This window comes from Somniosus microcephalus, chromosome 30 (assembly GCF_052327205.1).
Source record: "Somniosus microcephalus isolate GS21.2 chromosome 30, FLI_Smic_1.0, whole genome shotgun sequence".
Classification (NCBI taxonomy): Eukaryota; Metazoa; Chordata; class Chondrichthyes; order Squaliformes; family Somniosidae; genus Somniosus; species Somniosus microcephalus.
This window is the reverse complement of record NC_141016.1, coordinates 21,092,363-21,208,017: the sequence shown is the minus strand read 5'-3', so window position 1 is coordinate 21,208,017 and position 115,655 is coordinate 21,092,363. Positions and strand designations below refer to the sequence as shown.

At 48.8% G+C, this 115,655-nt stretch overlaps 1 protein-coding gene and 1 pseudogene across 1 annotated transcript; one reads left to right on the top strand and one right to left on the bottom strand.

The window, feature by feature from the left end:
- The first annotated feature begins 19,528 nt into the window (after positions 1–19,528).
- LOC147098000 (sialic acid-binding Ig-like lectin 10) lies at positions 19,529–70,144 on the top strand. The gene is made up of 12 exons (XM_085970801.1): positions 19,529–19,571; positions 23,898–24,260; positions 29,893–30,186; positions 32,946–33,227; positions 36,545–36,826; positions 40,146–40,427; positions 43,747–44,028; positions 47,354–47,635; positions 49,792–50,085; positions 59,584–59,680; positions 60,997–61,078; positions 66,387–70,144. Exons 1-12 carry the CDS (start codon positions 19,529–19,531, stop codon positions 66,627–66,629), a joined length of 2,826 nt encoding a protein of 941 aa, XP_085826927.1. The 3' UTR covers positions 66,630–70,144.
- On the bottom strand, positions 30,909–31,629 carry LOC147098001 (uncharacterized; annotated as a pseudogene).
- Positions 70,145–115,655: the final 45,511 nt, after the last annotated feature.

The following is a 115,655-nucleotide window of genomic DNA, read 5'->3' as shown; positions in this document are numbered from 1 at the left end:
GCCCTGCTGTTAAATTCGTGGCTGTTAACTTGCTTTAACCTAAGACCCAATTAACACTAACTTAACAGAAACTATAAACTGGCAATCTTAGAATTAAACTACGGTCTAGCAACGCTCAATACTAAAAATTAGTAAAAGAAATTTCGTTGGTTATGTTCCTATTGCTCACTTTCCCACATACAAGAAGCAGATCAGAGATAAGGCTGAGACAGATCGGAGCTGCCCTTTTCTCTTCCTGAGCATTTCTAGCAAATCAAGGGCAGTTCAGCCATAAACACGGCCATCCAAGACGTAACTTAACACCTGCAATTTGAAAGTGGTGGATTTTTCAGAATATCTGTCAAAAAAAAACTTTGGGGTCCTTGAACTCTCTGCAATGCCTGATCCGCAAAATACCATATTCTTACAGTCGCCGCCTTGAGGGGGAGGATCTATCTCCAACCCATTCACTCAGGCTGGAATATTCCTATTGGCGGGCGTGCGGGTTTGGGGGCGGGGCGACAGTAAAACCGCCAGAAATAGGGAGCGCATCGGGAACCCGCCGTCACCCTGCCGCGTCGAGCATTTAACTGGGGCGGCTTTGACGGCGCGACACGGACCTCATCCGCAGAGGTGGGCGACCTCATTGAAATCATTAAATGCTTGTTTACAGACCCTTTAGAGTGATTTTAAAGCCAGCCTCTGAGTTTAAATGCAAGAGCAGAGGTTTCACGAAGGTCAGGTGCCTTGCCTGCAAAGGGGAGACGGAAGCTCAGTGGCCATTGGCGAGTTCATTCATTGACAGCTGGGAAATGCACATAAATGCTGCAACATAACACCTCATTACTTGCGTCATGGAAAGGCTCTTGCTCACTCCATTTCGTCCACAGATTTAGGTGTCAGCAGTTTGCAGGTCAGTTTTGAAACCTCGGAAGCCACTCTCACCATATTGCTACTCTGTATCAGGACATTGAGGGATTGGCCCTCTCAGCTCCACTTTACCTGCCATCTACTACATCAGCATGGGCGCCGCTTATACTGTCTCACCTTGGTCCTCCTAATCGGACCAAGATGAGCCCCACCATCAGCAGCAGCCACACCAGCAGCAACAACCACAACAGCAGCCTTCTCCTCAACGACCTGATGTTCCAAAGGCGAGAGGGGAGCACCACAGGGCTGCAGCGTGCTGCAGGTGATACCCCCAACACAGGGTATACAGGCAGAGGATGAGCTTCCTCAACATGACTGAGCAACAGTGCTTCAGGAGGCTCAAGCTATCGTGCCAGGTTGTCGCAGGCATTTGTAGCTTGCTGGAACAAAACCTGCTGGCCAGAAGTCCTGGTGGGCAGTCCTTACCAGTGATGGTCAAAGTCACCACCGCCCTCAACTCCTTCGTCTCAGGCGCCTTCCTGGAATCATTTGTGGGATCTTGCCATCGGCCACCCACAGATGCATTACCCAGGTGACTGATGCCATATTTCACTTCCCCTCTGAACTTTCTATATTCAGCCTGGTTCGCACTTATTTTCTCAACGTGACATCTGTCATACGCCCCCTTTTTCTCCTTCATCTTACTCTCTATCTCTTTCGTCACCCAGGGAGTTCTCACTTTGGTTGCCATACCTTTCCCCCTCGTGGGAATGAACCTCGACTGTACCCGAACCATCTCCTCTTTAAAGGCAGCCCATTGTTCAATTACAGTTTTGCCTGCCGATCTTTGATTCCAATTTACCTGGGCCATATCCGTTCCCAACCCACTAAAATTGGCCTTCCTCCAATTAAGCATTTTTACTCTAGATTGCACCCTGTCCTTGTTCATAGCTAATCTAAACCTAATGGTACTATGATCACTGTTCCCTAAATGTTCTCCTACTGACACTTGCTCCTCTTCACCCATCTCATTCCCCAGAACGAGATCCAGCAATGCCTCCATCCTCTTTGGGCCGGAAACGTACTGATCAAGAACGTTCTCCTGAGCACACTTCAGAAATTCTTCCCCTTCTCTGCTCTTTACATTATTACTATCCCAATCTATATTAGGATAGCTGAAGTCCCCCATTATCACTACGCTATAGTTCTTACCCCTCTCTGTAATTTCTCTGCAAATTTGCTCCTCTATATCCTTCCAAATACTTGGTGGCCTATAGAATACATCTAGTAGTGTAATGGCGCTTCTGTTGTTTCTTAACTGTAACCAAATAGATTGTGTCCTTGGCCCCTCCAGGATGTCCTCTCTCTCTCTCCAGCACGGTAATCATCCCCTTAATCAGTACTGCCACCCCATCTCCTTTCTTTCCTTTCCTATCTTTCTTGAACACCTTATATTCAGGAATATTTAAAACACAATCCTGTCCTTTTTTGTGCCAGGTCTCTGTTATCGCCACAACATCATATTCCCATGTGGATATCTGCGCCTGCAGTTCACTAACCTTATTCACCACGCTTCGTGCATTCACACATAAAAACCGGAGAGAGGTGAGGCCCGAGACCAGTCGGGACCAGCGGGAGCAGCGTGGTGAGACCGGTATAAAAACTGGAGAGAGGCGAGGCCCGAGACCAGTCGGGACCAGCGGGAGCAGTGAGTCGGAGCCCGGTATAAAACCCGGAGAGCAGCGAGGCCCGAGACCAGTCGGGACCAGCGGGAGCAGTGAGTCGGAGCCCGGTATAAAAACCGGAGAGCAGCGAGGCCCGAGACCAGTCGGGACCAGCGGGAGCAGTGAGTCGGAGCCCGGTATAAAAACCGGAGAGAGGCGAGGCACACCAACTCAGCAGCGGGGAGAGAGGTAAAAAGTAATCAGTGTGTGACGTCACCAGGGAGCAGGTAGGTGATTGGTTGGTGAGTATTTCTCTTTTTTCAATACAAGCTTGAATTCTGTGGTGTTAAAATTCTGTGGTGTAGTGGGGATAGTTGGTAAATAAAGCGCCCTAGAGCTTACCTGTAACTGGGGTATTGAATAAATTTTAAAAATTAATAAAAGGAGTAAGTCATGGCAGGAGAGTTCAGACCCGTGTCCTGCTCCTCCTGCTCTATGTGGGAAGTCAGGGATGCTGCCAGTGTCCCTGACGACCATGTGTGCGGGAAATGCATCCAGCTGCAGCTACTTGTAGACCGCATTGTGGCGCTCGAGCTGCGGGTGGGTGAATTTTGGAGCATGCGCGATGCTGAGAGGCTCGTGGATAGCACGTTTAGCGAGTTGTTCATGCCTCAGGGTAGGGCAGCACAGGGGGTGACCATCAGGCGGAGTAACAAAGGCAGGCAGGTAGTGCAGGGAACCCCTGCGGACATCCCCCTTTCAAACAAGTATACCGCTTTGGATACTGTTGAGGGGGATGACTCACCAGGGGAAGGCAGCAGCAGCCAACTTCCTGGCACTGGGGGTGCTCCTGCTGCCCAGGAAGGGGGGAAAAAGAGTGGGAGAGCAATAGTGGTAGGGGATTCTATAGTAAGGGGAACAGATAGGCGTTTCTGTGGCCGTAGACGTGAATCCAGGATGGTTTGTTGCCTCCCTGGTGCCAGGGTCAAGGATGTCACTGAGCGGCTGCAGGGCATTCTGGAGGGGGAGGGTGAACAGCCAGTGTTCGTGGTCCACATTGGTACCAACGACATAGGTAAAAAGAGGGATGAGGTCCTGCAGCAAGAATTTAGGGAGCTAGGTGAAGGATTAAAGAGCAGGACCTCAAAGGTTGTAATCTCTGGATTACTCCCGGTGCCACGTGCTAGTAAATATAGGAATAGGAAGATAGAACAGATGAATGCGTGGCTAAAGGGATGGTGCAGGGGGGAGGGCTTTAGTTTCCTGGATCACTGGGTCTGCTTCTGGGAAAGGTGGGACTTGTACAAGTCGGACGGTTTACACCTGAACCAGGGGGGAACCAATATCCTTGCGGGGAGGTTTGCTAGCACTGCTGGGGAGGGTTTAAGCTAACTTGGCAGGGGGTTGGGGTACAGAGTGGAGCTATAGTAGGGGGTGATTTACAGCCAAATACAGAGGGAAAAACAAGTCAGCTGGGAAGGCAGAGCAAATATGTGAAGGCAAAAGAGAATATGGCAGGGCTGGAAGGCATTTATTTTAATGCAAGGAGTCTTGCAAATAAGGTGGATGAACTGAAGTTGTTGTTGAACACATGGGAGTACGATATTGTTGCTATCACGGAGACATGGTTGAGGGAGGGTCAGGACTGGCAGCTCAATATTCCAGGGTATAGAATCTTCAGGCGAGACAGAGGGGGGTGTAAAAGGGGAGGGGGTGTTGCAATATTAATTAAGGAGTCAATTACTGCTGTAAGGAGGGATGATATATTAGCGGGTTCCTCTAATGAGGCCATATGGGTAGAACTTAAAAACAAAAAGGGGGCAAGCACTTTGCTGGGAGTGTACTATAGGCCCCCAAACAGTCAGGGGGAGATAGAGGAACAGATATGTAGGCAAATCTCAGAAAAGTGCGAAAATAATAGGGTAATAATAGTGGGGGATTTCAACTTCCCCAATATAAATTGGGACAGTCAGAGTGTGAAAGGCTTAGAGGGTGCAGAATTCTTAAAGTGCATCCAGGAGAGCTTTTTGAGCCAACATGTAGAAAGTCCTACAAGAGAGGGGGCGGTACTGGACCTAATTCTGGGGAATGTAGCCGGGCAAGTGGTGGAAGTGTCAGTAGGAGAGCATTTTGGCGACAGTGACCATAATTCGGTGAGATTTAAGGTGGTCATGGAAAAAGACAAAGACGGCCCGGAAATAAGGCTTCTAAATTGGGGGAAGGCCGATTTTAATATGATAAGGCAGGATCTGGCCAAAGTGGACTGGGAGCAGCTGCTTATAGGAAAATCCACATCAAAACAGTGGGAGACTTTCAGAAGGGAAATAGAGAGAGTGCAACGCCAACATGTTCCTGTAAAGGTCAAGGGTGGGACCAAAAAGCAAAGGGAACCTTGGATGACAAGGGATATACAAAAATGCATTAGAAATAAAAGGGGGGCTTTTGGCAGTTACAAAAGACTAAAGATGGAAGAAGCCCTAGAGGAGTATAAAAAGTGCAGGGGCATACTTAAAAAAGAAATTAGGAGGGCGAGGAGGGGCCATGAAATAACACTGGCGAGCAAAATAAAGGAAAATCCTAAGATGTTTTATAAGTATATTAAGGGCAAGAGGATAACCAGGGAAAGGGTAGGGCCCATTAGGGACCAAAGTGGCAATCTGTGTGTAGAGCCAGAGGATGTAGGCGGGGTTTTAAATGAATTTTTTGCATCTGTGTTCACTATGGAGAAAGACGATGCAGACATAGAAATCGGGCAAGGGGACTGTGACATACTTGAACATATTAGCATCGAGAGGGAGGAGGTGCTAGTGGTTTTAGCAGGCCAAAAAGTGGATAAATCCCCAGGCCCGGACGAGATGTATCCCAGGCTGCTGTGGGAGGCAAAGGAGGAGATTGCAGGGGCTCTGACACAAATTTTCAGAACCTCTCTGGCCACAGGGGATGTACCAGAGGACTGGAGAACAGCTAACGTAGTACCATTATTCAAGAAGGGTAGCAGGGATAAACCAGGGAATTACAGGCCAGTGAGTCTAACATCTGTGGTGGGGAAATTATTGGAAAAAATTCTGAGGGACAAAATTAATCTCCACTTCGAGAGGCAAGGATTAATCGGGGATAGTCAGCATGGCTTTGTCAAGGGTAAATCATGTCTGACAAATCTGATTGAATTTTTCGAGGGGGTGACTAGGGGGCTGGATGAGGGAAATGCTGTGGATGTGGTTTACATGGACTTCAGTAAAGCTTTTGACAAAGTCCCGCATAGGAGACTGGTCAAGAAGGTAAGAGCCCATGGGATCCAGGGTGCCTTGGCGCGTTGGATCCTAAACTGGCTGAGTGGCAGGAGGCAGAGGGTGATGGTCGAAGGTTGCTTTTGTGACTGGAAGCCTGTGTCCAGTGGGGTACCTCAGGGATCGGTGCTGGGTCCCTTGTTGTTTGTGATCTACATAAATGATTTGGATGAGAATGTAAAAGGTATGATCAGTAATTTCGCAGATGACACGAAAATTGGTGGGGTGGTAAATTGCGAGGAGGAAAGCCTCAGGCTACAGGACGATATAAACGGGTTGGTCAGATGGGCGGAAAAGTGGCAAATGGAATTTAACCCTGAAAAGTGCGAGGTGATGCATTTTGGACGGACAAATAAGGCAAGGGAATACACAATGAGTGGTAGGACCCTAGGAAGTACAGAGGGTCAGAGGGACCTTGGTGTACATGTACATAGATCCCTGAAGGCAGCGGAGCAGGTAGATAAGGTGGTTAAAAAGGCATATGGGATACTTGCCTTCATTAGCCGAGGCATAGAATATAAGAGCAGGGAGGTTATGATGGAGCTGTACAAAACGCTGGTGAGGCCACAGCTGGAGTACTGTTTGCAGTTCTGGTCGCCTCACTATAGGAAGGATGTGATTGTTTTGGAGAGGGTGCAGAGAAGATTCACCAGGATGTTACCTGGGATGGAGCGCCTCAGCTATGAAGAGAGGCTGGACAGGCTGGGGTTGTTTTCCTTGGAGCAGAGAAGGCTGAGGGGGGACCTGATTGAGGTGTACAAAATGATGAGGGGCATAGATAGGGTAGATAAAGAGGAACTTTTCCCCTTAGTGGGGGGGTCAATAACAAGGGGGCATAGATTCAGGGCAAGGGGCAGGAGATTTAGAGGGGATTTGAGGAGGAACTTTTTCACCCAGAGGGTGGTTGGAATGTGGAATTCAATGCCTGAAAGGGTGGTAGAGGCAGGAACCCTCACAACATTCAAGAAGCATTTGTATGAGCACTTGAAATGCCATTGCATACAAGGCTATGGACCAAATGCTGGAAAATGGGATTAGACTGGACAGGGATGGATGGGCGGCGCAGACACGATGGGCCGAAGGGCCTCTTTCTGTGCTGTAAAACTCTATGACTCTATGACACTGTAAACCTGTCTTAGACCTTCTTGTATTCTCTCTTAGTCTGACCCCACCTAAAACCGTACTATTTCTTACTCTAGTGCTATCTGTCTCTCCCAATCCTTTGTGTACCGTGTTTCTCCTTTCTAATGCTACATCCTGGTGCCCACCCCTCTGCCAAATTAGTTTAAACCTTCCCCAACAGCACTAGCAAAGTCCCCCCCGCCTCCCGCCCACCTCACAAGGACATTGCTCCCAGCTCTGTTGAGGTGCAATCTGTCCTGCCTGTAAAGGTCCCACCTCCCCCAGAACCGGTTCCAATGTTCCAGGAATCTAAAGCCCTCCCTCCTGCATCATCTCTCCAGCTACGCATTCATCGGCTATATCCTACTATTTCTATACCCACTAGCTCGTGGCACAGGGAGTAATCCAGAGATTACAACCTTTGAGGTGCTGCTTTTTAATCTCTTTCCCAGCTCCCTAAATTCTGATTGCAGGACCTCATTGCTCTTTCTACCGATGTCAGTGATACCGAAATGGACCACCACCTCTGGCTGTTCACCCTCCGCCCTCAGAATGTTCTGCAGCTGCTCAGTTACATCCTTGGCCCTGGCACGAGGGAGGCAACAGACCATCCTGGAATCCCGTTTGCGGCCACAGAAATGCCTGTCTGTTCCCCATACTATTGAATCTCCTATCATTTTCCCGATCTTCCTCCTCACTACCACCATCCCCCGTACAGCTGAGCCACCCGTGGTGCCATGGACTTGGCTCTGGCTGTACTCCCCAGAGGAACCATCGCCCTCACCAGAATACGTGTTGGAGAGTGAGATGCAATCAGGGGACTCTGCCTGGTCCTGCTTGTCTGTCTGGCGGTCACCCAATCCCTCTCTGCCTGCACACTTTTACGCTGCGAGGTGACCACTTCCTGAAATGTGCTATCCATGTATCTCTCAGCCTCATGGAAGCACCGCACTGACGCCAGATGCTGCTCAATCTCCGAAACCTGGAGCTTGAACTCCTCCAGATGATGACACTTCCTGCACAAGGCACTGATCCGAGCCCGGTTTAAGTGGAGCCCATTCAATCAGAGCAGCTCCCTCTTTCCCCATTGCCCATGAATTGAAACCCCTCCATCCCACGCCACTCTTTCAGCCACGCATGTAAACTTCTAATCTGCTTGTCCCTGTGACAATTTGTGCATGGCTCCAGTAACAATCCAGAGATTATTACCTGTGAGGTTTTGTGGTTTAATTTTGACCCTAGCTCTGTAAACTCTCTCAGCAGAACCTCATTCCTAGTTCTACTTATGTCGTTGGTTCCTATGTGGGACCATGACAACTGGATCCTCCCCCTCCCATTCCAAGTTCTTCTCCAGCCACGAGGAGAGATCCTTAACCCTGACAGACAATACAGCTTTCAGAACGCCTGGTCATTGCTGCAGAGAACATTCTGATTATACTGTCCTCATACCACTAAAACACTCCTTTTCACTCCCCCCACTTGAATGGCCTCCTGTACCATGGGGCCACGGGCAGGTTGCTTATCAACCCTGCAGACGTTGCCGTTATGCACACAGGCAGCAACAACCTCGTACCTGTCGAAAGGTCACCGACCTGAAACGTTGACTCTGTTTCTCTCTCCACAGATGCTGCCTGACCTGCTGAGTATTTCCAGCATTTTCTGTTTTAATTTCAGAACCTCATAGCTGTTGGATCAGGGCTAAGGCCGAGGCTCCTCCAGCGCTGCACCTGGGGACCCCTTACCTGCCTGAGTTGCAGCCACACCCTCCTGTCCCTGACCACTAACCAGACCGGTACCACTACCTAACCTAACAGGTGTGACTGCCTCCTGGTTAAAAGCGTTCAGCTAACTCTCCCCCTCCCTGATTCCCCGCAATCTCTGCACCTCGGACTCCAGCTCAACAACCCTGAGCTGAAGTTCATTGAGGTGCAGACACTTCCTGCAGAAGTGGTTGCCTGGGATCGTGATGCTCGCCACAAACTCCCTCATGCTGCAGTTGCAGCACACCACCTGCACTGCCATCTCTATGCAACCGTGTTTTATTTATTTATTTAATTAAAATATACGTATTTAATTAACTTAGCTTAGAGTTTAGTTTCTTTACTACTTACTTGATCTCGTTTAAGTTATAGGTAGATTAAATTAAATATTTCCCTGTAACATGAACCACGATAAGTATTGGAGGCAAGAAGCAACACTTCCTTCCCCCGCTGCACCAAATTCCCACTCTCTCCAAATTCCCAACTTTTACACTCTGTTTAGGTGTGCTCCGTTTAACACCACTCTGTGCAGACCGCATAGCTGTTAGCATGGGCCTGTGACAGGTGGTGAGAGAAGCAACAGGAGGGAAAAGCCTACTTGACCTCGTTCTCACCAATCTACCTGTCGCAGATGCATATGTCCATGAGAATATTGGTAGCAGTGACCACCGTCCAGGCCCTGTGGAGACGAAGTCCCATTTTCAAACTGAGGACACCCTCCATTGTGTTGTGCGGCACTACCACCGTGCTAAATGGGATAGATTCAGAACAGATCTAGCAGCTCAAATCTGGGCATCGATGAGGCGCTGTGGGCCATCAGCAGCAGCAGAATTGTATCCCACCACAATCTGTAACCTCATTTACCATCAAGTCAGGGGACCAACCCTGGTTTAATAAGGAGTGTAGAAGAACATTCCAGGAGCAGCACCAGGCATGCCAAAAAATGAGATGCCAACCTGGGGAAGCTACAACACAGGACTACATGCATGCTAAACAGCGGAAGCAGCAGGCTATAGACAGAGCTAAGTGATCCCACAACCAAAGCTCTGCAGTCCTGCCACATCAAGTTGCGAATGGTGGTGGACAATTAAACAACTAACGGGAAGAGCAGGCTCCATGAACATCCTCATCCTCAATGATGGCGGAGCCCAGCACGTGAGTGCTAAAGACAAGGCTGAAGCGTTTGCAACCATCTTCAGCCAGATGTGCCGAGTGAATGATCCATCTCGGCCTCCTCCTGTGGTCCCCTCCATCGCAGAAGCCAGTCTTCATCATCCCTGACAACATCCTTGCTATCGTGCTGAAGACTTGTGCTCTACGACTAGCCATGCCTCTAGCCAACATGTTTCAGCAGTACAGCTATAACACTGGCATCTACCTGACAAAGTGGAAAACTGCCCAGGTATGTCCTGTCCACAAAAAGCAGGACAAATCCAATCCGGTCAATTACCATCCATCAGGCTACTTTCTATCATCAGCAAAGTGATGGAAGGTGTCATCAAAAGTGCTATCAAGCGACACTTACTCACCAATAACCTGCTCACTGATGCCCAGTTTGGGTTCCAGCCAGGACCACTCGGCTCCAGACCTCATTACAGCCTTGGTCCAAACGTGGGGGAAAAAAAGCTGAATTCCTGAGGTGTGGTGAGAGTGACTGTGCTTGACATTAAGGCAGCAGTTGACCGAGTGTGGCATCAAGGAGCCTGAGTAAAACTGATGATAATGGGAATCAGAGGGAAAAATCTCCACTGGCTGGAATCATACCTAGCACAAAGGAAGATGGTTGTGGTTGTTAGAGGTCAATCATCTCAGCCCCAAGATATCGCTACAGGAGTTTCTCAGGGCAGTGTCCTAGGCCCGACCATCTTCAGCTGCTTCATTAATGACGTTCCCTCCATCATAAGGTCAGAAGTGGGAATGTTTGCTGATGATTGCACAGTGTTCAGTGCCATTCACAACTCCTCAGATAATGTAGCAGTCCGTGCCCGCATGCAGCAAAACCAGGACAACATTCAGGCTTGGGCTGATAAGTGGCAAGTAACATTCATGCCACGTAAGTGGCAATGACTATCTCCAGCAAGAAGGTGTCTAGCCACCTCCCCTTGAAATTCAATGGGATTGCCATTGCCGAATTCCCCACCATCAAAATCCTGGGGGTCACCATTGACCAGAACTTTAACTGGACCAGCCACATAAATACTGTGGCTACAAGAGCAGGTCAGTAGCCGGGTATTCTGTGACGAGTGTCTCTCCTCCTGACTCCTCAAAGCCTCTCCGCCACTTACAAGGCACAAGTCAGGAGTGTGATGAAATACTCTCCACTTGGCTGGATGAGTGCAACTCCAACAACATTCAAGAAATCAACACCATCTAGGACAAAGCAGCCTGCTTGACTGGCATCCCATTCACCACCTTGAACATTCACTCCCTGCACCACTGGAGCACCGTGTCTGCAGTGTGTACCATCTACAAGATGCCCTGCAGCAACTCGGCAAGGCTTCTTTGACAGCATCTCCGAAACCCGTGACCTCCACCACCTAGAAGGACAAGGGCAGCAGGTGCACGGGGACATTATCAGCTCCAAGTTCCCCGCCAAGTCAGACACTAACCTTACTTGGAAATATAGCGCCGTTCCTTCATCGTCACTGTGCCAAAATCCTGGAACTCCTTCCCCAATAGCCCTGTGGGTGTATCTTCTCCTCAGGGACTGCCGCGGTTCAAGAAGGTGGCTCACCAACACCTTCTCAAAGGCAGTTAGGGATTGCAATAAATGTTGGCCTTGCCAGCGATGCCCACATCCCATGAATGAATAAAAAAAAACTAATTTTTAGTGAATTTGATTGAGGGATAAATATTGGCCCAGGACACTGGGGAGAACTCCCCTGCTGTTCTTCGAAATATTGGCCGTAGGATCTTTCACGTTCACCTGAGAGGGCAGACAGGGCCTTGGTTTAACGTCTCATCTGAAAGACAGCACCTCCGACTGTGCAGTACTCCCTCAGTACTTTCAGGGGGGATTTTCTCAGCCCCGAGGAGGCGGTTATGGAGGCGGGACTATCGGGAAAATGGCAGAATATGGGGGCGGGTTTGCTGTCCCGCGCTGGCTCCCTTCTCCTTGGAGGCGGGAAGGGATTAAAGCCTATTAATTGCCTGTTAACAGGTAGTTAACAGGTAGAAAATAGGATTATCCCCTTTTTGCCCTGTGGTAAACCACGTTCACTATCGTATCACTGTTAGTAGTTAGCACTGTTCACCACTGTTCGTTATAACTGTATCACTGACCACTATTGTATCACGGTACGAGGTCGCCTCTTGCCACACTGCTATACCTGGGATGACCACTGCCGACTCCGCCTTGGCTCCACCCACCAGGCCAGGTATAAAGGTGAGCGACTGGCTGGTATTCCTCCTGCTTGGATCGGATCACCCACGAGAGTGGGCTCTGTTATTTAGTCAATAAAAACCTTTAGTCACCTTCGTAACTCTTCGCCTTTTATTGGAGGAATTGATAGGTATATCAATTTTATTGACTAAATTTAATGATGTCCGACAACGAGTCACAACCGGCGGAGGAGCCACCAGCGCAGCTCCCAGGAGCACAGCCACACCAGCCAGCTTGGCTGCGAGCCCTCAGACCGCCGTACCTGGACCTGAACCCACGAGCAGCAAACTCAGCCGCAGACTTTAAACACTGGCTGGTCTGCTTCGAATCATACCTGAGAGAATCCAGCGTCCCTCAGGCATCCAAACTAAGTGTCCTGCAGGCACAACTGAGCCCGAGAGTATACACTCTCATCGAGGACATGACTACCTACGAGACCGCCATCAACCTGCTGAAACAGAAGTACCGGACCCCGGTAAACTACATGTACGCTAGGCACCTCCTAAGATCACGGCCGCAACAGCCAGGAGAATCAGTAGCCGAATTCTCACAGGTGCTATATGCACTCGCCAGGAACTGTGACTTTAAATCGGTGTCGGCAGCCGAAAATACTGAAGATAATATCCGCGACGCATTCCTGAAAGGCCTACGGTCCGAGTACTCACGGCAAAGACTGCTGGAAGCTAAAGACCTCAGCATGGAAAAAGCTGAAGCCCTCGCTATCTCCCTGGAAGTGGCCCACCAAGATCAGGAAGCATTCACCAGGTACTGCTCGCGACCCTGGGACTCGGGCCCGACCCCTACCACAGCACCCTTCCCAGCGCCGCCCCCGGGACCTACCTCTGCGTCGGCGTCCCGGACCCGACCGGCCCCGCCACCCCCGGCACCAGCCCCGACATCGGGCATCCGCGATCGGGCCGCCGGCTGTTTTTTTTGTGGCCAGGAGAAGCACCCGAGGTCGCGCTGCCCAGCCAAGAACTCCATATGTAAAACCTGCCTGAAGAAAGGCCATTTCTCCAAGGCCTGCAGGAGCGGATCCTCAGAGGCCAGCAGTGCCGCATGCGAACTATGGGGGCGGCCATCTTCGTTTAGGGCAACTGAGGCCAGCATCCCCACACATGAGTCATGGGGGCGGCCATCTTTGTTTAGGGCAACTGAGGCCAGCATCCCCACACATGAGTCATGGGGCGGCCATCTTTGATTAAGGCAACCGACCCCAATAGTGCCTCATGGGGCCCTACCTCGTGGGAGACGCCATTTTACTCACCACGCCCGACCGCCTCGCCAGCAGATGACAACGACTCGCTCAGCTACACACTAGCTTCCGTCACCCTGGACCAAGCCCGCCCGCACCATCTGTCCAAGTCAATGATGGACATCAAAGTGAACGGCCACGCCACGACCTGCCTGTTCGACAGCGGAAGCACGGAGAGCTTCATCCACCCAGACACGGTGAGCCACTACTCCCTCTCTGTCCTACCAACGCGCAGCCGAATCTCGATGGCATCGAGGTCCCACGCCACGGACATCAGCGGCTACTGTGTCGTGACCCTGTCGGTTAAGGGCACGGAGTATAAAAACTTTAAACTCCTCGTCCTCCCCCATCTCTGCGCTGCCGTCCTACTAGGGCTGGACTTCCAATCCCACCTCCAAAGCGTAACCCTAGCATACGGTGGACCCCTCCCCCCACTCACAGTCAACAACCAGCAAACGTTAAACCGCCCACCGCGTAACACCTGCAGCCTCTCCACCCTCAAGGTCCCGCCACCCTCTCTGTTTGCTAACCTTACCCCTGACTGCAAACCCGTCGCTACCAAAAGCAGGCGGTATAGCGCCGGGGACAGAGCCTTCATTAGCTCTGAGGTGCGGCGCCTCCTGAAAGAGGGCATTATCGAGGGGAGCAGCAGCCCCTGGCGTGCCCAGGTCGTAGTCGTAAAGACCGGCGATAAAAACCGCCTGGTCATCGACTACAGCCAGACCATAAACAGATATACCCAGCTGGACGCATACCCCCTCCCCCGCATATCTGACATGGTCAATCAGATTGCACAGTATAAAGTATTCTCGACCATCGACCTGAAGTCGGCCTACCACCAACTCCCTATCCACCCTGAGGACCGCCAGTATACCGCCTTCGAGGCGAATGGGCGCCTATACCACTTCCTTAGGGTCCCCTTCGGTGTCACTAATGGGGTCTCGGTCTTCCAAAGGGAGATGGACCAGATGGTTGACCAGAACGAACTGCAGGCTACATTCCCCTACCTAGATAACGTCACTATCTGCGGCCGCGACCGGCAGGAACATGACGCGAATCTGGAGAAATTCCTCCGTACGGCCCAACGGCTGAACCTCACCTACAATAAGGAGAAATGCGTGTTTAACACCACGCGCCTTGCCTTCCTCGGCTGCGTAGTGGAGAACGGAATCATCGGCCCCGACCCAGAAAGAATGCGCCCCCTCATGGAGCTACCCCTCCCCCACTGCCCTAAAGCACTTAGGAGAACCCTGGGGCTTTTCGCCTACTATGCCCAATGGGTACCCAATTACGCGGACAAAGCCAGACCCCTCCTGAAAGCCACTTCCTTCCCCCTCACGGAGGAGGCGTGCGCGGCCTTCTCCCTCATTAAGGGAGACATAGCCAAGGCCACGATGCACGCAGTGGACGAGTCCATCCCCTTTCAGGTGGAGAGCGACGCATCCGACTTCGCCTTAGCCGCCACCCTAAACCAGGAGGGGAGGCCAGTGGCCTTCTTCTCAAGGACCCTACAGGGCCCCGAGATCCGACATTCGTCGGTCGAGAAAGAGGCCCAGGCGATCGTGGAGGCAGTACGGCGCTGGAGGCACTACCTGGCAGGCAAACGATTTACCCTCCTCACCGACCAGCGTTCGGTGGCTTTCATGTTTAATAACAAGCTGAAGGGCAAAATCAAGAATGACAAGATTTTGAGATGGAGAATCGAGCTCTCCACCTACGATTATGAGATCTTGTACCGGCCAGGCAAGCTGAATGAATCCCCTGATGCCCTTTCACGAATGACATGCGCCAGCGCGCATATCGATAGGCTTCAGACCCTCCACGACCAGCTCTGCCACCCCGGAGTCACCAGACTCTACCATTTCATTAAGGCCCGCAACCTGACCTACTCCATCGAGGAGGTCAGGACCATGACCAGGAACTGCCAGACCTGTGCGGAGTGCAAACCGCACTTCTATAGGCCGGACCGAGCAAGCCTGATCAAGGCCACCCGCCCCTTCGAGCGCCTGAGCATCGACTTTAAGGGGCCCCTCCCGTCCTCTGACCGTAATGTGTACTTCCTCAACATCGTTGATGAGTACTCCCGTTTCCCCTTTGCCTTCCCCTGCCCCGACATGACCAGTAGCACGGTCATTAAGTGCCTGAATGCCCTCTTCGCCTTGTTCGGGTTCCCGAACTATATACACAGCGACCGGGGCTCCTCCTTCATGAGCGAGGAACTCCGGCAATTCCTCCTAGAGAGAGGTATTGCAGCAAGCAGGACCACCAGCTACAACCCCAGAGGTAACGGTCAGGTGGAAAGAGAGAACGCGACGGTATGGAAGGCCGTCCTCTTAGCCTTAAAGTCTAAGGGCCTCCCAACCTCCCGCTGGCAAGAAGTCCTCCCGACAGCGCTGCACTCCATCCGGTCATTACTTTGCACGGCCACTAACACCACCCCCCATGAACGAATGTTCGTTTTCCCCAGGAAGTCGACTACGGGAACCACTCTACCAACCTGGCTGACCGCCCCGGGGCCGGTCTGGCTGCGGAAACACGTGAGGACCCATAAAACGGACCCCCTGGTCGAGAGGGTGAACCTCCTGCACGCCAACCCCCAGTACGCCTACGTGGCGTACCCAGACGGGCGGGAGGACACTGTCTCCCTACGAGACCTCGCACCCTCAGCCGATCCGGAAACACCGCCACCACCCCCCCCAACCTCAGTCCAGGTAGACGGCATGCCGGAACCCCACGAGCCCTCGCCGACCACGCAAACACCAGCATCAACACCGGATAAGGCACCAGCACCGGATAAGGCAACACCACCGCTGCGGCGATCGGAGAGGCTTACGAAGCCTCCGGACAGACTGACCTACCAGAATTGGTAGTACACTTCACCCCGCCGGACTTAATTCTAAACAAGGGGTGAATGTGGTAAACCACGTTCACTATCGTATCACTGTTAGTAGTTAGCACTGTTCACCACTGTTCGTTATAACTGTATCACTGACCACTATTGTATCACGGTACGAGGTCGCCTCTTGCCACACTGCTATACCTGGGATGACCACTGCCGACTCCGCCTTGGCTCCACCCACCAGGCCAGGTATAAAGGTGAGCGACTGGCTGGTATTCCTCCTGCTTGGATCGGATCACCCACGAGAGTGGGCTCTGTTATTTAGTCAATAAAAACCTTTAGTCACCTTCGTAACTCTTCGCCTTTTATTGGAGGAATTGATAGGTATATCATGCCCTCACAAGTACGGGCTTCCCAAAGGCTCCAAAACCCGGCAGGGTCACCGAGGCGAGTAGTAGGTCTGCGGGGGTCGGTGGGGTGCAAAAGTGTGGTGTGAAGGTAAGCGATGGGTGCAAGAGTGTAGAGGTGAGTATCTGAGGTAAGTGCAAAGTGTTTTTAAAAGTGTACTTACCTTTGTTTCTCCCTGCAGGCTTCAGTCGGTGTGTATGCGGAGAGTCTGGGACCTCCGTGTTGCAGATGAGAGATGGCCGTTGCATTCTCAGATGCAACAAACATCTCAATTTTGTAAAAGAAAGAAGGTTGTTGAGGTCGTGAATGCAAGACCTCATCAAACTACACAGAATGTCAGTGTTTGACAGCTTCACAGAGCTGTCAAACGATGACATTTCTTCTTTCAAAAATTCTTGACCGATGACACGTCATACGTTGACGTGCTCTGCCAACGGCTTTGCCCTAATTGGTCTGCTGAGCCCGCCAGGCGGGCTTAACAATGTCAAACGGGAAAATCCCGCTGATTGGCCAGAAGCTGATGGAGGCGGTACTGAAACCCGACAAGTGGGAGTCCCGCCTTCAAAAGCTTCCCATTGAGATAATCACCCCCGAAGTGTCGGCCTGGATTATGGGGCTCAAGTCTCTGGAGTGGGGTCTTGAACCCATGACCTTCTGCCTCAGAGGCAAGTGTCAGTGCACAACCCACTGAGCCACGGTAGAAACTCCATGTCAACGGCTGCCCAGCTTTGAGCAGAAATATCGTCACAGTGTCAGGACACAAAGGGTTAACCGTTTGCCACGAAGGCAAGAAAAAGTGATGTTTTCTCACTAGTTCTCTATTTCCTCATTTGACTCACACTGACACATCAACACTTGCTAAATAAATACACAGAGCAGCACAGGAAGGTCATTGGTGCCCAGCAGTGAATGTCAGCAATTACTCTCCAGGCGACTAGTCGGAGAGGCCCTGGGTAAGTAACGGATCGATTATAATTCACTTCCACGACCAACGTCATCCTTTGTTGGTGTTGTGAGTTTATAAGCACAGATTCCAATGACTGATGTCTTTTCAAAATTTCTACTTATTACTGAGGTCTGGGCTTGGGGCTGAAGTCTGTCGTACAGGACATCTTTCTATTTCAAGGAACAAGGGAAGTCCAGAGATTGAGCACAAGATCCAGGCCGAAGCACCCAGGGCCAGTACTGAGGGCGTGCTGCACTGTCGGAGGGGCATTACTGAGGAAGCGCAGCACTGTCAGAGGGGCAGTACTGAGGGAGTGCTGCTCTGTCGGAGGGGCAGTACTGAGGGAGTGCTGCTCTGTCGGAAGGGCAGTACTGAGGGAGCGCTGCACTGTCGGGGGGCAGTACTGAGGGAGTGCTGCACTGTCGGAGGGGCAGTACTGAGGGAGTGCTGCACTGTCGGAGGGGCAGTACTGAGGGAGTGCTGCTCTGTCGGAAGGGCAGTACTGAGGGAGTGCTGCACTGTCGGAGGAGCAGTACTGAGCGAGCGCTGCACTGTCGGAGGGACAGTAATGAGGGAGTGCTGCTCTGTCGGAGGGGCAGTACTGAGGGAGTGCTGCACTGTCAGAGGGGCAGTACTGAGGTAGCGCTGCCCTGTCAGAGGGGCAGTACTGAGGGAGTGCTGCACAGTCAGAGGGGCAGTACTGAGGTAGCGCTGCCCTGTCAGAGGGGCAGTACTGAGGGAGTGCTGCACTGTTGGAGGGGCAGTACTGAGGGAGTGCTGCACTGTCACAGGGGCCGTACTGAGGGAGTGCTGCACTGTTGGAGGGGCAGTACTGAGGGAGAGCTGCACTTTTCGTGGGGCAGTACTGAGGGAGTGCTGCACTGTTTGAAGTGAAGTACTGATGGAGTGCAGCATTGTCAGAGGGGCAGTACTGAGGGAGTGCTGCACTGTCGGAGGGGCAGTAACTGAGGGAGTGCTGCACTGTTGGACAGGCAGTACTGAGGGAGTGCTGCACTGTCGGAGGGGCAGTACTGAGGGAGTGCTGCACTGTTGGAGGGGCTGTACTGAGGGAGTGCTGCACTGTCGGAGGGGCAGTACTGACGGTGTGCTGCACTGTCGGAGGGGCAGTACTGAGAGAGTGCTGCATTGTCGGAGGTGCAGTACTGAGAGAGTGCTGCATTGTCGGATGTGACGTCTTTCGGAAGGGAAGTTAAACTGAGGCCTGTTTGCCCTCTTAGCTGGGCCTAAAAGGTCCCATGTCACTCTTTAGAAGAAAAGCAGGTGAGTTCTCCCCGATGCCCTGGGGCCAATATTTATCCCTCAACCAGCATCACTGAAAAGCAGCCGGTCTGGTCATGATCACATTGCTATTTGTGCGAGCTTGCTGCGCGCAAAATGGCTGCCACCTTTCCTACATTACAACAGTGACACTTCAGAAAGTACTTCATTGGCTGTAAAGCACTTTGGGGCGTTCTGAGGTAGTGAACGCCGCTATAGAAATGCAAGTCTTTTTTCTTCCTTAAAGCCTTGTAACTCACTGCAGAGCACCTTTCATCCCACGTTGAATCAATTTGTCCGTGAAGACATTGTGTAAAAGCGGTTTTGATCTCTCGAGCGCTATTGGGCAAGAGGTGAGGTCTCATTAACTCCTTTCTGTTTCAGACCTTGTGAGTGAGAAGTTGAAGAAATATCTGGGAGCGGACAATGATCAGGATATCTTACTGCCTCCTGTCACTTCTCCAAGGTAATATCATCGTCAGCTCGGACATATTTATGGTTAATTGCCTTTGCTCAAGATCATTCTTATGGAGCTATGATTGGGGACCAAATTCAGCAGTGACCCAGCGTACCAATTCGCACCAAGTCCCGTTCACCCATCACCCCACTGCCTGCTGACATACATTTTCCAATCTGGCAACAATTGGAGGAGCACAGACATCTTGGAGGGTTGCAGGGCTGGAGGAGGTTACAGAGATAGGGAGTGGAGAGAGGCCACGGGGCGATTTGATATCGAGGATGAGGATTTTAAATTCGAAGTGTTGCCGGCCCGAGTGCCAATGTAGGTCACCGAGCACAGGGGGAAACGGGTTGAGGAGAGAAGGGGGATACAAACTGAGGGAAGAAATCTCTCCCGATGTTAGAGTTCCGCTAGCAAAGTCCTGAAATTTGTGTCATTTGCTGATTTTAGTGAGAAGTTCCCATGAAGGCACCACAGCAGCACTGAGAATAGACAGGCAGTTCAGCTTCCTGCCCATTCTCACCATGATGGCAACCACGATAAGGGTGCAAAATAACTGAAAGATAGAAAGAAGGCATACCAGGAAATGTATAAAGATCTCAAATATACAGAGTTTCTCTGTTTGCCTCTGATCTGCTCTGCAGTTAAATTTCATAGAATCATAGAATCTTATAGTACAGAAAGAGTCCGCTCAGCCCATCATGCCTGTGCTGCCTTTTTGGTGGAGCAATTCAACTATAGCCCTGCAGTGATGATTACAATCCAAGCTAAGGGGAGGTGAGGAGAATTTTTTTTATGCAGCGAGTTGTTCTGATCTGGAATGCGCTGCCTGAAAGGGCGGTGGAAGCAGATTCAATAGTAACTTTCAAAAGGGAATTGGATAAATGCTTGAAGTGGAAAAATGTGCAGGGCTATGGGGAAAGAGCAGGGGAGTGAGACTAATTGGATCGCTCCTTCAAAGTGCAGACACAGGCACGATGGGCTGATTGAACTCCTTCTGTGTTTTAAGATTCTGGGATTCTATGATTTAAGTTCCTTATAGCAACTCATTTTCTTTCCTGTTAGAATCATGAATATTGCAGAAGAACAGGGAACAAGAGCTGTTTGCCATCATTGTTTAAGGTGGGGCCCAGTTCAGTTTCAACAAACCCGCAGTGAGACCGTCTGTGAAATTCATGAACCCAACACAGCGGCACCTCCGACACATTTAGAGCTCAGGCTAGAGGCACTTTGCCACTGTGCTTCAAAGTGTCTGCTGGAGTAGGGCCAGTGCTGAGCCTGGGGACAAGTCAGTCTACAATGCTGTATTGGAATCAACCTACAACAACATTGGTTTTGTATCTAAAATAATCCTTAGACAATGAAGATCCAAAATGAATCTTTAGACAATGAGGATCCAGAGTGATTCCATAGACAATGATGATCCAGATAGATTCCTTCGACAATGAGGATCCAGAGTTATTCCTTGGACAATGAGGATCCAAAGAGATTCCTTGGACAATGAGGATCCAAAGTGATTCCTTAGAGGATGAAGACACAAAGTGGGGACTTTTCCAGGGGGTCAGCGGGCACGATCGGTGGTGGGTCGGGTAGGAAAGTGTGTTTTTTGACAGCAGATCGGGACCCCGCTGAAAACCCGCTGCCACATACCTTTATCAAATGTCGGGTCTGTCAGTGCTGAGCAAACCGAACACGGTGAGGCGGGGGAGGCAATTCAGGTTATTATGACCTTGTTAACAGAGGATTAACAACAATTTTGAGCTCACCTTCAGAAATTAGCAGCTCACCATTGGGGACCACACTGCTCGTGGAATCATCTCATTACTTGACAGCTTGAAATGTGCTATAAAAGCTCCCATCTCACAGCTGTTTTCTTTCCATGCTCAGCAGCTGTTGCTTACTGCATTTGGAAGACAGATTCAACTTTTTGCAGGTTGCAAGTGTATGGAGCAAACTCTCTATCCAGTGTCACCTCATTGGAACAACCTGTCTCACCATTGACAGATTGCTTCTGTCATCTCAACTTTACCTGCCATCTATTCCATCAACATGGGAGCCCTTCATACATCTCACCTTGGTCCTCAGAATCCGACCACAATCAGCCGCAACACCAGCAGCACCGGGCACACCAGCAGCACCAACAACCACACCAACCTTCTCCACAATCACCTGATGCTGCGCAGGACACAGGGCATCAGCACCCGACCACATTGCTGCCCGGGATACCAGGGATGGCCTCACTATGGCCGCATTTACTTCACTTGATGTTGTACACCCTGGCTGCCACATGATGCACCAAGGTTGGCGCCACCCCACACCAACACCATAAAGCATCCCTACAATGTCCAAGCCATTCCTTTCACACTCATCAGCATTGCAGGGGGTGCTATCATGTTTCACCATTCACTGCAACTCAATAAGCCACTTCCAAAGGTGCACTCAAATCTGTCCAAGAACGCAAAGTGTTGAAAATAAAGATTTCAATGTTTGACAGCACATTAACAGAAACATCACATGAAAATTGGCTAAAACACACAAGTGCCTACCCTTGTGTGTTGTTAGTTAGTATGATTGGACTAGGATGAGGGTAAGTGTGAGGGGTGGCTAGTAAGAAGGGAAAGTGATAATGCAGATAGAGAGGGATGGGTGGAGGTGCAAGGTAAGTTGGTGTGAGTAAGGATGTGCAGGAGTAGGGTAGGGAAGGCAGAGTAATAAGATGTGACGAGTGGCACAGCAGGATGAGGTTGAGTGTGGCTTTGCAGTAATGTTTCATCATGTATTGAGATAATCGAAAGGTTTGAGCCACTGCAGCCTGGTCCTCCTCATGACATTCCTGCTTGTGGCCTCCTGTGCAATGTACAAACAGGCTACGTTGGACTCCTGGGGAGGATTCCTCCGCTCTTGGGAAGGGAAGAGAATCACCCTGTGTGCTGTGACTCCCTCCATAAGCATAGGAAGGGATTCATAGACGAGCCTGCGTGCAGCCGTGCACCTCTGTGCAGTGCTTGTCAGTGTTTGCAGCACCTCAATGCAGTAGAACACTGACAGTACAGATGTCAATGCAAATTTGCGCATGATCCCTTTAAGGAAACCGGCTGATAAGGAAACTTATCAAACAATGTCATCAGACCTGCTTCCTTCAATTGGCCGGCAAACGCACAGGGCGGGCTTAACAAGCCCAATCAGGGGAAAGTCATGTCGGAGGCTGGGATGGAGCCAGCAGTGAGGTCACGACCCGTCACCGACCTCGCCCGCCATGGACCCGCGGAGGTTGGGGAAATCGCGGCCAAAGTCATAGAGTCATAGAGTTTTACAGCACAGAAAGAGGCCCTTCAGCCCATCGTGTCTGCGCCGCCCATCCATCCCTGTCCAGTCTAATCCCATTTTCCAGCATTTGGTCCATAGCCTTGTATGCAATGGCATTTCAAGTGCTCATACAAATGCTTCTTGAATGTTGTGAGGGTTCCTGCCTCTACCACCCTTTCAGGCATTGAATTCCACATTCCAACCACCCTCTGGGTGAAGAAGCTCCTCCTCAAATCCCCTCTAAATCTCCTGCCCCTTACCCTGAATCTATGCCCCCTTGTTATTGACCCCCCAACTAAGGGGAAAAGTTCCTCTTTATCTACCCTATCTATGCCCCTCATCATTTTGTACACCTCAATCAGGTCCCCCCTCAGCCTTCTCTGCTCCAAGGAAAACAACCCCAGCCTGTCCAGCCTCTCTTCATAGCTGAGGCGCTCCATCCCAGGTAACATCCTGGTGAATCTTCTCTGCACCCTCTCCAAAGCAATCACATCCTTCCTATAGTGAGGCGACCAGAACTGCACACAGTACTCCAGCTGTGGCCTCACCAGCGTTTTGTACAGCTCCATCATAACCTCCCTGCTCTTATATTCTATGCCTCGGCTAATGAAGGCAAGTATCCCATATGACTTTTTAACCACCTTATCTACCTGCTCCGCTGCCTTCAGGGATCTATGTACATGTACACCAAGGTCCCTCTGACCCTCTGTACTTCCTAGGGTCCTACCACTCATTGTGTATTCCCTTGCCTTATTTGTCCGTCCAAAATGCATCACCTCGCACTTTTCAGGGTTAAATTCCATTTGCCACTTTTCCGCCCATCTGACCAACCCGTTTATATCGTCCTGTAGCCTGAGGCTTTCCTCCTCGCAATTTACCACCCCACCAATTTTCGTGTCATCTGCGAACTTACTGATCATACCTAAGTAGACTGAATCAGCCTAGCCAATCAGATGGGTTGCAGACCAAACAAGAAGGTTTTAAATAGTGATTCATAATGGAGAAAATGGCGTGAGTTCTGATGGTTTCCAATCCATTGTTCCTGCATTGTAATTCAGCGCAGAATATATCTCCATTGGTGAGTCTTTTAGGCTTGGTGTTGGGTGGAAGACTTGCTTCACTAAACAGGGTCCTGAGGTCCTTGAGTCAATATAGAACACACTTTTCCGCTCCCATGTCCAGGATTCCCTTTCATCTGTTGAGTAACCTTGGTGAGTTCCTTGTTTGTCCTGTAGATGGTACACACTGCAGCCACAGTGCGCCAATGGCAGAGGAGGTGGATATCGAGTCTAGTGGAGTGAAAATCCATCCAGTGCTAATTATTGATATTTTTCTCCTCAGCTGTATTGTCAAAAGACTGGAAAAGCAACACTCCACAAGTTGTGAAAGCACAGGATGGTTTGTGTGCACAGATTCCATGTAATTACAGTTATCCATCGCATCTGGCAAACCAACCGCGAGTTGGAATCTGGTATAAAAGTGAGGGATGGAGAACGTCTAAAGTCTTTCACTCCAAGGAACACAATCAAGAGTCGTTATGGTTCCGACATCGGACCCGGCTGTCTGGAGACCTGAAAGATGACGACTGTTCCCTGATTATAAATGACATCACACAGCAAGATGCAGGTCCTTATTATTTCAGAATAGAATTTGATGACAAGAATAAATACAACTACAAACCTGACACACAGCTTCAAGTTTCTGGTAAGTGCTGTGTTATAATTACTCAATAATTCACATTTAGCAGTTAATGGGAAATAACATAAACTGCGCCGGTTACATATTAACATATAAAACATAGCTTATTATAATGCAGCGTCTGATTACCAATATCCTGGTGATATCTTCCAGTTCAGTCCTAAAGCATCCTCTAATACTCACTTTATTATAATGATTGAATGTCTTGACTGTGTCCATCAATGTTATCAGGTTATCAACTCCCATCTATCTGTCTAATCGTGTTTAAATTCTGACATATAGACAAAGTATAGAACATAAGAACATAAGAAATAAGAGCAAGAGTAGCCCATACGGCCCCTCGAGCCTGTTCCGCCACTCAATAAGATCATGGCTGATTATCGGCCTCAACTCCACTTTCCTGCACGATCTCCATATCCCTCGATCCCCTGGTCCAAAAATCTATCGATCTCAGCCTTGAATATACACAAAGACTCAACATTCACAGCCCTCTGGGGCAGAGAATTCAAAGATTCACAACCCAATGAGTGACGAAATTCCTCCTCATCTCCGTCTTAAATGGCCTACCCCTTAACCTGAGACTATGCCCCCTAGTTCTAAACACTCCAGCCAGGGGAAACAACCTCTCAGCATCTACCCTGTTAATCCCCTTCAGAATCTTGTATGTTTCAATGAGATCACCTCTCATTCTTCTAACTCCAGAGAGTATAGGCCCATTCTACACAATCTCTCATCATAGGACAGCCCTCTCATCCCAGGAATCAATCTAGTGAATCTTCGTTGCACCGCCTCCAAGGCAAGTATATCCTTCCTCAGATAAGGAGACCAAAACTGTGGTGTCACCAAGGCCCTGTACAATTGTAGCAAGATTCCTTACTCTATATACGCCAACCCCTTTGCAATAAAGGCCAACATGTCATTTGCCTTCTTTAGTGCTTGCTGTACCTGTATGCTAGCTTTCTGTGTTTCTTGCTCAAAGACACCCAAATATCTCTGAACGCCAGCATTTGAAAGTTTCTCACCATTTAAAAATTATTCTGTTTTTCTATTCTTCCTACCAAAGTGAATAACCTCACATTTCCCTACATTATAAGCCATCTGCCACCTTACTGACCACTCACTTAGTCTATCTATATCCCTTTGCAGACACTTAGGGCTGGATTTTACCAGCCCTGTGGAAGCGGCTTTGGAGGCGGAACTGCTGGCAAAGTCAAAAAGAATGGGAGTGGGTCCCGAACCCGCTCCCAACCCGCCTCCAAACAATCTTCCCGGGAGTCGGGTCCCCAATTTGCGCCTGGGACCCGACTTCTAGTGGCGGGAAGAGCATTATAGCCATTTAACTGCCTGTTAACAGAGGTTTTTTCCCATTTTGAGACTTCTGCTGTGGACTTCCCGACATCGGGGAACCCTGCAAGGGTAAGTGAGGCGTCTGTGGGTCTGTTGTAATGTTTGTGTATAGATGACAGCTGCAGAAGTGGTGTGAAGGATCCAATGGGACACTGGTGAGTATCAGAGATAAGGAGATGTTGGGAAAGTCATTTTTAATGTGTTTAGATTTTCCTGTAGGTGACAAGCATTGAAGTGTTTGTGTGGCCTCACCTCATTGGGAGAAGTGACAGATCACTTCTGTAACCTCATCTGCAGCTGCCATCTGTTTTATCCTAAGGAGAGAGTCATTGGAGAGCATGGGTACAAGGGCTCACTTTTTTACAGTGACTGTCAGTGTTTGACAGCACCTCAAACACTGACAAATCATCTGTCAAAAATAAATACTACATGTCCCTTTAAGAAAACTGGCAGCTGAAGCGTCATCAACTGACATCATCTGACACCGGCTTTCTCTTAATTGGCCGGCAAGCCCGAAGGGCGGGCTTAACAAGGCCAATCAGGGCAAAATAGCATCTGTGCGTCGGACGTCACTGGGGGCAGGACTAGAAACTGGAAGGCAACAGTCCCACTCCAATTAGTCTCGGCAGGTAAAATCCAGTCCTTTGTGTTCTCTTCATAGCTTCCTGTCCCAACTGGCTTTGTCTCATCAGCAAACTTGGATACATTACGCTCGGTCCGTTCATCTAGGCCATTAATATAGATTGTAAATAGCTGAGGCCCCAACACTGATCCTTGCAACACTCCACTAGTTACAGCCTGCCAACATGAAAAAGATGCATTTATCTCTACTCTTTTTTTTCTGTCTGTTAACCAATCTTCTATCCATGCTACTATATTACCCCCAACCCCATGAGCCCTAATCTTGTGTAATAACCTTTTACGTAGCACCTTATCGAATGCCTTTTAGAAATCCAAATATATAACATCCACTGGTTCCCCTTTATCTACCCTGCTAAGTATATCCTCAAAACTCTAATATATTTGTCAAACACGATTTCCCTTTCATAAAACCATGTTGACTGTGCCTCACCATGTTATGATTTTCTTAATGCCCTGATACCAGTTCCTTAACAATGGAGTCCAGCATTTTCCCGACAACTGATGTCAGGCTAACTGGCCTGTAGTTCCCTATTTTTCTCTCCCTCCTTTCCTGAATAGCGGTGTTACATTTGCTACCTTCCAATCCGTTGGGACCGTTCTAGAATCCAGGGAATTTTGAAAGACCAATGCATCCACTATCTCTTCAGCCACCTCTTTTAGAACCCTAGAATGTAGGTCATCAGGTCCAGGGGATTTGTCGGCTTTTAGTCCCATTAATTTGTCTAATACTTTTTCTCTACTTATAGTAATTATGTTAAGTACCTCAGCCTCATTAGGCCCTTGGTTCCCCACCATTTTTGGTATGCTTCTTGTGTCTTCTACTGTGAAGACAGAGACAATATTTGTTTAACGTTTCTGCCATTTCCTTATTTCCACTAATAATTTCTCCTGTTTCAGCCTCTGAGGGACCAACATTTACTTTTGCTACTCTCTTCCCTTTTACATACTTGTAGAAGCTCTTACAATCTGCTTTTTATATTTCTTGTTAGTTTTCTCTCATTCTATTTTTTCCATTTTTATCAATTTTTTGGTCAACCTTTGCTGGTTTCTGAAACTCTCCCAATCCTCAGGCTTACTATTGTTCTTTGCCTCATCTGCAACTGCCTTCTGTTTTATCCTAAGGAGAGAGTCATTGGAGAGCATGGGTACAAGGGCTCACCTTCTTCTTTCAATCTAATGTTATCCAAAACTTCTTTAGTTAGCCACGGTTGAGTCACTTTTCCCGTGGAGTTTTTGTTTCTCAATGGAATGTATTTTTGTTGCGAATTATGAAATATCTCTTTTATTGCTAGCCACTGCTTATCTACTGCCATACCTTTAATCTATTTTTCCAATCTACCTTAGCCAACTCCCCCCTCATACCTATGTAATTGTCTTTATTTAAGTTTAAGGGCAGGATTTTCATTGGGCTGTGGAGACGGGATTGGAGGTGTGTGGGGGGTTAAAATCCCAAAATCGGGGGGCACAAACCCATCCCGCCCCCAACCCGCCTCCATGCCAGTTTCAAAGGAGATGGGTACCTGACCCGTACTGGGACCTGCCTCCCCGAGGCGGGAAGGGGATTAGTGCCAATTAACTGCCTGTTAACAGGTAGTTAACAGGCAGTTTTTAGCCAAATCCCTATTTTCATTCTTGAAGTGTGGGATTCCCAACAGCTCCAAACCACGCCAAGTTAGTGAGGTGGGCCGTCAGGCTGAAGGGCTTGGAATGGTTGAGATGTCCGGTGTTCAGGTGAATGATGTGCAGAGGTAAGTCTTTTTGGTGTGTTTAAAGTGTTTAAAGAAGTTTTACTTACCTTTACAGCCTTCCTTCCTTCAGGTCTCAGGAGTCCCTCATCTCACCGACACAGAAAGCAGAATGGCCACGATCTGTCAAAAATTGCAGCATGCAGCTTTCTGTTCCGGAGAGATCTCTAAATCACCCTGAGAGGAAGGAATTAACTTAGAATACAGATTGTCAGTATTTGATAGCTTCAAACATCTGTGAAACGCTGATATTTCATCTGTCAAAAGGTCTTGACAGATGAAATATCAATCTGTGATGTCACCTGTTGCCGGGTGATGCTTAATTGGCCTGCTGAGCCCGCTGGGCGGGCTCAACAAGGTCAATCAAGTCAAAATCACGTGGGTTGGCTACAACTCGATGGAGGCGGAAGTACAACCCCGAAAGTTGTAGTCCCGCCTCCTACCCGCCTCCTCAATGAAAATCCAGCCCTAACACTCTAATTTCAGACTTAGGCAAGTCACTCTCAAAATTAATGTGAAATACAATCATATTATGATCACTCTGCCCCAAAGGATCCTTTACTATGAGATTGCTAATTAACCCTGTCTCATTACACAATACAAGATCTAAAATAACCTGTTCCTTTATTGGTTCCATGACATATTGTTCAAAGAAACTGCCCTGAATGCATTCCATGAACTCATCCTCCAGACTACCTTTGCCAATTTGATTTGTCCAGTCTATCTGAAGATTAAAGTCCCCCAAGATTATTGCATTACCTTTGTTGCAAGCTCCTACTATTTCTTGAATAATATTCTGCCCAACATTATAGCCACTGTTAGGGGGCCTATATACTACCCCTACCAGTGTTTTCTGACCCTTGTTATTCCTTATCTCCACCCATACTGATTCTACTTCCTGATCTTCCGAGCTGAGATCCTTGCATTTCTACAGCGCTCTTAATGACCGCAGGATGTCCCAATGCGCTTAACAGTCAAAGAAGTGTAGTCACTCTTGCAATGTAGGAATCGCAGCAGCCAACTTGTGCACAACAAGCTCCCACAAACATCAGTGAGATAAATGACCAGATTATCTGTTTTAGTTGTTGGTTGAGGGATAAATGCAACTTGTTTCGGTCCTGCTGAGTACAGGATATAATTTAACATAGGCAGAGATTGTTGAGATAGTGAGGATCCGAAGTGAGACTTGCTCCTCCACCCCCACCCATTATTGGCAATTCAAGGGTCTCAGAGTGAAAGTGCTTTAAGCACAATGACAGACACTCAGCCAAGCCTGAAAATAGGAAAGTTCTTTCTCTTACATAATTACAGGGAGTTACACAGAGTAACACAGATTAACACAGAGTTACACAGATTTACATTGAGAGTTACAAACAGGCCATTCAGCACAACTGGTCGATGCTGGTGTGTATGCGCCACACGAGCTTCTTCCAACCGTCCTTCATCTCGCCCGATCAGCATATCCTTCTGTTCCTTTTCCCCCCACGTACCTATCTAGCTTCCCCTTAAATGCATCAGTGCTATTAGCCTCAATCACTCCCTGTGGTAGCGAGTTCCACATTCTCACCACTCTCTTGGTAAAGAAGTTTCTCTTGAATTCCCTGATGGATTTTTAGTGACTATATTATATTGATGGCCCCTAGTTCTGGTGTCCTCCAACAAGTGGAAACATCTTCTCTACGTCTACCCTATCGAACACCTTCATCATTTTAAAGACCTCTGTTAGGCCAGCCCTCAGCCATCTCTTTTCAAAGAAAAAAGCCCAACCTGTTCAGTCTTTCCTGATCATTATATCCTCTGCTATCACCTTCGTAAAAATAGTTTCACTTGCGGGACGATGATTTCTATTTGAACCGGTGCTTCATGTTAAATTTATCTAAAAGGATCCATTCTCTGTCTGTTAGGTTTCACAGATAAACCCATGATATTCCCTGCTGAAATTATTGCAGGAAAGCGTGTGGACGTAAGCTGCACTTTCAACACCACGTGCAAGGGAAGAGCACCTGTCTTAACCTGGGTCAAACCAGCTGACATACCCGGGTCAGTCTCAAACAGTGTAACTCAGCATGGCGTCACTCTGACATATACTGCTGTTCTGACCCTGATCCCATCACTCAAGCACCACGGGAAAACTCTTACCTGCAGGGTCAGTTATCCATCTGTTTCATCGGAGCGGACCCTCACACTAACTGTGCAATGTAAGTATGGACATCCTTTATGCTACATTACACATAATTGTCTACATTGCACACAGCAAGATCCCACAAACAGCAATTTTTTAAAATTCGTTCCTGTGATGTGGGCATTGCTGGCAAGGCCAGCGTTTATTGCCCATCTCTAATTACTCCTGAGAAGGTGGTGGTGAGCCACCTTCTTGAACCGCTGCAGTCCGTGCGGTGAAGGTATGGAGGGAGTTCCAGGATTTTGACCCAACGATGATGAAGGAATGTCGATATATTTCCAAGTCAGGATGGTGTGTGACTTGAAGGGGAATGTGGAGGTGATGGTGTTCCCATAAGCCTGCAGCCCTTGTCCTGAATGTCGTCCAGGTCTTGCTGCATGTGGGCATGGACTGCTTCATTATCTGAGGAATTGCGAATGGAACTGAACACTGTGCAGTCATCAGTGAACATCCCCACTTCTGACCTTATGATGGAGGGAAGGTCATTGATGAAGCAGCTGAAGAATGTTGGGCCTAGGACACTGCCCTGAGGAACTCCTGCAGCAATATCCTGGGGCTGAGATGATTGACCTCCAACAATCACAACCATCTTCCTTTGCACTAGGTATGATTCTAGCCAGTGGAGTGTTCATCACCTGATTCCCATTTACTTCAATTTTACTGGGGCTTTTTGTTAACACACTTGGCCAAAGGCTGCCTTAATGTCAAGGGCAGTCACTCTCACCTCCGCTCTGGAATTCAGATCTTTTGTCCATGTTTGGACCAAGTCTGTAATGAGGTCGGGAACTGAGAGGGCTTGGCGGAACGTGAACTGAGCATCTGTGAGCAGGTTATTGGTGAGTAAGTGTCGCTTGATAGCACTGTCGATGATACCTTCCATCACTTTTCTGATGATTGAGAGTAGACTGATGGGGCGGTAATTGGCTGGATTGGATTTGTCCTGCTTTTTGTGGACAGGACATACTTGGGCAGTTTTCCACATTGTCGGGTAGATGCCAGTGTTGTAGCTGTACTGAAAGAGTTTGGCTGGAGACGCGGCTAGATCTGGAGCACAAGTCTTCAGCACAACAGCCGGGATGTTGTCGGGGCCCACAGCCTTTGCTGTGTCCAGTGCGCTCAGCTGTTTCTTGATGTCATGTGGAGTGAATCGAATTGGCTGAAGACTGACTTCTGTGATGGTGGGGACCTCAGGAGGAGGCCGAGATGAATCATCCACTCGGCACTTCTGGGTGAAAATGGTTGCAAATGCTTCAGCCTTGTCTTTTGCACTCGCATGCTGTGTTCAGCCATCTTTGAGGATCGGGTTATTCATGGAACCACCTCCTTCCGTTAGTGGTTTAATTCTCCACCACCATTGACGACTGAATGTAGCAGGACTGCAGAGCTTTGATCTGATCCATTGGTTGTGGGATCGCTTAGCTCTGTCTACAGCATGCTGTTTCCGCTGTTTAGCATGCATGTAGCCCTGTGTTGCAGCTTCCCCAGGTTGGCACCTCATTTTTAGGAATGGATGGTGCTGCTCCTAGCATGCTCTTCTACACTTCTCATTGAACCAGGGTTGGTCCCCTGGCTTGATGGTAGTGTTAGAGTGAGGGATATGCCGTGTCATGAGGTTACAGATTGTGGTGGAATACAATTCTGCTGCTGTTGATGGCCCACAGCACCTCATGGATGCCCAGTTTTGAGCTGCTAGTTCTGTTCTGAATCCATCCCATTTAGCATGGTGGGAGTGCCACACAACACAATGGAGGGTGCCCTCAGTATGAAGATGGGATTTTGTCTCCACAAGGACTGTGTGGTGGTCACTCTTACCAATACTGTCATGGAGAGATGCATCTGCGATAGGTAGATTGGTGAGGATGAGATCAATTATGTTTTTCATTCGTGCTGGTTCTCTCACCACCTGCTGCAGTCACAGTCTGGCAGCTATGTCCTTCAGGACTCGGCCAGTTCAGTCAGTAGTGGTGCTACCGAGTCACTCTTGGTGACGGACATTGAAGTCCCCCATCCAGAGTACATTCTGTGCCCAAGTGACTTTCAGTTCTTCTTCAATGTGGTGTTCAACATGGAGGAATACTGATTCATCAGCTGAGGGAAGGTGTTAGGTGGTAAACAGCAGGAGGTTTCCTTGCCCATGTTTGAGCTGAAGCCATGAGACCTCATGGGGTCCGGAGTCAATGTTGAGGACTCTAGGGACACTCCCTCCCAACTGTATACCACTGTGCTGCCACCTCTGGTGGGTCTGTCCTGTTGGTGGGATAAGACATACCAATCATGGTGATGGAGGAGTCTGGGACATTGGCTGAAAGATAGGATTCTGTGAGTATGACTATCTCAGCTTTTGCTTGACAAGTCTGTGAGACAGGTCTCCCAGTTTTGGCACAAATCCCCAGATGTTGGTGAGGAGGACTTTGCAGGGTCCAGATCACGTGTCTTTATTGATAAATGTTGCTCAGGACACTGGGAAGAACACTTCTTTGAATACTGTCACGGGATCATTTACGTCCACCTGAGAGCACAGATGCGGCCTCGGTTTAACATGTCATGCGAAAGATGGCACCTCCAAACTGTACAGCACTCCCTTAGTACTGCCCCCCCGACAGTGCAGCACTTCCTCTGTACTGTCCCCCGACAGTGCAGCATTTCCCTGGTACTACCCCTCCGACAGGTCCGTGCTCCCTTAGTACTGCAGTAAATTGTCTGCCTGGATTACGTGCTTTGTGACAAAGAATGTTGCATTGATATAACAGTTAACTGATATTTATTTGTTTTTAGACGCACCACGGAATCTCTCAATTACTTCCCTTGATACGATTAAAGATTCGTTGATCAATATAAAAGAAGGGAATTCTGCAGTGATACTCTGCTCTGTCACAAGCTTCCCAGCTTCTAACCTGACGTGGCGACATCTTGGTCTCACAATGAACAGAACAACATCCAACAATGAGCTGTGGTTGGAGTTTGCTAATGTTACATCCAGGGTCACTGGAGACTATCAGTGTGTGGCTGAGAATGAACATGGAGCAGTGGAGAGGGGCATAGCCGTCACTGTGGAATGTGAGTGTACAGATACTTTCACATCTCTCTAAATACAAAAAAAAATTGGCCCGTAATTTCCGATAGGAGGCTTCCTGCGTGAGGAGGACTCCTATCGGAAAAAAATCTACGCTCTTACCTGAGGTCTCCCGAGGGCCGGACACTTCCAATGCTGGGCCTCTCCACTGCGTCCCTGGGATCACGTAGGCCAGGCCAGCCAATAGGAGAAGGGAATCTTCCTTCATACTTTTGACAGATAGAACCGTCAAATATATGAATGGAGATCACCCCAAAAAGACACTAAAACATTAGACACATTTTTTAAAAACTCACGTTTTTAAAATGAGTTAAAATTACATTAAATTAAACATTTTAATCTAAAATTTATTTTTTGAAAAAAATATTTCAAGGGGGGAGAAATTCGGTGGAGCCGCAAACGGGGCGCCAAGCTCGCCTGGGCGCCGGAATTAGCGCAGCGATCAGAGCAGTAGTGACCGCCGGAAATTCAGCTTGAGCGCCCCAAGAGGGAGACGGGGCGAGGCTCGAGGCAATCCGCGTCCCTCTTAGGGCGCTGAAACTGAATATCGCAGCGCAACGTGCCGCAGCGCCACACGCTGCGGCATGGCGCGCTGCGGTACTGCAGGCCTTCCTCCCATTCTTAAGGGGGAGGGGCCTGCACCAGCGCGATCAGAGATCGTGAGTGCCGGCAAAAGAGCCCGGCACCGAGGAGAAGTGCCGGGCTCTCGGAAAACAGCCGGCACTACCACGGGGGGAGATCAGGAGGCCGGGGACGGAGGTGCTGGCAGGTGACCACCGAAAAAAACAGCCACCCCGCACCTCCACCTTAATTTGCGCCACTGCCACCACAGGAAGGTCCCGTGAACCGGGCGCGATTTACGAACGACGCTACAGAGGCGGACGCTACCGAATATCGAGATCGAGGCAGTAGCGGGGCACTGTGCACACCAATGACGTCATCGGTGGCGGCGCAGCGCAACAGGCTAACGCCGCCATTAGCGCCCCAGCTAAATATCGCGGGAGGCATGGCCAGTGGCGCTAAAGCCACTGAGTACCCTCTTTAGGCGCTAACTGGTGGCGCAGCCCACCGAATTTCTAGGCCAAGGTTTTTACAGGGCTAAAAATAAACTTACCTTTTTTAAAAGTATTTTAAAATTATAAATGAGTGAAAAAACATTGTTTTTTACTTTTTTCAATTCTTATGCTGTTAAAAGCAGGTCTTACGCCTGCTTTTTCCAGGTGTAAGATTTGTAAGTGTTTTCAGCGAGCGGAGGTTCTGCAGAAAGCGGAACTCTCCCCCCGCAGAGGCCCTTCTCCAGGGCAGGCGTCTGATCTGTCAAGAGCATTCTTGACATATTGGAAATGCTGGTTTTCAGCGCATGCGCTTCGCATGCACTGAACCCGGCATTTCCGATGTCCCTACGGGTGTGAACACAGCGCGTACACACCCATAGGCATCGGAAAATACGTGCCAATTTCTATGGGAGACTGTGGAATTTACCAAGCCTATGACACACACTCACATGCACATAAACACCATATACAGTCTCTGACTCTCCTCTCCCTCCTTCTTTAAGATAACCTTTGAAACCTACCTCTTTAACCAAGCTTTTGGTCACCTGTCTTAATATCTCCTTATGTGGCTCAGTGTCAATTTTTGACTGAGCATCTTAAAGGAGGTGGGAGAGGCGGAGAGGCTTAGGGAGGGAATTCTTGAGCTTAAGGCCTAGACGGCTGAAGGCACAGCCGTCAATGGTGGAGCGAAGGGAATCGGGGATGCACAACAGGCCAGAATTGGAGGAATGCAGAGATCCCAGAAGGTTGTCGGGCCAGAGGAGATTAATGAGATAGGAAGAGGCGAGGGCCATGGAGGGAACTGAACACGAGGGACTTTATCAAAGGCCTTCTGAAAATCCAAATACACCACACCACTGGTTCTCCCTTATCTATTCTACCAGTTACATCCTCAAAAACTCCAATAGGTTTGTCAAACATGATTTCCCTTTCATAAATCCATGTTGACTTTGTCTAATCCTGTTGATATTTTCTAAGTGTCCTGTTATCACAGCCTTTATAATAGACTCTAGCACTTTCCCTACTACTGATGTTAGGCTAACTGGTCTGTAGTTCCCTGTTTTCTCTCTCTCTCCTTTTTTAAATAGTGGTGTGACATTTGCCACCCTCCAATCTGCAGGAACTGTTCCATAATCTATAGAATTTTGAAAGATGACAACCAATGCATCCACTATTTCCATGGCTACCTCTATTAGTACTCTGGGATGCAGATTATCAGGCCCTAGGAATTTATCAGTTTTCAGTCCCATTAATTTCTCCAACACTATATTTTTACTAATACCAATTTCCTTTAATTCCTCTTTCTCATTAGGCCCTAGGTTCCCTAGCATTTCTGGGAAGTTACTTGTGTCCTTTTCCGTGAAGACAGAACCAAAGTATTTGTTTAATTGCTCTGCAATTTCCTTGTTCCCCATTATAAATTCTCCCATTTCTGACTGTAAGGGACCTACATTTGTCTTCACTAATCTTTATCATGTTACATACTTGTAGAAGCTTTCACAATCTGCTTTTATGTTCCTTCCAAGTCCCCCAACCAGAGTACATTCCGTGCCGTAGTGACCCTCAGTTCTTCTTCAAAGTGGTGTTCAATATGGAGGAATACTGATTCATCAGCTGAGGGAGGGTGCCCATGTTTGACCTGAAGCCATGAGATTTCAATGTTGAGGACTCCCAGGGACATGCCCTCCCAACTGTATGCCACTGTGCTGCCACCTCTGGTGATTCTGTCCTGTAGGACATACCAAGGATGGTGGTGGAGGAGTCTGGGACATTGGCTGAAAGTTATGATTCTGTGAGTATGCCTGTGTCAGCTGTTGCTTGACAAGACTGTGGGACAGGTCTCCCAATTTTGGCAAAATCCGCAGATGATAGTGAGGAGGACTTTGCAGGGTCCAGATCATGTGTTTTTATTGATTAATGTTGACCAGGACACTGGGAAGAACACTTCTTTGAATAATGTCATGGGATCTTTTACGTCCACCTGAGAGCGCAGACGGGGCCTCGGTTTAACATGTCATGCGAAAAACGGCACCTCCAAACTGTGCAGCACTCCCTTAGTACTGCCCCCCGACAGTGCAGCACTTCCTCAGTACTGTCCCCCGACAGTGCAGCATTTCCCTGATACTACGCCTCCGACAGGTCTGTGCTCCCTTAGTACTGCAGTAAATTGTCTGCCTGGATTACGTGCTTTGTGACAAAGAAAGTTGCATTGATATAACAGTCAACTGATTTTTATTTGTTTTTAGACGCACCACAGAATCTCTCAATTACTTCCCTTGATACGATTAAAGATTCGTTGATCAATATAAAAGAAGGGAATTCTGCAGTGATACTCTGCTCTGTCACAAGCATCCCAGCTTCTAACCTGACGTGGCGACATCTTGGTCTCACAATGAACAGAACAACATCCAACAATGAGCTGTGGTTGGAGTTTGCTAATGTTACATCCAGGGTCACTGGAGACTATCAGTGTGTGGCTGAGAATGAACATGGAGCAGTGGAGAGGGGCATAGCCGTCACTGTGGAATGTGAGTGTACAGATACTTTCACATCTCTCTAAATACAAAAAAAAATTGGCCCGTAATTTCCGATAGGAGGCTTCCTGCGTGAGGAGGACTCCTATCGGAAAAAAATCTACGCTCTTACCTGAGGTCTCCCGAGGTCCGGACACTTCCAATGCTGGGCCTCTCCACTGCGTCCCTGGGATCACGTAGGCCAGGCCAGCCAATAGGAGAAGGGAATCTTCCTTCATACTTTTGACAGATAGAACCGTCAAATATATGAATGGAGATCACCCCAAAAAGACACTAAAACATTAGACTAATTTTTTAAAAGCTGTCACATTTTTAAAATGAGTTAAAATTACATTAAATTAAACATTTTAAACTAAAATTTAATTTTTTGAAAAAATATTTCAAGGGGGGAGAAATTCAGTGGAGCCGCAAACGGGGCGCCAAGCTCGCCTGGGCGCCGGAATTAGTGCAGCGATCGGAGCAGTAGTGACCGCCGGAAATTCAGCTTGAGCGCCCCAAGAGGGACACGGGGCGAGGCTCGAGGCGCTCCGCGTCCCTCTTAGAGCGCTGAAACTGAATATCGCAGCGCAACGTGCCGCAGCGCCACACGCTGCGGCACGGCGCACTGCGGTACTGCGGGCCTTCCTCCCATTCTTAAGGGGGAGGGGCCTGCACCAGCGCGATCAGAGGTTGCGAGTGCCGGCAAAAGAGCCCGGCACCGAGGAGAAGTGCCGGTCTCTCGGAAAACAGCCGGCACTACCACGGGGGGAGATCAGGAGGCCGGGGACGGAGGTGCTGGCAGGCGGCCGCCGAGAAAAACGGCCGCCCCGCACCTCCACCTTAATTTGCGCCACTGCCACCACAGGAAGGCCCCGTGAACCGGGCGCGATTTGTAAACGGCGCTACAGAGGCGGGCGCTACCGAATATCGAGATCGAGGCGGTAGCGGGGCGCTGCGCACACCAATGACGTCATCGGTGGCGGCGCAACGCAACAGGCTAACGCCGCCATTAGCGCCCCAGCTAAATATCGCGGGAGGCGTGGCCAGTGGCGGTAAAGCCACTGAGTGCCCTCTTTAGGCGCTAACTGGTGGCGCAGCCCACCGAATTTCTAGGCCAAGGTTTTTACAGGGCTAAAAATAAACTTACCTTTTTTAAAAGTATTTTAAAATTATAAATGAGTGAAAAAACATTGTTTTTTACTTTTTTCAATTCTTATGCTGTTAAAAGCAGGTCTTACGCCTGCTTTTTCCAGGTGTAAGATTTGTAAGTGTTTTCAGCGAGCGGAGGTTCTGCAGAAAGCGGAACTCTCCCCCCGCAGAGGCCCTTCTCCAGGGCAGGCGTCTGATCTGTCAAGAGCATTCTTGACATATTGGAAATGCTGGTTTTCAGCGCATGCGCTTCGCATGCACTGAACCCGGCATTTCCGATGTCCCTACGGGTGTGAACACAGCGCGTACACACCCATAGGCATCGGAAAATACGTGCCAATTTCTATGGGAGACTGTGGAATTTACCAAGCCTATGACACACACTCACATGCACATAAACACCATATACAGTCTCTGACTCTCCTCTCCCTCCTTCTTTAAGATAACCTTTGAAACCTACCTCTTTAACCAAGCTTTTGGTCACCTGTCTTAATATCTCCTTATGTGGCTCAGTGTCAATTTTTGACTGAGCATCTTAAAGGAGGTGGGAGAGGCGGAGAGGCTTAGGGAGGGAATTCTTGAGCTTAAGGCCTAGACGGCTGAAGGCACAGCCGTCAATGGTGGAGCGAAGGGAATCGGGGATGCACAACAGGCCAGAATTGGAGGAATGCAGAGATCCCAGAAGGTTGTCGGGCCAGAGGAGATTAATGAGATAGGAAGAGGCGAGGGCCATGGAGGGAACTGAACACGAGGGACTTTATCAAAGGCCTTCTGAAAATCCAAATACACCACACCACTGGTTCTCCCTTATCTATTCTACCAGTTACATCCTCAAAAACTCCAATAGGTTTGTCAAACATGATTTCCCTTTCATAAATCCATGTTGACTTTGTCTAATCCTGTTGATATTTTCTAAGTGTCCTGTTATCACAGCCTTTATAATAGACTCTAGCACTTTCCCTACTACTGATGTTAGGCTAACTGGTCTGTAGTTCCCTGTTTTCTCTCTCTCTCCTTTTTTAAATAGTGGTGTGACATTTGCCACCCTCCAATCTGCAGGAACTGTTCCATAATCTATAGAATTTTGAAAGATGACAACCAATGCATCCACTATTTCCATGGCTACCTCTATTAGTACTCTGGGATGCAGATTATCAGGCCCTAGGAATTTATCAGTTTTCAGTCCCATTAATTTCTCCAACACTATATTTTTACTAATACCAATTTCCTTTAATTCCTCTTTCTCATTAGGCCCTAGGTTCCCTAGCATTTCTGGGAAGTTACTTGTGTCCTTTTCCGTGAAGACAGAACCAAAGTATTTGTTTAATTGCTCTGCAATTTCCTTGTTCCCCATTATAAATTCTCCCATTTCTGACTGTAAGGGACCTACATTTGTCTTCACTAATCTTTATCATGTTACATACTTGTAGAAGCTTTCACAATCTGCTTTTATGTTCCTTCCAAGTCCCCCAACCAGAGTACATTCCGTGCCGTAGTGACCCTCAGTTCTTCTTCAAAGTGGTGTTCAATATGGAGGAATACTGATTCATCAGCTGAGGGAGGGTGCCCATGTTTGACCTGAAGCCATGAGATTTCAATGTTGAGGACTCCCAGGGACATGCCCTCCCAACTGTATGCCACTGTGCTGCCACCTCTGGTGATTCTGTCCTGTAGGACATACCAAGGATGGTGGTGGAGGAGTCTGGGACATTGGCTGAAAGTTATGATTCTGTGAGTATGCCTGTGTCAGCTGTTGCTTGACAAGACTGTGGGACAGGTCTCCCAATTTTGGCAAAATCCGCAGATGATAGTGAGGAGGACTTTGCAGGGTCCAGATCATGTGTTTTTATTGATTAATGTTGACCAGGACACTGGGAAGAACACTTCTTTGAATAATGTCATGGGATCTTTTACGTCCACCTGAGAGCGCAGACGGGGCCTCGGTTTAACATGTCATGCGAAAAACGGCACCTCCAAACTGTGCAGCACTCCCTTAGTACTGCCCCCCGACAGTGCAGCACTTCCTCAGTACTGTCCCCCGACAGTGCAGCATTTCCCTGATACTACGCCTCCGACAGGTCTGTGCTCCCTTAGTACTGCAGTAAATTGTCTGCCTGGATTACGTGCTTTGTGACAAAGAAAGTTGCATTGATATAACAGTCAACTGATTTTTATTTGTTTTTAGACGCACCACAGAATCTCTCAATTACTTCCCTTGATACGATTAAAGATTCGTTGATCAATATAAAAGAAGGGAATTCTGCAGTGATACTCTGCTCTGTCACAAGCATCCCAGCTTCTAACCTGACGTGGCGACATCTTGGTCTCACAATGAACAGAACAACATCCAACAATGAGCTGTGGTTGGAGTTTGCTAATGTTACATCCAGGGTCACTGGAGACTATCAGTGTGTGGCTGAGAATGAACATGGAGCAGTGGAGAGGGGCATAGCCGTCACTGTGGAATGTGAGTGTACAGATACTTTCACATCTCTCTAAATACAAAAAAAAATTGGCCCGTAATTTCCGATAGGAGGCTTCCTGCGTGAGGAGGACTCCTATCGGAAAAAAATCTACGCTCTTACCTGAGGTCTCCCGAGGTCCGGACACTTCCAATGCTGGGCCTCTCCACTGCGTCCCTGGGATCACGTAGGCCAGGCCAGCCAATAGGAGAAGGGAATCTTCCTTCATACTTTTGACAGATAGAACCGTCAAATATATGAATGGAGATCACCCCAAAAAGACACTAAAACATTAGACTAATTTTTTAAAAGCTGTCACATTTTTAAAATGAGTTAAAATTACATTAAATTAAACATTTTAAACTAAAATTTAATTTTTTGAAAAAATATTTCAAGGGGGGAGAAATTCAGTGGAGCCGCAAACGGGGCGCCAAGCTCGCCTGGGCGCCGGAATTAGTGCAGCGATCGGAGCAGTAGTGACCGCCGGAAATTCAGCTTGAGCGCCCCAAGAGGGACACGGGGCGAGGCTCGAGGCGCTCCGCGTCCCTCTTAGAGCGCTGAAACTGAATATCGCAGCGCAACGTGCCGCAGCGCCACACGCTGCGGCACGGCGCACTGCGGTACTGCGGGCCTTCCTCCCATTCTTAAGGGGGAGGGGCCTGCACCAGCGCGATCAGAGGTTGCGAGTGCCGGCAAAAGAGCCCGGCACCGAGGAGAAGTGCCGGTCTCTCGGAAAACAGCCGGCACTACCACGGGGGGAGATCAGGAGGCCGGGGACGGAGGTGCTGGCAGGCGGCCGCCGAGAAAAACGGCCGCCCCGCACCTCCACCTTAATTTGCGCCACTGCCACCACAGGAAGGCCCCGTGAACCGGGCGCGATTTGTAAACGGCGCTACAGAGGCGGGCGCTACCGAATATCGAGATCGAGGCGGTAGCGGGGCGCTGCGCACACCAATGACGTCATCGGTGGTGGCGCAACGCAACAGGCTAACGCCGCCATTAGCGCCCCAGCTAAATATCGCGGGAGGCGTGGCCAGTGGCGGTAAAGCCACTGAGTGCCCTCTTTAGGCGCTAACTGGTGGCGCAGCCCACCGAATTTCTAGGCCAAGGTTTTTACAGGGCTAAAAATAAACTTACCTTTTTTAAAAGTATTTTAAAATTATAAATGAGTGAAAAAACATTGTTTTTTACTTTTTTCAATTCTTATGCTGTTAAAAGCAGGTCTTACGCCTGCTTTTTCCAGGTGTAAGATTTGTAAGTGTTTTCAGCGAGCGGAGGTTCTGCAGAAAGCGGAACTCTCCCCCCGCAGAGGCCCTTCTCCAGGGCAGGCGTCTGATCTGTCAAGAGCATTCTTGACATATTGGAAATGCTGGTTTTCAGCGCATGCGCTTCGCATGCACTGAACCCGGCATTTCCGATGTCCCTACGGGTGTGAACACAGCGCGTACACACCCATAGGCATCGGAAAATACGTGCCAATTTCTATGGGAGACTGTGGAATTTACCAAGCCTATGACACACACTCACATGCACATAAACACCATATACAGTCTCTGACTCTCCTCTCCCTCCTTCTTTAAGATAACCTTTGAAACCTACCTCTTTAACCAAGCTTTTGGTCACCTGTCTTAATATCTCCTTATGTGGCTCAGTGTCAATTTTTGACTGAGCATCTTAAAGGAGGTGGGAGAGGCGGAGAGGCTTAGGGAGGGAATTCTTGAGCTTAAGGCCTAGACGGCTGAAGGCACAGCCGTCAATGGTGGAGCGAAGGGAATCGGGGATGCACAACAGGCCAGAATTGGAGGAATGCAGAGATCCCGGAAGGTTGTCGGGCCAGAGGAGATTAAAGAGATAGGAAGAGGCGAGGGCCATGGAGGGAACTGAACACGAGGGACTTTATCAAAGGCCTTCTGAAAATCCAAATACACCACACCACTGGTTCTCCCTTATCTATTCTACCAGTTACATCCTCAAAAACTCCAATAGGTTTGTCAAACATGATTTCCCTTTCATAAATCCATGTTGACTTTGTCTAATCCTGTTGATATTTTCTAAGTGTCCTGTTATCACATCCTTTATAATAGACTCTAGCACTTTCCCTACTACTGATGTTAGGCTAACTGGTCTGTAGTTCCCTGTTTTCTCTCTCTCTCCTTTTTTAAATAGTGGTGTGACATTTGCCACCCTCCAATCTGCAGGAACTGTTCCATAATCTATAGAATTTTGAAAGATGACAACCAATGCATCCACTATTTCCATGGCTACCTCTATTAGTACTCTGGGATGCAGATTATCAGGCCCTAGGAATTTATCAGTTTTCAGTCCCATTAATTTCTCCAACACTATATTTTTACTAATACCAATTTCCTTTAATTCCTCTTTCTCATTAGGCCCTAGGTTCCCTAGCATTTCTGGGAAGTTACTTGTGTCCTTTTCCGTGAAGACAGAACCAAAGTATTTGTTTAATTGCTCTGCAATTTCCTTGTTCCCCATTATAAATTCTCCCATTTCTGACTGTAAGGGACCTACATTTGTCTTCACTAATCTTTATCATGTTACATACTTGTAGAAGCTTTCACAATCTGCTTTTATGTTCCTTCCAAGTCCCCCAACCAGAGTACATTCCGTGCCGTAGTGACCCTCAGTTCTTCTTCAAAGTGGTGTTCAATATGGAGGAATACTGATTCATCAGCTGAGGGAGGGTGCCCATGTTTGACCTGAAGCCATGAGATTTCAATGTTGAGGACTCCCAGGGACATGCCCTCCCAACTGTATGCCACTGTGCTGCCACCTCTGGTGATTCTGTCCTGTAGGACATACCAAGGATGGTGGTGGAGGAGTCTGGGACATTGGCTGAAAGTTATGATTCTGTGAGTATGCCTGTGTCAGCTGTTGCTTGACAAGACTGTGGGACAGGTCTCCCAATTTTGGCAAAATCCGCAGATGATAGTGAGGAGGACTTTGCAGGGTCCAGATCATGTGTTTTTATTGATTAATGTTGACCAGGACACTGGGAAGAACACTTCTTTGAATAATGTCATGGGATCTTTTACGTCCACCTGAGAGCGCAGACGGGGCCTCGGTTTAACATGTCATGCGAAAAACGGCACCTCCAAACTGTGCAGCACTCCCTTAGTACTGCCCCCCGACAGTGCAGCACTTCCTCAGTACTGTCCCCCGACAGTGCAGCATTTCCCTGATACTACGCCTCCGACAGGTCTGTGCTCCCTTAGTACTGCAGTAAATTGTCTGCCTGGATTACGTGCTTTGTGACAAAGAAAGTTGCATTGATATAACAGTCAACTGATTTTTATTTGTTTTTAGACGCACCACAGAATCTCTCAATTACTTCCCTTGATACGATTAAAGATTCGTTGATCAATATAAAAGAAGGGAATTCTGCAGTGATACTCTGCTCTGTCACAAGCATCCCAGCTTCTAACCTGACGTGGCGACATCTTGGTCTCACAATGAACAGAACAACATCCAACAATGAGCTGTGGTTGGAGTTTGCTAATGTTACATCCAGGGTCACTGGAGACTATCAGTGTGTGGCTGAGAATGAACATGGAGCAGTGGAGAGGGGCATAGCCGTCACTGTGGAATGTGAGTGTACAGATACTTTCACATCTCTCTAAATACAAAAAAAAATTGGCCCGTAATTTCCGATAGGAGGCTTCCTGCGTGAGGAGGACTCCTATCGGAAAAAAATCTACGCTCTTACCTGAGGTCTCCCGAGGTCCGGACACTTCCAATGCTGGGCCTCTCCACTGCGTCCCTGGGATCACGTAGGCCAGGCCAGCCAATAGGAGAAGGGAATCTTCCTTCATACTTTTGACAGATAGAACCGTCAAATATATGAATGGAGATCACCCCAAAAAGACACTAAAACATTAGACTAATTTTTTAAAAGCTGTCACATTTTTAAAATGAGTTAAAATTACATTAAATTAAACATTTTAAACTAAAATTTAATTTTTTGAAAAAATATTTCAAGGGGGGAGAAATTCAGTGGAGCCGCAAACGGGGCGCCAAGCTCGCCTGGGCGCCGGAATTAGCGCAGCGATCGGAGCAGTAGTGACCGCCGGAAATTCAGCTTGAGCGCCCCAAGAGGGACACGGGGCGAGGCTCGAGGCGCTCCGCGTCCCTCTTAGAGCGCTGAAACTGAATATCGCAGCGCAACGTGCCGCAGCGCCACACGCTGCGGCACGGCGCACTGCGGTACTGCGGGCCTTCCTCCCATTCTTAAGGGGGAGGGGCCTGCACCAGCGCGATCAGAGGTTGCGAGTGCCGGCAAAAGAGCCCGGCACCGAGGAGAAGTGCCGGTCTCTCGGAAAACAGCCGGCACTACCACGGGGGGAGATCAGGAGGCCGGGGACGGAGGTGCTGGCAGGCGGCCGCCGAGAAAAACGGCCGCCCCGCACCTCCACCTTAATTTGCGCCACTGCCACCACAGGAAGGCCCCGTGAACCGGGCGCGATTTGTAAACGGCGCTACAGAGGCGGGCGCTACCGAATATCGAGATCGAGGCGGTAGCGGGGCGCTGCGCACACCAATGACGTCATCGGTGGCGGCGCAACGCAACAGGCTAACGCCGCCATTAGCGCCCCAGCTAAATATCGCGGGAGGCGTGGCCAGTGGCGGTAAAGCCACTGAGTGCCCTCTTTAGGCGCTAACTGGTGGCGCAGCCCACCGAATTTCTAGGCCAAGGTTTTTACAGGGCTAAAAATAAACTTACCTTTTTTAAAAGTATTTTAAAATTATAAATGAGTGAAAAAACATTGTTTTTTACTTTTTTCAATTCTTATGCTGTTAAAAGCAGGTCTTACGCCTGCTTTTTCCAGGTGTAAGATTTGTAAGTGTTTTCAGCGAGCGGAGGTTCTGCAGAAAGCGGAACTCTCCCCCCGCAGAGGCCCTTCTCCAGGGCAGGCGTCTGATCTGTCAAGAGCATTCTTGACATATTGGAAATGCTGGTTTTCAGCGCATGCGCTTCGCATGCACTGAACCCGGCATTTCCGATGTCCCTACGGGTGTGAACACAGCGCGTACACACCCATAGGCATCGGAAAATACGTGCCAATTTCTATGGGAGACTGTGGAATTTACCAAGCCTATGACACACACTCACATGCACATAAACACCATATACAGTCTCTGACTCTCCTCTCCCTCCTTCTTTAAGATAACCTTTGAAACCTACCTCTTTAACCAAGCTTTTGGTCACCTGTCTTAATATCTCCTTATGTGGCTCAGTGTCAATTTTTGACTGAGCATCTTAAAGGAGGTGGGAGAGGCGGAGAGGCTTAGGGAGGGAATTCTTGAGCTTAAGGCCTAGACGGCTGAAGGCACAGCCGTCAATGGTGGAGCGAAGGGAATCGGGGATGCACAACAGGCCAGAATTGGAGGAATGCAGAGATCCCGGAAGGTTGTCGGGCCAGAGGAGATTAAAGAGATAGGAAGAGGCGAGGGCCATGGAGGGAACTGAACACGAGGGACTTTATCAAAGGCCTTCTGAAAATCCAAATACACCACACCACTGGTTCTCCCTTATCTATTCTACCAGTTACATCCTCAAAAACTCCAATAGGTTTGTCAAACATGATTTCCCTTTCATAAATCCATGTTGACTTTGTCTAATCCTGTTGATATTTTCTAAGTGTCCTGTTATCACAGCCTTTATAATAGACTCTAGCACTTTCCCTACTACTGATGTTAGGCTAACTGGTCTGTAGTTCCCTGTTTTCTCTCTCTCTCCTTTTTTAAATAGTGGGGTGACATTTGCCACCCTCCAATCTGCAGGAACTGTTCCATAATCTATAGAATTTTGAAAGATGACAACCAATGCATCCACTATTTCCATGGCTACCTCTATTAGTACTCTGGGATGCAGATTATCAGGCCCTAGGAATTTATCAGATTTCAGTCCCATTAATTTCTCCATCACTATATTTTTACTAATACCAATTTCCTTTAATTCCTCTTTCTCATTGGGCCCTAGGTTCCCTAGCATTTCTGGGAAGTTATTTGTGTCCTTTTCCGTGAAGACAGAACCAAAGTATTTGTTTAATTGCTCTGCAATTTCCTTGTTCCCTATTATAAATTCTCCCATTTCTGACTGTAAGGGACCTACATTTGTCTTCACTAATCTTTATCATTTTACATACTTGTAGAAGCTTTCACAATCTGCCTTTATGTTCCTTCCAAGTCCCCCAACCAGAGTACATTCTGTGCCCTAGTGACCCTCAGTTCTTCTTCAAAGTGGTGTTCAACATGGAGGAATACTGATTCATCAGCTGAGGGAGGGTGCCCATGTTTGACCTGAAGCCATGAGATTTCAATGTTGAGGACTCCCAGGGACATGCCCTCCCAACTGTATGCCACTGTGCTGCCACCTCTGGTGATTCTGTCCTGTAGGATATACCAAGGACGGTGATGGAGGAGTCTGGGACATTGGCTGAAAGTTATGATTCTGTGAGTATGCCTGTGTCAGCTGTTGCTTGACAAGACTGTGGGACAGGTCTCCCAATTTTGGCAAAATCCCCAGATGTTAGTGAGGAGGACTTTGCAGGGTCCAGATCACGTGTTTTTATTGATTAATGTTGACCAGGACACTGGGAAGAACATTTCTTTGAATAGTGTCACGGGATCTTTTATGTCCACCTGAGAGCGCAGACGGGGCCTCAGTTTAACATGTCATGCGATTGACGGCACCTCCAAACAGTGCAGCACTTCCTTAGTACTGCCGCTCCCCCGCCCCCGACAGTGACTCCCTTAGTAGTGCCCCCCGACAGTGCAGCATTTCCCTGGTACTACCCCTCTGACAGGTCAGTGCTCCCTTAGTACTGCAGTAAATTGTCTGCCTGGATTAGGTGCTTTGTGATGAAGCAAGTGGCATTGATATAACAGTGAACTGATCTTTATTTGTTTTTAGACGCACCACAGAATCTCTCAATAACTTCCCTTGATACGATTAAAGATTCGTCGATCAATATAAAAAAAGGAAAATCTACAGTGATACTCTGCTCTGTCACAAGCTTCCCAGCTTCTAACCTGACGTGGCGACATCTTGGTCTCACAATGAACAGAACAACATCCAACAATGAACTGTGGTTGGAGTTTGCTTATGTTACATCCTGGGTCGCTGGAGACTATCAGTGTGTGGCTGAGAATGAACATGGAGCAGTGGAAAGGACCATAACCATCTCTGTGGAACGTGAGTGTACAGATACTTTCACATCTCTAAATACAAAAAAAATAATGGCCCGTAATTTCCAATAGGGGGCTTCCTGCATGCGGAGACCTCCTATCGGATAAAAATCTATGCTCTTACCTGAGGGCTCCCAAAATGTGCAGGGCCCACGTATCCCAGGGGTGCGAGCGGTTCGCAAGCGTCCCTGGGATCACATGGGCCAGGCCAGCCAATAGGAGAAGGGAATCTCCCTTCATACTTTTGACAGATAGACCAGTCAAAAGTATGAATGGAGATCACACCAAAAAGACACTAAGACATAAAAAAAAAAATTTTAATCACGTTTTTAAAATGAGTTAAAATTACATTAAATTAAATATTTTAAATAAAAATTTCATTTTTTGAAAAAAAGATTTAAGGCCTAGAATTTCATTAAGGCGCTGCCAGCTTTGCGCCCAGTTAACGCCTAAAGGGTGAGTTTGCGCCATAAATGAGTTTGCGCAGATATTCAGCGCAGCGGTATTGGCGGCGGTAGCCGTTAGCGCTGCGCCGGCACCGATGATGTCATCGGTGTGCGCAGTGCCCCGGTTCCGCCCCGAAACCGCGCCGATCCCCATATTTAGTTGCGGCCGCCTCCTCCAAAGCGGCCGCAAACAGCGACCAGAAAACGGGGCCGTCCTGCTGCCTTAGTGGGGCGCTTTAAAGCCGAAGGTGCAGCCGGCCGCTTTTGCGGCGGCAGCCTGCCCGCACCTCCTTCCCCGGCCTCCTCCACCGCCCCCCCCCGCAGCATTGCCAGCTGCTTTCCGCGAGCCCGGCACTTCTCCGTGGTGCCGGGCTCATTTGCCGGCACTATCCAGCGGCGATCTCCCCGTTGCAGGCAGCTCCCCCTTAAGAGAAGGAGGAGGCCTGCAGTACCGCAGCCTGCTGCTGCGCAGCGCCTGGGTGCAGCGGCGCCAAGAGCGGTGATATTCAGTGTCAGCGCACCAAGCGGAGGCGGGCACACCCTGGTATAGCGCCCGCTTCCGAATTGGGGCGCTAACAATGAATATCTGGCGATCGCTATAGGCTTCCCGCCCAGCGCTAACTTTTTGGCGCTAGCCAGCTGGCGGGGCCATAGTGAATTTCTAGGCCTTAACGTTTTTTACAGTGCCAAAAATAAACTTACCTTTATTAAAAGTATTTTAAAATTATAAATGAGTGGAAATTTTTTTTAATTAAACTTTTTCAACTCTTAAGCTGGTGAATGCAGGCCTTATGCAGGCTTTTTCCAGGCATAAGATTTCTAATGGTTTTCTGCAGGCGGAGGTTCTCCAGAAAGTGTAACTCTCCCCCCGCAGAGGCCCTTCTCCAGGGCAGGCGGAGGATCTGTCAAGAGGATTCTTGACAGATTGGAATTGCCGGTTTTCAGTGCATGCTGAAACCGGCATTTCCGATGTCCCTACGGGTGTGAACACAACGCGAACACAGCGATAACGATCGGAAAGTACAGGCCAATTTCTATGGGAGACTGTGGAATTTACCAAGCCTATGACACACGCTCACACACATATAAACAAGCACATACACTCTCTGTCTCTCCTCTCTTTCCTTTTCTAAGACGACCTTTGAAACCTACCTCTTTAGGCAAGCTTTTGGTCACCTGTCTTAATATCTCCTTATGTGGCTCGGTGTCAATTTTTGACTGAGCGTCTTAAAGGAGGAGAGAGAGTTGGAGAGGCTTAGGGAGGGAATTCCAGAGCTTAAGGCCTAGACGGCTGAAGGCACAGCCGTCAATGGTGGAGCGAAGGGAATCGGGGATGCACAACAGGCCAGAATTGGAGGAATGCAGAGACCTCGGAAGGTTGTCGGTCCGGGGGAGATTACAGAGATATGAAGGGGGCCATGGAGGGAACTGAACACGAGGATGAGAATTTTAAATTCGAAGTGTTACCGGACTGGGAGCCAATGTAGGTCAGCAAGCACAGGGGAGATGGGTGAATGGGGCTTGGTGCGAGTTAGGATACAGGGCAGCAGAGTTTTAGATGAGCTCAGGTTTATGGAGGGTGGAAGTTATGAGGCCGGCCTGGATTGCATTGGAATAGTCAAGTCTAGAGGTAACAAGAGGGTTTCAGTGTTAGGATTCTATCTTACGTTCTAACAGTGCTACAACATTGCCTAATTTGTTGTTCTTACTCCCTCAGATAAGCCAGTGATTTCCCGGGAGTCGGAATGCACACGGACGGCCAAGGGTGTCACCTGCCTCTGCGTGGCCAGATCCAACCCGCCTGGAGACCTCACCTGGCACCTTCCCCTCGCTAACGTCAGCGGCAACCAAACAAGCGGTCATTTTGTGATGTGGCAGGTCAGCGACAGGCAGCTGGTTACTGGCTCCCTGACCCTGAACAGTCGCGAGGGTGAGGAGGAAGCGACGGTCTTCTGCTCAGTTAGAAACCAGCACGGAGAAGCCATGTTCAAGGTGTACCTGTGGGCCAAAGGTGAGAGCAGGTTTCGGGATTGCTCTCAATTCAGGTGCCAAATCCTTAAGCTCTGGAATTCCCTCCGTCAACCTCTCTGCCTCTCTCTCTCCACTTCCTTTAAGATGCTCCTTAAAACCTACCTCTTTGATCAAGGTTTTGGTCATCTGTCCTAATGTGATATGTGATAAGTGCATCTTCGTAAAATTGATAGAGTAGATAGAGAGAAACTATTTACCATGTAGGGAGGAGTCCAGAACTCAGGGGCATGACCTTAAAATTAGAGCCAGGCCGTTCAGGGGTGATGTCAGAAGCACTTCTTTGTTAGATCCGGGTATCTTAATGTTGTGTCCTTCAATAATCAGACAAAGACTGCAGGGAACGATCAACAGGAGTTTACTGAATGAGGGTTCAAACTGCAACTGACTGTACAGAGCACCACTCAGGGTTTACATACAGGTGTGGTCACTGCCGGTACTACAGGATACAGGAGCTGTATCTCTTAACAGTTCTCCCCCTTAAAGGTACATACATTACAATTCCTCCCCTTTTAGATTAACAGTACCATAACACTCATTTAACAAATGAATATCAAACTAATTACAATTAACACTTTTAACATGCAACATTAACTGGAAATAGTCTATTTATAAATTCAGTCTTTGGGGAGGCTTCCTGATTCTTTCTGGATAATGCCTTTCCCGAGTGTCTCGCTCTTGGTGCGGAGGCGATTCTAACACCCTGTCATCAGTTGATTCATCAGCTTCCAATGCTATTGTTTCTGAGGTAGATGCAACCTGTACGTCGGGTTCCTCACCAGGTACGTATGGCCGAGACATGGGGTTGACTCGTTCCTGTGACTCTAGGATCTGGTCAGCATGGCGTCTCACAATGTTCTCCCCAACATCCACTGTGTACATTAGTGGCCCCTGCCGTGTGCATATCGTTCCTGGTTGCCATTTCTCTGTTCGGTAGTCGCGGGCCAAGACTGGTTGCCCTACATTGAAGCTCCTTGTCGGCTTCTCATTGATGTGCTGGAATTGCTTATTCTCAACATCTCTTCGTACATTTGGTCTGAGCAAATCCAGACGAGATCTCAACCTTCGGTTAAAGAACATCATGGCCGGGGCCTGGTTGGTGACTGCATGTGTCGCATTTCTGTAGGCTAACAGGAAATTGCCCACCTTATGCTGCAGTGAAATGTCATCATCGCACATGGCCTTTACTGCTTTTTTAAAGGTTTGTACGAACCTCTCAGCCAATCCATTTGTGGCTGGATGATACAGGGCGGATGTGTAATGCCTTACCCCATTCCTTTTCAGAAATCTTCGAAACTCTTCGGACACAAACTGTGGTCCGTTATCAGAGCAAATCTGCTCTGGCAAGCCGTTCCTGGCAAAAATGGTCCGTAGGACTGCAATAGTTTTCTCCGTGGTGGTGGAGGACATTTTGATCACCTCAGGCCATTTCGAGTGCACATCCACGGCTATTAAAAACATTGAGTCCATGAATGGACCAGCAAAATCAATATGCACCCGTTGCCATGGAGATGAGGGCCACTCCCATGGGTGTAGAGGGGCATGTCGTGGTGCATTTTGGACCTTCTGGCATCCTGAGCAGCTCTTTGTCAGGTCCTCGATTTGCTGATCGATCCCCGGCCACCACACATAAGCCCTATCAAGGCTTTTCATTTTCACCCCTCCCAGATGACCTTCGTGAAGCTCATTGAGCACTCTCTCCCGTAACTTGGGTGGAATTACCACTCGGGATCCACACATCAATGTCCCCTAGCATACTGACAGCTGTTCTCTTCTGGATGAGAATGCTGGCAACAGTGAGTCGCCATGTGCTGGCCATCCCTTCACCATCAATTCATATACCCGAGACAGTGTCGGGTCATTTTGGGTCTCCTTCTCTATACCAGCGTTAGTTACTGGCAAGCCTTCAATTATAGTCGAATGAAATATTTAGACAGGATCCACTGCTGGTGCTTCCTCCGCAGTAGGCAGTGGCAGGCGTGATAGCCCATCAGCGTTTCCATGCTGTTTCGTGCCCTTATACTCGATATCATATTGGTGCGCCCCTAGAAAAAGGGACCATCTTTGGAGCCGTTGCGCAGTCATCACCGGAACGCCCTTCTTTGGATTAAAGATGGAGACAAGTGGTTGGTGGTCTGTCAGCAAGGTGAACTTCTGCCCGTGCAGATAGTGATTGAACTTTTTCACTCCCCACACTAGGCTGAGGGCCTCCCTGGCAATCTGGGCATAGTTACGCTCGGCTGAGGTTAGTGACCGAGACGCAAAGGCTACTGGCCTCTCCGAGCCATCCGGGAATTTGTGCAACAGCACCGCTCCAATGCCATAGGGTGATGCATCACACGCCAACCGAATTGATAGTGCTGGGTTGAAATGAGCCAACACCTCTTTCGATGTGATCAATGCTTAGCTCTTCCGGAAAGCTCATTTACATTCGTCACTCCACTTCCATGGTACCCCCGTTTGCAGTAGGGTGTTCAGTGGGTGTAGTACGGTAGACAAATTCGGCAAGAACTTAAGGTAGTAGTTCACCAGCCCGAGGAACGACCTCAGTTGTGACACATTTTCCGGTGCTGGAGCCTTGACTACTGCCTCAATCTTTTCAGGGGACTTATGTAACCCCTCTTTATCAATAACGTGGCCACAATACGAGATCTGCTCCTGGAAAATCTCGCATTTGTGGCGATTAGCTCGGAGCCCATATTCCTTCAATCTAGTGAGCACCTGCTCCAGGTTGGCGAGGTGATCACTGTCATTTTCGCCCATGACCAGGATATCGTCCAAATAACACTGGGTCCCTGGAATCCCTTGCAGGACTTGTTCCATTGCCCTTTGCCAAATAGCCGGAGCTGATGCTACCCCGAACACCAGCCGATTGTATTGGTAGAGACCTTTATGAGTGTTGATCGTGAGGTACTGTTTCGAGGCTTCTTCTACCTCCATTTGCAGGTACGCCTGGGCCAGATCAATCTTCGTGAAGCGTTTCCCTCCAGATAGTGAGGCGAAATTATCTTCAATCTGAGGAAGCGGATATTGTACAGTGTGAAGGACTGGGTTCACTGTCACCTTAAAGTCCCCACAGATGCGAACCTTCTTTGGTTCCCCAGGCGTATTACTCAACGACCTCTTCATTACAGGAATAATGGGTGTAGCCAACTCGCTCCAGTCCACTTTGGACAGTACTCCTGAACGTTCCAAACCTTCCAGCTCTGCTTCGACGGCTGGGCGGATCGCATAAGGTACCGGTCTGGCCTTAAAAAACTTTGGGCTTGCATTTTCCTCTATTTTGATCGTTGCTGTTATGCCTTTTAGCGCTCCGAGTCTCTGCTGGAACACTTCTTGTGCATCAGTTAGCATTTTTGACAGTCGTCCAGGTGTGACGTCGTCATCCTTTTTGGCATCTACAGTCAGTGCTTGTATGGAATGCCAACCTAGCTGTATCTTCCGGATCCATTCATGTCCTAGTAGTGGAGGTCCTCCATCTGGCAATACTTATAGTTCCATTTTTGGTGTTTCCTTGCCATTATATATAACGTTCACCCTTATTTTTCCTTTGGGGTAGACTTTTTGCCCCGTGTACGTCTTCAAGACAATCTTTGTATCGCTCAAGGGTATATGTGAAAATAGCCGCTTGTAGTCCCTTCCGTTTATGACTGTTAGGACTGATCCTGTGTCCAATTCCATTTTCACTTGGACTCCTGCTATCTTGAGCGTGACCCAGATAGTTTGGTGATCCTCCGTTTTGATCACATTATGTAGTTTCAGACAACCCAGCTCCTTGCTTCCGGAGTCTGTATCACTCTTCTGTTCGTCTGAACTACTCTCCGTCACCTTATGTACCTTCTTGTACTTCTCCTGTGGAGATTTCTTGCTGCTGGTTTTCTTTCCCGACCTGCAGACTCTTGCTATGTGTCCTACTTTTCCACACTGTCTGCACACTTTGTCCTTGAACCAGCAATCATCATGGTCATGTGTTGTTCTGCCACAGCGATAGCACTTCACTGTTCCATATGACATTTCATTGTGCCATATTCTTGTGGTCTCCGTTGTATCTCTGCAGCGCCCCGTGCGGCTGCTTCGTGTGATACTGCCATGCTGAAAGCCTTGTCCAGCGTAAGATTCTTTTCTGATAGAAGCCATTTCTGGGTTCCTTCACTTTGAAGCCCACACACAAACTTGTCCCTTAAAGTATCTGCTAGTCCCGTTCCAAACTGGTAGTGTTTCGATAGCTTGCACAGTTCAGTTAAATACTCAGCATTACTTTCATCTTTATGCTGGTTCCTTTTGTGAAACTTAAATCTTTCTGCTATCAGCAGCAGTGTGGGGTTTAATTGGCCCTGTAGGATTGACACTATGTTTTCAAAACCCTCTCCTACTGGCTTCTCTGGGGTTACTAGGTTTCATAGTAATCCATACGTTTTTGTCCCCATTGAATTCAACAATACCAGCGCTTTCTTGTCATCTGGCACTTCATTCGCCTTGCAGTATACTTCTATGCATTCGACATATGTCATTCAACCTTCGACTTCATTGTCAAACGCTGTGATACTGCCACTCTTCAGCATTTTTGGGTGTGGTTAGACTGGCTAAAAATGGCATCTCCCGCGCTTTCCTTTCTTCCCCGCTGCGGCTTAAAATGGCGTCTTCCGCGCTTTCCTTTCTTCTCCGCAGCGGCTTAAAATGGCGTCTCCCGCGCTGCTTGCAACGCCGCTCTCGGCGGTCCTCCTGGCAAATGGCGACGCCCTGTGGGCCTCGCGCGCTGCTCCTGCGCTGCTGCCAATGCCATTCTCTGCGGTCCTCGTGGCAATGGCAGCGCCTCGCGTTTTCCTGCGCGCCTCTCTCCCCCATTGACGCTGCTCGGCCCCTGAACACCGGCTGCGCTCTGGTCCCTCTCGCCTCTCTCCCCCGTTGACGCTGCTCGGTCCCGAACACCGGCTGCGCTCTGCTCTCTCTCGTTGACGCTGCTCGGCCCTTGTACACCGGCTGCGCCCCGTGCGCTCTGCCCTCTCTCTCTTCCCTGTCAACGCTGCTTGGCCCTTTCTGTGCCACTCGGTCGGCTCTAGCCGCCGCTGTCTGGGAAGGGTCTGCGCAGTACCTGTTGCCAGCCCGTTTCGCTGAACCACCATGGCTGGAAGGCCAAGCCTGGCTCTCGACAGCCTCCCCTGCGATGCCCGTGCTTCTGGACTCGACCTCCTTCCACTGTTCTCCAGGAGCGAATCCCTGGCAGAGATGCAGGTAGGTTCGAATCTTCTCATCGCCAATGTTAGATCCGGGTATCTTAATGTGGTGTCCTTCAATAATCAGACAAAGACTGCAGGGAACGATCAACAGGAGTTTACTGAATGAGTGTTCAAACTGCAACTGACTGTACAGAGCACCACTCAGGGTTTATATACAGGTGTGGTCACTGCCAGTACTACAGGATACAGGAGCTGTAAAAAGTAGTTCTCCCCCTTAAAGGTACATACATTACAATTTTCACACAAAGTTAGTGGCAATCTGGAACTCTCTCCCCCAAAGAGATATTGATCTTGGGGGCCAATTGAAAATGAAAATAGGCTACACAAACTCGGGTTACATTGAAGTACCGTGTTCAGTTCTGAGCACCACTATTTAGGAAGGATATATTGGCCTTGGAGGGAGTGCAGTGTAGATTTACCAGAATGAAACTCTGAATCAAAGGGCTATCTTACGAGGATAGGTTACATAAACTAGGGTTGTATTCCCTGGAATTTAGATAGTTAAAGGGTAATTTGATTGAAGTTTTCAAGATATTGTGGGAAACTGACAGGATAGATAGAGAGAAACTATTTCCGCTGGTTGGGGAGTCCAGACCTAGAGGACATACCTTAAAAATTAGAGCCAGGTCTTCCAGGAGTGAAGTTAGGAAACACTTTTTGTGGTAGATGTTTGGAACTCTCTTCTGCAAATGGCCAATTGTTAATTTTAAATCTGAGATTGATTGAATTTTGTTAACCAAAGATATTAAAGATATAGGGCAAGGCCAGTATATGGAGTTAGGGCACAGATCAGCCATGGTCTCGTTGAATGGCAAAAAAAACTCAAGGGGATGAATGACCTGCTCCTGTTCCCATGTTCCTTCCTATGGTCCTATGTGGCTCGGAGTCAAATTTTGTCTGATTTATGCTCCTGTGAAGCACCTTGGGAAGTTTTACTATGTTAAAGGTGCTATATAAATGCCAGTTGTTGTAGTCTGATACAAGTCAGCTGACTGTTGCATCACTTAGAGCAGAATCGTCCCAGGGATGAGGGACTTCAGTTACAGGGAGAGACTGGAGAAGCTGGGGTTGTTCTCCATAGAGCAAAGAAGATTCGGGGAGATTTAATAGAGGTGTTCCATATCATGAACGGTTTTGATACAGTAGATTGGGAGAAACTGGAGGCTGACTAATATAACATCTTTAGAAATTACACATATAGATAATGGCCCAGAAATTCGGGTCTCCACAGGTGAGTACGCATGGGGTACTCACCCGTAAGCCCAATGGAAGTGCCGGTTTCCTGCATGTACTGCGCATGCGCGGGAAACCGGCACTTCCGTTCCCCTGAACAAAGGGGTTCAGAGGTCGAACACGTGCGCGGGAGAGGCTGCGCGTGCGCACCGAACTTAGTTTTTTTTTACAGGTTTTCCCGGGAGGGTAAGTCTGCAGAATTTACACATTTAAAAAGCAGGTGTAAGGCCTGCTTTTTACAAGGTAAGTGGTGAATTATCCTCCGCCTGCTTCACGACAACATGCAAGCCGTGATCCTGACCAACAGTTCCACCACAGACCCAATTCACGTACGAACCGGGGTCAAGCAAGGTTGTGTCATCGCACCAATGCTCTTCTCGATCTTCCTTGCTGCAATGCTCCATCTCACCCTCAGTAAGCTCCCCACTGGAGTGGAGCTAATTTACAGAACAAACGGGAAACTGTTCAACCTCCGTCGCTTCCAGTCCAGATCCAAGGTCGTCCCATCTTCTGTCGTCGAATTACAGTATGCAGACGATGCTTGCATCTGCGCTCACTCGGAGGTCGAACTCCAAACCATCGTAAACACCTTCACCGAAGCATATGAGAGCATGGGCCTTACACTAAACATCCGTAAGACAAAGATCCTCTACCAACCTGCCCCGCCACACAGTGCTGCCCCCCAATTATCAAAATCCACGGCAAGGCCTTGGACAACGTGGACCACTTTCCATACCTCGGGAGCCTACTGTCAACAAGGGCAGACGTCGACGACGAAGGCCAACACCGCCTTCAGTGTGCCAGTGCAGCCTTCGGTCGCCTGAGGAAGAGAGTGTTTGAAGACCAGGACCTCAAACCCGGCACTAAGCTCATGGTCTACAGGGCAGCAGTGATACCTGCCCTGCTGTATGCCTCAGAAACATGGACCATGTACAGCAGGCACCTCAAAGCACTGGAGAGGTACCACCAATGCTGCCTCCGCAAGATCCTGCAAATCCATTGGCAGGATAGGCGCACCAACATCAGTGTTCTTGCTCAGGCCAACATCCACAGCATCGAAGCTCTGACCACGCTCAATCAGCTCTGATGGACGGGTCACATTGTCCGCATGCCCGATACGAGACTCCCAAAACAAGTGCTCTACTCGGAGCTCCGGCATGGCAAGAGAGCCCCAGGTGGGCAGAGGAAACGCTTCAAGGACACCCTCAAAGCCTCCTTGAAAAAGTGTAACGTCCCCACCGACACCTGGGAATCCCTGGCCCAAGACCGCACAAAATGGCGGAGAAGCATCCGGGAAGGCGCCGAACACCTTGAAACTCTTCGCCGGGAGCAAGCAGAAGCCAAGCGCAGGCAGCGCAAGGAGCGCACGTTAACCCAAGCACCCCACCCACCCACCCCTTCAACCATCGTCTGTCCCACCTGTGACAGAGACTGTAGGTCCCGCATTAGACTCATCAGTCACCTGAGAACTCATTTTTAATGTGGAAGCAAGTCATCCTCGGTTCCGAGGGACTGCCTAAGAGAAGAGGTGAATTAATTAAAATTAAAACATTTTTTCCACAGGTTTATTATTTTTAAATACTTTAAAGCAAGGTAAGTTTATTTTTAGCCCCGTTAGAAAATAAAATTATTTTTTCCAAAAATTTAAATTATTGTTTAAAATAGTTATTTCATACAGTTTATTTAAAAAATGTGATTTAAAAAAAAAAATTATTTGAAGATTTAGTGCTGTTTTGGGCCCGTAGTATTTATAAGTTTTGACAGCTCGTCCTGTCAATCTTATGAATGGCGCATTCCCTGCTCCGATTGGCTCTCCATGGCCCACGTGATCCCAGGGGACGCATCGAACTAACTGCACCCCTGGGATACGCAAGCACTGCGCGCCGGCAGCTGGAGCAGGCCCCGGATCGGAATTCCATGGGGGCCCACAGCTCAATGGCTGGCGCGCAAGTTAAGTGCAGGTTGGGGGCTTGCACCCGCAGGAAGCCCCCGACCCGAATTTCTGGGCCATTACATACATTGATTTTATATATAAATGTTTCACAGTAAAGGAAGACTTACATTTATATAATGCTTCTCTAGTCCCAAAATGCTTTACAGCCAATGAAATACTTTTGAAGTGTAGTCACTGCTGTAGTGTAGGAAACATGAGCGCCAATTTGCGCACAGCAAGATCCCACAAACAGCAACGTGATAATGACCAAATAATCTGTTATTTTAGTAATTATATATAAACATATATAGATATTACATATATAAAATGGTTCACTAATATTCCTTTAGAGAATACCCCGTCTGGGCCTATATGTGACTCCAGTCCCACACCAACCTGGTTGACTTTGAACTACCCTCTGAAGTGGCCACTCAGTTTGTATCAAACCAGCTGCCAGCACCTCATGGAATCATAGAACCATAGAATCATTACAGCGCAGTAGGAGTCCATTCGGCCCATCGAGCCAGTGTCTGCTCTCTGCAAGAGCACTTCAGCTAGTCCCCATCCTCCGCCCTTTCCCGTAGCCCTGCAAATTTTTTTCCTTCAGTGACTTACCTAATTCCCTTTTGAAAACCACGATTGAATTGGCTTCCACCACCCTTTCAGGCAGTGCATTCCAGATCATAACCACTCACTGCGTAAAATTTTTTTTCCTCATGTCGCCTTTGGATCTTCTGCCAATCACCTTAAATCTATGTCCTCTGGTTCTCGACCCTTCCGCCAATGGGAACAGTTTAACTCTATCTACTCTGTCTAGCCCCCTCCTGATTTTGAACACCTCTATCAAATCTCCTCTCAACCTTCTCTGCTCTAAGGCGAGCAACCCCAGCTTCAAGAAGATGTCCCGCCACCACCTTCTCAAGGGACAGCGAAGGTAGGGCAATAAATGCCGGCCTTGCCAGCGATGCCAACATCCCGAGAATGAATTGCCAAGAATTGAGCGAGTGCATCACTTCTCGAGGTACATCGGAGCATTGTTCTAAAACTGTACTGCAGTAATTAATGGCTGTTTTTACAGGTAGAGCCTCCAATGAATGGCAAGTAGGATTGCTTGCAGCTGGGATCATGTTGAGTGTTGAACTGGCTGGATTCTTAATCTTCAAGTGCATGAGAAAGTAAGTGCGAAGGTTTAACTTTTTTTTAATCAAAGTCTTTCCTTCAATCTTCCCTCCTTAAGTCAGTGATTGGTTAAGCACCAGACGCCACTCCCATACGTGGTCCCTGTGTCCCCTACAATCTGGAGTGTGTCTTTCATGGCCCAGTATCCAGGTGGATGCTAACAAGACCCAGCGATCCCTTACTATGCACGCTAGCTGTTGGATTGTACCAGGTCACCTTGTGATTCGACAACGCCACAGTGACCACATTTCGCTAAACAATTGATTGTCTGTGGAGCACTTTGGGATGTCCCGAGGATGTGAATAAATAACTGCACATTCGTATGTTCTATCTTTCATTCTCTGATTTAGATTCACAAGGATGATACCAGAAGTGAGAGTTTATAACGATCAGGAAAGACTGAACAGGCTGGGGCACTTTTCTTTAGAAATGAGAAAACTGAGGGGTGACCTGATAGAGGTCTTTATGATTATGAAAGGGTTCGATAGGGTAGATGTAGAGACGATGTTTTCACTTGTGGGGGAGACTAAAACTAGGGGCCATCAATATAAGATAGTTGCTAATAATTCCAATTGGGAATTCAGGAGAAACTCTTTACCCAGAGAGTGCTGAGAATGTGGAACTCGTGACCACATGGAGTGGCTGAGGCGAATAGCACAGATACATTTAAGGGGAAGCTGGATAAGTACATGAGGAGGAAAGGAATAGAAGGATATTTTGATCGGGTTAAATGAAGAGGGATGGGAGGAGACTCTTGTGGAGGATAAATACCGGCATGGACCAGCTGAGCCAGTTAAGGGGAGATTTAACAGAATCATTCAAAATCATGAGGGGTTTTGATAGAGTAAATAAGGAGAAACGGTTCCCACTGGCCGAAGGGTCGGTAACCAGAGGACACAGATTTACCATCATTGGTAAAAGAGCCAGAGGGGTTGATGAGGAGAAATATTTTTACGCAGCGAATTGTTCTGATCTAGAATGCACTGCCTGAAAGGGTGGTGGACGCAGAGTCAAGAATAAATTTCAAAAAGGGATTTGGATAAATACTTGAAAAGGGAACATTTTCTGGGCTATGGGGAAAGAGAAGGGGGGAGTGGGACTAATTGGAGAGCTCCTCCAAAGACCCAGCACAGGCATGAGGGGCTGAATGGCCTCCTTCAGTGCTGTGTGATTCTATGATTCTATTTATGTGGACAGAAGCGATTTAAAGAAACAGCCCAGTAGTTGTTGTAATGTTACAGTGGGGTCTGGGTCTGTCCTGCACTGACACGCTGATATATGATAACAACAGTGCGATATTCTGCTATTTCAGGAGAAAGGCTGCGACTGAGGAGAGAACTTCACAGACCAGTGACATTGCAATGATCTACAGTTCACTCTCCCCACAGCACCAGGTACAGGAATTGTTTTCGCTTAGTCCAAAGCCTCAATCTCAGCGTGTAGACAACACGTGTCGGAGATTCCCAGTTGGGTTGTCCATTCATTTCAGCCTATGGTGTCAGCTGAGGCTCAGTGGATTTAGCACTCTCTCTTCCGCCTCCGAGTCAGAAGCTTGTGGGTTCAAAGTCCCACTCATAAGAAAATAAGAACATAAGAATTAGGAGCAGGAGTAGGCCACATGGCCCCTCGTTCCTGCACTGCCATTCAATAAGATCATGGCTCATCTTCGACCTCAACTCCAGTTCCCCGCCTGATCTCCATATCCCTTGATTCCCCTAGAGTCCAAAAATCTATCGATCTCAGCCTTGGATATACTCAACGACTCAGCATCCACAGCCCTCTGGGGCAGAGAATTCCAAAGATTCACAACCCTCTGAGTGAGGAAATTCCTCCTCATCTCAATCTTAAATGGCCGACCCTTTACACTGAGACTATGCCCCTCTAGTTCTAGACTCTCCAGCCAGGGGAAACAACCTCTCAGCATCTACCCTGTCAATCCCCCTCAGAATCTTATATGTTTCAATGAGATCACCTCTCATTCTTCTAAACTCCAGAGAGTATCGGCCCAATGTACTCAATCTCTCCTCATAAGACAACCCTCGCATCCCAGGGATCAATCTAGTGAACCGACGCTGCACCACCTCTAAAGCATTTGTGTATGTCTTTTCTCAGATAAGGAGACCAAATTGTGCACAGTACTCCAGGTGTGGTCTCACCAAAGCCCTGTACAATTGTACTAAGACTTCCTTACTCTTGCACTCCAACCCCCTTGCAATAAAGGCCAAAATTCCACTTGCCTTCCTAATTGATTGCTGTACCTGCATGCTAACTTTCTGCGTTTCCTGTACGATGACACCTAAATCTCTCTGAACACCAACATTTAATAGTATCTCACCATTAAAAAAAATCTGTTTTTCTATTCTTCCCACCAAAGTGAATAACCCAACATTTCCACACATTATACTCCATCTGCCACCTTATTGCCCACTCACTTAAACTGTCTATATCCCTTTGCAGGCACTTTGGGCTGGATTTTCATTGAGGAGGCTGGTAGGAGGCGGGACTACAACTTTCAGGGTTGTAGTCCCGCCTCCATCGAGTTGTAGCCAACCCATGCGATTTTGACTTGATTGACCTTGTTGAGCCCGCCCAGCGGGCTCAGCAGGCCAATTAAGGGCCACTGTTTGACAGATGAAATATCAGCGTTTCGCAGCTGTTTGAAGCTGTCAAACACTGACAATCTGTACTCCTAATTCCTTCCTCTCAGGATGATTTAGAGATCTCTCCGGAACAGAAAGCTGAATGCTGCAATTTTTGACAGATCGCAGCCATTCTGCTTTCTGTGCCGATGAGATGAGGGACTCCTGAGACCTGAAGGAAGGAAGGGTGTAAAGGTAAGTAAAACTTCTTTAAACACACCAAACACACTTACCTCTGCACTCATGCACCCATCACTCACCTGAACACCGGACATCTTGACCCCTCCAAGCCCTTCAGCCCGACGGCCCGCCTCGCTAGCTTGGCATGGTTTGGAGCCGTCGGGAATCCCACACTTCAAGAATGAAAATAAGGATTAGGCTAAAAACTGCCTGTTAACTACCCGTTAACAGGCAGTTAATTGGCACTAATCCCCTTCCCGCCTTGGGGAGGCGGGTCCCAGTGCGGGTCGGGTAACCGCCTCCTTTGAAACTGGCATGGAGGCGGGTTGGGTGCGGGATGGATTCGTGCCCCCCGATTTCGGGATTTTAACCCCCCACACGCCTCCAACCCCGCCTCCACGGCCCAATGAAAATCCTGCCCTTTGTGTCCTCTTCACTGCATACTTTCCCACCTAGCTTTGTATCATCAGCAAACTTGGATTATTTGCACTTGGTCCCTTCATCTAAGTCATTAATATAGATTGTAAATAGCTGAGGCCCAAGCAGTGATCCTTGCGGCACTCCACCAGTTACAGCCTGCCAACCTGAAAATGACCCGTTTATCTCTACTCTCTGTTTTCTGTCCTTTCACCAATCCTCTGTGATTACTAGTATATTATCCCCAACCACATGAGCCCTTTTCTTGCATAGCAACCTTTTATGTGGCACCTTATTGAATGCCAGTTCCCATTTATCTACCCTGCTAGTTACAGCCTCAAAAAACTCTAATAAACTTGTTAAACACGATTTCCCTTTCATAAAACCATGTTGACTCTGCCTAATCATATTATGATTTTCTAAGTGCCCTGTTACCACTTCCTTAATAATGGATTCCATGCATTTTCCCGACGACTAATGTCAGGCTAAGTGGTCAATAATTCCCTGTTTTTTCTCTCCCTCCTTTCTTGAATAGCAGGGTTACATTTTCTACTTTCAAATCCGCTGGGACCATTCTAGAATCGAGGGAATTTTGGAAGATCACAACCAATGCATCCACTATCTCTGCAGCCACCTCTTTTTGAACCCTAGTATGTAGGTCATCAGGTCCATGGGATTTGGTGGCTTCCAGCCCCATTAGTTTCCAAAGACCTTTTCTTAACTGATATTAATTACGTTAAGTTCCTCACTCTTATTAGCCCCTTGGTTCCCCACTATTTTTGGTATGCTTTTTGTGTCTTCTACTGTGAAGACAGATACAAAATATTTGTTCAAAGTCTCTGCCATTTCCTTATTCCCCAATATAATTTCACCTGTCACACCCACTAAGAGACCAATGCTTACTTTTGCTACTCTCTTCCTTTTTACACACTTGCAGAAGTTTTTAGAATCTGTTTTTATATTTCTTGCTAGTTTACTCGCATATTCTATTTTCTCCCTTTTTATCAAATTTTTGGCCATCCCTTGCTGGTTTCCAAAGCTTTCCCAATCCTCAGGCTTACTATTACTCCAAAGACTTGAGCCCCATAACCCAGGCCAACACTCTCAGTGCCAGTACTGAGGGAGTGCTGCCCTGTCGGAGGGGCAGTACTGAGGGAGTGCTGCCCTGTCGGAGGGGCAGTACTGAGGGAGTGCTGCCCTGTCGGAGGGGCAGTACTGAGGGAGTGCTGCCCTGTCGGAGGGGCAGTACTGAGAGAGTGCTGCACTGTTGGAGGGGCAGTAATGAGGGAGTGCTGCCCTGTCAGAGGGGCAGTACTGAGGGAGTGCTGCCCTGTCAGAGGGGCAGTACTGAGGGAGTGCTGCACTGTTGGAGGGGCAGTAATGAGGGAGTGCTGCCCTGTCGGAGGGGCAGTACTGAGAGAGTGCTGCATTGTTGGAGGGGCAGTAATGAGGGAGTGCTGCACTGTTGGAGGAGCAGTACTGAGGGAGTGCTGCATTGTCGGAGGGGCAGTACTGATGGAGTGCTGCCCTGTCGGAGGGGCAGTACTGAGGGAGTGCTGCAGTGTTGTAGGGGCAGTACTGAGTGAGCGCTGCACTGTTGGCGAGGCTGTATTAAGGGAGTGCTGCAATGTTGACGAGGCTGTATTAAGGGAGTGCTGCACTGTTGAAGAGGCTGTAATATGGGAGTGCTGCACTGTTGGAGGGGCAGTACTGGAGGAGCACTGCACAGTTGGAGGGGCAGTACTGAGAGAGCGCTGTACTGTTGGCGAGGCTGTAGTAAGGGAGTGCTGCACTGTCAGTGGTGCCTTGTTTCACATGAGACGTTAAACCGAGGGCTCCGTCTGCCCTATTAGATGGATGCAAAAGATGCTATGGCCACTATTTCAAAGAAGAGCAGGGGGGTTCTCCCCGATGTCCTATGGCAAAACCTTTTCCCTGAACCAAGATCAGTAAAAGAAAAACAGATGATCTGGTCTGCATCACATTGCTGTTTCTGGGACTTTGCTGTGCGCAAATTTTCTGCCATATTTCCTAAATTACAACAGTGACGACACTTCAAAAGTGCTTTGGTACATCCTGAGGGAGTGAACAAGTCTCTGGAGTTGGACTCGAACCCATGTGCTGGAATTTTCCCACAGAAAAATGGGTGGGTTCGGAGCGTGGGTGCAGTTAAATTGTTAAAAATGGGATTCCAGACCTGATCCCGCCCACTTCCGGTTTTGACGGTGGAGGGACGAGGGTGGGATGGGCTCCGGGCGACCAATCTGCTTCCAGGGGGTGGTACGTCAATTTAAATATTATAATGAGGATAGAAGCCTCTTTTTTAACCGCCATTTTGTGTTTAACTGTTTGTGGATGGGTGAAACCCGGCAGTTAAAGCGAGACAGGGACTGCTGTATCCAGGAGGTAAGTGGCTTTATACCGACGTCCTGAACCCAAGGTCCCTACCTACCCCACCCAGTGCGATCGGAGACCCCCTCACAAGGCCTCTGATCGCCTTCCCAGGCCTCCGATCCCCAACCCCACCAGCGATGCTGTGGCTGGCCCCGATCCTCTCTCCCGCCCTGCCGACCCCTGACACCACCCCCTCCACCCCACGATTTCTTCCCTGCTTCTGAGGCCTACCCGCCCGCTACCGATCCCCAATCCCTGACCCCCCTGCCCCCTCGTCGACCCCTCGAACCCCCTCCCGCCAATCCAGGATCCCTGACTGCCAACCGCCCCCTCAATCCCTGGCCATGCCAATTCCCAACAATCCTCCCGCAATCCCCAACCATGCTGATGCCCGACCGCCACGCCCCGCCGCGCTCGCGATCCCCGAATGCCGACTGCTTACCCCCATTCCCCTCGCGATCCCTGACTACGGACCCCCCTCCCCCCACCGATTCCCCGACCGCCTCTGGGCAATTCCACCCCAGGACCGCCCGCCCGCTCCTTCTCTGCATCTGAGGCCTACCCGCCCGCAGCCAGCCAGCCTCTCAAGCTGGCTGGCTGCAGGCGGGATTCCGTGGCCTCACATGCAAATCAGGCCCTGCATTTAAAGTCGGTGGGAAATTTCAGGCCTCCTGGGTTTCCCGCCCACCTCGGAGATCCCCTGCTCCCAACACGCCTACCTGGAGAAATTTCCAGCCATGATCTTCTGGCTCAGAAGTGAGAGAGAGAGAGAGAGAGAGTGCTGCCCACTGATCCATGGCTGACACTAGTGAGACACTGGAATAATTTAACCCTCTCAGCCCCGTTCTTTCATCGCTGCTGGGTCAAAATCCTGGAACTCCCTCCCGACCAGCACTGTGGGAGTACCTTCACCACAGGGACTGCAGCAGTTCAAGAAGGCAGCTCACCACCACCTTCTGAAGGGCAATTAGGGATGGGCAATAAATGCTGGCCTTGCCAGCGACACCCACATCCCATGAACGAATAAAAAAAATTGACGTGAGACTATCTTGTGCTTCCATTTTCTTTGTAGGATACGCAGAGCGCAGTGGTTGTTTACCCCTGCGTCACAACCAGTGACTCAACTAGCAAGGTGGAGATACCAGCTCCCCAGCATCTCTCTGAAGGCCCGGCGGGAAGAGATGCTGGACATGGACAACCAGATAAGGACGAGGACCTTCTGTATGCCAACATCAACTTCTTGAAGCTGCCCAGTGGCGACGGGACGGTCCGCCGGAGCGAAGTCACGGAATACGCAGGCATCAGATTCCAGTGAAACTGAGCGCGAAACGGGGATTCGGGTGAGGGGTGAGGAGGAGGGGGGGTGAGAGGTGAGAGGTGAGGGTTAGGGTTTGTAGAGTTTGATATTCCTGGTATCACCAGATAACCTGCTGGGGGAGATATTGGGCACAGGGAAGTGTCAGCCATGGCTCAGTTGGTAGCACTCTCGCTTCTGAGTCAGGAGGTTGTGGGTTCATAGTCCCAGTCCAGAGACTTGAACACGAAACCCAGGCTAATATTCCACTGCAGTACTGAGGGAGTGCTGCACTGTCAGAGGTGGCACCTTTAGGCTGAGATATTAAACGAAAGCCCAGTCTTCCCTCTCAATTGGGCAGAAAAGATCCAATGGCTGTATTTTGAAGAGAAGAGCAGGGGAGTTAGTCCAATATTTATCCCTCAAACAACATCACAAAAACACATTATCTGGTCATTATCACATTGCTTTTTGTGGGAGCTTGCTGTGCGCACATTGGCTGTCAGGTTTCCTACATTACAACAGTGACTTCATTGGCTGTAAAGCGCCTTGGGACCTCCTGAGGTCGTGAACAGTGCTGTATAAATCCAAGTCTTTCTTTTTCTTGACTGAAAGCTTTTGTGCTTGGCGTGATTGGGATGAAATGCTTGACCACGGATAACTTGATGCTGACCCTTTGGGACAAGAGATTAGAAGGTCCGCCTCTCTCTGCGCAAACACTTCTCAGGGAATGCTATAACACAGGAGGAGGCCATTTGGCCCATCAAGCCTGAAAGAGCTATCCCCTTAACTCAGTTCCTCCACCCTTTCCCCCATTCGCCCATTGGCCCCGTGCTAGCTCTCTGAAAGAACGCTCCCCGTAGTCCCAATCCCGTGCCCTTTCCCCATACTTTAAAAAAAGTTTCCTATTACAAATATTTCTCCACTTCCCTTTTAAAATCTATTCTGGATTCTGCTTCCCCCAGTGTCCTTGGCCAGACATTCCAAGACCCAACAATCCTCTGCATAAAGACAGTCTCTCTGAAAATCTGGTCAGTGTGCATTGCATAAAGGGAAGAACAGATGAGAGAGGCCATTCGACCCATCTAGCTAAACATTCCACATAATCCTGGGATTCTCCGTCACACCATCCCTCCACCTCGTGTATGACTCCAAGGTATTTGACCCCACTCTCCAACCTGGATCCAATCCCAGGTTTTGATTGCTCTCCGTGAATTTGTTCAGTCCTGAACTGCACATTTTCGTTCGCCCCACCATTGACAGCCGTGCCTTCAGGCACCTAGGTCCTAAGTTCTGGAATTCCCTCCCTAATCCTCTCCACCTCTCTCTCTCCTCCTTTAACTCGCTCCTTAAAACATACCTCTTTGACCAAGCTTTTGGTCCGATATCTCCTTCCGTGCTCGGTGTCAATTTTTTTCTGGTTATGCTCCTATGAAGTGCCTTGGGACATTTTACTACATTTTAAAAAATTTGTTTTATGGGATGTGGGCGTCGCTGGCAAGGCCAGCATTTACTGCTCATCCCTAATTGCCCTTGAGAAGGTGGTGGTGAGCCACCTTCTTGAACTGCTACAGTCTGTGTGGTGAAGATACTCCCACAGTGCTGTTAGGTAGGGAGTTCCAGGATTTTGACCTAGCGACGATGAAGGATCGGCGATATACTTCTAAGTCAGGATGGTGTCTGACTTGGAGGGGAACTTGCAGGTGGTGGTGTTCCCATGCGCCTGCTGCCCTTGTCCTTCTAGGTGGAAGATGTCCCAGGTTTGGGAGGTGCTGCCGAAGAAGCCTTGGCGAGTTGCTGCTGTGCATCTTATGGATGGCACACACTGCAGCCACGGTGCGCCAGTGGTGAATGTTTAAGGTGGTGGATGGAGTGCCAATCAAGTGGGCTGCTTTGTCCTGGATGGTGTTGAGCTACTTGAGTGTTGTTGGAGCTGCACTCAACAAGGAAAGTGGAGAATATTCCATCACACTCCTTACTTGTGCCTTGTAGATGGTGGAAAGGCTTTGGGGAGTCAGGAGGTGAGACACTCACCGCAGAATACATAGCCTCTGACCTGCTCGTGTTGGCACAGTATTTATGTGGCTGGTCCATTTCAGTTTCTGGTCAATGGTGACCCCCAGGATGTTGATGGTGGGGGATTCTGCAATGGTAATGCCATTGCATGTCAAGGGGAGGTGGTTAGAATCTCGCTTGTTGGAGATAGTCATTGGCTGTCACTTCTTTGGCGTGAATGTTACCTGCCACTTATCAGCCCAAGCCTGAACGTCGTCCAGGTCTTGTTGCATGTGGGCATGGACTGCTTCATCATCTGAGGAGTTGCGAATGGTGCTGGACACTGTGCAGTCATCAGCAAACATCCCCATTTCTGACCTTATGTTGGAGGGAAGGTCATTGATGAAGCAGCTGAAGATGGTTGGGCCTAGGATACTGCACTGAGGAACTCCTGCAGCAATGTCCTGGGGCTGAGATGATTGACCTTCAACCACCACAACCATCTTCCTTTGTGCTAGGTATGACTCCAGCCAGTGGAGAGTTTTCCCCCTGATTCCCATTGACTTCAGTTTTACTCGGGCTCCCTATGCCACACTCGGTCAACTGCTGCCTTGATGTCAAGGGCAGTCACTCTCACCTCACCTCTGGAATTCAGCTCCTCTGTCCATGTTTGGACCAAGGCTGTAGTAAAGTCGGGAGCTGAGTGGCCTTGGCGGAACCCAAACTGTGCATCAGTGAGCAGATTATTGGTGAGTAAGTGCCGCTTGCTAGCACTTTTGATGACACCTTCCATCACTTTGCTGATGATTGAGATTAGACTGAGGGGATGGTCATTGGCCGGGTTGGATTTGTCTTGCTTTTTGTGGACAGCACATACCTGGGCAGGTTTCCACATTGTCTGGTCAATGCCAGTGTTGTAGCTGTACTGAAACAGCTTGGCTAGAGACATGGCTAGTTCTGGAGCACAAGTCTTCAGCACGATAGCCGGGATGTTTTCGGGGCTCATAGCCTTTGCTGTATCCACTGCCCTCAGCCGTTTCTTGATATCACGTGCCGTGAATCGAATTGGCTGAAGACTGGTTTCTGTGATGGTGGGGACCTCAGGAGTAGGCCGATATGGGGGGGCACTATGTAAATGCAGGTTTTGTTGTTGTAACATTGATTTGCGCAGAGTCGTAATGGAACCAAGGAGGGTCTTTCATCAATGCGTGCAGTGTGTGGGCAATAAATGCGTCACATGCCAACAAATAAACATGCTCTTTGAACATGGTACACCCCAGCCCTTCTGTGTGGCCACATCATATCTGAGGTATTGCCTTACTGCGTGCAGCCAACATGATAGAATATTAATGAACAGACATGTGGCGCTACTCAACTTTGATATCAGATCTGAATGTTCTTTTTGATTGTTGCACCTTTTTAATGCTGTGAAAGTTTGCATATGTGTTATGCATAATATTACATTTATTAACACGAGATTAAAATGCTCAGACTGTTATGTACAGATATATCTATATTAAACAACTTACATTTGTGCACAATTTGTGTCTTCATAACCTTACTTCCTGTTGTCACATTTCCCCCCACTGTGTAAATTCTTGTGGCCACATTTATAATGGGAACGCCTATGTAAACATGTCACGCTGTAATTACACCATCCTGCCAGAGGTGGCACTGTAGTGTTGCAGTTTTGTATCTGAGGGGAAATCTTCCCACTGTGCTTATGATAGTATTAGCACACATGGAGTGGGGGAATCTTCCCATTCTGTTTCCGCTGCTGTTAAGACAGGTACCGGGGGACTCATTCTGCTGTGTTTACACTGTTGTTAAGACAGAGGATTGGGGAAATCTTTGCTCCTCCTCACAACTTGAGGGCAGGGCCAGGCCGAGCGGTGAGGGCACCCCCTGCTCCTCCCCCCACTGGCCCCACTCCCACCCCCCCCAATTCAGTTGGTCTGCCCTGCTCAAACTTACTGGTCTTACACATAAAGAGTGGACACATAGGGCAACTATCGAAGGGCTGCCCAGTGTCGTTCGAACAGAAAACCCTCTGATTATCAATAACCTGGTGAAACCTCTCAGTTCACTCCTAAAGCAAACATCTAATATTCACTTTATTATAAATGATTAGATGTCTTGACTGTCTCCATCAAAGTTATCAGGTTATCGGCCCCTATCTATTTCGCTAATCATATTTAAAAGTCTTACATACAGAAAAAAAAGTGAAAGTGCATTAAGTGCAGTGACAGACATTCCGCCAAGCTTGAAAATAGGAAAGTACTTTCTTTTACATAGTTAAGTAGATTTACACGGGGTTACACAGAGTTACATAGTGTTACACAGAGCTACATTGAGTTACACAGAGTTACATTGGGCCAGAAATTAGGATCGGGTGCTTGCCGCGCGTGCAAGCCCCCGATGTGCACTCACCCTGCGTGCCGACATCTGAAGCCTGGGCCTGCTTGCATCTCCTGTCACTGGCCCGGTTCAGATGTCGGCGCGATGTGCTTGCCTGATCCAGCGGCGTAGTTAGTGCGATGTGCCGGCTGGGATCAGGTGAGCACTCTGCAGCCAATCAGGGGAGGGGAAACTCATTCATGAGTTTGATAGTAAAGACTGTCAAACTCACGAAAAGTACGGGCGCCCAATAGACTAGTTTAACTTTAATTAAAATTTTAAAAAACATCCCAATAATTAAATAAACTATAAATAACTTTAAAAAACTATTTAAAACAATTAATAAAATTTTTGAAAAAAATAATTTTTTACGAAATCAGGTCTAAAAATAAACTTACCTTACTGTAAAGTCCTTAAAAACAATGAAGCTGTGGAAAAAATGTAATAATTTTAAATAATAGACCACTTACCTGCAAGAATCCACTCCTTACGCCTCCTTTTTTCATTTCTAAAAAGTTCAGGCCCCTGCACACGCGCAAACCTGTCAAAAAGAAGGAAGTTCAACGCGTGCATGCAGAGTCCTGCGCGCACGCGTTGGACCTCTTAGCCCCTTGGTTCGATGGAGAGGAAATGCCGGTTTCCCGCGCATGCACTGTACATGCTGAAATCCGGCACTTCCAACGGGCCCACGCGTGAGTACACTGTCCGTACTCACGCATTGGAACCGGATTTACTGGCCCATTGAGTTACACAGAGTTACATTGAGTTACACAGAGTTACATTGAGTTCCACAGACTGACATAGTGTTACACAGAGCTACATTGAGTTACACAGTTACATTGAGTTACACAGAGTTACATTGAGTTACACAGTGTTACGACTGACGTAGTGTTACACAGAGTTACATTGAGTTACACAGAGTTACATTGAGTTACACACAGTTACATTGAGTTACACAGAGTTGCATTGAGTTCCACAGACTGACATAGGGTTACACAGAGCTACATTGAGTTACACAGAGTTACATTGAGTTACACAGAGTTACATTGAGTTACACAGTGTTACGACTGACGTAGTGTTACACAGAGTTACATTGAGTTACACAGAGTTACATTGAGTTACACAGAGTTACATTGAGTTACACACAGTTACATTGAGTTACACAGAGTTGCATTGAGTTACACAGACTGACATAGGGTTAAACAGTTACATTGAGATACACAGAGTTACATTGAGTTACATTGAGTTCCACAGAGTTACATTGAGTTCCACAGACTGAAATAGTGTTAAACAGTTACATTGAGTTACACAGAGTTATATTGAGTTACACAGAGTTACAATGAGTTCCACAGAGTTACATTGAGTTCCACAGACTGACATAGTGTTACACAGTTACATTGAGTTACACGCAGTTACATTGAGTTATACAGAGTTACACAGAGTTACATTGAGTTACACAGAGTTACATTGAGTTACACAGAGTTACATTGAGTTACACACAGTTACATTGAGTTACACAGAGTTACATTGAGTTACACAGAGTTGCATTGAGTTACACAGACTGACATAGGGTTAAACAGTTACATTGAGATACACAGAGTTACATTGAGTTACATTGAGTTCCACAGAGTTACATTGAGTTCCACAGACTGAAATAGTGTTAAACAGTTACATTGAGTTACACAGAGTTATATTGAGTTACACAGAGTTACAATGAGTTACACAGAGTTACATTGAGTTCCACAGACTGACATAGTGTTACACAGTTACATTGAGTTACACACAGTTACATTGAGTTATACAGAGTTACACAGAGTTACATTGAGTTACACAGAGTTACATTGAGTTACATTGTTAAACAGTTACATTGAGTTACACAGAGTTACATTGAGCTACACAGAGTTACATTGAGTTACACAGAGTTACATTGAGTTACATTGAGTTACATTGAGTTACACAGAGTTACATTGCGTTACACAGTTACATTGAGTTCCACAGACTGACATAGTGTTACACAGAGTTACATTGAGTTACACAGAGTTACATTGAGTTACACAGAGTTACATTGAGTTACACAGACTGACATAGTGTTAAACAGTTACATTGAGTTACACAGAGTTACATTGAGTTACATTGAGTTACACTGAGTTACACAGAGTTACATTGAGTTACACAGAGTTACATTGAGTTACACAGAGTTACACAGAGTTACATTGAGTTACACAGAGTTACATTGAGTTACACAAACTGACATGGTGTTAAACAGTTACATTGAGTTACACAGAGTTACATTGAGTTACATTGTTAAACAGTTACATTGAGTTACACAGAGTTACATTGAGTTACACAGAGTTACATTGAGTTACATTGTTAAACAGTTACATTGAGTTACACAGTTACATTGAGTTACACAGAGTTACATTGAGTTACATTGTTAAACAGTTACATTGAGTTACACAGTTACATTGAGTTACACAGAGTTACATTGAGTTACATTGAGTTACACAGAGTTACATTGAGTTACACAGAGTTACATTGCATTACGCAGAGTTACATTGAGTTCCACAGACTGATATAGTGTTACACAGAGTTACATTGAGTTACACAGAGTTACATTGAGTTCCACAGACTGACATAGTGTTAAACAGTTACATTGAGTTACACAGAGTTACATTGAGTTACATTGAGTTACACTGAGTTACACAGAGTTACATTGAGTTACACAGAGTTACATTGAGTTACACAGAGTTACACAGAGTTACATTGAGTTACACAGAGTTACATTGAGTTACACAAACTGACATGGTGTTAAACAGTTACATTGAGTTACACAGAGTTACATTGAGTTACATTGTTAAACAGTTACATTGAGTTACACAGAGTTACATTGAGTTACACAGAGTTACATTGAGTTACATTGTTAAACAGTTACATTGAGTTACACAGTTACATTGAGTTACACAGAGTTACATTGAGTTACATTGTTAAACAGTTACATTGAGTTACACAGTTACATTGAGTTACACAGAGTTACATTGAGTTACATTGAGTTACACAGAGTTACATTGAGTTACACAGAGTTACATTGCATTACGCAGAGTTACATTGAGTTCCACAGACTGATATAGTGTTACACAGAGTTACATTGAGTTACACAGAGTTACATTGAGTTCCACAGACTGACATAGTGTTAAACAGTTACATTGAGTTCCACAGAGTTACATTGAGTTACACAGAGTTACACAGTTACACAGAGTTACATTGAGTTACACAGACTGACATGGTGTTAAACATTTACATTGAGTTACACAGAGTTACATTGAGTTACACAGAGTTACTTTGAGCTACATTGTTAAACAGTTACATTGAGTTACACAGAGTTACATTGAGTTACACAGAGTTACATTGAGTTACACAGAGTTACATTGAGTTCCACAGACTGACATAGTGTTACACGGAGTTACATTGAGTTACACAGGGTTACATTGAGTTACACAGAGTTACATTGAGTTTCACAGACTGATATAGTGTTACGCAGAGTTACATTGAGTTACACAGTTACATTGAGTTACACAGAGTTACATTGAGTTCCACAGACTGACATAGTGTTACACGGAGTTACATTGAGTTACACAGAGTTACATTGAGTTACACAGAGTTACATTGAGTTACACAGAGTTACATTGAGTTACACAGAGTTACATTGAGTTACACAGAGTTACATTGAGTTACACAGACTGACAGTGTTAAACAGTTACATTGAGTTACACAGAGTTACATTGAGTTACACAGATTTACACAGTTACACAGAGTTACATTGAGTTACACAGACTGACATGGTGTTAAACAGTTACATTGAGTTACACAGAGTTACATTGAGTTACACAGAGTTACTTTGAGCTACATTGTTAAACAGTTACATTGAGTTACACAGAGTTACATTGAGTTACACAGAGTTACATTGAGTTACACAGAGTTACATTGAGTTCCACAGACTGACATAGTGTTACACGGAGTTACATTGAGCTACAGAGTTACATTGAGTTACACAGAGTTACATTGAGTTTCACAGACTGATATAGTGTTACGCAGAGTTACATTGAGTTACACAGTTACATTGAGTTACACAGAGTTACATTGAGTTACACAGAGTTACATTGAGTTACACAGAGTTACATTGAGTTACACAGAGTTACATTGAGTTCCACAGACTGACAGTGTTAAACAGTTACATTGAGTTACACAGAGTTACATTGAGTTACACAGATTTACACAGTTACACAGAGTTACATTGAGTTACACAGACTGACATGGTGTTAAACAGTTACATTGAGTTACACAGAGTTACATTGAGTTACACAGAGTTACTTTGAGTTACATTGTTAAACAGTTACATTGAGTTACACAGAGTTACATTGTGTTACACAGAGTTACATTGAGTTACATTGAGTTACACTGAGTTACATTGAGTTCCACAGACTGACATAGTGTTACACAGAGTTACATTGCATTACGCAGAGTTACATTGAGTTCCACAGACTGATATAGTGCTACACAGAGTTACATTGAGTTACACACAGTTACATTGAGTTACACAGAGTTACATTGAGTTCCACAGACTGATATAGTGTTACACAGAGTTACATTGAGTTACACAGAGTTACATTGAGTTCCACAGACTGACCTAGTGTTACAGAGTTACATTGAGTTACAGAGTTACATTGAGTTACACAGAGTTACATTGAGTTTCACAGACTGATATAGTGTTACACAGAGTTACATTGAGTTACACAGAGTTACATTGAGTTACACAGTTACATTGAGTTACACAGAGTTACATTGAGTTACATGGTGCCTACAGAAACAGGCCATTCGGCTCAACTGAACTGGTTTATGCTCCACACGAGCCTCCTCCCACCACTCTTCATCTCGCCCTATCAGCATAACCTTCTATTCTTTTCACCCTCGTGTGTTTTTCTAGCTTCCCCTGAAATGTATCGGTGCTATTTGCCTCAACCACTCCACATTCTCACCACTCTCTGGGTAAAGACGTTTCTCCTGAATTCCCTATTGGATTTATTAAAGCCTATCGGGCTAGAAATTCGGCTCCTTTGCACCTGCCGGTAGCGCCTCTGGGGGGCGCTAACAGGGGCAAAAAGCTTATCACCCGGGGATGGGGCGGGCGAAAAAGGCACCTCCTGAGAAATTCGGCAGGGCATTGCTGAGGCGCTGCCCAATAGCGCTGTGCCCCCGCCGGTAGTGCCCCGGGCCACAGGGCTGCCGGCGATTATGTCATCGGCGTGTAAGGCAACTCCTTTGCACCCTGCCATGTCCACTTACTGCCTCAGCGGCATAAATTTGACTGCCCCGCGAGGCTGCCACAGGCGATGTCAGCGCCAGCCTCACGGGTCGCGAACAGGGCCGACCTCCGCTCACGGGGTGGTATTTAAAGGGGAGGTGCGGCCGCGACCCACGTCGCCTTTTTTTCGGGGGCCGACGTCCAGGTCGGCCCTCCGTGGCGGGCCATGGCGTGCTCCTGGCCGCCATCGCGCAGCCCGGCATCACGTCTCGGTGCCGGGCTGCGGCTGTAACACCACGCCACCCTGGTGGCCTAGTGTGGGCCATCGGATGCCCTGCAGTGTGCGCAGCGTCCCTCCCCTTTAACTGAAGGGGAGGGGCGTTGAAACAGGAAGCCTCCGTGGAGCACTGTCGATTGCGCCCTGACATCGCCTCGGTTACTGCCCCACCAGGAAGCGGAGTGCCCAGGACTGAGCTCCACGTCCTGCACTGGCAGTAAGCCGAATTTACTGGCCGGGGCGGTACTTCCTTGCCGAGTGCCAAACGGGGCGTAACCGAATTTCGCGCCCTGTTTTATAATCATGGCCACTGGTTTTGGACTCCCCCACAAGTGGAAACATCTCTATATCTATTGTGTCGAACTCTTTCATAATTTTGCAGACTTCTATCAGGTCATCCCTCAGCCTTCTCTTTTCTGCATTTCCTACATTACAACAGTGACTACACTTCCAAAAATATTACTTCATTGGCTGTAAAGCGCTTCGGGACGTCCGGTGGTCGTGAAAGGCGCTATATAAATGTAAGTCTTTCTTTTAAAAGAGTCCCAGCCTGTTTAGCCTTTCCTGATTGTTGTGTAAGATTAAATTTGAGTCACGTAGAGCAGAGCATCAGAGGGCACTCTTTCAACAACAACAACAACTACTTACATTTATATCACGACTTTAATGTAGTAAAACATCTCAAGGCACTTCATAGGAGTGTTACCGAAACAAAATTTGAAACCGAGCCATATAAGGAGATGTTAGGGCATCTGACCAAAAGCTTGGTCAAAGAGGTAAGTTTTAAGCAGAATCTTAAAGGAGGAAAGAGAAATGGAAAGGCAGAGAGGTTTAGGGAGGGAATTCCAGAGCTTAGGACCTAGTAGCTGAAGGCACGGCCACCAATGTTGGAGCAATTAAAATCGGGGATGTTCAAGAGGCCAGAATCGGCGGAGCGCAGGGATCTCGGGGCGGGGGGATTGTGGGGCTGGAGGAGAGTACAGAGACAAGGAGGGGCGAGGCCATGGAGGGATTTGAAAGGAAGGATGAGAATTTTGAAATCGAGGTCTTGCTTAACTGGGAGCCAATGTAGGTCAGCGAGCACAGGGGTGATATGGACTTGGAGCGGGTTAGGACACGGGCGGCACAGTTTTAGATGAACTCAAGTTTATGTAGGGTAGAACTGGGGAGGCCGGCCAGGAGTGCATTGGAATAGTCAAGTCTAAAGGTAACAAAGGCACGGATGATGCTTTCAGCAGCAGATGAGCTGAGGCAAGGGCAGAGACAGGCGATGTTACGGAGGTGGAAATGGATGGTCTTAGTGATGGAGCAGATATGAGGTAGAAAGCTCAACTCGTGATCAAATATGGCACCAAGGTTGCGAACGGACTGGGACAGCCTCAGACAGCTGCCAGGGAAAGGGATGGAATCGGTGACCGAAGACAATGGCTTTAGTCTTCCTGATGTTTAATTGGAGGAAATTGCTACTCATCCAGTGCTGGATGTCGGACAAGCAGTCTGACAGTATAGAGATAGCGGAGGGTTCGAGAGAGGTGGAGGAGAGGTAGAGCTGGGTATCATCAGCATACATGTGAAAACTCCAGCTGTGTCGTCGGATGATGTCATCGAGCGGCAGCATGTAGATGAGAAATAGGAGAGGGCTAAGGATAGATCCTTGCCGACACCAGAGGTGACGGTGTGGGAGTGGGAAGAGAAGCCGTTGCAGGTGATTCTATGACTACAACTGGATAGATAAGAATGGAACCAAGCGAGGGCAGTCCCATCCAGCTGGACGACGGTGGAGAGACTTTGGAGGAGGATGGTGTGGTCAACCGTGTCAAAGGCTGCAGACAGGTCGAGAAGGACAAGGAGCGATAGCTTACCATTGTCACAGTCAATTAAGATGTCATTTGTGACCTTGGTGAGAGCTGTTTTGGTACCGTGGCAGGGACAGAAACCTGATTGTAGTGATTCAAACAAAGAGCTCTGGGAAAGACGGGTATTGATTTGGGAGGTGACAACACATTCAAGGACAAACTTTGGAGAGGAAAGGGAGTTTGGAGATAGGGGGGTTGGAGATGGGGCAGTAGTTTGCAAGGACAGAGGGGTCAAGGGTTGGCTTTTTGAGGAGAGGGGTGATGACGGCAGATTTGATGGAGAGAGGGACAGTACCCGAGGAGAGAGAACCGTTAACAATATCAACTAACATGGGAGCCAGGAAGGGAAGTTGGGTAGTCAGCAATTTAATAGGAATAGGGTCAAGCGAGCAGGAGGCTGGTCTCATTGACATGATGAGCTTTGAGAGGGCATGAGGGGAGATAGGAGAGAAACCCAGTGAGCTTGGGGAAGGGAGGGAATTAGCAGAGGCAGTTGAATGGATATTCTCGATCATTTTGACAAAAAAGTCCATGAGCTCCTCCCATTTATTGTTGATGGGGAGGGAGGTGGAAGCAGGGGAGGGTGGTTTGAGAAAATGGTTTGTGGTGGAGGAGAGAAGCCGGGTGTCATCTTTGCCTGTTCTTCCCTTAGGACTGTCTGTTTAAAGGTTCAAAGCTGACTCCATTTTGGTAACAGTTATGATTTTATTTAAGCATAAGTGAAATTCAATGCACCCAGTATTTGAGCAGCAGTTTACAAAGTACAATTAAGAATCATATTATCCACTGTACCCTTCCTAGCTGTCCTTTGGGTAGAAGGTGGGGCCCATTCCTCGTTCCTTCTACTCACTTCCGCATTTGCACCAGTCAGGATCAGTGCGCTTCCTGACCCTTCTAACTGAGAATGACCCAAACCTGCTAGGATATACCCGAAGAACTGGAACTACAGAAAGCTCTATCCAATCATATATCTCCCATACCCCCCATTCAACCCAATCAGGAGCTGGCAAAGTCTGTGGCCAGTTTATGCCTTAAGCATCCTTTATCAGAGCCTTAGTGCAATCTTTTTCTGTTTCCATGGTGATGACATAACTCAGGACCTTGCTTTAGCCTAATTCTAACAGGAATAAGACCAAATTAATACTAACTTAACAAAAACTATAAACTGGCAATCTTAGAATTAAACTACGGTCCAGCAGCGCTCAATACTAAAAATGAGTAAAAGGAATTTAGCTGGTTATGTTAGCAGGGCAGGTAGGTAAGGTGGTTAAAAAGGCATATGGGATACATGCCTTCATTAGCCAAGGCATAGAATATAAGAGCAGGTAGGTTATGGCGGAGCTGTACAAAACGCTAGTTAGGCCACAGCTGGAATACTGTGTGCAGTTCTGGTCACCACACTATAGGAGGAATGTGATTGCATTGGAGAGGGTGCAGAGGAGATTCACCAGGATGTTACCTGGGCTGGAGCGCTTCAGCGATGAAGAGAGACTGGACAGGCTGGGGTTGTTTTCCTTAGAGCAGAGAAGGCTGAGGGGGGGACCTGATTGAGGTGTACAAAATTATGAGGGGCATAGATAGGGTAGATAGAAAGGAACTTTTCCCCTTAGTAGAGGGGTCAATAACCAAGGGGCATAGTTTCAAGGTAAGGGGCAGGAGGTTTAGAGGGGATTTGAGGAAAAACCTTTTCACCTAGAGGGTGGTTGGAACCTGGAACTCACTGCCTGAAGGGGTGGTAGAGGCAGGAACCCTCACAACATTCAAGAAGCATTTAGATGAACACTTGAAACGCCATAGCATACAAGGCTACGGACCAAGTGCTGGAAAATGGGATTAGAATAGACAGGGCTTGATGGCCGGCGCGGACACGATGGGCCGAAGGGCCTCTTTCTGTGCTGTATAACTCTATGGCCTAGAAATTCAGTCTAGCCACTTTTGGGGCGGTAAAGTTAGCGCCCGCCGGAAAGTGGAGGCCACTTCGCCGAAATTCAGTAGCTTTGGCCAAGGGGTTTGGGCGAGCGCTGAAACTGGCGTTGCACTCCTATCTTTAGGCGCTAAGCCGGCGGTGCGGACTGATAACGCCGAGGCCGGGCGCAGCGCAGGTGCGGTCATGTTTTGATTGACAGCAGACACCCTGACGCCGGCCAGCTCTTAAAGGGGGAAGGGTCGACTTTGTCTGTTGCCACGCCCTGGATAGAGGAGCCCTGCAGCTAGGCCTGAACACTGCTGGTGGACCCAAATAGCACCTGAAGCCATGCAGAAGGCCCGTGAACGAGCGCAGCGCTTCTCAGAGCATGCTTTGAGGGTGCTGCTTAGGGGGTTGGAAAAGAACAGAGAGATCTTGTGCCCGGACAGTGGCAAGAAGACTCCCAGGAGGCAGTACAGGAGAGCTTGGAGGGAAATCGCCCTGAGGGTGTCAGCCAACAGCGATGTCCCCAGGACTGGTGACCAATGCCGCAAGAAGTACAACGACCTCACTCGGTTGGTCAGGGTGAGTACCCTTTCCAGTGTCCTCCTCATCCTTGCATGTGCACCTCACATTATGGGCAAAGGGACCTCAAAGGCCTAATGGCCAGCCCTCCTCCCGCAGCTATGGCACTGGCATGATCATCAATAGCACTTTCTGCACTTCACACACTGGCCAAGCTATTCGACCATGGGAGGCAGTGCACACAACAACAGGGCACCACACTGGCCAAGCTATTCGACCATGGGAGGCAGTGCACACAACAACAGGGCACCACACTGTACTTAGAGGCCATCCTTTCTCTTGCAGGCCAAGCTGGCGCAGAATCTGAGGAGCCGGTCTGTCACCGGGGGAGGGCGCGCCCAGTCCCAGGAGCTCAGTGACCTGGAGGAGCGCGTGGCTCGACTCATGCGTGCCCGGGTGGTTGGCCCCGTTACTATTGGAGATGCCGACCCTGTGCTGGGCCCCAATGGTAAGGACATGACCGTTTGCACCTCTCTCGTTCCCCTTGCGCTTCAGATCTACATCCTTTGCCACTGTCCGACCAATGCACATAATGCCACCAATCATGCCTCCCTCGCTGACGCCCTGTCCTCACTCTAAAGCTACTCTTGTGCCTTCCTGCTTTCAGCTGGTGAGGAGGAGGTCCCTGAAGCTGAGAGTGCCAGTCCCTCGGAAGAGGAGGACGACGAGGACCAAGAGGAAGGCGGCACATCGGGGGAACCCTCATCCGCGCCAGGGGATGGCAATGGAGGGGACACATCTTGCCTGGAGGAGAGCCAGGGGGAAGTGTTGCAGGGGGGTGTAGCTCCTGGGCCCAGTGGCGTCCAGGCACGCGGGAAGGGTCGGGCAGCACGGCTGCCTTCTCCCCAGAGGGGGGAAGTGTTGCAGGGGAGGGCAGTTGCTGGGCCCAGTGGCGTCCAGACACGCGGGAAGGGTCGGGCAGCTCGGCGGCCTTCTCCCCAGAGGGAGAGTCCGGCCTCCAGTCCGGAGACGGTCCTCGCCCAGGAGGTGCGCCTCCTTGATGAAATGTCCGCGGCCTCGGAGCGGCGCCACAACGAGTTCATGGGGGTTGTGGGACAGTTGCCTCAGGCCATTGAGTCCCTGGCTCATAGTGTGGCCGATTTCGGGGACTCACAGGCCAGGGGTGTCGACCAACTCGCGGCAGCACAGGACGCGAGTCGAGAGTTCATGAGTGGTGCCGTGCAGACACTGGCTGATCTGATGCGGGCACAGACCAGGGCAGTTCGGGCACTCACTTCTGCCACACTCGCTGTGTCACGGAAGCATCGCCAGGGCACCCGCCGCCCTGCTGCAGCACAGCGGTCTGGCCTTCACCAGATTGCTGCGCTTGCTGCAGTGCCAGCCCGGCCGAGTGCCAGTGTCTCTGGCGACCAGCGAGCGCCTGGCATCAGCCAGCTTGCCCCCATTGATGCAGCCGCCACTGCCACTCCCCCAGCCAAGCTGCGACGAGCTGCTGGAGAGACTGATGCTGCCCAGCCACAGCTGCAGCAGTCAGCAGCCGGCCCCTCCAGGGCCGGACCTCATCTAGGCCGACCCCCAAGGGCATCTGCCGTCACGCATTGTGCCCCTCAGGAACCTTCCCCCAGCCTTGCAACACCCACAGGGCCCAGGTTGAGGCGGAGCAACAGGTCGGGCAGGGGCCGGAGAAGCCTGCACAAGGACTTGCCCTGTCGGCAGACCAAGTAGAGTGTGTTGCCAACTGTTTTTTTATATGGGGGTGTTTGTGTTCTGTATGGGGGGGGGCTTATTTTGCTAACGCCGAAGATGAAGGCAACTGTTTTTTTATATGGGGGTGTTTGTGTTCTGTATGGGGGGGTTTGTCTTGGTTAGGCCGAGGATGAAGGCCAATTGGATGGACAAGTTTTGTTATTCCTCCCCAGGTTGTGGGAGTGAGATATGTTTTTGACTGTTTTTTGGGGGTGTTGTCTGTTTTTCTGTTTCATGTGGGAAGGGCCCTGAGTTTGTTAAATAAAGCTTTTTATTTATTCAGCTTGTCCAGGTGTCATGTTTCAAGTGGTTGTTGCGTTAAACGGCTGAGGGCTTGCGGAGCGGCTGCATTCAGGTGCGTTCATTGCCACAAGCCATTCCCTGACAGGGGGCCTAGAAGTGTCGTTCAATAAGCCGCCGGCGGACGGCCCTTGGACCTTGTGGCTCCCTCCTGGGCTGGTACTCCTCCTCCTCCTCCTCCTCCTCATGGTCCTCCTGCTCGTCCTCCTGAGGTGATGGTCCAACGTGAGGTGGCAGTGCCTGAGTCCTGCGGATAGCCAGTTTGTGCAGCATGCAGCAAACGACGACGAACTGGGAGACTCTATCCGGCGAATACTGTAGAGATCCGCCGGATCGATCCAGGCAGCGGAACCGTTGCTTGAGGACGCCAATCGTTTGCTCTATGATGTTCCTTGTGGCTTGATGGCTTTTGTTGTATGCCTCCTCCGCAGGGGTCCTGGGCGCGCGGAGCGGGGTCATGAGCCATGTACACAAAGGGTAGCCCTTGTCCCCAATAAGCCATCCCCTTGGTGGAGGCTGTGCCTGGAACATGTCAGCCACAGTAGTCTGGCGCAGGATAAATGCATCATGGCTGCTTCCTGGAAAGCGGGCATTGACAGCTAGGATGCGCTGCCTGTGGTCACACACCAGCTGTCCATTGAGGGAATGGTAGCCCTTCCGGTTGCGGTAATCCTCGGCATTGTCGATAGGTGCCCGCATAGCCACATGCGTGCAGTCAATGGCGCCCTGCACCATGGGGAAGTCGGCGATCCTCGCAAATCCGACTGCACGCTGCTCCTGCCTCTCTAGGGTCATGGGGAAGGAGATGAATTGGTGTCTCCTTGCGAAAAGGGCATCGGTGACCTGCCGGATGCAGCGATGCACGGCGAACTGGGAAATGTTCGCTATGTCCCCAGCAGCGGCTTGGAATGAGCCGCTTGCATAAAAGTTCAGAGCCACCGTGACCTTCACTTCCACCGACAGAGACGTCCTGCACATCAGCTGTGGACGCAGATCTCTGTGAAGCAGCTGGCAGATCTCTGCAACCACCTCCCTTCTGAAGCGCAGCCTCTTAACACAATGCACGGCAGTCATGGTGAGATAGGACACCTGCTGCCGGTATTCCCTGAGTGGGTAAGGCCTACGTTGCCGACGCCTGATGGCCCCTCTGCGTCTAGGCATGGCTGGCCCTCTCACACAGCGTCTGCGAGCCCTTCGCACATAATGCTGGAACTGAGGGTTGGAACCCCAAGCAGCCCCCATAATAAACTTGCAAACAGTGAAATCACAATGAGTGAAATTTCCAAGCTCTGGCCAGAAGCCAAAAATACCTCTCCTATGTTGTCCCAAATCAGGAAGGTCTGTTCCTTGGTCTCTGTCCAGAAATCCAAAGCACTAAAGTCATTGCAGCAAAATGGCTGGCCTTTATAGTTCAGTCTAAGTGCCCTTTAATTAGCGCTCCCCGAGGCCCGCAGGGCCTCTGCTGCGTTCCACTTCACAGTTCTTAACAGCGCCACGCCCACATTGGGCGGGCGCCACTGAATTTCCGGTTTGGGGCGCACAAACAGCGTTGCACGACGAAATGACGTCATAAGCTGCGCGCGCAGCTGAGCGGGCGCAAACACTTTGCGCCGGCGCTAAATGTCAACTGAAGTTGGGCGTAGGCGCAGATCGGCCTGCGCCCGGGCGCTAAGTGCCTAGCGCTGGAAATCTACCCCTCTTATGGCGCTAACGGCTGGCGGACGCAACTGAATTTCTAGGCCTATGACTCTATGACTCTATGTTCCTATTGCTCACTTTCCCACATACAAGAACCAGGTAAGAGATAAGGCTGAGACAGATTGGAGCCTCCCTGTTCTCTTCCCGAGCATTTCTAGCAAAACCAAGGGCAATTCAGCCATAAACACGGCCATCCATGACACAACCCAGAACATGCAATTTGAAAGTGGTGGATTTTTCAGAATATCTGTTCTAACAAAAAGCTTTGGGGTCATTGAACTCTGCAATGCCTGATCCCGCAAGATACCATATTCTTACAGTCGCTGCCTTGAGGGGGAGGAGCTATCACTGACCCCTCACTCAATCTTATTTCCCATTCTTCTGCAGGAGGGCAGCCAATTCTAAGTTATTAGCTCCTAAGTACATATATTTCAAGCAACAGATCATGGTAAAGACAAAGAAAATCATAATACATTGTACAGAAAGCTACAGTTTACCATATCTATATGTATAAAGCGGTCGATCTGTCTGTCCTTCTGTCTGTCTGTCTGTCCTCGGGTGTGCGTCTGTCCAGCTATGCGCTCGAAAGCTATACGGCGTACCTATGCGCGCGTTGCCTCCGAAGAAAGCTTACGCTTCCGGGACGCTGGTAAGCGTATTTACTTTTCGGTCGGACGAAAATTGTTCGCGCCTTATGCAAAAAAACCTTCAAAATTAAACTCATTATCTGCTAGCATTGATTGACTGACGTCAATGTTCGACCAATCCTGTGCCATCACGATTGACCAATCCTACAGTACGGTCCCCTGATGGTTGGCCAATCGGTGTGTGTGTGTGTGGGCGGGACTAATCGTTTTCATCTCAGGGATCTGGCAGCCATTGTTTCAGTGCTTGCAGCTTCCAGCTCAAACTACTTTGAAAGTTAGTATCTCTTTTAAAAATAACATAAGATTTACCAAAAATGTTTTATAAGTACTTTCACTTTCATCTTTCAATGTATTAAATGTGTGTGTTGGCGGGACTAATCGTTTTCATCTCAGGGATCTGCCAGCCATTCTTTCACTGCTTGCAGCTCAAACTACTCTCCTTATCCAGCTTTGAAAAAGTTAGTTTCTCTTTTAAAAATAACATAAGGTTTACCAAAAACGTTTTATAAGTACTTTCACTTTCATCTTTCAAGGTATTAAAAGGTAGAAATGTTGCCCGCCAGCAGATTCACAGAGGGACACAGACAGGGCCCAAAGCCTGGCACTCGATTTAAACCGCCCAGCCCAAAACAGCCCTGGCAAAGCCGGGCTCCCCCCAGCTAGTGATCAATAAATCATGCAATTGAAAGATTCTCCGGCTCACACTTTACCCATATCCATCTTGTTGATAATTCTTAATAAGTATTATTTCTCCCTAACCCTCAATTGGCCCAATCTAAATTTTAATACCCTCTCCACTTCAAGTTCAACTTTGATTTCTCTGACAGGTGCCAGTGTGTTTAACTCTATCCTGATTGTTTCATTAATTAGATAGTTTCTCCATGGAGCATGTGTCAGTGCCTTGGTGATTTAGAAAGTTGCCTCACTCTCCTGAGCCACATTAACCATTTCATGCTGTTCTGTTGTCAAGTACCTGAGCATGTCTGAGGCCCACTCTTCAGTGCAAATTCAATATGCATTTCTGCATGCTAGTTGCTTCATACATAACAAATCACATTTGCACACACACATTTGCCACATATGACATCTGATACAAGCCATTCTTGGACTTCCAGGTGATGTTATCAAAAGATTGTGGGGTGACTGCAGATCTTTGCTCATCTCCTCCTGCATAGTCCCATTGTTCCGGGTAGTGGCCAAGCTATCAAATGCAGTTTTCTTAAAAAGTTCATAGGGAAGACAACAAAGATCTACAAGAGAAAGCTATCAATTCGCTATTCTCACCTACACTTTCCTGACTTTCACTAAATTATACATTGCTACCAGATTGACAACTTTTGGTGAATTGTGCCCAGTTGATGTATTCCAATTTAGCTAAGAAAATTATTTTAGAAAAATTCCCATTTGGTGTAACTTTTCTGTTTCTATCTTCCATCCTAAGTGGGGCATCCTATTAATTACCATTCTATCTTATTCATGAGCCCTGGAGGAACATTACTGTCCAATAGAACATTCTCCTAGTATCTTTAAAACATACAGGAAACTCTCGATTTACCAGCACCTAAATAACCGGAAATCTCTGTTAACCGGCAAAATTCAGGAGTAGGTTCAGGTAAGTTTTATTTCATATTAGTGGCAGTTCCTGGATCTGTGGCTGTGTAACCAGGGTTCCTGCACTTGTTGCTAAGCAACAGGGATGCTTGGTCTGTGGCCGGGGTTCCTGCACCTGTTGCTAAGCAACAGGGAAGCCTGGATTTGTTGCTGTGTACGGAGCTCTCGTACCTTTTACTATACCTCTCTGTAATCCGGACTTTTTGATAAACTGGCACCACGCCGGTCCCGTCGGTGCCGGATAAAAAAGAGTTTCTTGTAGATGAAAGGTACGCACCTGATCCCAGTTATTAACACATTTGGTTTGCTTAATTTAGAAGACCTTAACCCGCGATATTGTGCCTGAGTCCATTTTATCAGTTCAAAATGATCCTAAATCCAAAAAGCAATACTGTTGGACTTTTGTCAACGTTCAGTCTTATTTCCCCCAAACTTTCTTCCTTGATACACAGGAATTGGCAGGACCACCTAGACTGCTTTCCGCCTGTTTGCTTTAATTAAAATTTGATTAGCCCCTTAAACTACAGGCAGATTTTCTCTTTTCGAGTGCTTTAAACAGCACCTCATGTCAATTTATCTTTATTAATTCCAATTTCCACTGAAACAAGTGAAGCCCAGGCTTGATGGTTCTATATTTGATGCAGAAGTGTTTGCAATGGTATTGTCATTTAACTCTTGCAATGCCTAATCCCTCAAAATACCCTCAAAAGCCCATGTTCTTACAACTGTCAACAGTCTCTCAGCTTCCTTTAACTGCAGTTGATGTAAAAAGACTACTAAGCGCCTGGTTTGAGTATAAAACAAGGCTTTAATCAACTGTTTCAAAACCATGAGATTCTAGTTACATCACTAGTTCCTGGTTACAGAAACATCCTGGGCAAGCTGGGCCCACACCCGAGTATTTATACTCCTTGGACAGCGTCACCAGCTGGCCGCCCAGTGTTACTTCATGAGTCATGGTAAGATTCATGACACCCCAGTGATAGTGGTAACGACAGCGACAATGAATATTGTAGCTCGGATTCCCAGGATCTGAGTCGAGTGCACAGTGCCATTTCCCTTCCCTCTTCCACTGCCTAGAAACATCAGAAAGAAATAATAACTTACTCTCTGCTTTCAATCTATAGCTGTGGGATTAACAACCAAGGTTAATATTACTGCAATATTTGATACATCTACTAAAAACTTCTATGATGAATGTTTTCATTGCAAATGCAGAGAACATAAGAACATAAGAAATAGGAGCAGGAGTAGACCATTTGGCCCTTCACGCATGCCACGCCATTCAATAAGATCATGGCTGATCTTCTACCTCAACTCCAGCTTCCCGCACTATCCCCGTATCCCTTAATTCCCTTAGTTCCCAAAAATGTATCAACCTCTGTCTTGAATATCCTCAATGACTGAGCATTCACATCTCTCTGGGGTAGAGGATTCCAAAGATTCACAACCCTTTGAATGAAGAAATTTCTCCTCATCTCAGTCGTAAATGGCCGACCCCTTATTCTGAGACTGTGACCCCCTGTTCTAGATCCCTCAGCCAGGGGAAACATTTTCCCAGCATTAACCCTGTCAAGCCCCTTAAGAATTTTATATGTTTCAATTAGATCACCTCTCATTCTTCTAAACTCTAGGGAATATAGGCCTAGTCCACTCAATCTCGCCCCATAGGGCAATCCCCTCATCCCAGGAACCAGTTTAGTGAGCCTTCCTTGCACTCCCTCTAAGGCAAGTATGTCTTTCCTTCGGTAAGGAGACCAGAACTGTACAGAGTACTCCAGGTGTGGCCTCACCATTGTCCTGTATAATTGTAGTAAGACTTCTTGGGGGAAAAATTCAGTTGGTTTGCGCCTCCTGTTAGCGCCCTAAGTAATGGGGCGCAAAGCAACTAGCGTCCGGGCGCGGCGATGTTTGCGCCGCTCCCGAAGTTGACTAGATTATGCGGCGGCACAAAAGTTTACTGCCCCGATCTCCTGCGCCCACAGATCGTGATGTCAGTTGAGCGTGCCACACCCTGGTGGCGCCCCGGACCGGATATTGAGTGGCGCCCCCCCCTCCTTTCTGCCTGGCACAAGCAACGACAGGGAGACTGGAGCGTTTCCCAGTCGGTGAGGGGTTGGGGGGGTCGCTATTTAAAGGCGCCCTCTTCCTGGCTTTTTCTGTGGTAGACATTTTTTCACCACTCATTCTGACAGAGACAGATTCTGAGAGAGATAGAGAGACTTCTGCATAGAGGCAACGCTGTGTGAAGTAGTTTTGGCTACTGAGCATCACTTTGCAGGTACTTTTGGATTAGACCTTCATTACTTTGATTGCTAAGAGACTATGGGGGCTGCACTGATTCGGGGCGTCGTCCTGCGCCTGCAGAATTGGAGGCAACAGAGTCGCAGAGAGAGAGTGGCAATCATGGCCAGAGAGAGGAGGGCCAACAGGCCTGTGCACAGGAGATCTTACCCTCCCAGGGTATTCCGGGAACAATTCTCCTACATTAATATGTCTGAGGAGCAGTGTTTGCGAAGGCTGCGCTTCAACAAGGAGGTGGTTACTGAGCTCTGCCACCTGCTGCAGCCAGATCTGCAGCCTCAACTGAGGACCAGGACGTCTCTGCCAGTGGCAGTGAAGGTCACGGTGGCTCTGAATTTTTATGCTGCTGGCTCCTTTCAAGCAGCTACTGGGGACATCGCCAATATCTCCCAGTTCGCGGTCCATTGCTGTATCCGTCAGGTCACAAATGCCCTCTATAAAAGGAGGCGCCAGTACATGTCTTTCCCGATGACCTGGGCCAAACAGCATGAACGCGCATTGGACTTTGCGAGGATAGCGGGGTACCCTATGGTGCAGGGCGCCATTGGCTGCACGCATGTGGCATTGCGGGCACAGAGGTTTTCCGAAACCGCAAGGGGTTCCACTCCTTAAGTGTCCAGTTGGTCTGTGACCACAGACAGCTGATACTCGCTGTCAATGCCCGCTATCCTGGCAGCAGCCACGATGCTTTCATCCTGTGCCAGACTGGTGTGCCAGAACTTTTCCAGGCACCGCATCAGCCAAGTGGTTGGCTCCTCGGGGACAAGGGTTATCCACTCTGCACCTGGCTGATGACACCGCTCCGTAACCCCAACACCCCTTCTGAGCTGCAGTACAATGAGAGCCATCTCGCCACCAGGAACATTATTGAGCAGACGATCGGCATGCTCAAGCAACGGTTCCGCTGTCTGGACCACTCAGAAGGAGCCCTGCAGTACTCGCCTGAGCGAGTCTCCCTCTTCATAGTTGTGTGCTGCATTCTCCATAACCTGGCAATCCTCAGGGCCCAGCCAATGCCACCAGGCCTTGGAGCACCACCAGAGGAGGAGGAAGAGGAGGAGGAAGAGGAGGAGGATGCTCAGCAGCAGCACCAAGGCGGGAGGGAGGCCCACGATGTTGAAACTGCAAGAGCTGTCCGTCAACGACTGATAACAAGCCGCTTCTCGGCACCTACTGAGGAAATGGCTTCTGGCATGGAGAACAACATGAATGAAAGCAACCCACAACCCCAAAGCCGGCCAAGGCAGCAATGATTCCAAAGGCCAAACTTGTACATTTTGAATACAAAAACGTTTTTATTTTACAAACTCTGTGTGTCATTTCTTCATGACAAACTAATAGAAACAAACACAAAAAAATAATTAATTAACATAACTGGTTCTCACAGCCTGGAGAAAATGTCCAAAACACTAAACAAAAGTTTGAACATGAAACTCGGCCTTTAATAAAAGAATGAACAACATTTCGTCACACCTCCTACTTTTTGCCCTTCGAGGGTGATCTCCGTCCCTTGCGCAATTCCCCCCTTCCCACCCTACTGCTCCTCTGTAATGGGGCCCCAGTGGCTGCAGCAAAACTGGTAGAAGGCTGCTGCTGATTGTCAGAACCTGAGACTACAGATGCCCTTGAAGGACGGCCTCGACCAGCTCTGGGCCTGGAAGGCCCGGCTGCAGACTGCACCAACTCTGCATGGGCGGCAGCAGTCTGGGATACAGGTGGTGGCAAGTGCAATGGGGAAGTGACAGTGGTGGCAGCAGGAATGTTGTCATCTTGAGAGAGGAAAGCAACTCGCTGCTCGACCGACACACTGGCACTCCAATGGGGCAGCACCTCAGCATCCGGAGCAATCTGCTGGAGCACAGATTGCTGGCCTGCTGCGGCGTGGCGAAAGCCCCGGGGAAATGTGTCCAAACCAGTGACAATGGCAGCAGTCAGTGCTTGCGTGGCTTCAATCTGAGTCTGCATGAGACCAGTCTGAGATTGGATCACGGCAGCCAGTGACTGAATTGCAGCACTAAGTATTTGCGTGGCATCCGCCTGTGCTACAGCGTAGTGCTCCACACTCCCTGCCTGTGCATCAATGCATTCGGGCACCCTTCCCAATGCACCCATGAACTAAGTGTGCATGTCCACCGCCTGGGTGTTCACTTCAGCGATGAGCCGCTCCTCCTCTGCGTCCAGTGCAGCAGGACTCGCTGGCATACTCTCCCTCCGGGGAGAAGGCCCCCGAGCTTCCCTACCCCCATCGCGTTGCTGCAGCCCACTGGGTCCCGGAGCTTCACCCTCATCAGACCCTTCCTCCTTGCTCCCCTCCAGGGAAGACGTGGTCACAGTGTGGGCATGGCCATCCTCAGGAGAGGGTGGCGCTGATGCTCCGGCTCACTCTTCCTTGTCGCCTGCGGCTTCGCTGCCACTGGCAGCTTGAGGGCCCGTCTCCTTAGCTGGTGAATCACCATCTGAAAGCAGGGAGGTACAAGAGTGGTTTTAGCGTCAGGACAGGGGGGCAGTAAGGGAGGAAGGAGTGGAGCAATATAGTAAGTTGGATTGAAAGTGTCAAAGGCTGGTGTTGTGAGGGACAAGTGGAATGAGAGAGTAGAGACAGCTGATGACCTTACCATTGCTGTCCCCAACGGGGTCGACCTCCTGGCTTGCCACAATCCTGTGGAAGCGTACCTCAAGATCGCTGAGGGGTTGCAGCTGAGGCCACCCTCCACCCGTCCATTGCTGCTGTCTCCTGTTATGAGATAGCTTGGTCTGCAAGAAAAAGGATGGCGTCTGAGTAAATATACAGCCATGGTCTTGCCTGATGTGCCTCCCATAATTGAACAGCCCTTAATGTAGGCAAGGTGTGGAATGTGCATGTGTGAGTCATGAGAGGGCCGAAGGTGTTGGATGAGTGTTGGGCATTGGGGTTTAAAGACCCTCTGGCCATAGAGTGAGGTTGAAATGGAGGGATGGAGAGGCATTGAAAAAAAGCCACTCACCCTGACGACCCGAGTGAGGTCGTTGAACTTTTTGCGACATTAAGTATGGGTCCTGGGCACCATGCTCCTGGAGGAGACGTGCTGAGCCACCTCCCTCCACACTCCTCTGTAGTTGCGCAGCAACAGCCTCCTCCACTCTCAGGGTAGAGTATAGATCCTCTGCGCTCCACCGTGCCAACCAGAGCCTCCAAGGCCCGCTCGCTGAAGCGCTGAGCTCATCTCTCACCCTCTCCATAGTCCATGGCTGGAAAATATAGTCACAGGTCTCTCCAGGCCGAATTTCAAGACTCCAATGAGCAGAGTGTGGCTGGAGAGCAAGATCAACCCTCCCCTTTAAGAATTGGCTGGCGCTAGTGTGTCTGTGTTCCATCGCTAACTGACATCACCTGCGCTGTGCCTGCATTCTGAGTTAGTATAATGTATATACCTTTAAGGGGGGGAAGCACTTTTTACAGCTCATGCATACTGTAGTACCGGCAGTGACCACACCTGTATATAGCACTGAGTAGTAATCTGTACAGTTCAGTTCCAGAGTGAGCCACGTTGAGTAAACATCTGTTGTGCCATTCTCCTGCAGTCTTGTGTCTTACTACTGATGAACACAACATTGGCGACGAGGCAAATTCGATCCTACCTGCAACTCTGCATCACCTCCCAGGGATTCATTCCTGGAGACCAGTAGATTGGAGGTCAAGGCCAGGGACATGGGCGTCGACCACGGGCAACCGCCCAGTCATCCAGCAGAGACTCGAGAATTGCGGGGGAGGCTGTTGAGAGCCAGGCTTGGCTTTCCAGTTGCGGTGGTCCAGCGAAACGGGCTGGCAACAGGTAGTGTGCAGACCCTTCCCGGACAGCGGCGGGCTAGAGCCCGACCGAGCGGCACAGCAAAGGGCTGAGCAGCGTCGACGGGAGAGAGAGAGAGAGGGCAGAGCGCACAGGACGCAGCCGGTGTTCAGGGGCCAAGCAGCATTGAGGAGAGGGAGAGAGACATGCAGAAACCCGCGAGGCGCCGCCATTGCCATGAGGACCGCCAAAAGCGGCGTTGGCAGCAGCGCAGGAGAAGCGCGCGAAACCTACAGGGCACCGCCATTGCCACAAGGACCGCCGAGAGCGGCATTGGCAGCAGCGGGGGAGGAAGGAAAGTGTGGGAGACGCCATTTTAAGCCATTTTAAACCACACCCAAAATGCCGAAGAGTGGCAGTATCACCGCATTTGACAATGAAGTCGAAGATTGGACTACATATGTCGAACGAATAGAGGTATACTGCAAGGCAAATGAGGTGTCAGATGACAAGAAAGTGCCGGTATTGTTAAATTTAATGGGTGCAAAGAGGTATGGCTTATTACGAAATCTAGTAACCCCAGCCAAGCCAGTGGAAAAGAGTTTTGGAGACATAGTGACGATACTACAGGAACATTTAAACCCCACACCGCTGCTGATAGCAGAAAGATTCAAGTTTCACAAACGGAACCAGCATAAGGATGAAAGCAATGCTGAATATTTAACAGAACTGTGCAAACTATCGAAACACTGCCAGTTTGGAGCGGGACTGGCAGATACCTTAAGGGACAAGTTTGTGTGTGGGCTTCAAAGTGAAGGAACCCAGAAACGGCTTTTATCTGAAAAGGACCTTACGCTGGACAAGGCTTTCAGCATTGTGGTGTCATATGAAGCAGCAGTATGGGGCGCTGCAGAGATACAACAGAGACCGCAAGAATATGGCACAAACAAAATGTCATACAGAACAGAGAAGTGCTATCGCTGCGGCAGAACAACACATGACCACAATGATTGCTGGTTCAAAGACAAAGTGTGCAGGCAGTGTGGAAAAGTAGGACACATAGCACGAGTCTGCAGGTCGGGAAAGAAAACCAGCAATAAGAAATTTCCAAAAGAAAAGTACAAGAAGGTACATAAGGTGACGGAGAATAGTTCAGACGAACAAAAGAGTGATAGCGACTCCGAAAGCAGGGAGCTGGGTTGTCTGAAACTACATAATGCGATCAAAACAGAGGATCACCGAACCATTTGGGTCACTCTCAAGATAGCAGGAGTCCAGGTAAAAATGGAATTGGACACAGGATCAGCCCTAACAGTCATAAACTGACAGGACTACGAGCGGCTATTCTCACACATACCCTTGAGAGACACAAAAATTATTTTGAAGACGTACACGGGGCAAAAAGTCTACCCAAAGGAAAAATAAGGGTGACCGTTATATATAACGGTAAGGAAACACCAAAACTAGACCTGTATGTATTGCAAGATGGAGGGCCACCATTACTGGGACGTGAATGGATCTGGAAAATACAGCTGGATTGGCATTCCATACAAGCACTGACTGTGGCTGCCAAAAAGGATGACGACGTCACACCTGGGCGACTGTCAAAGATCCTAACCGACGCGCAAGAAGTGTTCCAGCAAGGACTCGGAACACTAAAAGGCATGACAGCAACAATTAAAATCGAAGAAAACGCAAGCCCAAAATTTTTTAAGGGCAGACCGGTACCTTATGCGATCCGCCCAGCCGTCGAAGCAAAGCTGGAGAGTTTGGAACGTTCAGGAGTACTGTCCAAGGTAGACTGGAGCGAGTGGGCTACACCCATCGTCACTGTGATGAAAAAGTCGTTGAGCAGCACGCCTGGGGAACCAAGGAAGGTTCGCATCTGTTTGGACTTTAAGGTAACAGTGAACCCAGTCCTCCACACTGTGCAATATCCACTTCCGCGGATTGAAGATATTTTTGCCTCGCTATCTGGAGGGAAACGCTTCACTAAGATTGATCTGGCCTAGGCGTATCTGCAAATGGAGGTAGATGAAGCATCAAAAAAATACCTCACAATCAACACCCATAAAGGTCTCTACCAATACACCGGCTGGTATTCGGGGTAGCATCAGCTCCGGCTATTTGGCAAAGGGCAATGGAACAAGTCCTGCAAGGGATCCCAGGGACCCAGTGTTATTTGGACGACATCCTGGTCATGGGCGAAAATGACAGTGATCACCTCGCCAACCTGGAGCAGGTGCTCACTAGATTGAAGGAATATGGGCTCCGAGCTAACCGCCCCAAATGCGAGTTTTTTAAAAAACAGATTTCGTATTGTGGCCACGTTATCGATAAAGAGGGGTTACATAAGTCCCCAGAAAAGATTGAGGCAGTAGTCAAGGCTCCAGCACCGGAAAACGTGTCAAAACTGAGGTCGTTCCTCGGGCTGGTAAACTACTACCATAAGTTCTTGCCAAATTTGTCTACAATACTACACCCACTGAACACTCTACTGCAAACTGGAGTGCCATGGAAGTGGAGTGACGAATGTAAACGAGCTTTCCAGAAGAGCAAAACGCTAATCACATCGGAAGAAGTATTGGCCCATTTCAACCCAGCACTACCAATTCGGTTGGCGTGTGATGCGTCACCCTACGGCATTGGAGCGGTGCTTTCGCACAAATTCTCGGACGGCTCAGAGAGGCCAATAGCCTTTGCGTCACGATCACTAACCTCAGCCGAGCGTAACTATGCCCAGATTGACAGGGAGGCCCTCAGCCTAGTGTGGGGAGTGAAAAAGTTCAATCACTATCTGCACGGGCAGAAATTCACCTTGCTGACTGACCACCAGCCTCTTGTCTCCATTTTTAATCCAAAGAAGGGCGTTCCGGTGATGACTGCGCAACGACCACAAAGATGGTCACTCTTTCTAGGGGCGCACCACTATGAGATTGAATATAAGGGCACGAAACAGCATGGAAATGCTGATGGGCTATCACGCCTGCCACTGCCTACTGCGGAGGAAGCACCAGCAGTGGATCCTGTCGAAATATTTCATTCGACTATAGTTGAATACCTACCAGTAACTAACGCTCATATAGAAAAGGAGACCCGAAATGACCCGACACTGTCTCGGGTATATGATTTGACGGTGAAGGGATGGCCAGCACATGGCGACTCACTGTTGCCAGCATTCTCGACAAGAAGAGAACAGCTGTCAGTGTGCCGGGGGACCTTGATGTGTGGATCCCGAGTGGTAATTCCACCCAAGTTAAGGGATAGAGTGCTCAATGAGCTTCATGAGGGTCATCTGGGAGGGGTAAAAATGAAAAGCCTTGCCAGGGCTTATGTGTGGTGGCCGGGAATCGATAAACAAATCGAGGACCTGACCAAGAGCTGCTCAGGATGCCAGAAAGTCCAAAATGCACCACCACATGCCCCTCTACACCCATGGGAGTGGCCCTCATCTCCATGGCAACGGGTGCATATTGATTTTGCTGGTCCATTCATGGACTCAAATTTTTAATAGCCATGGATGCGCACTCGAAATGGCCTGAGGTCATCAAAATGTCCTCCACCACCACGGAGAAAACTATTGCAGTCCTACGGACCATTTTTGCCAGGAACGGCTTGCCAGAACAGATTTGCTCCGATAACGGACCATAGTTTGTGTCCGATAACTTCCGGAGGTTCATGAAGAAGAATGGGGTAAGGCATTACACATCTGCCCCGTATCATCCAGCCACAAATGGATTGGCTGAGAGGTTCGTACAAACCTTTAAGAAGGCAATGAAGGCTATGTACAATGATAACATTCCGCTGCAGCATAAGGTGGACAATTTTCTGTTCGCCTACCGGAATGCGACACATGCAGTCACCAACCAGGCCCCGGCCATGATGTTCTTTAACCGAAGGTTAAGATCTCACCTGGATTTGCTCAGACCAAAGGTACGAAGAGATGTTGAGAGTTCCAGCACATCCATGAGAAGCCAACAAGGAGCTTCAATGTAGGGCAACCAGTCTTGGCCCGCGACTACCGAACAGAAAAATGGCAGCCAGGAACGATATGCACACGGCAGGGCCCACTAATGTACACAGTGGACGTTGGGGAGAACATTGTGAGATGCCATGCTGACCAGATCCAAGAGTCACAGGAACAAGTCAACCCCATGCCTCGCCCATACGTACCTGGTGATGAACCCGACGTACAGGTCGCATCTACCCCAGAAACAGTAGCATCAGAAGCTGATGACCCAACCGATGACAGGGTGCCAGAATCGCCTCCGCACCAAGAGCAAGACACTCGGGAAAGGCGCTATCCAGAAAGGATCAGGAAGCCTCCCCAAAGACTGAGGCCTAGAAATTGGGTTTTGGCTTAGCCAGGGCTTTAGCGCCGGAAATTAGTGCCGGCGCTAAGTCCCCTGCGCGCGCCAAAAATTCAGTGGCGCCGCGCCCAAACGGCTGCCGGCGCTACTGAAGGGTCTTTGCGGCGGTACATCGGCGCTAACTGCCGTTTCGCGCCGCTATTCCGGCGCTGCGGCACCCGATGCGGTGCGGCAGGCTGGGGACGTGCAGGTCTCCTCCTCCCGTTAAGGAGGAGCTGCCTGCACCCGGCCGCGGCCCGCGCAAATCAGCTTAAAAATGAGCCCGGCACCTCGGACAAGTGCCGGGCTTGCATCTGTTCCGGGGGGGGCGGGGGGAGAAGTCCGGGGAGGGAGCTGCGGGCAGGCGGCCGGCGGGAAAGTGGCCGGCCGCCGCGGGGCCTTTAATGCGCCGGCGCAAACTGGAGTAAGGCACCTCTGCCAGAACGTTGCTTGCGGCTGCCACGGGCGAGGCGGCCGCAACTCAATTTCGGAGTTTGGCCGGGTTACCACGGCAACCGGGACGCTGCGCACACCGATGACGTCATCGGTGCCGGCGCAGCGCTACCGGTGCAACGCCGATTTAGGGCCCCAGGGAATTTTTAAACTGGCCATAACTCTGGCGCTAGTCCCTCTAGCGCCTCAAAAGCGGCGCTAAGGCAACTGAATTTCTAGGCCTGAATATATAAATTGACTATTTTCAGCTAACGTTGTATGTTAAAAGTGTTCATTGTAATTAGTTTGATATTTAATTGTTAAATGAGTGTTATGGTACTGTTAATCTAAAAGGGGAGGAATTGTAATGTATATACCTTTAAGGGGGGAACTACTTTTTACAGCTCATGTATACTGTAGTACCGGCAGTGACCACACCTGTATATAGCACTGAGTAATAAACTGTACAGTTCAGTTCCAGAGTGAGCCATGTTGAGTAAACACCTGTTGTACCGTTCTCCTGCAGTCTTGTGTCTTACTACTGACGGACACAACAGTTAGCGCCTTGCTCCTTGGCCTTTGCATCTTAAGACAGGTGTGCAGTGCCTGATTTACCGCTCAATCACCTCCAGGGGCGATAAAAGTCAAGTTTGCAGTCGGTGGCAATAATTAGCGCCAGGCGCTAAACTTTGCACCCGGCCGATAATTGCGCCCCAAACGGGACGATACCGAATTTCTCCCCCCTTTACTCTTATATTCTAATCCCTTTGTAACAAAAGCTAACATACCATTTACTTTACTAATTGCTTGCTGTACCTGCATGTTAACTTTCTGTGATTCATGTTCGGGGACACCCAGGTCCCTCTGAATGCAAACATTTCCCAGTCTCTCACCATTCAAAAAATATTCTGCTTTTTTGTTTTTCCTACCAAAGTGGATAGCTTCACACTTCCCCACATTGTATTCCATTTGCCATGTTCTTGTCCAATCTCGGAGGGTTGTAGAGCTGGAGGAGGTTACATGGAGGTGCACTGGGCCACAGAGGGATTTGAACAAGAAGATGTGGATTTTTAATTTGAGGTGCTGCCAGACCGGGAACCAATATAAGTCAGTGAGCACTGGGGTGGTGGGTGAACGGGACTTGGTGCGAGTTAGTACACTGGGTCACTGCTGAATTTGGTCCCCAATCATAGCTCAATAAGAATGATCTTCTTCAAAGACTATTAACCATGGATATGTCCGAGCTGATGATGATATTTCCTTGGAGAAGTGACAGAAGAAGTAAGATTTGCTGTTCCCAAATATTTCATCAACTTCTCACTCTCAAGCTCTGGAAGAGAATGGAGTTAAGGAGACCTCACTTCTTGCCCGACAGCTCTCGAGAGATCAAAACTGCTTTTAGACAATGTCTTCACGCTCCAATTTGATTCTCTGTGGGATGATAGGTGCTCTGCGGTGAGTTACAAAGCTTTAAGAAAGAAAAGAAATACTTGTATTTTTATTGTGTCTTTCACAACCTCAGGACGTCCCACAGTGTTTTACAGCCAATGAAGCACTTTTGAACAATGTTGTAATGTAGGAAAGGCGGCAGTCAATTTGTACACAGCAAGCTCCCACAAACAGCCACGTGTCAATGACCAGGGATAAATATTGGCCCTAGGACACCGGTGAGAACTCCCCTGCTCTTCTTCCAATAGTGGTCGTGGGAACTTTTACTTCTAACTGAGAGGGTAGACGGGGCCACGTTTTAACGTCTCATCTGAAAGAAGGCACCTCCAAAAGTGCAGCAACTCTCTCAGTAATGCCCCTCCGTCAGTTCAGTGCTTCCTCAGTACAGCCCCTCCTTAAGTGCAGCAACTCTCTCAGTACTGCCTCTCCGACAGTGCAGCCCTCCCTCATTACTGGCAACGGGAGCGTCCGCCTGGATTACAGGCTCAAGTTCTTGGACTTCCCTCGTCTCTTGAATGAGAAAGATGTCCTGTATGGCAGACTTGAGCCCTAAGCCCAGGTCTCAATAATAAGTAGTAATCTTTAGAAGGTATGAATCATTAGAATCTGTCTTTATCAAGTCAGAACACCAACAAAGGATGACGTTGGTCGTGGAAGTGAATTACAACCATTGCCTTACTTACTCAGGGTCTGTTTGACTGATCGCCTGGAGAGTAATTGCTGACACGCAGTGCTTGGCCCGAATGGCCTCTTCCTGTGCTGCTTCCTCTATGTATTTACTTAGAATTGGTGGAAGTGTCACTGTGAGTGAAATCAGGAAGCGGGGAACTAGTGAGAAAACATCACTTTGTCTTGCCTTGTTGGCAAATTGTTAGCCCTTTGAATCCTGAAACTGTGACAATATTTCTGGGCAAAGCGCAGTTTCAAGCGTGGCTCAGTGGTTTTAGCAATCTCTCTCTTGCCTCTGAGGGAGAAGTTCATGGGTTCAAGCCCCCACTCCAGAGACGTTTGATTGATGTTGGTTGGGGCATAAATATTTGCCCCAGGACACCGCGGAGAACTCCCCTGCTCTTCTTTGAAATAATGGCTGTGGGATATTTTATGTCCAACTGAGAGGGCAGATGGGCACTCGGGTTTAACGTCTCGTCTGAAAGACAACACCTCTGACAGTGCAGCACTCCCTCAGTGCTGCCCCTCTGACAGTGTGGCGCTCCCTCAGTACTGCCCCTCTGACAGTGTGGCGCTCCCTCAGTACTGCCCCTCCCATTGTGCAGCACTCCCTCAGTAGTGACCCTCCGACAGTGCAGCACTCCCTCAGTACTGCCCCTCCCATAGTGCAGCACTCCCTCAGTAGTGACCCTCCGACAGTGCAGCACTCCCTCAGTACTGCCCCTCCCATAGTGCAGCGCTCCCTCAGTACTGCCCCTCCGACAGTGCAGCACTCCCTCAGTACTGCCCCTCCCATAGTGCAGCGCTCCCTCAGTACTGCCCCTCCGACATTGCAGCACTCCCTCAGTACTGCCCCTCCGACAGTGCGGCGCTCCCTCAGTACTGCCCCTCTGACAGTGCAGCGCTCCCTCAGTACTGCCTCTCCCATAGTGCCGCGCTCCCTCAGTACTGCCCCTCCGACAGTGCAGCACTCCCTCAGTACTGCCACTCCGACAGTGCAGCACTCCCTCAGTCCTGCCCCTCCGACATTGCAGCACTCCCTCAGTACTGCCCCTCCGACAGTGCGGCGCTCCCTCAGTACTGTCACTCTGACAGTGCGGCGCTCCCTCAGTACTGTCCCTCTGACAGTGCAGCACTCCCTCAGTAGTGACCCTCCGACAGTGCAGCGCTCCCTCAGTCCTGCCCCTCCGACATTGCAGCACTCCCTCAGTACTGCCCCTCCGACAGCGCAGCGCTCCCTCAATACTGCCCCTCTGACAGTGTGGCGCTCCCTCAGTACTGCCCCTCCGACAGTGTGGCGCTCCCTCAGTACTGCCCCTCCGACAGTGCGGCGCTCCCTCAGTACTGCCCCTCCGACAGTGCAGCACTCCCTCAGTACTGCCCCTCCGACAGTGCGGTGCTCCCTCAGTACTGTCCCTCCGACAGTGCAGCACTCCCTCAGTACTGCCCCTCCGACAGTGCAGCACTCCCTCAGTATTGACCCTCCGACAGTGCAGCATTCCCTCAGTACTGCCCCTCCCATAGTGCAGTGCTCCCTCAGTACTGCCCCTCCCATAGTGCAGCGCTCCCTCAGTACTGCCCCTCCGACAGTGCAGCGCTCCCTCAGTGCTGCCCCTCCGACAGTGCAGCCCTCCCTCAGTACTGACCCTCCGACAGTGTGGCGCTCCCTCAGTACTGCCCCTCCGACAGTGCAGCGCTCCCTCAGTACTGCCCCTCCGACAGTGCATCGCTCCCTCAGTACTGCCCCTCCCATAGTGCAGCGCTCCCTCAGGACTGCCCCTCCGACATTGCAGCACTCCCTCAGTACTGACCCTCTGACAGTGTGGCGCTCCCTCAGTACTGCCCCTCCGACAGTGCAACGCTCCCTCAGTGCTGCCCCTCCGACAGTGCAGAGCTCCCTCAGTACTGCCCCTCCGACAGTGCAGCGCTCCCTTAGTACTGTCCCTCCGACAGTGCGGCGCTCCCTCAGTACTGGCACTGGGGAGTGTCGGGCTAGATTATTGGTTCAAGTCTCTGGAGTAGGGGTTGATTCCACAACCTTCTGGCTCAGAGGCGAGAGACAAGAGCGCTAAATCCAATGAATCACAACTGCTGCAGCATTGATTGATGTTTGGGTTGGAAACTGAGAACCAAGTCTCAGGTTGAGTTGACAAAGGGAAGTCTTTCAATTATAGTTGATTTTTAACTGCAGAAAATATCAAAAATGGAATATTTTATAATTTATATTTACATTTATATTTATATTCCTTTGTAACAGTCTCAAGGGGCTGAATTGGTCTCCTGTTCCTATATAAAAGGCTCGAGGGGCTGAATGACCTCACACTGTTGCTATGTAACAGGCTCAAGGTGCTGGATGGCCTCCTCCAGTTCCTATGTAACAGCCTCAAGGGGCTGAATGGGCCTCCTCCTGTTCCTATGCAACAGGCTGGATGGGCTGAATGCCCTTCTTCTGTTCCGATATAAAAGGCTCGAGAGGGCTGACTGACCTCCTCCTGATCTTATGCAACCGGCTCGAGGGACTGAACAGCTGCCTTCTGTTCCTATGTTACAGGCTTGAGGAGCTGAATGGTCCTCCTTCTGTTCTTATGCAACAGGTTCGAGGGGGCTGAATGGCTTTCTCCTGTTTCTATGTAATGGGTTCGAGGGGCTGAATGGACCTACTCCTGTTCCTACACAACTGGCTCGATGGGTTGAATACCCTCCTCCTGTTCTGATGTAAAAGGCACAAGAGGACTGAATGGCCTCCCCCTGTTTCTATTTAACCAGCTCAAGGGACTGAATGGCCTCCTCCTATTCCTCGGAGTTCCTCGGAGTCCACATCACGGAAGACCTCTCCTGGTCCCTCAACACCTCCTCTCTGGTGAAGAAGGCCCAGCAGCGCCTATATTTCTTGAGGAGGCTGAAGGGATGTAATCTGTCACCCCCGATCCTCTCTAACTTCTACCGCTGCACTATAGAGAGCATCCTGGCAAACTGTATCACGGTATGGTACGGCAGCTGTAGCTCCCATGACCAGAAAGCCCTGCAGCGGGTAGTCAAAACTGCCCAACGCATTACCGGCACCCGGCTACCGACCATAGAACATATATATCAGAAACGCTGCCTACGGAGGGCACGGTCCATCATCAAAGACCCTACCCACCCCAGCCACAGTCTGTTCGCCCTCCTACCATCTGGAAGACGCTACAGATGCATTCGCACCCGTACGACCAGATTTAGGAACAGCTTCTTTCCCAGGGCTGTCATCCTACTGAACTCCACATATAAACACTAAAGCCTGCACATCTGCCGATGCACTTTATTATGGTCATATTTATGCTAATATATATGTACAAATGTATGTTGAAATGTTTAAGTGTCCTAATCCAAATTGTACACTCTCGGGAGCCGCAAGCCTACATTTCGTTGTACTGCACTTGTGCACTAACAATGACAATAAAAGTTGATTTGATTTGATTTGATTTGATTTGTAACAGCCTCGTGGGGCTGAAGGGGCCTCCTCCTGTTTCTATGTAACGGGGTTGAGGGGCTGAATGGCCTACTCCTGTTTCTATGTAACAGTCTCGATGGGGATGAATGTCCTACTCCAGTTCATAAGTAACAGCCTCATGGGGTTGAAGAGGTCTCCTCCTGTTCCTATGCAACAGGCTTGAGGACCTGATTGTCCTCCTCCTGTTCCCATGTAACCGGCTTGAGGCGGCTGAATGGCCTCCTCCTGTTTCTATGTAATGAGGTTGAGGGGCTGAATGGGCCTACTCCTGTACCTATGCAACATGCTTGAGATGCTTAGTTGGCCAACTCCTGTTCATATACAACAGGCTCGATGGGCTGAATGCCCTCCTCCTGTTCAGATGTAAAAGGCTGGAGGAGCTGAATGGTACTCCTCCTGTTCCTATGCAACAGGTTCGAGGGGCTGAATGGCCTCCTCCTGTTCCTATGTAACAGGCTCAAGGGGCTGAATGGCCTCCTCCTGTTCCTATGTAACAGGCTCGAGGGGCTGAATGGCCTCCTCCTGTTCCTATGTAACAGGCTCGAGGGGCTGAATGGCCTCCTGCTGTTCCTATGTAACAGGCTCGAGGGGCTGAATGGCCTCCTCCTGTTCCTATGTAACAGGCTCAAGGGGTTGAATGTCGCGCCTCCTGGTCTTATGCAACAGGCTCGAATTTCTGATTCACCTCCTCCTGTTCGTATGTAATAAGCTCGAGGGGCTGAATGGCCCCCTCCTGTTGCTATGCAACAGGTTCGAGGGTGAATTGGCCACCTCCTGTTCCTATGTAACAAGCTCAAGGGGCTAAATGACCTTTTCCTTCCTATTAAACAGACTCGAGGGGCTGAATGCCTAATCATGTTCCTATGCAACAGTCTTGAGATGCTTATTGGGCTTCCTCTTGTTCCTTTGTAATAGTTTTGAGGTGCTGAATGGTCTCCTGTTCCTATGTAACAGGATTGAGGTGCTGTATGTGGCCTCCTCCTCTTCCTTTGTAACATTCTCGAGGGGTTGAATTGGCCTCCTCCTGGTACATATGCAACAGGCCCAAAGGGCTGAGTGGCCTGTGTTACATGCTCAATTGCATAAATGGCCACCTCCTGTTCCTATGTAAAATGCTCAAGGGGCTGAATGGCCTCCTCCTGTTCTTCTGTAACAGTCTCAAGGGGCTAAATTACCTCTTCCTGTTCCTATGCAACAGCCTCGAGGGGCTGAATGGGCTCCTCCTGTTCCTATGTAGCAGGCTCAAGGGGCTGAATGGCCTGCTCAAGATTCCTATTTAAAAGACTCGCGGGGCTGAATGGCCTAATCATGGGCCTACACCTGATCCTATGCAAGCGGCTCGAGTGACTGAACAACCGCCTTCTGTTCCTATGTTACAAGCTCAATGAGATGAATGGTCCTTCTCCTGTTCCTTTGCAACAGGCTCAAGGGGCTGAATGGCCTCCTCCTATTCCTATGCAACAGGTTTGGGTGTCTGAATGGCCTCTTCTTGTACCTATGTAGAAATTCAAAGGGTTAAATGGCCTCCTCCTGTTCTTATGTAACAGTTTCGAAGGGCTGAATGGGCCTGCTCCAGTTCCTATGCAATAGGCTCACGAGGCTGAATGACACCCTGTTCCTATGCAACAGGCTCGAGGGGCTGAATGGCCTCCTCCTTTTGCTATGTAACGTGCTTGAGGGGCTGAAAGGCGTCCTCCTGTTCCTATGCAACAGGTCCAAAGGGCTGAATGGCCTAATCCTGTTCCATGTAACAGGCTCAATGGGCCTGCATGACCTCCTCTTGTTGCTATGTAACAGGTCCAAAGGGCTGAATCGGCATCCCACTGTTCCTTTGTAACAGGTCCGAAGGGCTGAATGGCCTAGTCCTGTTCCTATGTAACAGGCTCGAGGGGCTGAATCACTTAATCATGTTCCTATACAACAGGCTCGAGCTCTGAATGGCCACCTCTTGTTCCTTTGTAACTGGCTCAAGGGGCTGAATGGCCTAAACATGTTCCTATGCAACAGGCTCGAGAGGCTTAATGGCCTCCCCCTGTTCTTATGTAACAGGCTCAAGGGGCTGAATGAACTCACACTGTTCCTATGTAACAGGCTCAAGGCACTGAGTGGCCTCCTTTTGTTCCTTTTTAACAGTCTCGAAAGGGCTGGATGGCCTCCTCCAGTTCCTATGTAACAGCCTCAAGGGGTCGAATGGGCCTCCTCCTGTTCCTATGCAACAGTCTCGATGGGCTGAATGCCCTTCTTCTGTTCCGATATAAAGGGCTCGAGAGGGCTGACTGACCTCCTCCTGATCTTATGCAACCGGCTCGAGGGACTGAACAACCGCCTCCTGTTCCTATGTTACAGGCTTGAGGAGCTGAATGGTCCTCTTTCTGTTCTTATGCAGCAGGTACGAGGCGGCTGAATGGCCTTCTCCTGTTTCTATGTAATGGGTTCGAGGGGCTGAATGGACTTACTCCTGTTCCTACACAACTGGCTCGAAGGGTTGAATACCCTCCTCCTGTTCCTATACAACTGGCTCGATGGGCTAAATACCCTCCTCCTGTTCTGATGTAAAAAGCACAAGATGACTGAATGGCCTCCCCCTGTTTCAATTTAACCGGCTCAAGGGACTGAATGGCCTCCTCCTATTCATTTGTAACAGCTTGTGGGGCTGAATGGCCTACTCCTGTTCCTATGTAACAGTCTCGATGGGGATGAATGGCCTACTCTGGTTCATAAGTAACAGCCTCATGGGGCTAAAGAGGTCTCCTCCTGTTCCTATACAACATACTTGAGGGCCTAATTGGCCTCCTCCTGTTCCTATGTAACCGGCTCGAGACGGCTGAATGGCCTCCTCCGGCTTCTATGTAACGGGTTGAGGGCAGAATGGACCTACTCCTGTACTTTTGCAACATGTGTGAGATGCATAATGGGCCAACTCCTGTTCATATACAACAGGCTCGATGGGCTGAATGCCCTCCTCCTGTTCCGATGTAAAAGGCTCGAGGAGCTGAATGGTGCTCCTCCTGTTCCTATGCAACAGGCTCGAGGGACTGAATGGCCTCCTCCTGTCCTACGTAAAAGGTTTGAGGGGCTGAATGGGCCTCCTCCTGTTCCTATGTAACAGGCTCAAAGGGCTGAATGACATCCTGTTCCTATGCAACAGGCTCGAGGGTCTGAATGGCCTCCTCCTGTTCCTATGCAACAGGTTCAATGGGCTGTATGGCCTCCTCCTGTTCCTATGTAACAGGCTCGAGGGGCTCAATGGCCTCCTCCTGTTCCTTTGTAACAGACTCAAGGGGCTGAATGGCCTCCTCCTGTTCCTATATAACAGGCTCAAGGGGCTGAATGGCCTCCTCCTGTTCCTATGTAACAGCCTCAAGGGGCTGAATGGCCTCCTCCTGTTCCTATGAAACAGGCTCGAGGGGCTGATTGGCCTCCTCCTGTTCCTATGTAACAGCCTCAAGGGGCTGAATGGCCTCCTCCTGTTCCTATGTAACAGGCTCGAGGGGCTGAATGTGGCGCCTCCTGGTCTTATGCAACTGGCTCGAAGTTCTGATTCACCTCCTCCTGTTCGTATGTAATAAACTCGAGGGGCTGAATGGCCTCCTCCTGTTCCTATGTAACAGGCTCGAAATGGTGAATGGCCTCCTCCTTTTCATCTGTAACAGACTCAAGGGGGTGGAATGGGCCTCCTTCTGTTCGTATGTAACCTCCTCGCGGGGACTGAGTGGTCCTCCTCCTTGTAATGTATGTACCTTTAAGAGAGGAACTATCTTTTACAGCCCCTGTATACTGCAGTACCAGTAGTGACCACACCTGTATATAACACCGTGTAGTAATTTGTACAGTTAGTTCCAGCATACCCTCTGTTCAGTAAACACCTGTTATTACCGTTCTCCTGCAGTCCGTGTGTTATTGATACGCGGACACTACAGTGGCGACGAGCAGGTTCAAACTCACCTGCAGTACTGCATCACCTCACGGGGATCCATCCCTGCAAAGAAGCTTCTTGGAGGTCGAAGCCAGAGCGACGGGCGTCGACCGTGGGCAACTGCCCAGTGATCCATCGGAGTTCAGGGAATTGCAGGGGAAGCTGTGGAGAGCTGGGCTTCGCTCTCCAGTCAAGGTGTTCCAGCAAATCGGGCTGGTAGCAGGTAGTGCGCTGACCCTTCCTGGACTGCGGCGGGCTAGAGCTCGATCGAGCGGCTCTGCAAGGGGGCCGAGCAGCGTCGTCGGGAAGGAAAAGAGAGAGAGAGAGGGTGGAGCGCACAGGGCGCGGCCGGTGCTCAAGAGCCGGGCAGCGTTAAAGAAAATTTAAAAAGGGGGAAGGAAAAAAGATGCGCAGTGGACAGCGTCGAAGAAGAATAAAACTAAGAAAATTAATTAACAAAAGAGAGACACGCAGAAAGCCGCGGGGCGCCGCCATTACTATTTAGAACGCTAGGAGCAGCATTGGCAGCAGGGGGAAGAAGGAAAAGCGTGGGAGGCGCCATTTTAATCCATTGGGAAAGAAGGAAAAGCGCGGGAGGCGCCATTTTAAACCACCCAAGATGCCAAAGAGTGGCAGCATCACTGCTTTCAACAACGAAATAGAAGACTGGACCACGTATGTGGAAAGAATTGAAGTGTACTACAAGACAAATGAGGTGGCCGATGAAAAGAAGGCGTCGGTATTATTGAATTTGATGGGCGCGAGAGCGTACGGCCTATTGCGGAATTTAATTACCCCAGCTAAACCAATGGAGAAAAGCTTTGAAGAGATTGTCAATATCTTACAGGAACATCTAAACCCTACACCGCTGCTGATAGCAGAAAGATTCAAGTTCCATAAAAGAAACCAGCACAAAGACGAGAGTAATGCTGACTATCTTACGGAACTACGCAAGTTATCGAAACACTGCCAGTTCGGAGCAGGACTGGCAGATACCTTAAGGGATAAGTTTGTCTGCGGGCTCCAGAGTGAAGGAACCCAGAAACGACTACTTTCGGAAAAGGTCCTTACACTAGAAAAGGATTTCAGCGTGGCAGTATCCTACGAAGCAGCAGCACGGGGAGCTGCGGAAATACAACAGAAACCGTAAGAATATAGCACCAATGAAATGGCCTATGGAGCAGAAAAGTGCTATCGTTGCGGCAGAACAACCCATGACCAGAAGGATTGCTGGTTTAAGGACAAAGTATGCAGGCAACGTGGAAAAGTGGGACACATAGCACGAGTCTGCAGGTCGGGAAAGAAAACCAACACTAAAAGAACTACTAAGGAAAAGTACAAGAAAGTACAAAAGATGACGGACAGTAGTTCAGAAGATCAGAAGAGTGATAATGACTCCGGGAGCAGGAGACTAAGTTGTCTAAGGTTACACAACGTGATCGCAAAGGAGGATCACCGAACCATTTGGGTCACCCTTGTTGAGTCTGTATGTCCCAGTTAGGTTTAGGATCAATCACTGGACACAGACAACAAGAATAACTTTTAACAGGTCTTTACTATTCGAAGGTCAGGGCTGAACTGCCCAGCAAATCCTTGCACAACACTTATATACCGGTGTGGTCACCACCGGTATTACAGTATTACAGTATACAGCAGCCAAGAGAAAGTAGTACATCTCTTAAGGTAGTTCTCTTAAGGTGGAACAGGTTACATACGCCACAATCCTCCCTTTTTAGCTTAACAGTTATATCCCCATTTAACATAACATAATAACATATATATATATACAACTTCATGCAAAACAGTTCAAAGATTCAGTCTTTGAGGAGGCCTCCTGATTCGAGTTGGATAACGCCTTTCAGGGGTCTCTGATTCTCGTTGCTGGGGTGACTCATCTAGTTGGTCTCTTATGGATTGGACATCATCATCAGGTACATTCACTTCTGAGGTAGATGCTTCAGGTTCACTAACTTATTTCACGGTTGTCTTTGCCGTAACCATGGGTTCGACCCTTGTTCTCGATTCTACCAGTTGGTCAGCATGACGCCGTATTACATTTTCACCAATATCTACTGTGTACATCAGGGGTCCTTGTCTGGCCCGAATTGTTCCAGATTGCCATTTCTCATTTTTATAGTCCCGGGCTAACACTGGTTGTCCTATTTCGAAACTCCGAGTGGTCTTGTTATTTATATGCTGGAACTGTTTGTTTTCAACTTCCCTCCGCACATTTGGTTTTAACAAGTCCAACCTGGACCACAACCTCCTGTTGTAGAACATCATGGCAGGACTTTGGTTTGTCACTGCATGAGTGGCGTTTCGATATGCCAGTAGGAATTTGTCCACCTTGTGTTGTAGTGGAATCTGATCTTCGCTCATGGCATTTATTGCTTTTTTAAACGTTTGTACAAATCTCTCAGCCAACCTGTTTGTAGCCGGATGATATGGGGCAGAGGTATAATGTTTCACCCCATTCTTCTTCATGAATCTCTGGAATTCTTCTGACACGAACTGCGGTCCGTTGTCTGAACATATTTGTTCTGGCAATCCATTTCTCGCAAATATCGTTCTTAACACCGCAATCGTCTTTTCCGAGGTAGTGGTAGTCATCTTAATCACTTCTGGCCATTTAGAATGTGCGTCCAACGCAATTAAAAACATGGAGTCCATGAAAGGACCAGCAAAGTCAATATGTACACGTTGCCATGGGGTTGAAGGCCATTCCCATGGATGCCGTGGTGCAATCGGAGGTGCATTTTGCACTTTTTGGCACCCTGAGCAGCTTTTCGTCAGCTCCTCTATCTGTTGGTCGATACCCGGTCACCACACATAAGCCCTAGCAAGGCTTTTCATCTTGACTCCCCCCAGATGACCTTCATGCAGTTCCTTTAGAACTCTCTCTCTTAACTTAGGAGGAATAATCACCCTTGTTCCATACATCAATGTTCCTTGACAGACGGACAGCTGTTCTCGTCTTGCTGAGAATGCCGGTAACAGTGGATCACCATGTGCTGGCCATCCCTTCACTGTCACTTCGTAGACCCTGGACAGTGTTGGGTCGTTCCTGGTTTCTCTTTCAATACTTGCATTGGTGACTGGTAAACATTCGATGATGGTCGAGTGAAATAACTCAACAGGGTCAACCGTCGGTGCCTCCTCCTCTGTAGGTAGTGGCAGGCACGACAGCCCATCAGCATTACCATGCTGCTTTGTACCTTTGAATTCTATCTGATATTGATGTGCCCCTAGGAAAAAGGACCATCTCTGGAGTCTCTGTGCTGTCATCACCGAAACACCCTTCTTAGGGTTAAAAATGGATACCAACGGCTGGTGGTCTGTCAGAAGCGTAAACTTTTGGCCCTGCAGGTAATGATTAAACTTCTTTACTCCCCACACAAGGCTGAGAGCCTCCCTATCTATCTGAGCATAGTTGCGCTCAGCGGAGGTCAATGATCTGGATGCGAACGCAACTGGCCTCTCCTGGCCATTTGGCAACTTGTGTGAGAGTACTGCCCCAATACCATATGGAGAAGCATCACAAGCCAAACGAATAGGCAGCGTTGGGTTGAAGTGAGCCAACACTTCCTCTGAGGTGATCAATGCCTTGCTTTCGCGAAAGGCCCTCTTACAGTCCTCGCTCCACTTCCATGGTACTCCCTTCTGCAAAAGAGCGTTCAGCGGGTGCAGCACCGTGGATAAATTTGGCAGAAACTTATGGTAATAGTTAATCAACCCTAGAAACGACCTCAATTGGGATACATTATCCGGAGCGGGAGCCTTCATAACAGCTTCGATCTTGTCAGGAGACTTATGAAGCCCCTCCTGGTCAATGACATGACCACAGTACGAGATCCGCTTCTGAAAGAATTCACATTTCTGGCGATTAACTCGAAGACCATATTCTTTCAATCTGGTGAGCACCAGTTCCAAGTTTGCAAGGTGTTCCTCGTCATCATCTCCTGTAATCAGAATATCGTCCAGGTAACATTGTGTACCTGGAATTCCCTGTAATACCTGCTCCATGGCCCTCTGCCAAATTGCTGGAGCCGATGCCACTCCAAAAACCAGTCTATTATACCGGTACAAGCCTCTATGTGTGTTGATCATGAGATACTGGTGTGACTCTTCCTCAACTTCCATCTGTAAGTACGCCTGCGCCAGGTCTATCTTGGTGAAGTGTTTCCCGCCAGACAACGAAGCGAAGATATCCTCAATCCGTGGAAGCGGATACTGCACCATGTGAAACACTGGATTAACAGTGATCTTGAAATCACCACAGATGCGAACCTTCCCCGGTTCCCCCGGCTTGTTGCTCGATGAACGCTTCATGACTGGGACAATGGGCGTGGCCCACTCACTCCAGTCTACCTTAGACAGTACTCCTGAACGTTCTAGCCCTTCCAGCTCAGCTTCCACAGCAGGTCGTATTGCATAAGGTACCGGTCTGGCTTTGAAAAATTTCGGGTTTGCATGTTCTTCAACCTTGATGTTTGCCGTAATTCCTCTCAGTGTTCCCAGTCCTTGTTGGAACACCTCTTTAGCATCGTCCAATATTCTGGACAATCGTTTAGGTTTGACATCTTTTGTACCGGAATCTACCGTTAGTGCTTTTAAGGAATGCCAGTCCATATTTATTTTCCTAATCCACTCCCGTCCCAGTAGTGGTGGACCTCCCTCAGGTAGCACATATAAGTCCATTCCTCGGCTTTCTTTGCCCTTGTGGACCACCTTTACCTCTATCTTCCCGATGGGGTATACTCTTTGCCCCGTGTATGTTTTCAATACAATCTCCGTATCCCGTAGGCGAATATGTGGGAATAACCTTTTGTAATCTTTCTTATTCATGACCGTCAATGCCGATCCAGTGTCCAATTCCATCTTCACTTGGACTCCTGCTATCTGAAGTGTGACCCAAATTGTTTGGAGGTCTGCTTCCTTACCAACATTGTGTACTCTTAGACTACCCAGTTCATTACTGCTGGCGCCTGAATCTGACTTCTGTTCGTTCGAACTGTTCTCTGTCACCTTGTGTACCTTTTTGTACTTTCCTGCGGTGACTTTTTGTTGCTGGTCTTCTTTCCTGACCGGCATACTTTAGCTATGTGACCAAGCCTGCCACATTTTCTGCATTCCTGATTTTTGAACCAGCACTGGTTCTGATCGTGTGTTGTCTTTCCACAACGATAACATTTTACTGTACTCAAGACCATTTGATTGGTACAGAGTTCCGGTGACCGTAGCTGCATTTCCACAGTGCCTCTTGCTGCGGCTTCTTGCGATGCTGCAATAGTGACAGCTTTATCAAGCGTAAGATCATTCTCTTCAAGCAGTCGCTTTTGTGTTCCTTCTTTTAACAATCCACACACAAATTTATCTCTCAGCGCATCTGCTAGCCCTGTCCCAAACTGACAGTACTTCGATAACTGCGTTCTTCTGTAAAATTTAAATTGTTCCGCTAACATCAGCGGCGTGGGGTTTAAATGATTTTTCAGGACAGTAACAATATTCGCGAAGGTCTGATCCGCCGGTTTATTTGGTGATAGAAGGTGCTTCAATAGCCCGTATGTCTTCGCCCCCATTGAGCTTAATAAGGTTAATGCTTTCTCATCATCTGGTACCTTATTTGCTTTACAATAAACTTCCATGCGTTCTACATACGTGGTCCAATCTTCGACATCACTATCAAAGGTATTAATGCTCCCATGTTTAGGCATCCTTGCAAGTTTTATTTTTTAAATGGCGGCTTCCCGCGCTTGTCTTCTTCCCCCGCCTACTAAAATGGCGGCTTCCCGCGCTTGGCGGTCTTTCCCGCGCTCGTCTTCTTCCCCCGCCGACTACGATGGCGGATTCCCGCGTTTGCCTTCTTCCCCCGCTGGCTGCAATGGCGATTGCCTTGCTGCTGCCGTTCTCGCCTCCCCAGCGGTTCTCACTCCCCGACGCTGCTTTGCCTTACAGCCCCGCTTGCAGCCCGGTCCTTTACACCGGCTGCGTTTGAATTCTCCGCGGCTCTCGTGCCTTAAGCTTCTCAACTCCCCGACGCTGTTTTGCCTCGCAGCCCCGCTCGCAGCCCGGTCCTGTACACCGGCTGCATTTGAGTTCTCCGCGGCTCTCGAGCCTTAAGCTGCCCCAGTCGCTGCGCCTCTCGGTCTCGATTGCAGCCTGGCCCTTTCTACCGGCCGTGGTCGAGCTCTCCGCCCTTATTCCTCCGTTTTCCCTCCCCTACTCCACAGTCAACGCGGCCGACTTTCTGCTCGTGTCGCTGATCGGCTTACCCACCACCGTGGTAGAAGGGATGATCACTGCCTGTCGCTGATGGAGGGCTTCGTGGTCAGAATTCTTTTTCTTTTTAACCCGGGTTCTCGATGCCTCCCGTGTGATGGTGCTCAGCAGGATGATGAGGGCGGATGCCTCTTCTCGACGCCCGTTTTGAGGACGAAGCTGCCTTGGATGTAAATTTGCCGCAGGGTAAGATTGGACTCGTCGCCACTGTTGAGTCTGTATGTCCCAGTTAGGTTTAGGATCAATCACTGGACACAGACAACAAGAATAACTTTTAACAGGTCTTTACTATTCGAAGGTCAGGGCTGAACTGCCCAGCAAATCCTTGCACAACACTTATATACCGGTGTGGTCACCACCGGTATTACAGTATTACAGTATACAGCAGCCAAGAGAAAGTAGTACATCTCTTAAGGTAGTTCTCTTAAGGTGGAACAGGTTACATACACCACAACCCTCATGATAGCAGGGTACCAAGTAAAGATAGAATTGGACACAGGATCAGCCCTAACAGTCATGAATCGATGAGACTATGAGCGGCTATTCTCACACATACCCTTGAAGGACACGTCCATTGTCTTGAAGACATATACGGGGCAAAAAGTCTACCCCAGAGGAAAAATAAGGGTACCCGTTAAATACAATGGCAAGGAAACACAGAAACTGTATCTATATATACTACAAGATGGAGGACCACCATTATTGGGACGTGAATGGATCCAAAAAATACAATTGGATTGGCATTCCATTCAGGTGCTAACTGCGGCTGACAAAAAGGATGACGACGTCACACCTGGACGACTGTCAAAAATTCTAACTGACGCGAAAGAGGTGTTCCAGCAAGGACTTGGGACTCTAAAAGGTGTAACGGCAATGATAAAAATTGAAGATAACGCAAACTCAAAATTTTTTAAGGCCAGACCGGTACCGTATGCGATCCGCCCAGCCGTCGAAGCAGAGCTGGAGAGTCTGGAGCATTCAGGTGTGCTGTCCAAGGTGGACTGGAGCGAGTGGGCCACACCCATCTTTCCTGTAATGAAGAAATCATTGAGCAGCACGCCTGGGGAGCCAAAGAAGGTTCGCATCTGTGGGGACTTTAAGGTAACTGTGAACCCAGTCCTTCACACAGTACAATATCCACTTCCACGGATAGAAGATATTTTTGCCTCACTATCTGGAGGGAAACGCTTTATGAAGATTGATCTGGCCCAAGCGTATCTACAAATGGAGGTAGAAGAAGCATCTAGAAAATACCTCACGATAAACACTCACAAAGGTCTTTACCAGTACAACCGACTGGTATTCGGGGTAGCATCAGCTCCAGCTATTTGGCAGAGGGTGATGGAACAAGTCCTGCAAGGGATCCCGGGGACCCAGTGTTATTTGGACGACATCCTGGTTACGGGCGAAAATGACAGTGAACACCTTGCCAACCTGGAGCAGATTACAAGAATATGGGCTACGAGCCAACCGCCCCAATTGCGAGTTTTTCAGGAAACAAATCTTGTATTGTGGCCATGTGATTGATGAAGAGAGGTTACAGAAGTCCCCAGACAAGATTGAGGCAGCAGTCAAGGCTCCAGCACCGGAAAATGTGTCGCAACTGAGGTCGTTCCTCGGGTTGGTGAACTACTACCATAAGTTCTTGCCAAATTTGTCTGCAATTCTGCACCCACTGAACGCCCTGCTGCAAACTGGAGTAGCATGGAAATGGACTGATGAGTGTAAGCGTGCCTTTCAGAAGTGTAAATGCCTAATCACTTCAAAAGACGTATTGGCCCACTACAATCCAACACTACCGATTCGGTTGGCATGTGATGCGTCTCCCTACGGCATTGGAGCGGTGCTGTCGCTCAAATTCCTTGACGGTTCAGAGAGGCCAATAGCCTTTGCGTCACGCTTGTTAACCTCAGCCGAGCGTAACTATGCCCAGATTGACAGGGAGGCCCTCAGCCTGGTGTGGGGGGTGAAGAAGTTCAATCACTATCTGCACGGGCAGAAATTCACCTTACTGACTGATCACCAGCCTCTTGGCTCCATTTTTAACCCAAAGAAGGGCGTTCCGGTGATGACGGCGCAACGGCTGCAAAGATGGTCCCTTTTTCTAGGGGCAC

What these genes read in the sequence shown, in the direction of transcription:
- LOC147098000 (XM_085970801.1), top strand. Translation starts at nt 19,529, where the DNA reads ATGAGGATTTTAAATTCGAAGTGTTGCCGGCCCGAGTGCCAAT. An exon ending in TTGCCGGCCCGAGTGCCAAT is followed by an intron (nt 19,572 to 23,897) that starts GTAGGTCACCGA and finishes TTTTCTCCTCAG; the next exon opens with CTGTATTGTCAAAAGACTGG. An exon ending in CATAACCATCTCTGTGGAAC is followed by an intron (nt 47,636 to 49,791) that starts GTGAGTGTACAG and finishes TTACTCCCTCAG; the next exon opens with ATAAGCCAGTGATTTCCCGG.